Source organism: Scardinius erythrophthalmus (assembly GCF_964197995.2).
Source record: "Scardinius erythrophthalmus genome assembly, chromosome: 12".
NCBI lineage: Eukaryota > Metazoa > Chordata > Actinopteri > Cypriniformes > Leuciscidae > Scardinius > Scardinius erythrophthalmus.
Window position 1 is genome coordinate 9,545,572 of NC_138232.1, and position 107,813 is coordinate 9,653,384.

At 37.7% G+C, this 107,813-nt stretch overlaps 4 protein-coding genes across 5 annotated transcripts; 2 read left to right on the plus strand and 2 right to left on the minus strand.

Annotated features, from left to right (window-relative positions):
• Positions 1-43,251: 43,251 nt before the first annotated feature.
• mdfic2 (MyoD family inhibitor domain containing 2) lies at positions 43,252-64,991 on the plus strand (the record flags this gene model as incomplete). 2 transcript variants are annotated; one of them, XM_081380209.1, is made up of 6 exons in its annotated part: positions 43,252-43,533; positions 43,637-43,713; positions 46,001-46,177; positions 54,749-54,972; positions 57,208-57,360; positions 64,900-64,991. In XM_081380209.1, the coding sequence occupies exons 2-5, from the start codon at positions 43,641-43,643 to the stop codon at positions 57,214-57,216; spliced, it is 483 nt and encodes a 160-aa protein (XP_081236335.1). In that variant the 5' UTR covers positions 43,252-43,533; positions 43,637-43,640. The 2 variants fall into 2 exon arrangements, with proteins under 2 accessions (XP_081236335.1, XP_081236334.1); XM_081380208.1 differs by lacking the exons at positions 54,749-54,972; positions 57,208-57,360; positions 64,900-64,991 and adding an exon at positions 48,350-48,603.
• Positions 64,992-68,981: 3,990 nt separating this feature from the next.
• LOC308699440 (uncharacterized protein) lies at positions 68,982-82,121 on the minus strand. Its single transcript, XM_081380239.1, has 11 exons — positions 81,738-82,121; positions 78,750-78,939; positions 78,514-78,605; positions 77,763-77,995; positions 77,418-77,654; positions 77,233-77,310; positions 76,911-77,127; positions 76,117-76,325; positions 75,251-75,323; positions 71,717-71,834; positions 68,982-69,409 (listed from the first exon to the last, which is right to left on the minus strand). Exons 1-11 carry the CDS (start codon positions 81,751-81,753, stop codon positions 69,214-69,216), a joined length of 1,659 nt encoding a protein of 552 aa, XP_081236365.1. The 5' UTR covers positions 81,754-82,121; the 3' UTR covers positions 68,982-69,213.
• A 3,105-nt stretch (positions 82,122-85,226) lies between these two features.
• Positions 85,227-91,056, plus strand: eevs (2-epi-5-epi-valiolone synthase). Its single transcript, XM_081380582.1, has 5 exons — positions 85,227-85,482; positions 86,792-87,425; positions 88,002-88,238; positions 89,514-89,766; positions 90,567-91,056. Exons 1-5 carry the CDS (start codon positions 85,241-85,243, stop codon positions 90,650-90,652), a joined length of 1,452 nt encoding a protein of 483 aa, XP_081236708.1. The 5' UTR covers positions 85,227-85,240; the 3' UTR covers positions 90,653-91,056.
• Positions 91,057-91,429: 373 nt separating this feature from the next.
• mitfa (melanocyte inducing transcription factor a) lies at positions 91,430-96,559 on the minus strand. Its single transcript, XM_081380925.1, has 9 exons — positions 96,448-96,559; positions 95,894-96,115; positions 94,728-94,823; positions 94,513-94,627; positions 94,273-94,365; positions 93,728-93,784; positions 93,509-93,584; positions 93,180-93,327; positions 91,430-92,810 (listed from the first exon to the last, which is right to left on the minus strand). Exons 1-9 carry the CDS (start codon positions 96,478-96,480, stop codon positions 92,415-92,417), a joined length of 1,236 nt encoding a protein of 411 aa, XP_081237051.1. The 5' UTR covers positions 96,481-96,559; the 3' UTR covers positions 91,430-92,414.
• Positions 96,560-107,813: the final 11,254 nt, after the last annotated feature.

Below are 107,813 nucleotides of genomic sequence, written 5' to 3' on the forward strand. Positions count from 1 at the left end.
AAAAAGATACACAATAATGTAATTTAATCTCTCAGCAGACAATTATTTCCACATATTGATAATGCAAAGCGAAAAGTGCCATGAATCCTAATATGATGTTTGCTTTTATTGGTGTATAATACAAGCAGAACAAATAATGTAATTGTATCAGGAAGAGAATGTAATTATTTGCACATGCTAACATTATAATAGCAATCTGCCTCAGACAATGGTATCATATTATTTTGCTGTGCTTAACTAGTTACAATTTGCATTTACTTATTATGTCTCAGTGGCAATAAAGCCGCCCCCTCTTGTGCTTGAAGTAGACCGCTGTTATTATCTGAACCCCCGTCTCCAACTTTTGATTGTTTGAGATCATGAAAGTTTAAGTTTACACCCAGGAGGAGTGTCGTCTTTATTGAAGAGTTTGATAATATCATCTTGCATTGGACTAATTCTTTCCAGGTATTTGTATGCGATATATATCAGAGTTTATTCAAGTTAAAGCATCAAAAACTCACTTGGATCATTTCGTAAGACTAGAGCTACGGTTTCACCTCTCGTAGCTTATACTACTAATGGGGTCCAAAAGTCTACTAGTAGACCACTAGTAGAAATGCTTCCTAGAATCTCAGAACCTTTGGACTCAGACATCTTTCCAACAGGATCATTGCTTCCCAAGGACCCCAGAAAGGAAGACAAAAACGGCCATCCGATAATAATTCATCGTGACCTATGCTATGAGAAACAAGAATCCTCCTGAACAGCAGCCTTTAAACAGATTTTCTCTATTATTTGTAATGATTAACCATTAAACATACATTAAAAAAGCATCTTGATGCACGGACTGTCAGGGCACATCAGGCATGCGTCCTTCTCGCCTGTATCTTTAATAAAATGGTGTTCATGCCATATTGAACTAATGACCAGGAGAGTCAATGTAAAATTAGATCAAGCATCCACACTTGTGTCTCCCTGACATTATGAAAATGTTTTATTGATGACTCATTACAGGCCGTCCGGCATGAGGTGAGGGCTTTTTTTTTCTCTCTCCTCGATCCATCCTAATAGAAGATGCAAAGCCTAATAATGATAATGCCTCCTGAATAATTAATCCCCCCAAAACCCAATCCATCTCGACATGGGACGTGTACATATTTTAGCACCTCATTTGCATATTTAGAACAAACAGCAGCACAAACCCATTAGAGGGGCCAGTGCTCACCTCTTGTGTTTGATGCATAGTAATGAAGGGCTTTTGAGTGATTGGCTTTTCAGAATTAAGACGAGGACGGCCGGATGCCGAAAAACTCCCCGTGCTTCTTATTTCGGCGGCTGCTCCCATACTGTGTTCTGCATGCATCCTCCACCGGAGGCTAGAGCACTGTTCTGAAGTCATTAGTGATTTGTAAATGATGTTTGCTCCCTTGTGACATATCATTTGAAATGCTATTTCTAATAATAACTGATATTAAAAACAACCGTCGCATATTCCGCAAACACGAACATCTTGAGGGGGGCGAGCACTTCTTAATGTCAATAGGAATTGGGATCTGAAAGCACATCTAACAAATATGAAAGATTCCCTGGGGTTTCTTCTAAACATTTAACCGTCTTTCGCCACAAAGGCGAGAATTATACAGGGGAGATTACGCTTCCAAATTGGCCGAGGATAAACTTGACTTGGATTGGAAATGGAAGAGCGAATTCATTCTGATATTTTGTGCTGCGCTTTCATCCATCAAGCTAAAATAATGGCATTGTGGCTGATTCCGGTTGCTGTAGCACAACGAATCAGAGGTGTGGTGATAAAGCAGCCAGCGCTCCCTTTGGCATTGTCGCCGCCTCAAAACCACTCATTTGAACTGTCACCTCCTTTCTTAATGAGTCCTTACAAATCCACAGCTTCCTGCGGTGCGTTTCCTGCAGACTTCATTGTGGGGGGAGAGCGGGGTGAAAGGAGAAGGGAACAGAAAATGAGAGAGAGATACAGTAGTTGGCACAACAACACCCTACGCCAGCTCAACCGGAAGCCACACCAGCGCTGTGGTCCCGTTATACCATGATCGTTCACCCCAACGCCAGGCAATGCTGCCAATCGGCACCAGACGAAGCCCGCAGACCTTCTCTGGATACGCCACTGGTCTTTGAAATTAAAGTCGGCTTTGGTAATCCACAGAAATGGCCCCCTCAGACTGCTCTTGCTTGCAGTTTAGTTTCACCCCGGCTGGCGATAAAGCATGACAGAAATACAGAGCGCTATCTGCTAGCGGACGAGCTGATAGGTTCTGCCAGCTTATCATACAACAGGCAGCTAACCTTCCTTCCCCTGTGTCTGGCCCCAGAACACAATTGAGGAGTCAATTTACAAAAGCAGTCATGTTTGGTTGTAAATAAGACGGCGTGTTCACCCTTCAAAAACGAAAATGGAAGTGCACGAAGCATAGAAAAAGTTCCGATTTAACCTCATTTCTACCCTAAAGGAAGTCACAACCTGGTGTAATACAGCAGACTGGGAGCAGGCGTTAGCAGGGAAAGCATGTAAATCCAGGCCGAGGAAGGGGCTGCAGATTGACATGGATCTAGCCGAGCGGGTTTCGTCTGTACCGGGGTGGGATTAACAAGCTTAAAGAGGGCTTAAACACCATCCTCCAAGTTTACCTGTTATACTGCGCAACTTCATCAAAGGACGGGTGCAACGCCGCCTCAAAAAAGCTTTTTATGTTTGTTCACAGTTGTCAGTCTCGGGAATGAACTCATTTGCAGGGTTAACGCTGGTAATCGCTTCAAAAACAAACCTCAAACTTCAGAGGCGTAAGTATTATTGATGTGAAATGGACTAAAATGTGGGATTGCACAAGTCCTATTTTGCCTAAGAAGATCACGAATTCAGGCAACTCCGCACATCAGGTAAACATCAAAGTTCAGATTTCTGACAGTTGAATGTCACAAAGTCTCAACCTCACAAAGTTTTTGAAATTTAATGCATATTTTTTCAACTAAAACTGTCTGGTTTATAGTGATACAAGGATATTCTGGGCAATACCAGTATGCTGATAATTATTTTCTCTTTATGGTATATAACCAGTAAATGGCTGATAATATAAATCTATAATACTACACTGCCCCGCCAAAAGAAAGTCACTGTTTGGATTTAAATAGGCAAATGCTTAAGAGTCTATGATTGGATCATTATTTCAGTGATTATTATGTTTCTAGCATATTATATGTTTGGCAACAGTTCTAACCCTAATTACTGGAGTGTGTAGATTTTTATTTCTAATAAACCATGTAGGAAGACACATCATGGCCATATTCCAGGCTGACATTGTCAAGATCCATCAGGCTCAAATTGGGAAAGAATGGTTGGAGGGAGCATGAAGAATCATTTTCACACATGAATGTCCAGACCTTAAATTCATTGAAAGTGTTTGGGATGTGCTGGAGGAGACTTTACAGAGTGCTGGACTCTTGCATTCTCAATACAAGATCTTGATCAAATATGGATCATGCAACTCTTGATGGAAATAAATGTTGTGATGTAATTTCCATCAAGAGGTGCATCAAAGTTTTTGTCAATAAATAATATATAAAAAAAGTGAATTTAGGCATCACAACAGTGTACAGTATGAGCACTTATAAATATTAGTTCAAAACTCTTAGTTTAAATATAGTAAAATTATTAAATATATTATTTATACACTAACTAGATCTACATTTCAAAGTGGGAAAAATATCCAATATTAATCAAATATTGTAAAATAAAATATACATAGCGCTTGACGTTTTTATAGGTTATCTAAATATTCAATTTTAATAAAATAAAAATGAAATCATTTTATAAAAATATTTTATTCTAAGAAGTGGAGTGCATCATTCATTTTTGCTGCCTTTGTGCACGCAAATAGTTCTCGCCAAATACTTTGTTTCTGCATGTTAGAAAAGTGCAAGAGTGTTCCTTTTGGACAGGATGTGGCTCTGGGCACAGGGGCTTTGAGCGCTACCTCCAAGGCTCTGCAACGAGCACTACATTTCAGACCCTACAGGCACCAAAAAAGAAAGACAACCACAGTTAGCTGAGGTGAAGTTAGAGAGAGAGAGAGAGACAGAAAAAAGCAAAGCCAAGCATTTTTTAAGTCTCTGTTTTGACTGTAAACAAAAATCCAGCAAAATGGTGCCAACTCAAACAAAATGATTTGGAGTTTGTTTTCTGCTTAGAGGTTTAAGAGTTTTCTGGGCGCTATTTCAACGCGGGCTCGCCTAGCATTTTTAGTATCTCTCAGGAACCGAGTGCCATTTTAAAAAGCACTGTATTTTGTTTTGTTTGGGTTTTGTATTTTCCTCCTAAACAATGATAACATTTTTCTGAACCGGAGTCGCTGCCAATGAAATTAATGGGAGGGTTGTCAAGTGCATACAGGAAGTGAGCTTTTTAAATAAACACATTGTTTCAAAACTAATCCACACCCTTATTGTTTACTGTTGGAGAGCAGAGTCTGGGTGTTTTGTACAGACAGCTTGACACTGGCCTCCCCCAATTAATCCTCCCTGACAAGGCCATTCTGATTTAGAGGGAGGAAAAAAAGGAAAAGAGAAAGCGGGAACAGGGTGGGGGAGTTTTCTCCTCAGATAGAGGGCAGACAGTGTCTAGATCAATGGAACACCTTAATGACTCTGTCATCAGTAGGACACTCTCGGGGAGTTTCAGAAGGTCTTATTTACATGAGTGCTAGAGAAATTTACACTGGAAAGTTAAATAAACAACAGAGGCAATTATAAAGGGTATACCGTTAATATAGATATTTCATATATTAAATATGTTGAAGCACTGCTACTTGGGCAGAGTGATCTGCTCGCAGCACCTGAGAAGCCCCGTGGTGAGGAGCAGAGAGTTCGCTCAGAGTTGGAGTAAATCTCTCCGCAGAAGTAGCAGTGCTTCGCCTTCTGAGAATATAGTTCCTGTTCTCATCCCAAGGCGTCATATACTGACGCTTTTTACATTTCGTCTACATCGAACGCACATGGCACCCTTTAGCGTCAATATGAGACGCAGATAGATATGGGCCAGAAGGCGCCTCCTAGCGGTCTAACCCTAACCCTACCCCAGACCTAAACCTACCCATAACCGAACAAAGCTCTGTGCGTGTCATATTGACGCTAAAGGGTGCCATGTGCGTTCGATGTAGACGAAATGTCAAAAGCGTCAGTATATGACGCCCTAGGATGAGAATACGTTGTGTATACGGTTAGAAGATGGCTGTGTCTCATGTGACCTTGTTATTTGTACACGCTGTGACTACATAAATCACAACATGTAAATAGGAAAATGTTGGCGTTATTTTGTCACTTATTGGGAGCAGTATGCTAGCTGGAGCCATTTAACTCCAGTCTTTGTGCTAAGCTAGGCTAGCGGTGGGTGCGTCAGACAGAGTTACGGCGATGAAACGGGTATGTATGGACTTATCTAACTCTGGAGGATACGGTGAATAAGCTAAAGTCCCAAAAAGTTGACGTGTTCCTTTAAGTTTAGGTATTGGGTAGGATTAAGGGATGTAGAAGACAATATATTGACGTTAAGCATAATCTCAGCCAAATGCAAATATGTAAAATCATGTTAGATTAAAAACAAATATAATGTCTAAGCCTAATCAATAACATCTCTTTTTTTATACAGAATCAATCTGTATGAAAACATAAATGTTCAACCATCAATAAACCAACGTAAGGGTATGAATTACATCATCACAATATGCAGTGTGTACTATTCATAAATACTAAGAAATGTTTTATACTTTGTTAATACAGCCCGTTAATTCATACACATAGTTATAAACAACACTGTGACACAGATTTAGTAGGCCGCAGATTAGTTTTGATCATTCTTACATCTACCAATGAGCTCTGTTTAACTCATTTTATCATGTTTTATTTCATCCCCCAAAATCAGCAAAAAAAAAAACAAAAACAAAAAAACGCTAAAAGGCTCTGTCTGAGTACGCGAGTGCTATCATTGCTCTGAAGTCTGCATAGGAAACTACAGTTACTTTGGACAGCTTTGTTTCCATGCGCTCCAGAGTTGGCGGCTCTAAAACAAGCTCGAAAGCCATGAAACCTGACCTCCAACACATGAATCACAATGACCTCATCCTCCACTTCTCCTGCTTATTGCCTTTTAATGACTCCTGATTCATATTACCTTGGTATCATGGCCGACATCTTTTCCCTTCACCCTGATTCGTTTATTTGTTATTCTGATGTGGGCCAGCTACACTTAGCTTGAAGTCTTGTCTGGTCCTACCATATGTGCACAAATAGATGGCAACAAGAAATGAATGAAAATAAATAAAAGGAAAATATACTCATCACACGTCACCACAAACTGCTCTCTGAGGCCTTCTGTTTTCCAGCCCCGGCTCCACACGTGGCCTGCCTGAATATTCAAGAGACATTTATAGGAAATAAATTAAGAGACGAATTCAAACCATATGGCGGCAGGGGGTGGGGGTGTTTGCGAAAGGTCCTGCATCAAAGCTCGCTCCGCAGATCACACCATATTAGCTCTGTTTTTCCAGTCCGGTAGAATCAGGGAAGGGAACCACAGCCGCGCTGGCGATAGGAAACATATGAGCGCGGACAGCAGACGGGGAACCCAGAACGCAGGGTTGAGGGCAAGGCATAGAAACGCGTCGGTAGAAACGATTACAGCGTGTGTAAGACATATGTGACCCTTGATCACAAAACCAGTCACAAGTAGCACGGGGTGTATTTGTGGCGAAAGCCAACAAAACATTGCATGGGTCAAAATGATCGATTTTTCTTTTATGCCAGAAATCATTAGGATCATTTTCCATGAAGATATTTTGTACATTTTCTAGCGTAAATATATAAAACATTTATTTTTGTGAGTGGATGCAGCACAATAGCGAACATAAATGGACAACTTTAAAGGCGTTTGTTTTGATTTTTTTGCATCCTCAGATTCCAGATTTTCAAATAGTTGTATCTCAGCCAAATATTGCCCTATCCTAACAAACCATACATCAATGGAAAGCTTGTTTATTCAACGTTCATATGATGTATAAATCTCAATTTCAGAAAATTACCCATGTGACTGGTTTTGTGGTCCAGGGTCACATGGTGGCACGGCTGTGTCATTCATGCGGTGTGAGTTTGTATGTGTTTACAACATGTGAGCTATTTGTTATATTTGCAGGGTAATGTAATTTGACTATGGTTTGCTTACCTCCTGACAGGTTTCTGAACTTTATAGAGGAAGAAAAAGAATATATATATAAAATATTTTTTTTGTTAATTTTTTAAGGAATTTGTTTAAAGGACACATTAATTTGCTCAAGAGAGACAGTAAAGACATTTATAATGTTACAAATAATGTTTATATTTCAAATAAATGTTGTTTTTTGGGACTTTCTGTTCATCAAAGAATCCTGCGGGGAAATAAATGTATCACGGTTTCCACAACTGTTTTCAACATTGATAATACTGTTTCTTGAGCACCAAATCTGCATATTAGAATAATTTCTTAAGGATCGTGTGACAAAATTTCACAGTATTACTTTTTTTTATGTATTTTTGATCAAATAAAAGCAGCCTTGGTTAACATAACAGGCTTCTTTCAAAATATCAAACTTTTGAACAGTATATTTAAAAATATATACCATATTTAATATTTAAGTACAGTATTTAATAATTTAAAAGCACATTCTATTTATGAACTTAAAGAAATAAATAGTACATAGTTTAAAATAAATAAACATTCTTTAAGGTTGTTAAAGTTAAAATGGCATCCTAAAAATAAATTAATAAATTAATACATACATGTATGCATACATACATACATGCATACATCCATTTATGTATCATTCAGGAAGAATATATTGTCAGCAATACTACCAGTTATTAGTGTTTATGTCTCTCTGATCATTGATAACATCACACCAATTACGTAATATCTATTTGACACATTTTATAGAAGAAACCCCTGAGGTTAACAATTAATTTTGATGGTCCACTTTAGACATTCTGCTAACTATAAGTAACTTTGCAACTACATGTCAACCAACTCTTACCTGTAGTAGACTGTTAGGTTAGGGTTAGTAGAATAAGTTTACGTAGTTGCAAAGATACGTTTAAAATGTCTGTAGGGGACCATCAAAATAAAGTGTTAGCAGATATTAAGCAGAGACAGTCTACTAATAAAGAGAGTCAGTTGACATGTAGTTGCAAAGTTATAGATAGAATGTCTAAAGTGGACCATCTAAATAAAGAGTTACCCAACTGAGATATTAAAGTGTTGTTATTTGTGATCTCTTGTGAATTCTCCAGGGAGTTACACGCTGTTACGAGAGCATCCTCAAACTTCAAAGTCACCATTCATCAGACACAGTGGTTGCTTCTTTCACATGTGTGTTAGTTCTTCATTGTCCCATCATTGTTCTTTCTGTCAGTAGTCGAGGTCAGTGCATGAGGGCGGCTGCTGTGCTAGTCTTTTTAGTCCGTTTCTGTTTGAATAAACTTGAATCTCTTTGTTTGTGTGTCCAAGATCTGTTTGCCTATTGTTTTCACGAAGGATTTCACTCCTACTTCATGTTTACACCTTGACACTGGATATCTTCCAGATTCCAGTCCAATCAGAATTGCAACAGAGGTGTCGACAGACATGACTGACATGGCAGTCCTGCAACCAATCAGGGCAGGTTGCCACTGTCAGCATATCTCGCTGCAATGGGCCACATACCCCCATTGTTTACACTCAGCAGCCATGTCAGTCACAAGAAACGGCAGTGACATGTTAATGAAAGGTGCATACGGGCTTATTGCATCCATATTCAACACAGAGACAGGGCAGAGAGCCAAGGGGAATTAACAGTGGCTATGCATCAGTCAAGAACCCAATAACTCACAGCCCTTAAGCATGACTCCTCAGAACACACAAATGCAAAACTTTTGAAGTTCAAAGAATTCTAAGAAAAAGGTGTAAACCCTCAAAAAAAGGGGAGAACGGTTTCTAACCTGTTGATTTTGGAAGCCGTCTAGGAATAAAACAAGTAATACAAACAGACTCACTTGTCTTCGTCCATGATAAATCAACAACAAAGCACAGCTCAATCCTGTGAGGGCTATTTTAAACAGGGCAAAAAATGATGAACCCGTAGACTTATCTCACAAGTTTTGCCGCCCGTGAATTTGTCGAGTCCATATTTCTGAGTAAGTCCTTCATTAATGCTGTGCATGTTAATTCATATGCACAATGCAGCGAATCACAGCAGCGGTAGCATCAGGAAGCCTGCTGAGAGCCAGTGGGCTAGTTTACCTCAGGACCTAAAGAAAATCACTTCCAGGAATAGATGGAGGGAAAGAGGTTTTCATCAAAGCCGTAGGCCTAAGGCGATAATTAACTGCTGTTTAGTTTGAAATGTGGAAGAATTTGCCGAGATGGTGACATTTATTTATTAGGGCTGCTTGCTAAGGCAAGCATCGCTATTACTATTGCTCATACTTGATGAACAATGAACAAACCTCTGACCTTAAGAATTCAAAATTGCATGCTATGGCAATGAATGATATCTCAAACTATTGCGGTTTGTTGAGGAAAGAAGCGCTATTAGTTTTTAGACTTGCAAAAAATAGGTTCTAAAAATCTCACATACTTTCAGTGAGGAAGGGACAGATTCATAACCTGGGGCCTCATTTATAAAATGTTTCGTAGAAACCGTCCCACATTTGGATCTTACGATCATTTCTCCAATGTGTGTACGTGTGATTCAGAGAACAAACATTAGACCACTCTCTTAAAGAGATACTCCACTTTTTTTGGAAATAGGCTCATTTTACAACTCCCCCAGAGTTAAACAGTTGAGTTTTACCGTTTTCGAATCCATTAAGCCGAAGTCCGGGTCTGGCTGTACCACTTTTAGCATAGCTTAGCATAGATCATTGAATCGGACAGGACCATTAGCATCTCTCTCAAAAAAAATGACCTATTTAAAACTTGACTCTTCTGTAGTTACATCGTGTACTAAGGCCGACGGAAAATTAAAAGTTGCGATTTTCTAGGCCGATATGGCTAGGAACTATACTCTCATTCCTGCGTAATAATCAAGAAACTTTGCTGCCATATATGGGTGCAGCAGGCGTAATGATATGACGCAGCGCCTGAAAATAGGTCTAATAGGTTAGACAAACTTAGTCCCGGTCACGATGGAAGTTACTGAGCTGGGGACTATTTTCAGGCGCTGCATCATATCATTGCGCCTGCTGGAGTATAGTTCCTAGCCATATCAGCCTAGAAAATCGCAACTTTTCATTTTCCGTCGGTCTTAGTACAAGATGTAACTACAGAAGAGTCAAGTTTTAAATAGGAAAAATATCGAAACTCTTTGGTCATTTTTTTGAGAGAGATGCTAATGGTCCTGTCCGATTCAATGATCTATGCTAGCTATGTTAAAAGTGGTACAGCCAGACCCGGAGTTCGGCTGAATGGATTCGAAAACGGTAAAACTCAACAGTTTAACTCTGGGGGAGTTGTAAAATTAGCCTATTTCCAAAAAAAGTGGAGTATCCCTTTAAAGATGTGAAATCTATAAATCGCAATTGATCTTGAAATTGTACGCAGCTGAATGGTTTCAGATCTTCGTCTTGTAAACACCGCCTGAATCATGTCATTAACGTCCAAATCCTTTACTTGAAAATGGCGAGCGGCAAGAATTGCTTAGATTTCCAAACACCTGCAGTGCTCCAACTCTCGGCCACAAGGAAAAGTACGTAAGCGTAGCGCTAAGCACTTTTCCACACCAAAGACCGTTTTTATAAATATGAACGTTGGCGTAAATTTTAACTTCAGAACATTTGGACTAAACCGATTCACTCAATTCATATGGATTAGTTTTACGATCTCTTTATGAACTCTTTATCTCGCCAAAGTTGCGTAGCTGTCAACGAAGGGACAGAAAGCTCTCAGATTTCATCAAAAACATCTTCATTTGTCTTCTGAAGATGAACAAGTCTTACGGGTTTGGAACGACGTGAGGGTGAGAAATTAATGACAGAATTGACATTTTTACATAAAGGAATTTCAATAAAAGTTGTCAACAAAAGTTGTTTTCACGAAGAAAACAAAGTAAATCTTTTACAAAAAGGCGACAAAATAAGGCAATTTTTGGAGCATACAAAATCCTTTATTTCGTATACACCTTTCCAATATTTCTACAATGTTTCCCGATAAAACAAAGGCAAAATTCTGGTGCCAACCTTCACGATTTAAGGCTGTTCCTAAAGCTCCAGCTAAAAAAGTTCCCTTGGCTTTTTGCATGCAGCATACAGCCCATGCCAGGCAGGTATAGAGACACGCTCTCGTTTCTTTCTCCTCTAGTGAACTGCAAACTCTGTTCTCCTTCTTTCCCCTTCTCGTTCCCCGTGTGCCACCCGCACATCTGGAGCGGGCGTCCTGCTTCACCGGTTTCCAGGAGTCACCTGATTTATTGATATTTAAAATGTTCTGATGGTTTTATGTGCTTTGAATGGATTCTGAATGAAAAGGCTTAGTCAGAAACCTGCCTGAAAAACTTCTACGGTAGTAAAAAAGCCTTCAACACTATCTAGAATGTGTTTAAAGAGAACGGTTTGATATATAATGATAATTTAATAGAAAATGATTTGAGCTGAAATATGCACACACGTTACGACGGATAGCATCAGCTTTCATCTTTTTGGCCATACTGACCTATTCAAACAAATCAGGCTTTAATACAGTCAAAGCATTGTTTGCACAAGCAGATAGAGATCGAGAACTTTTACTCGTACGCTCTCCATTAAGCTTGTCACTCTCATTGGTAATTTGTATATGTTGGCCATCAGTCTTGTCTCTAATATGTGTTTGAATCTAATTCCTGAGATAGTGCTCCACGAAACGAATAATATCCCCTTTGTTGCCACTTCCAGATTTATCAAATCCCGCCCTGACATTTTTCTTGACTTATTATGTTTGAATAACCCTCGTTTGCAACATTTTCGTAAGCTCCTTACAGATGAGGTAATTGTGTTTTTGCTTCAGAGAATGTGGGCTATGCAAAAAAAAAAGCCAGAGATGGCTTTCAGCACATGTGAAGTTCTGAAAGATATCCATAACTCTTAAAGACTCTTAATTTGAACCAGGTATTTGTGCTGGGTGGGGAGGAAAGCACTGTTTATAAATTGTCTAGCACGGTAAGTCCGTGTGACGGAGTCCAAGAAGAGAATAAATTTGTTTCTGGTTTACAACTGCGATGGCTGATGGCAGTAGCAGACTGGCTTGTGCGGAGGTTCGCTGAAGAAAAAAAAAGTCCCAGGTTTTGCTTCAACACGCACAAGTGTTTTTTTTTGTTGATAAACACTACTTTTTGGAGACCAAAATGGTGATGTAAAAAAGTATAAATTGATGAATGTGGACATCTTACGATAACATGCCAAGCATTTAAACAGTCTAAAAATGCCAGTGACCCACAGTAAGAATTTGATGCTTTGTGCCAATAAAAATAGCCCTGCGCCGTGCGCGTCTGTACATGTCAGTCACAAGCCTGAATGAAAATAAGGCCCTATATTAAATATTTGACAGAAATCAAAGAAAACAAAGCAACATCTGGTGTTAAAATTGTAATGAGTCCAATCACATGACATGTTTGCTTAATCTACGATTGCAAAGGTCTCATTATGGATACAGCGGCCTGTATTTGCAATCCAAAAGCTCAGCCTTGTTAGGCTCGCCACTGACTCATTACTGCAGACGACCAGCAACTCTGACAGGCGAGCGTTTACGGAGTACTGCTATCTAGTATGCACAACATTTAATGAAATACATTTTATAAACAAATCAAACGGGGAAAAAGCATCAACCAAATGACAAGTAACTCCGGGCTGACCTTTAAAAAGATTGTTTGAAACGGAGCCAGTGCTGTAGGCTCTTGAATGGGTTGTTGACAGCCCAGAAAGGCCTTGCAAATGAAAGGACTTGTTATCTTTAGTGGTAGTAAACCTAATATGAAAAATCTGCAAGCATGGAGCACGGAAAATAAAAAAGCAGCAATTGTGGTCAATCATTTGTTTAACAAAACATGTAGGAAAATGTATGCTATTAAAACATGGGGAGAATTTTTATTTGCATTACGAATGCAAATAAGAAAGTGTTCAAATTTCTGCCAGACAAATAATAATGCAGGAAACCGATATGCGATGCTTTCAAGCCAACCCCTGTGAATGCAAAACAACAGATCATTGATTTTAACTTGCTAGATTATGAAATGGATCATTAAAGGTGAGAAAAGCTTACCCTTTATTCATCCAAAATGTAAATGTCACTAACGTCCTCTGATGTTACTAAAAAGAAATGTATGCATTAAACATATTTTGTGCAATATACCATGTGCATTCATATTTTATATTCCTTTAATCAATCATTTTGAGTGAAAAAATGCAAGATCTTGACATTGATGTTCTCAGGTTAAAAAGGAACTTCATTCCTACAATTTTAAGTGATGTCAATAATTATACTTTTACGACCTCAACATCCTGTTAATTATTCAATGTCAGAGGTTTGATAGAAGAGTGCACATGTACAGTACACTATATGTAGAATCAATGTGAGTAAAAAATAAATAAAAAATAAAATGTTATATAAAGGAATATTCTTATTTCCAAGATGAAAACCTGTTGCACAGTAAATGGCAATAAATAATATGACTAAAACAAAATCAAATACAATACAACAAGAAAAAAAATAAAACAATTATACATTATACATTATATATTTATCTGCAGTCGAAAGGCTCCTTTATTTATCTAGAAATAATAGTTGATTCATCGACCCTTATTTTTTTAAATAAAATTAAATAGAATAGAATATAGAACTGAATTGAAATAAATAATATAATAATAATAATAATAATAATAATAAAGCAAAAAATAAAAATAAAATAAAATAAATAGTCATATACAGGCATGTAAAAACAAAACAAAACACACACACACACACACACACACACACACACCAAATTGGAATAAAAATGCAAAATAATCTTTCTTATTTCCAATATGAAAACCTGTTGCTCAGTAATGACTAAATTACTAAAAGATAATCTAATATAAAACAATATGAAAAAATAAAATGATATTATATGACAAATTATCTGCAGTCGAAAGGCTCCTTTATAAACATCTATAAATAATGACTCACCGACCCCTCAAAAAATAAATAAAAATAAATTAATAATAAAAATAATAAAATTCTTTTATTATCTCTTTTTATCTCTTTAATTAAAAAATTGACATTCATGTGTCTTTGGGTAAGTTTATAGCTGTTGCACGCTGTGCCACAAACTATGAAATAATTCTGTGTGCTGTTGTTGCATTCTTCACATCAAAAGCACTTTTAATAAGGCCATTATAAATACATCAGAAAAAATCTACTCTGATATTCAGCAAACAAGTCAATCCAGGATGCCCACTATTCACTGCTCTTTTACAGGGGTATTGCGTCTGTTCAGACTGAGAGGGATATAATGAAGGCCAGTGTACTAGATTTCAGGTTCCCACTGTGTTCAAAGATGCCCGCCATATCAAAAGCACTTTTATAATGGAAATAAAGGTAATCTTTCCATTCCTTTGAAACAGAACTCAACCATTCTTCTCCTGTTGGCTGGAAGCAAAGAAAACAGGAGCTTTAACGCTTAAAGGAGTGAATCAAACGGAAGAACGAAGCTCGAGGAGAGGTATGGTCTTCTTACAGGTCAGAACAATTGGCTGAAGAGGTGTTTGACATTGAAATGATTGCACAGTGTGTGCTTTTTGTGCGTGAGTGTGTTTTGATCAATGCCTGTGCTTCAGCCAAGCATGGTGTTTTGAGGAAATACTGTTAACAGAAGAGTCGTCTTCTGCACGTTTGCTCTCAATGTCAGAAGCTCAAGCGTTGACTGCTGACAAACCCATAAGAGGGCCTTTTGATCCCAGACCTGGAGTGATGCACTTATCTCCTTTACCCAGCCAGAGCCGCTCTGAAGGCGTGCAACACGCCTCATATTCTCATGATTTATTAAGGACCTGTGCTGGGCTGTACATAGACCTTGCCTACGGAGATCAAGTCTGCTCTGTGTATCCTTTCCTTGCTTTTTATCCACTTTCCTAATCTCCCTTTGTGTAGCGTAGCACGTGTTTGTACATTAGGCCATGGGGACCCTGTACCTCCATGCAGTTTCATTCCACTGCAATATTTATAAGAGGATGGTGGACACTGTGGATCTGTGCTCTCTAAAAGCATCTTCATGCAGCAAAGCCTCATGGGAAAGAGAAGTGTGACTTGAGAGAAACAATTCTGATAAAATAAGGGATGAAAAAATGGCGAGCAAGAAAAAACATCATCATAGGTGTACTTCTGTATATACAACGGTCAAAAGTTTGGAATCATTGGGATTTTTGTAATGTTTTTGAAAAACTTCTCATGGTCATGTTTTGATTATTTGATAAAAAAATACAGTAAAACAGTTCTATTGTGAAATATATCAAATATATAACAGATCTTTTAAATTTTAATAATTTTTAAAAATGGAATTTATTCCTGTGATGCAAAGCTGATTTTTTAGCATCATTGCTCCATGATCCTTCAGAAATCGTTCTAAAATGCTGATTTGCTGTTCAAGAAACATTTATTATCATTATCATCAATGTTGAAAAGATATTTTGATACTATTTCTGAGGAAACTGTGACTTTTTTTTAGGAGTCTTTGATGAATAGAAATTTCAAAAGAACAGCATTCATTTGAAGTAGAAATCTTTTGTAATATTATAAATGTTTTTACCCATCAATTTTGATCAAACTAGACTTAAGACACCACGGTTTCCACACAAAAAAAATATTAAGCAGCAAAAAGTGTTTTCACCATTGATAATAATAAGAAATGTTTTGTCTGTACACAAAAATTTGTATATTAGAATACATTCTGAAGAAAATGTATAATTATAATTATGTGTTATTGTTATTATTATAATTATATGTATTATTATCAATCAAGTCATTTAAATTTATATATATATATATATATATATATATATATATATATATATATATATATATATATATATATATATATATATATATATGGTATAACAACCTTATAATAATAATAATTCTGTATTACAGTATATAATTACTAAATAATTACTAAGTTTTACTATATAAAACTGTTTCAAGAAAAAGATCGATTGGCTGTCAAATCAACTAATTTTAAAACAAATAAATTACATAATGTTACAAATAAATTATCACAAAGGGATTATATTTGCTGAAAAAAGACCTAATATAAACACAATTCGAAGTTATTATATTGTGGCAGAAAGAAATGTTCAATCATTAGTTTATCCTTTCTAGAAAATAGGGGTTTAAACCCTGTTGTTTGGCCTACAGTGTCTCCAGGACAAACACTTAGTATGCTTTGACCTCCGAGACATCATTGAAGAGTGTGTTTCAACAGCAATTCAATTTTAACGAAGCAGTACATTTAAGAAAGCAAACTAATAAAGTCTTAGAGAGGCACGATGTCGCTGGACACTTGGTGTTACACAATATCTTAAAGGCAAATTGTAATGTGTAATAATGTGTTTGTGGGGGGTTATTGTGATTCCAGGACCCTGCGGGGGTGATATGGGTTTATTGACTTCCTGTGATGTTTTCTTCTTGTCCCTCGGTTAATTGAGCAGGTTTGCTGTGCAGGAGAGCAGGTGTCCTCGCGAGGGTTAGAATAGTCTACACAACATCTGCAACACACTGATGATGCTCATGCATTCTCTTATTAAAACCTCACTGCTCACAGTAGAGGAAGAAAAAAATGGCTAAACTCAGAGAAGCGCTGGCTGTAGATCTGTGAAGAGGAAATCATTCTTTTATCCACATAAAAACACTAAAAAAACAGGATCTTCCAAAAGTAGAATAGTGCCAACGAACATCGAAAGTCTCAAATGTCTTATATTTTACAAGGAAGAAGAAAGAGTCCAGGACAGGTTACATTATAGGTTGTTTATTAAAATAAAACAGGTCCAGAGTGGCAAGAGTATTGATTTTACTGCCAAAACATAATCTTGTTTTGCCATTGTGATTCTGATGTTGACATCAGAACACGTCGCTTTTCACCCAAACGCTGCCAAGTAATGGTGTTTACCCCATGATCGGCTGATAGTCGCCATGACAACACACACCACAATTAGACGAGTATAATCCCACTTTCAAACATGTGCGTAGTTAATCACCGCAGCAAAAAGAGGAAGTGCAAGAAAAAGGCAAAAAGGGTTGAGTTCTCAGCCACAGTTCAAAACTAAAACTTTTTTTTAAGGAAAAAACAATTATACAATGCAGCTGTGAGAACCCCAGCGACCCTGAAATTGCAGATTTGATACAGAGCAAAATATTTGGAAACCTGATATGAAGTAACTCTTAACGGAGAGATAAATATGATTCCGTCTTTCTGTGTTCGTCAATGTGTGTATTTGTCATTGAATCTCGACTGTCTTTATGAAGGTCGTTCAATTATTTATTCAACCAATTCGTTCAAAACACTGATTCATTCAGGATCAAGACAAGTAAGTGATTTGCTCAGCTGATTCGCTCAAAAATGCTGATTCATTCAGGAACGAAACGCCACTGATTTGTGTTGCTCTGAGGCACTCAATGTTTAATTCTACACTGCCTTTCACACCAAGGACGATAACTATAACTGTAACGTTTTAATGATGATAAAAACATTGCCAGTGAATCAGAATCCACTTCATATAAAGAGGCAATAACTGCAGCACTAAAAAGACAGAACATTAATGTCACCTGGTTTTCGACTTGCTACTGCCAATACATACACAGCAAGCTGACATGAGCATGTAAGGCATGCTGCTGCTGTACAATATAGCGGACATGAATTAGTGGCAGATCTATACAGGTGGAGCTGGGGAAGGTGGAGGGTTTCATTTGCTAAGGCAAATGCTAACCAAGTATTTGAGGTTGAGCAGCGAGCTCATTGGCTACTGATACAGCAGGAACCAATCAGCTGTGCCCTATTCATACTTTGCACGTGACGTCACAAGTACTGGCTGGCGGGCAAGAACGTCGTTCTCCAGCAACGAAACCCAGTAAACTAATCAAGGATCTTGCCAGGACGTCGCCAGTTTTACTATACAAAAGTTGGTGTTTTGAGGTGTAAACGACATGCCAGATAGCTGTTGTGCGATTGGATGCAATAACCGCAGATGAGATAAGCAACCTTCACAGTATATACGTCTGTGCAGTGATCATTCCATCACTCCATCAAAGGTAATTTCAACATTTGTTTGAATACAATGGGTGTATGATCATGTAATTACTCGTGTCTTTAAGTTACCCTGTAGTTTCGTCAATCAACGCCACCAGCTGGTTCGGCGAGTCAGCTGTTTGTGTCATGAGTCTAAGCTAGGCTAACTGTACGTTCACAACGCCGCCGGCGAGAGCGGCAAAATTCATTGAAAATGAATGACTTCCGGGTGGTGGCAGTGTGAACACACAGTAACAGCTGTCGTCTTTTGCTAACAACAACAAAAGTGTGCGATAGGTTGTTTTGAGGTTTGTGATATCTATGGTTTTCAATGAGAACCAGAGATGACCCAACAGTAGAGCTAGATTATTTACGGAGGAATTATTGCTGCTCGATTATCGTAAAAAACCTTGTCTGCTTTACACAATTTAGCTACCTTGGAGTTAATCCTAGTCCATAGTTATGCAGCTAGCTCGCTAACAGACTTGATAGCTACTAGAAAGACCTGGAACTACAGGACTCTACGTTGAAAAAACCCGTTTGTTGCCCACCAGGTATCCATGGTAGTCGCGTGACTGCAAAGTATGAATAGAGAAAGATGTGATTGAAAGCAGGTTGAGCTCAGAACCAATTAGCCTGCGCCATCTAGAGTTTCATGACAGAACTTTGTATTTATCATTATCATTATAGTTATCATTATTATTGTTCTTGGTGTGAACAAGTCTTAATTAGTAATATATTGCCTAAAATGTATGTATTCTATGTGTTTATAAAAGCAATATCACACTCACAACTGAGCGTTTTTGTAAAAAAATAAAAAATGATAGGCTTACATCTAATAAATCAAGCATTGGGTAGAAAAATGAAGCAGACTTGGCTGCAAATTGCTTCTAAGCAGCAGAGTTCGTGAAACCACCTTCAGACTAACCAAACAAATCAAACTCTGCTAACAAATGGACTTGGGTGAGCAACACCAAAACCTCTAGTGTAAAAGAACCATTAGACATCTTTCGGATGAGAGGTCTTTCAGAGTAAATAAATAATTGGTGGCTCTGCCAACGAAGCATTTCGTAAACTGCTGTCAGTTTCACTCAAACACATTTCTGGCCTTAGCACCGGCTTTCCTCACGACAAAACAACAGAAAAGGAAAAAGAAAAGGCGAGCCCCCATTCCCCAAAAGCCCACCACAGACACCCATTTACTCTCCCCCTCTGCCGTGTTAACAGAAAAACTTCATTTGGCATGTATTGTTAAAATTTTTATTAATGGCAATTTGTGTCACTCTGACAGGCCTCTTCTGGAGAAAACATCCAGGCCTTGTACAAATCTATCACTCAAGTTGTCAAAAAAATTTGTTCTCATGCAATATGGATAGGTTGTATGCTGGCAGAGATGGGGAGAGAGAGGAGGCAGGAGAGAGATGGGATCTGTGTTCGGAGACTTCTCCATAAAAGAGGTCATGCTGCTCATATCGGGAAACCTCAATCACAAACAAATGTTTTATTTAGAGTACTTAAGCGTTGTTTACTTGCCGCTTGCTCTCTCTCTTTATCTCCCTTGCTTTCTTTCAATCTCTCCGCATCCATCTCTCACCCCCTGTTGCCTTTCAGTATGTTTTTAACCACCGGTGTCATATGAAATGATGATAAACTTATGTTGACAAAGCCCTCATCTATATTCTAGAAGATGAGGGATGAAAGCCATCTACTGTACAGTCAAATATAGAAAATATCCTCATATTATTCTATTAAGTTCCCCACTGTATCCATTACCTTAAATTCTATATTACTTTACTTTAAGGTTTGTATATTTAAAGACTAGCTTCAGATTTGCATTCCTGAATTTGTAAGAAAACCATCAACTACTTTGCTATAGAGCAAAGATTTCTGGGTAAATATAAAGGTTTGAATGCGTTTTCTGTTTGTTTGGTTTTTTTTTTTCATTTTTGATACATCAAGCTTTTATGGCTCATATTGTATAATATAGGAGAATAAAGAGATCATACTTGAGGAGGAAAAAACACCCCCGTTTTATTCGGACGGGCAAACTTCGGCATAATCATCAAAAGCAAAAGCCTGATGCATAACATGATATTCGTATATAAAATAAAAATGTATGTAAGGATAATAAAGTAAATCTAAGTTGTTTAAGTGTTCACAGAAAAAGGCCTGACCCAAAGGCCTTAGAAATGTGTGATACAATGATACAATTTACTTTGTATGGCTAATTCAATTCAATAAAACAATGCAGCGATTACGAACCATATTACGAAAAATATAAATAAACAGGTATTAACTTTCATAAAGTCTTTTAATGTTTAAAGTATTAATTTAGCTTTTTACTCTCCTTCCTTTCATATAATTTTTCACTCCAAGTGGTTGACCAGCACTGACAAGAGTGACAACATGAATACCTGCTAAACAAAGGAGACACTTGTACAAGAAAATACAATGACAAACAATGGATTGTAATTATATGACATCAAGCACAAGCTTATGGGGCGAGAAGCAGAAATAGAAGCAGAGGTATTCACAGACACTCTCCTCTTCAGAAGAGGTCATTAATCATGGAAATGTGGCCGTGGTTATGCTCTCCTCTCGTGGAGTGACATATCACTGCTCTTCCTGCTTTCTTTAATTGTGTCCGCTCTCCCTGCTGGGCCATTGGCTGCGGGGCTGATGGACAGAGGAGGCGGGGCTCTGGCGGGGTGCCGCTCAGAGAGTCCAAGCTTTTTCTTTCTTTCTGTGACCATAAACAGCATCCCCCATTAACAACACACATGCATAGCGGTGCAATAACACTCTCAGACAAAGGTGAAGGTCTAAGTAAGACACTCTCTCAACTCGATTCACTTTTGTTTTCACCTAATCCTCAACATTTTTTTGTGACCATGACCATCGGTGGAACACAAAAGCTATTTTACACATGACACTTTGTAAAACTCCAAACTCCAAATAAGCACCATAAATGTATTTTGACTCCTGTACTATATTACACATCTTCTGATCAGTTATACGACTGCATGATGTGGTGAACTAACCAAATTTTAAGTTGATATTCACTATAAATTGCTCTACAATTAAAGACACTGTAGGACTGACTGCCATGACATCAGACATTACTGGTTATTTCATGTTTTGTGACATCAACAATAAATCGAAATGTCTAACAGCTTCCTATTGGATTTCAAGTTGTAGCTGAGGGGAAGATTTTCAGTAAATAATGCCTTAAAATTACAGCTTCAGAAGACTTTGTGTGTATACACATATATATGTATGGAAAACTTTTGGTGCTTTATGATGCATTTGTGTTTTTTGGAGTCCATTTCTGCCACATAAGAAAAAAAAACATGCTTTGGTAAATCAGAATTATATGACATAAAAAGTTGTAAGTATGGTCACAATTATAAGGTCAAAATTATGAGATAAGTAGTTATTCTGAGATAAAGTGAGACACAAAAATTACAAAATGTCATAATTGTGGCGTATAAAATCAATTATGAGATTAAAATGTATAATTATGACAAAAATCTACTATTTAAGACTTAGTATGTCATAATTTCGACTCTTTTTCTCATAATTATGACTTAGTATCTCATATATGTACAACATTTTATGAAGACCTCTTAATAAATTAAGACCTTATTAAGATTTGCCAAAGATATTTATTAATTTTTATTTTGTCTTATAAAGATTTATGTGGCAGAAATGAGCTTCATACTTGACAGAAATGGTTATTATATATTATTTTTAACACATTTTAGGTTATATAATCTCGCTATACTTTTTGATTACTTTTGACTTTTGACGTTAATCAAATTGAATTGAACATAATAATATTCTATCAATAAATTATGAATTATTTACTGCCATTGTGTGAATAATATGTAATCATGTGATCAAGAAAATAGTAACTGTAGTCTGATTACGAGTATTTTACTCGTAAGTACTTAATTTTTGGAATCTGATTACTTAATCTAGATTACATGTAATCAGTTACTAACCAGAATTCATAGTCATGTTATCAGTTCTGGTTAGTAACTGATTACATGTAATCTAGATTACATGTAATCAGTTACTAACCAGAACTGATAACATGACTATGAATTTTTGTTTCGCGGATCTATTCCTTAATCATTGCCAAGACACATTAAAAAATATATAAATAAAATTGAGACATACTTTGGCAGGCCTTATCGAAGATTTGAACTGATATATTTATGTGCACTAGCAACATGGACAGTCTATATGCACTGTAACGCATGTGAGAACCCAAAATCAATGACTGTGTCAATACAGTGTGTCTAAGTGCAGAATTAAAGGAGAGAGATACGGCAGGAGAGAAAGAGAGACACACATCATTCGATCAGGACGTTCTGAGAGTTATTTACAAGCACATCCCACTGCTGCGATCAACGATCATTTTAACAGTGACTGAAGTCCGTCTCCCAAAGCAGGGGTGGGGGGGGGGCATCTTTACCCTTAGGGCAAAAAACATCATTAACATTATTATTGTTTGAATTCTCTTTTTTCCTTACTATTCTACCTCCTTCTCTCCAGTAATTCAAAGGAGTCATATTTATATGCCCATCCTATTGAGTGTATAATTTCTATAGAGCTTGCATATGCAAATATGAAAGGGTTTCAAACAGCAGAAAACACATAGCCTATGTGCAATTATGTAAATTGTATTTTGTTATTCATGCAGTTATTCACTTGCATATTCGGTCATGCATTCATTTGTGGTATTAATGCCTAGTAGATGCTGTAACAGAGGGCTGTAGGGCTCTCTCCACAGGATCAGATGCTGAGACAATAGACTGATGCGCTCACGCCGCACAGAGAGCTGCTAACTTGACTGAGAGTCAGAAGGAAAATGTTGTCTTAAAAGTGACACAGGCTCACAACAGAGGAGGAAACAACAGAAAGACACACGGTTTCCTTTCTCTTATTATTACATTCAGATGTCCACATCTGGCATTACACAGTGTTATTCTCAAAAATGTAAACAGTTTTTGGAGGAGGCACCTGCTGGTCCTCATAAAATGGGGAAAGAAATGTCTGAGCTGGATTGGATTTTTATTATTATTATTATTTGACCAAAAAAATAAAAAAAAAACATTTAAACTTTCCTTAAAAAATAAAAAAATCTAAAAATGCTACAGTACAAAAACCAAGAAAGAATGCATTTCTTTTCAGCACAAAGCACTTAAACTTCACTGGTTTTGTATCAATTGAAGGAAAACTTGACATGTTTTAATCCTTTCTGCAATACAATTGGGTTTTAGTTCTTTCTTCACTTCACTGTGTCACTGTATTCCCTGTTCGCTCTCCCATCTGAGCAAGCCACAGCATGCTCTATGTTTGGCTAAACTGCGTAACAAATTCAAGAGAATAGCTACAGTCAAAGACACACCACAGACTCCCAGCAGAAAAATAATCTTTCATAATTTATGATTCCACATGGGCCCTGACATTGCAGCCTGCTAAAACCCAAGAACATCTCTAATATTGAAGATGTAATGGCCTCAAAATTGATGTTAAAATAATATGATTTTTTTAATAAAGATAATATTTATCATTGTATAATAAAGCAGTGTTGTTTTAGTATCACTAAGATATTTTGAATCCGTTTTTATTTTAGTTAAAGTTTTGTTGTTGTGTATTTTTGTCATTTATGACTGTTTTATTAAGTCTATATAGTTTTTATTCATTTTTATTCAAGTTTTAGTTATTTTACTACATCGTTTTGACTTTTACTACTGACATTTTTCTCAAAATTGCGAGATATAAACTTACAATTGTGAGTTATAAAGTCAGAATTGCACAATATAAACTCTCAATTATGAAAAATAGCCGCAATTGTGAGAAAAACAGTCAAAATTGCTAGATATAAACTCGCAATTGCAAGAAAAAAAGTCAGAATTGTGAGATATAAAGTCCAAGGAAATAAAATCAGCTCACAATTCAGAATTTTTTATTCAGTGGCAGAAACAAGATTCCATAGCTATAATAACACCAACTTCAGAAATACATTTTGAAATTATTTTCTGTGGTAATCAACAGCATGCCACAAATATGCTTGTTTTGAACCCAGAACATTTCTTTTACATGCTTTAACCTCTCTGACCGTTTAATGTAGAAAATATTAATTACTATAGATTTAGTCTTGAAGACACATACTATTTGCTAATACTGTTTGTAGCTATATTCATTATGTTAATCTACACCTACATGTAAAATAAACATAAATTAAAGAAATCCATATGCATAGCTACAGTAAGTAAATGTCATTGGCAATTAAACTAAGAACAACACATTATCACAATGGCATACCATAGCCCTATTTATATTGATCAGTGCTATATGGGTCAGCAGACACTGTAATATATTTGCTCCATTTCTAAAAATGCTTCAGAGATTTTAACATAATGAAGCCGAGCACTGACCCATCAACTGCTGTGAGATTTCCAGTATAATATGAAGTAACGCTGATGGAAAGAAAAGAATAGCATGATATTATAAAGTATCAGATGATATTACTGACTGTCTAATATTGCTTATGCTCACATGGATATCTAAATTGTAATGACTCCATTCTGCAAGCTTAATGATGGCTGAGACCGCCTGTACTTCACTTATGGAATAGATTGAATTACTCCCTCTCTCTCCTTCTCTCACTCTCCAACACTCATCCACACATAAACACCCTTCTCACCTCGCTTAAGCACCACACAGTCATATAGATCATTTAATCTGAGAGATAATGACCAAGAGGGAGAAGTCGCAATGAGCTTGCGTTTCATTAGAACAATTTCTTTAATTGCGTCTCTCTCTATCTCTCCTTCTGTCCTACTTTGTGGAATCAGCAACAATGAGCAAAGGGTTCACACACGCACACTGGGTTTATTATTTAGAGTCTCAAGGATAGGGACACTTGAACTAAATTGCAATTTCCCTCGGTACGATGAAAGAAAGCTGAGGGTAAAGGATAAAGGGCATACTGAGTGCTCTACCTCAGAGATTTTGGGCAAGATGAACAGCTGAGAGTTTGGTTGTTTTCCACTGACAGGGTCCCAAATCGTACCGTCCAAATCCCTTGGACTTCAGAGAGTAACCATTGTAAATTGTAAAATTGTGAAAAGTACAATAGGTTACCTTGCTGCTGCTGCTGCTGCAGAAAAAAAAAATGGTTTAAGCTGGATGTAGTTGGTTAAGCTGGTCTCCCAGTCTGGCCAAGCTGGTGTTCAGCTAGTTTTAACTGGTTGGTCAGCTGGTCTACCAGCCTGAGCATCTAAAGAAGTGGCCAAAACCCCTCTAAATCCGTGACCAACCTGCTAAACCCTCTATGACCAGGCTGGAAGACCAGCTGAGTCCAGACAACCAGTTTTGTCTGATTTTAGCTGTTTTTGTTTTTAGCACCTGTTAGCATTATGCTAAGCTATTCATTAAACTGAAAACACAAAGAAAGAGAGGTCCATCTAAAATAAAACGATAGGCCATTATTTACAACTATCTTGCTATGAACTCATCAAAAGCATGTGGCTTGCAATATCAAGAAGCTGTATTAAAGGGGTCATGAATTGAGATTTTGAAGAGGTTATCATTCAATAGGAATATCCTCTGTAGAACGACTCGTTGTGGAATGTGCCTCTTTATGACGTAATAGTGTGACAAAAGACCGCATCTGCAGAAGAAAATCAACGCCTACTTCATCATTGCAACTTTGGCCCCGCCCACTGGCGTGTTAGTGAGATGACAAGGATAGAAGAGCACAGGATAACTCACTGGACTAAAAATAACATTACCTTCCAAAGGATCCTAATGCTATGAATGTGGTTATTCAATTTCAACAATGTGAATTTCTCAGTTGAGCATTATTTGTTTGTTCAGGACATTTCACTGTGAATTATTTGGTAAATCAGTCACAATTTCGGCGCAGGCTTTGCAAACAGACTTTTACGATATGGTCTCGACAGTAATGCGACAACATGTAAGTAACCATGGTAATTCTAATGCCTGATCTGTGACCAGTAATTAATGATTCATGTACAGTCAGATTTCCTTTGTTTATGTGTCAGTAAATCAAACCAGTCACCAAACGGTCAACTTCACATTGTTTCTCTTAGTAGGATGAAAATAATCTGTTATTTAAACTGTGATTAATATGCTCATCAATGCAGCCTTTCATGCCACGATCGAAATATAATGCTATAGATCGAAATATAATGCTATAATCAACAATTTTTACGATTAGTTAATCTAAAATTAGGTTAGGAAAAATGGCTTTTATTTCTATATTTTGACAATTTTTGATGTAAAAATCATACTAACATTATAAATCCACCCCAGAAAACATAAAATAATAAAACAATGCAGTTCATGACCCGTTTAAATTACTTGAGATGCTAAAATATCCTTATAAGAGTCATTGTTAAGCTCTCAGGTCAGTGCAAAAATAGACTGGGAAGTCCAACGATCCTCGAGCTGAGCACCATTTCTATCTGTGAAAGAGACAGAGAGAGTGAAATAGAAGCTTGAAGCAATGCACACTTTTTACCAGAGTTACCTAATGTCCCAATAAAACTAGAAAAGTTATAAAGCCTTGTATAAACTTGCTGTTCCAGAGAGCATTCTGTACACACAGCGAAACTAAGCCACACACAAAACTAACCACATACAAATACACACGAGGAGATCATGATTAAATATGACCCGTTCTAAATTAACGGGTTGGTAAGGTTTAGGAAAAACAAATTGAAAGTTAAAACAATCCAGGAAAGTTTAAATCAGGACAAATGACGGAATACTCTTACCTCACCATGTTCAAAAGTCTTGAGCATCTTTTCTCCCTGTAGACACTTGACAGTTCACCCAAAAATAAAAATTCTGTAATTATTTAACCAGTAAGCTATTTTTGAAGAATTTTACAAGCTCTTTTTAATGCAACTACAATTGATAGTGACAATGTCTGTAAATAAAATTAAAAAGGGACTATTTAGTATTCTGAAGCCATATGATAGCTCTGAATGAGGAAAAGTAAGGAATTTGTTATTTATCTTTTGTGTTCCAATTGAAAAAAAACATCAAGTTTGGAACAGACATGAGACTGAATTTTCAGCTTGAGTACAATGTACAAAAACAGTAAAGTCTTCTTGTCTTTTGGCATATTTGAACAAAAAGACAAGGCATTTTGCAGTGTCTACAGTAATCTTTTACTAATATCTTGAGTGAATCAGTTAATAAAAGTGAACTACATCATTATCCACAAAATTCAGTGGTTAACTGGCATGTATTCTCAGATAAATAAATTAGCATCTTTTCTCCCCCATGCAGCTCCACAAGGTGAGTTCTTATCTTCCGCCTTCAAACTGTGACTGAACACTATTGATCTAGAGCATGTTGTCATTCAAATGATAATTAGGACTGGGTTACAGGTCAGGCCAAGATCCGTTTGAACATCTGGATGAGAGTTCCTCAAGGACAATGCAAGCAGCAGGACTTCTGAACCTCTCCAGGCCGTGGTCCATTATACAAATTATCTAATTAATTCCATCACTCCGATACGCGGCAGCTCACTGGCCACCAAACCAGGGAGAAAATACTGCTGAGGGAAAAATGACACAGAAATGGAAATTTTCCTATAACGTTTTCATTATTTTCATCTGTTGGTGAAATGTATGGAGCAGCAGCAAGTCAATATAGACACCTACAATAATCAATTTAGTAGTCAATCTACAGTTAGGTTTGTCTGGAAACGATTCCAAGTTAGCTCTATTAAAAAAAAAAAAAAAAGCTGCAATGACTCATAACAATTATACGTTTATTTGTATGAGATAATTGTGGCAGAACTCAAATTCGCTAAAAAAACAAATTAATAAAATGACTGATTGCAACTTTGCATAGTATAGTAAATTTCGCTTTCCCATGATGAAAATAACATTGTTCAAATATGTAATATACATAAGCAAACCCACTTCTCTTCAAGATTATCCCAACATATCCTACAAAATGCAAAATGCAAAAAAAAAAAAAATTATATATATATATATATATATATAAAATGGACATATTTCATTAGCATTGAATAAATACATTTTAAATGTACATGCTTAACTTCCATCTAAATTAGACCTTTAAAAGATTATCGATTAAAGCTATGCTAATTCCATTTAAAAATAAACATTCAGATATTGAAATGTGAACTAAAGTTGAATGTAGTCAAAGAAAGGGGAAAAAACATTGCAACCTATTTTGCAAATTTACCAGGTCCTGATAAGCATTAAAACAGGTCTGTGGAAGGGAAAAATAAACTAGTATTTGCAGGTGACAGTTGCCAAACAGAGATAGTTGCCTTTAAATGCATGTCTGTGTGTCAAGTGTGGGCTGTAGACACTGGCGGAAAGGTCTTATCAGACTTTACTGTGAACATATTGTTTGCATGTTATGATGTAAATGAACAAACTAAACTGTTTTTGATCCCAGCATGCAAATACGCACGTCTGATGTAAATGAGAGCACCTGGGGAGCAGACGGACAAACAATGCAAATATTGCCCTCTTGTGGCTCCCCTGCTGCCAAATGCAATGTGCACGATCCCTCTGTAATACCCGGTATCATCTTTTTTTTCCTGAGAACAGCATGATATGTAACTGTTTAAAAGTTTTCTGCCAATTTTACTAACCATTATGATGTGGTCACCATCATATTGATACACTTAAAATTGTACTTTTGGAGTTACTACTGTATGCTAAAACAAAAAGTCAAATCTAATGGGAAATCAGTATTTTTTTTATTTTTATTTTTTTAAAGCACAATTCTTTTTGCTTTAAAATACCTCAAATAGCAATTTATTAATGATTTTAGCCTAGCACATAATTATGTGTATAATCAGTGTAGGCCTATTGTACAGTAAATCAGCAACTCTCACCTGATGGATTGTGATTAAAAAAGGGGTCACGGTTCTGTTCTGATAGGGTAGGTTACAGCAGAGAAAAAACTATGCAAAATTTAAAAACATAACATTTGTGCATAATTAGGATAGCACAATAAATAATCTTGTCAATTTATGAGAGCGAATAGCAACCAAATTATGAGAGTGAGTGAGTTGACATGTACTACTATATAAATGGAAACATATACACACACACACACACACACACACACACACACATGAAATAAACAGTGCTTTCAGGTTTTTCACGTAGGTCTAACAGTACAAAAATGTAATAAAGTACGCAAATGTAAAATAACACTACATAGTCTTCACTGTATAACTTAAACATCCTTATCAATTAATCCTTATTAAAGTTACAAAAGTTATTCAGTCAAGAGCAGTGAGTGATTTTGTCTTTGTCATTTGTTGTTTGATTAGCATTAAACACAGGCAACAGCAGGAATATTAGAATGCTGTCACTTTAAGAGGAATGCGCGGATCTAATATACTGATACTGTACATATGCGTTTACTTTCTCAACTGTTTACGTTCACTTAAGACATAACCGACTTTGTTTACTAGGATAGTCGCTATTTTTTGACATAATTTTGAATGTCCGCTCAAATGCAAGAAGACGTGAAAGAGAGCTCAGTTTAGCATTCGAAAAAAACGAGCTCCCTTTCACGTATCCTGGAGCTTGAATATTTAAATTGTCAAGGCATAAACTTTCGTAACAATGGAGCACTGGCCCGTCAACTGTCCCGAGTGACAGTGTGTTCATGTTCATGCATTGTTAGAACTTAAAAGTTACCGGCCAACTGATGAGTGACACCGTTTCATATACTCGCCAACGCAGATTTTATATATATGTATATATACAATTAATTAATATTGCAAAGCCAGTTGAGAACCACTGTGTTAAGTGACAAGTAACTAAAGAAACTGAAATAACATTAAACTTATGAATTTAGTCCAACCTTCCCCTCTTGCAGTGTCACTGGTAATTTATTTGTAGCTTAATACTGATGGACAAAGGTCTCCATTTCAGCTCGGAGACACTGAAACAGGTTTATCTATGCGGGTTATTAACCTTGACCCACTGCAAATACGCTGCACTTCCAGGGGCCTCCGGTCCCATGCCATACATTTTTATGCCCTTAAGAAGTTCGCCCCTGCAACAGCTACAGTACAGGCTGTCCCATCGCTCAAAGCGCTTTAAACTCATCTTAATTGTCACATGGGAGCCGGCGACGGGCACCTTAATTGATCTGACCTTTAGCTGCGCTTTTTAATTTCCAATCCGCCTTTCATTGTTCCATCTGCCACTTTTAAAACGACATCTGGTTAACTGTACTTTACCGGGTGATATCTGTTCGGTTATTTTTAAAACGTAATGTATGCTTCAACAGATGTTAGTTTTTATAGACTAGGAGTAAAACCGTGCTCAGATATATTCGCAGTGTCTGCAATAGTTCCCCCAGCAATTCAAATATTGACACCAGGAATTACAAGCCTCTTGGCCGCCAGTGAACTCCACTATTATGTGGAGGCTTCTTATTTTGCAGCCTATTAGCAAACATCAATTCAAGCTGTATTTTCTCTCATCATATGGCATAAATAAAACATAAGCCTGCAGTTTATAAAACGATAAACATATTATTTTGCAGCGGAGGACTCATTTTTACAAATATGACTGCTGTCAGCAATAAAAGAAGACAATTTGCTTGAATAAAAAAACACATACAGATGCCGTTGGAAAAAAGATTAAAATATGCTTACTGTAAAACAATTGTGTTGTCTATTGGAAGGTCATACGGCAGAATATCATAATGGGGGCCAGTCATGTACAGTTAAGTCCTAGAGGCGTTCCAAGGATTATTGTTGTGAATGTATAAATAAGCCTTACTGCCTTAAAGCTTTTTCATCTTTTGGCGCACTACTGTAAATAAGATGTAACTACAATCACATCTCTAAATAACATCTCTTCAAACGATTATCTTCAGTGGTCACACGGTTACATTATATGATTTTCCTTTATACAGAATTTTTATTTATTTATTATTATCTGTTGTAATATTTTGGTTTGTGGTCTAAAAAATGTGTCCATTTTTAATGGTCTGGCCAATGGAAATATTGGCAGTGCAAGAAAAAAAATATATTAGCAGTAAATAGATTTGATGCAACACAATTAGTTGCCTTTGATTAGTAGTAATGTATAATGTATCATTTTTACAAGTAAAATTCCACAACACAAATAACCTTTAAGCATGTCAGATATTAAAACGAATCTCACTATCTCTATAATGAAACCATACAAGTGAAGAGATGAAAAGCCAGTGCCTGGGTTCCACAAACTCTCTTTCACATCCTCACATGACAATTTGTCGATTTTTACATCCCTGCTTGAGAACTTAATTGTCTGCCTTTACATTTTCCAATAGATAAATTTCCTAAAGCATTATATTATCACGGAGATGACTGTACCTTCAGGGGTGTTAAATTAATGGCATATAATTGACTAATTAAATGCTTATTGATTAGCAAGTTCCTAGGTGATGAGGATGCAGGAAATGGCTACTTTTACGCATGAAAAAGTGCCCATTTTATTCCAGTCTCCATCCCAGGAGTACCGGAGGCCATGGACAACAGATTTTGTGTGAAGAACGGAGACCTTCTGACATCAGTTTGGTTTTCTCATATTTAGATTAAAAAATATTTCACCCAAAAATAAAAATTGTCAGCATTTACTTACCATCATGTTGTCCCAAACACTTTTCACTTTGGAAAAATAAATTACAATGAATGAGCACAAAACTAATGTGTTACAATATTGTTTTACTTTCTAAAAAAGTAACAAATTATGTTACTTAGTTACTTTTTATGGAAAGTAATGCATTACGCTACTTTTTAGTAACTACCTTTTGTGTTACTTTTTTTTCTCATCTGGGCTGGGTTTGTTTTTTGGCAAATGTAAAGGTCCTGTCACATCAAAAGTGAAGTGAATAAGCATCAAGCTGAAGGAAATGCATATTCATGCCTCAGATATTTTGTTGTAAATGTAAAAGTAATTTGTTACTTTATTCGCTACTTGAAAAAGTAATGTAATAACATAACTCAAGTTAACTCACACAGTAATATGCATTACATGAGTGACGTCATGACTTAACAAAATTTGAGTCATCATTTACTAATAATCATTAAGTCATGACAAGTTGAGTCCCATCAACAGGGCAAATATTTTAATAGGCCAGAGTATGTTGCTTTCAGTTAAAACCGCTCAAACATGCATTTTAGTCTGGGACTAGGCTTAAGCCTTGTCTCTGAAACCAGGGGTTAATGTTCTACTTTTCACAAGATTCTCACACAAAAGACATGATGATCAGAAAATGACAAGTTTCATTTTTGTGTGAACTATTCTTTTAATCTGAAAAACATCTTTCTGTACTATATTAGACTTGAGATGTTACTATCTACAAATTGCAACGCGGTATTGGTCATGGCCTCTTTTCCCTGAGATAAATGTAAATACAGAACAGGTTAATTCCCTACGAGGTCCGTGTGTTTGTGTGTGTTTGTATTTTAGAGCAGAGAGACTTTGACATGTTTCCTTGCTCAAGGTCAGAACAGCAGCACTCTCCAGCCACTGATGGACACACGTGGTCCCTCCAGAGCGCGTTTGCTTGTGTGCGTGTTCACCCCAGAACATCTGTTCACCACCAGCCCTGACCGCTCTGATCTGACACCACCCTCGGCTTGATCGTACCACCCAATTCCCTCTCCGGGGCCAGATGGCGGCCTGCTCCCTCCTTCATACCCCTTCTAGCTCTCTCCTTCCCTTTCTCTCTCTTACCGGAGCTGCTTCTGCAATACCCGTTCAGCCACCCGCCCCACAGGTATCGCCCCAGGCTCGGGCCCTGCCACTCACTGTTGACCAGCCTCTGGTGGCTTCATTGGTCCCTCCTGTCAAAAGACAAATTGTTCGACAGCCTGAGCTTTTATGAATTCAGCCCTGAGGTCTAGGGCTCGGAAAAATAGGTTAAGGAAAATCCTTGGCCCGAGCTATCCAACTTTGAGTGGGAAGTCGAGGTTTTCAGAAAAGTTGAGCAGGTAGAAGTCAACAATGAACGCTGAAGTTAATCACTTCAATTTGGCTACTAAATGTGCCACAAGAACAGCAAGTCACCATGTCAAATGCTGGGGAAACTATTGCAGACACTGCGAATATATTTGAGCACAGTTTTGCTCCTAGTCTACTAACATCTGTTGAAGCATACATTACCTTTAAAAAATAAAGTCAAATCAATCAAATCGATTTATTCAGGTGTTTTCAGGAGCTTTCAGCAGTGAGTTAAATAAAACATAATGGCGGTAATTCAAAAACAATGGTTTTAGTTGAATGCTCCGTTGGCATTGAAATATCCAATCTGATAAAAGAATTTTGCAAATAAGATAACAGCTCAATCATGGCCAAAGATTTTGTACAATGTAATGGCAACTTGATTGTATATATACACAAGTTATAAAGCTATAATCTTCTCCATCACTGGATGTGATCAACAGAGAAAGGCACAAAAACATATTTTTAATACATTTCTCTTTACCGCCTGCTTTCCACAGGCTTAAAAAGTACAAATTTACAAAAATAACTATTTAAATGAATGGCAAAGCCAAGGAATGGCAAATTTATATATGGTGCAGTGCTATTTCTGGGTATATTAAATGGGACTGCAGGTAGGCCTACTGTATTTAGTGAAAAGTAAATGGACAGGAGGAAAAAAATTACTTAGCGGTTGTGCCACTTTTGGTATTCAAGCGCAAACTTAGGGTGTTCACACTTGTAGTTTGGTCCTTTTGGTCCACACCAAAAAAGAAAATAAATCATTTAAACACCAAAGACACAAACCAAAAAAAAGCTTCATGATGTATATATTTTGCGCGTGTTGGGCTAAATGTGCTCGCTGTATGTGTGTACATGGTGTTTTTTTAACCAGCTGAAAAAGCACGAAGAGCTTATAAGGGACGGCGGTTCCGATGCCTGTACTGGACTGTAATGGACAACATAGCTCCTATGACGAGAAGAACCATGTATGCTTGAGCATTCTGTCCATTTTAGGGTCGCATTTTGACATCACATCCTATTTTTGGGTTGTTTATATATCTTGGTCCATGTTGCATTCATATTTCAGTCGAACCACACCAGAGTGCGTTCGGAAGCGGACAACGGTGGGTCTTGGTCTGCTTGTTTGGTGCGCACCAAAGTTTACACTTATTCAAATAAACAGAGCAATCGCTCGAACCAAACCTGCCAAGTGTAAACACAACCTCAAACACCAAAAGTGGTACAACAGTGAATTTGTCCCATTACTGGAGAAGAACCAGTCTACTATTGAAGAGATGCACCTTAAAAATATATCTGCAATATTCACAAAATTAGTCATAAACAAGCAAATAAAAGATTTGCAAAATCATCAACTTAATTTAACACTTGCAATAGAATTTTAATCATCATTCAGTGTTAGAGTTCTCAGTTTGTGGTTGCCGTCTACAACAAGAAATGACTCTTGAATCACCTATAGCCAGCGAACGTTCAGAAGCACCCACAGGGAGAAAGTCTGATTTCTGTTGAAATTCCAGATTGCACTAATTAAACCCTTTCTTCACTGAAAGAGGAAGTGCACACTTCTTGAGCACTCAATAGCTCAAAGGATGTCTTCCTCAGGTATGGGGACAGACCGCCAAACCCAAGACTTTAATTCTGGATCTCAACAGCGGAGTAACCCAAAAACACACACAGCTCCTATGCAAGCAGCCTGTGCGCTAGGTGCTTTCCGGAAGTACACATGTAGCCAAAGGCATTCGAAAAGCTGAGGGAATTTTGGTCCAATGCCCTCTTTTAAATGCTCTGCTAACCACAGATGAGGCACAGAAAAAGAGAGAGGATCATTAAGTGGCAACAACATGAATCTTTTTTAATTACTCATCCCTGCCTTAGTCGTTAACGAGAGGGGGAGACTCCACTGATAATCCGTGTAATTGGACAATGGGCCTCTCTCATTCAATTATTGACCACTGGCTCTGTTAGTGCACTGATATCTTCCTTTGCTTGTTAAGACCATGGGACGGTTTAATCTACTGTAAGGACTATATATCTTTATTTCACCTATATAGACACAGCACACTGGTTCACTGTACACATATGCAGTAAATAGAGTATGCGTATGAGTCGATAAATTCCATGTATGGTGAAATAACCAATAACATCCACAAATAGCATGATAAAACTAATTCACAAAGGGGCAATTTGAATTAAATCTTGCACTGATGCAACTCAAATGCATTGATGGTTTCATTGGCAATGCAGAGCCAATGTTAATTAACCCTGTACTTACAAAATCCACACCTTCAGCTACAGCCATTCTCATAACTATTCCCAAATATGACCCTTTTAATTGCTACAATTAATGCACTCGAATGAATATTTCGCTGGACATTTTCAAATCAACAGCTTTTTCAAATCATTCCACATAAATACAGATAAATACACTAATGTTCCTTTGGAAGTCAATGTGGCATGAAAATGATTCCAGTGTGCCTCAGCAGAGAAAGAGGAATGTGGTTTTGGTTAATGAAAGCCTTCCCTTAAAACACTTTATGAAAAAGGCTTACATTCAGTTCGATGATACATTTGTATGCTATACACAAATACCTTTTCAGCTAGAAAAGAGTCATTGTGAGACCTTAAATTATACCATTTTCTTTTAGCACACACCATTTGTGAATTTTAAAACACCAAGACGATGTATCTGGAACAATAGGCGATAATTTATGTGGATCATCAATGCACTGCTTTAGGGCCACATCAACAAGCTCTGTTCTTTGCAAAGACAAAAGAGTATTTCTTCTAGAAACCGTAGAATGTAAGAATACAAAACCTGTCTTTAAAACTAAAATAAGATATAAGATGTAAAAAAGACTCATCATTACTGCTGGCAATTTATTGATTTTAACAATGCAATAGGCTCAAATAATGTATCTAGTAAAAGCTATTCTCGGAGCACAGCGTAATCAACAGATTGTTAGACATGCATTTTCTGGGCCTATGACAACGCCTGATATATGGGGTCGATGAGAGTGTTCCTAATCCATCCATTGCTACAATTTATTAACTTATTATAATTGTATACACAAACATTGTAGTGATTTAGGTGACACAGTGGAAAGATGAAATCCGTTTATATTAAAAGGGGTGCTCACCCCTGAAACACAGAGCTGGCAACACCTTTCAACGGCTGCTTTTAACAACATGGTTATTGTTTTATTGATCAGGATTTTATTACATATTTGACACCCGTGTTATGTGTTAATCGAACGGCGTATAATTTTCTGACACATATTTTACGAGATTACGACCGCAATTAATTTAATAACCATTATTTTTTTGCACTTTTCTGTCTGAGCATGGTTTGTGCTGGAGTGGACCGTTTGTCTTGTGGGTATTGTCAGTCATGTGCGCGCTCTCTCGGCGGGATAGTGCATGACCTGAACGGAAGGGACGGAAATGGCCGACGGTGCACGGATCACAAACTCACCTCTACTCCTCTGTTCTCGCTCAGCCTCCGATCCTTTTGTTCCGGGGAGTGATATCACTATTAGTGGGGCCATTCATTGACGTATAAGTCCACCGCTCTACACTTAAATGTTCCCATTTTATGGGAAAATTATACGACTGCAAAAGCTTTGCACTTGTATACTTTGGTAATGTCACATTTTTCAGCGAAGGACGAGTTAACCTATAGGATGAAAGAAGAAAATTTGTCACAAGAGCAAAAAGTAGCATCGATAAAATTAATTACAGCACTTTTCTTGCACCTGTGCTACAGTTATTGAAAACTAACACACAATATCAGGTCTGAAAAGCATAGTGCTGTGTGCTAAAGTAGAAATAAAGCAAAAAACTGAATTCACACAAAACAAGAGACGAATCAGCATGTGCTCTCATGTATATCTCAAGAGTACATTTGCTGAAGGTGGCAAAAACTGTATCAGAACTATTAATTAATTTGTTCATCTCATTCTCCATAATTGAAAGATCTTATTAGCCCAGATAATAAAGGCTCTGATAACTCTCCCACCTGAACATACAGACGGAACTCTGTGGACCTCATACTCTTAAGTGGCCTTGTCAGCAAATGTATTATTTGGCACAGAGCAATAGCTAAGAACAGTTTGTCAAACTCATTTTCTGTCTTTTTGAAATATTCACAGCGACTATGCTGTGCAATAACCAGCTTCAAGACCTTGAGTGCCCAAAGGTCTCTTCGAACAACTGTAGAATAATTGTTCTCCACAGGTATTTGAAGTCCAAATTGCTTAATAATCATAAATTTAAAGTCAAAATATGGTAGTATAAATAAAGGCAGAGTCCATAGATGCCATTGGGCATATTATTCACTCAACAAAGGCATTTGTAGTCATAAATCTGTCACATCTCCAAAATTAAAATCTGAATGTTATTGCAAATCTAAGATGAAATACACATAACATACCATTTCCTCTATCTTGCCACAATGCTAAATGTAATTAGTAAATAAAGAACAAAAACAACGTAAAAAGGCACATTTTCACTTTGGAATCATTTTGGAAGTTTCAGCAGATTTGTTTGTATACAGTAACAAATTTTGTAACTTTTAATTACTAGCTACTATGAGTGAGGTATTCTCAGTGTGATTTTAAGGTTGGCATAAAACGGAAGTTGCAATAGTTTTTTCTTCCCAATATATTGTAACGTATAGATAGGCCTATCCAAGTGAAAAGGCTTCTCGAACAAAAAAATGTAAACCGAAACTTGATTTTGTCCATCGGGAATTGATTGGATCATTGTGATTTGCTATTGCTATGATCACATGTGAGTGACAGATTTGTCCAGCCCTCGCGCCAGTAATCATGTCATCCGAGGAAAGATGTCGCAGCAAGAGCAAGGGAACGTTTTTTTGATTAAAGATTATGAGGGCACATGAATAAAAAAATAAAAAAATGATGATGTGCATGGATAAATACTGCAATATGCCATAAAAAAAACGAAAATTGTCCATTTTGATTTCATGGTAAACACAATGTGTTTAAATGTATTCCACAGATTTCAAATGTGTAAAAAGTTTGCAGACTCTGCCTGGTCCTGAATATTTGTACAGAATAGGCTGAATGGCATCATGACCTCCTCTTAATTCCCATATCAGTTTGAACATTTGACAACAAGCAAGCAGTTGGTTACACTGCACTGTTAAAATCATTTAATGAACAATTTGGCACATAGGCGCCACCATTAAAAGCACATTTGAGCACAACAGTCCAAGGTAAGACATCAAACAGACCCAGGAACACAATAAAACACTCACTATTGGAAAACGCCAATCAATGAATACCAGCTGTTGTGAACGTTTACATTGCACTAGAGGGTCTTTTACTCTGTTTTGTAGTTGTGGTATTCAGTCTACCTTGAGCGATGAGTATTTGAGACATATCACATTAAAAGATACAGGGGGATATGCTTCAGATTTGTCCCAATTAACCTTGTAATAAGATGTATCAAAGGCCTTATTAATGATGGTAATGAGAGAGATGAATTGACAGTGTTTAAAAACAGTGCTGTGTGAAGATAAGCCTGCAGCACTAGTAGACAGAGGGAGACCAGACTCATGAAAATGTAGGACAAAAGAGATCCTTACAAGCAAGGACACACACACATAGATGGAGAGAGAAAATACAAGGCTAGCATTGTGTTACCCTTGACTCTTAAAGTATATATGAATCAAGGAGCTTATTATCTGGTTGACACCATAAAAGAGTTGTTCCCTCCTCAGCACTACTTAGGGCTCACCTCATAATGTGCCTGCGCTTAAACCCAATCATAATCCGTCTTACGCAATAACAACAAGACAATACTTTACTGAGAATGTCTGATGTCATATCATAATTGCACTAATGGTAAAAGCTCTCGTTGCAAAAAAAAAATCAAATGTGCATTTTAATTCGCACGGTCAAATGTTTTCTGCTGATGACTGGCATAGTATTTCTTTCATCAAAAAGAACAGAAATGCCATAATGAAGACAAGGAAAAAAAAAAGAATATATGGAATTTGGATTATGGAAGTCCAATAATATAAAAATAAGTTAAAAAGGAAAATGTGACTGCAAAGTGTCTAAGCAGGTTAATATAATCTGCTCCTCAGACTGGAATATCCTATTCTACTAGAATATCCATTTAGTGCCAAGACAATATTGCCAGGAATATCAATAATTCAAAAATATTCATCAAAGATGATCATTTTGACTTTGACATCTAATTAAATAAAAAACAGAGAGTCAAATAGTCTGCCTTCAACCAATGTGGGGCTATCAGTTAATAGAAAAAAAAATCTATTTAGTCATTTACTGGGTTGAATAACTTCAAGGGTTTTCCGATCCCCTCTCGGATCACCCTGGGAATTCCCAAGTGAAGCCATCGCCTTAGGAAACCTTCACTTTCTTTGTTTGAGAGAGAATCCCCAAAAGATTTAAGTCATATACTGTTTAACTTCACCAAATCCAATTTCCTCCTTTTCTCATATTCCTGCTATATTTTGCAGTATTGTGAGGCCATTTATCTGTAGTCTTAATTGGAAATTCTGATATCTATTTTGATTGTCCTTGGGAGGGATATTTCTTTGTCATTTTCACTGGAATATGCTGGTATGATGGCCTGGTCAAGTAGCTGTCCTCACGATAGAAGCTGACAAAACCGAATAATACAAGGGAGATTTATTGGCATTATTAGCAGCCTGATGTCATCATAACCTTGTTTTAAAATTGAAGAATTATCCGTGTTAGATACAACTGTCAAGAACAACTAGAAACTTAAAACTGAGGTGTGGAGTTTAAACTTGTTCAGATATTTCTCTTTTGCATTTTGTGATGCAAATGCTGCAGAAATTACACTCTTCAGCTTTAACAGTCCTTCAAGTCTCGTTCATTTTACTCAAATCAATCCATGAGAGTCTTAAGTATGAGTCTATCAGTCATTCTGTTTCAACTCATCCATCAAGATGTAAATCTTGGCGCTCAGTGTCTGTGTATGGGGGATGGGAAGCTATATTTATCATTCAATTTAAAGCAGCAAGATTTTTCTCCTTTTATACAAATGAATTAATCTATTTTTGTCATTACGCATAATGTATTTCATTACTGGAGGATAAAAGAGGGGTTAACTCATAAATAATTTAGAGGAAGGGAATCAGGTTGCAGTATAATTAATTATCAACTGGATTTAGAATATGACTCCATGGAAGATCATTTTATCTGTCTTTGTCTCAAGGTAAGAAGGAAATATTATGTATTATGCGCAATATTCCAACATATCTGACATTTTACAATGTAAAATGTATGCAAAAAAGCAAACAAATATATACACCTATGCATTGCATGTTGTCCTCATGATATATGGCAAAGGTACGCTGTAGTTGTGTGCGAAATCACACCCTATACCTTCATTCACTATTCCCAACATCATTCGGCACGACCCTCACAGTGCATTATGGGTATTCTTTAGTCGTTGAGTGTACATCAGTTGTACACTCGTTATTGCGGTGCATTATGGGATTGAAAGAGTGCACTCGATAACGTCCACTACGGTTTCGGACACCACTACGAATTGCTGTCCCCTCAAATAAGGGTATAGGTTGATTTCAGACACAGCCTATGGAACTTTTGGCCCTCTAATGGTTAAAAAACAAAACTGCATTAATTTTGGTTGTGCGTCGACACTGCGTGTATGACCCTTCACAATAGATAATGCCTTACAATAACTCTGTAAGAGAGCTACACACAGTATGGCAATTTATGTTCAATGCCTTACTCACCTGTTGAGTAATAAAACGCGTCGATCCGAAAAGCCAAGCCAATGTTGATTCTCGTTTTATTACGAGCTCTGTCACATTCTCTTTTTGCCAGCAGACTCTCCTCGGTTTAGCATTTCTTTAAAACGGGTGATTCCCCAGAGCTTTGAGATTTGGCGTGCTCCATCCCGTCTAAAAGAGAAACACTTACTGTATAATATAATTGCATGTTAGCCTTGGATGATATATAGCTTTAAAATCTTGAAAAGTTTGGTATCAAATCTTAAGTTATTAAGATTGCAATCCTTCAAATTGATGTTATGCAGTTTTTTGGAAATGAAACATGCATTATACTGAACCTACAGCATTTGATTCATTTATTTTAATGTGTGTTTTTTCCCTGGGTGGGTAAGGAATTGGCTTGTTAGCATCAACAGTTAGCTCCTGCTGGTAGATACTATAACTGCACCTTTATGATAGCAAAATATTTGATTTCCTTTTTTCAAAAGTAGCTGAGTAATCTTACAATATTTTCTCAATCAATTTAATTGTATTATAGTTGATGTTTTACCAGTGGCTGACTATTTCAGATGCCCCTTAAAAGTATGAAATTATCTAATTACTTATATTTTTGAACCCATGTCTACCACTTTAGATGAGGGATCAGCTACATAACAAACAGGCATTTCATTATAATCATTATGGCACAAAGCAACATATTGTAATGATGGAATCCTAGTGATCTTAGCATAACCATCTTCTGTATCCTGCCTGTTGTATCCAACCTGTAATATTCTTCACACTTAACCAGCACTCACTGTTGAAGAAGGCATCTGGCTTAGTCCAAACCCACAAACATACCCACATCTTAATTTTTCAATTAGCAGGCCCCTTGTTCTCTAAACATATGCAAACACAGCGGGGCATCCTTTAAAATGCAACTCTAATCTGCAGGCTAGTTAGAGTAAATTGGCAGGCTTGTAAACCTTGAGAAATCTGAATAGAGCTCATTATCAGTTTATCTCTGCTGACTGGTTTTCATATGAGGAGCATGTGTTGTAAGCTGAACTAGATTGTTCTGTGTGAACAGGGGTATGCGTAGACATGTTTGTGTGCAAAGAAAAAGCTACTGAACTTCAGTGCAGTAGTGCTACAGGCTACAGCATAAGGCTCTGAATAAAAAAATAAATAAAAAATATTCTTGTGAAACTGTGTGAATAATGCTGGAAGTAGCAAGTACATTCATAATTGGGTTTCTTCAACTTCTGACACTTTTATGTCCCAAGGGTTGATTTTTATTAACACTTGCTTTTTTTTTTTTTTTTTTTTTTTATATCCAGTTCACATTAAAACTGTCTTGGAAAGATTTGATCATGCCTTGATTATTCATTTTTCCAATGCAGTTTAGTACATATAGATTGTATATCATTTATCCCAGACTAAGACTTTCAATATGAAAATCAATCAAATATGTCTAAATTTTAAAGACTATGACAATTTAAACGAGTAAAAAAGCCTAATATTTAATATATATTGCAATATGTATTGTGTGAAATGTATGAGGATGTTTCAAAATTGCCTTTTTCAAATTGTCCAATTGTTGTCATTTCCCCCACAAACAATTTTGCACATTTACCAAGTGAATAATTTCACTGAAAAGCATTCGGTAAACAGTTTAGCATCAAGGTGTACAGCACTTGCAAACAAATGATTTTTAATGTGCATAATTTCCAATCAAGCTTTTGTTAAATAGTAAAAAAAAAAAAAAAAAAAAAAACTTGAAAATAGCTTATTGAAAATAACTGAAAATATTGTTTAATTGTATTTAACATAGATATACAGTATAAATATTACATTTTCTTTAGCAAGACAAAAGAGTTGGACATTTTATACAAAAAAAACAACGTTTTTGGAGGCTGTTAGATAGGCTAGTTTAGGGCCAAAATGCATATAAACACCCAATTGAGAAAAAAAGTGGTACACCTCAGCATCTAATATGCATCTTAAGGCGTGTTTGAATATTGATAGCGAGATCTAGCAATACATTAATCATATTTGAATGAAAAACGTGAGAAAGCGTGTCGTTACCTTGAGTTTTTGTTGTCACGACCATAGCACGACGTCATCGGTGGACTTGGGTTGGGTGTGTCACACATGTCAATCAAAGTTGATGCTCACTTAAACCAGCAGTGACGACTAGCGGGAGTGTGAGAGAAACGAAATCCTTTGCTTTTGACGACAGTATACTTCTGTAATTTTAAATCTCAGTAACTTTCTTATTATCTATTTAAGTGAAATACCTAGACGTGTGTAGCTTTAACTGCTTAAATGCGCATGCGATTATTTTTGTGTTGCTGAAGGCGTGTCGCGCGTTATGCTTAGAGCTCTCATGTGATGCATTTATATTGTCTTCACTAAGATTATATCAATGGTAAGTTTTCATACACTTTTAGCAGTGTCTTTGTGTGGGGGGGTTTATGAATCGGTTCATTATTAACTTGATATTTGCTTTGATATTTCAATCACACTGTAAGACAGATGGCTGGACAAAACTCTGAAATCGAGCTTGATTTGATCAAAACTGAAGAGAGAAGCTCTTTTGTAAAAGCTGGTAAGTTAGTAATAAGCAATGTTACATGTTCAAACATTAGTCTAACACTTCGATTTTTGGTATGGTGCATTATGTATGTCATGAGAACAATGTTTTCTCACTCATTTTGAGATAGTTATTGATTGAAGAATGAGTGCATTAGCTTTCACAGCAGTTAGAAATAGGCAAGGTGAATCCTGTTCCCTGTCATAATGGATCTGTTTTTATCCCTTTTTCCCTATAAATATCCCTTTCCCCATCCAGTAAATCCCCTAAAATAAGTTGAGACCGGGGTTAGTTGTCACACTGTCCCTTAGATCTCCATATTTATTTATCATAAACACTTGTGTTAGAGATTATATCATGCATAAAATGGTAATGCATGACAGATGTGCTGTGATTGTGAACAGCTGATAATGGCACACCTGAGAATCTGCCATTTAATTCCTGTGACTGTGTTGTCAAAGAGCATGCGCTCACCCGTAATAAAACAAAGATTAATCTTCCACATCCGTCATATCATAACATTTTCACTTCACAAAACGAGAACACAGTGAAGACAAACTACAGAACTTTCTGGAGAAACAATTCTTTATCCTCTTTTCTAAATTATTCAATCTGAAGGAGAGAGAGAATAAAAAAGGCCAATACAGCCCAAAGCCATTTTCATTTGTCTTTCCTTTCTCTTTTTTATTTTAGACTAACAATGCAGATTCCTCTACGGAAAATATGTCCCGCGTGTTAATTAATCATAAGACATTAAATGTTAAATAAAAGAGAGAAAAGCACATTGAATAATTCATTTGGGATAGGTGGAAGAAAAAATAAACAAGGTAGTGCAGCCAAAGCAATGATTCATTAATAGTTTGCATTCAGATCTGGCAGATTCATTATTGAATGATTTCTGGGCTCACTTTGAAAGCAGTGAGAGCATAGGAACACATCTCAACATGTTTTCTAGACAAGCCTTGAAAAACATTGCTTCAGGATGAAAGAACTTTTGAAACCGGAACTGACATGGTGGATTAAAGAACATTGATTATTTTGTATATATAGTGGTGGATTTGTTTCTGACAGGGATGTTTAGAGTATTTAAGTGATTTTAGCATTGCAAAAAAGTAAATGTGCAGATATAAGTAAGCTGTTAAAAAAAAAAACTGTGTATGAGAGACTTCTGGCTCAGCCAATGGCGTGAGTTTGGGGCGGGACTATAGAGTGCAACAGTGTCCACCCACTTTTTCATAGGGATTTATCAAAAGTCTTCATTAAAGAATTGACTTCTGGAACCCAACTGCGGCATTCTATATCTGTTTGTTTGCAACTTGTGGATCCATTAATTTTTCTACACTCTTCATTACGACGAAAGTGAATGGGGACCAGGGCAGTGAAGCTCCAAAAAGGACACAAATAGCATCATAATATTTCCCCATACATCCCTGGTGCTATATTTAGACTTTTCTGAAGTCATATGAAAGCATTGTGAGGAAAAGACTGAATTTATATTTACTGAAAATCCACAATAGGAAGCCGTACACATTTTCCTTTTTGGATGAACTGTTCTTTTAATGCTTTTAAAGGAATTTTTTAAAGATTGACAGTAAACAAAATGAATGTAACTTTTGCTAAGTGCTAAGTACGCATCGATTTACGGCGAAAGAATAACCTTTGATATGACGCATAACGCAGTGACGAACACGGAAGCACACAGGATAGAGCAAAACAAAACACCAGTCACGAATTAGAAGTCTAAAACGAGAATTTTTAAAGAGTTTGTTTGAACCGCGAGAGGCGTCGAAGCTTACGCTACTTCTACGTCATACATCGTCAAGTGATACTCTTTTGCCGTAATTTGGCTTGCGTAGGACGTCTGCCAGAAGTAAGTTATTTTAGTTGACAAAGTTTTAAATATGGATTTATTTATACTTAGTCTGGGATAATACACAAACGCAGCTTCGCACTTTTATCATGAATGGATGCACTTTTCAAAACATAAACGGCCATTCACTGCCATTATAAAGCTTGTAAGAGCCAGGAGATTTTTTAATATAACTCTGAGTCTATTCGTCTGAAAGAAGAATGTCATATATACTTACTGTAGGATGACTTGAGGGTGAGTAAATCATGGGGTAATTTTCATTTTTGGGTGAACTATCCCTTTAAAGGTACATATTAGTATGTTTTGAAAGGGTACAACCCCAATAACAGTTTTTGTACCTGAGAGTGTAGGTGAATATAATCAGCCATATCTTGCTCAATATAAATGTACTGTAAGCATGCAGATTATTCAAAAACACCTTTTCTTTTTCAGGAACGGAGGTGTCCAGCACAGCAACTGGGAGGCTCTCACCCATTCCTGAGCTGGATCCCTGGGAGAGAGAAGCAGACTCGGACTCTACAGAATTCACTTACTCCTTATGCTCAGTGGACAGGTACAGCACGGCCGGCTCCTCCAGCAGCTCCCTGTCTGACTCCCAGGAGAGAGGAGGTGAGTCACACATCATCACACCTGGGTTTGGGGATTGGCCAGCTTCCTCTTTCCCAGACCCCCATAGTGCCCTAAAGTGCTCTAATGAATAATAATTACAACATCAGCTGCCACCATGAATTGTCTTGTATTAAATTTAAAACTCCTAATTTTCTCTCAAATGAGCAGTGGTTTTATACATGGTCTTGTTTTTTTTTAATCCTTTGATTTTTTTATGAATTTATATGTTGCCAGAAGCAAATAATTATGCATTTTTAAATTGTAAATTATTAAAACGTATCTTTAATTTAAAATGAAAACTAAGGAAAAGCTTGTGATTTTAAAGCTGTCTACATCAGTTGAATAACTGAATTAAGCAGCACATTTGATTAAACTTACATATAGAGATGAATTATTAAAATCATGCGCTGAGAACTCTTTTGCATGAGTATTACGATTCAACAGCTTTTTCAATATGAAATTAATTAGAACAATATATGTCCCTTCATTCAGCCAGTAGGTTCAGATGAGTTAAGGTGCTGCAGTCATTATGTCGTAGTGTCGAGCTTTACACATGCGTTACAATGCCTTTCCTGGTGTAATATTCAGAGGTTAATCTAATTCCAACTCTTATGCTCAGAGGCAAGGGTATTTTGTCCTGCATTATGCTCAAATCTACTTAAAGTCTTGAAAGCCCCATTTGAAGCTTGTTTTTTTTTTTTTTTTACTCAAGACCCTAGGCTGTGTGAAAACATTTCTTAAAAACAGACCATCACATTAAGTCAACTTTGCTAAAATCCTGCTAATTATTTTGAGTCTGTGTCATTCTTCCATTTATTCAATCACCTGGAAGTCTTTCTCTCTCCAGCAGAGCACAGATGATCTTGTAAGGGAAAAACACCTATACAGACAGATGATAATTGATTACATCTCCACACTGCTCTATTCCTTCTCTCTTTGGAAGGAAAAGGTGATTCAGTAAATTATGCATGTGTACAGAAGTGCCCAGCGAGAGCTGGTGGGCTTTTAAACTGTTGTATACAAGAGGTGCAGACAGACTGCAGGTCAATAAGGGCCTTTGAGTGTCTATCCCCATCAGCCGAACTCCCAAGGTGAGAGTTTTCAAAGAGGCATTTAGGTTCTATAACATACAAAACACTGTGTGGGCTTTCTAAGCTCTCGGCATGATCGTGCCATGTGTCGTTCATTGAAGTGCTTCATTTCTGACATCATTTTTGTGCTTTTTGACTTTTTTTTTACTATTTGATGGTAACGGCATGCTGTGTTGGACAGATGTGATTATTTTAATTAAATTCTAAATGGATGCATATTGTAATGTACTGTAGTACATTTTTGAATATGTGTAAGTGTGATAGAGCCTAAGTCTGTTAACTAACTTATTAGCAATATCATAATATCTAGCTCTGCTAGAGACAACCACACAAAAAAGCAGTTTTTCCCCATGCAATGTTTCCGTACTGGTACGTTACAGCTGTTTAATTGTGTTTCTTCAACTATAGACACTTTTGCCCTGTGGGGTTTTAGAAAATAAACTTTTGTACAAAACAGATTTCTCTCACTAGTGTTTTGCCCCACTAACAGTGTCCAACCATTTATATACATGCATCACTGGAGAATTCTGTAATTTTTGTCATATTTTAGACATTTCCACCTCATCTCAGATTATGCAGTTTGATTGATGGAAGTGATGGAAATGACGGCATTGGAAATGACATTTTTAGCCGACATCTTTGTCTTGTTAATGATAATTTTATAGTTAGCATTTTGTGTATCTTAAATACCCTACCTGAAAACCTTGGCGCATAAAAGTAATATGTAAAAGTATATATAAAACTATTGAATTAAAGATGTTGACAACATTTATATTTTTTTGCTAAATATGCTAGTAGTTTGAGAGCATAGGGAGAATTTTATAGTTAGCAGTTGGTGTATCTTATAAAAAATTCCAATTATTGCCTTTTGATTTTATGATATGTAACTAGCATCTGTACATATTTTAGATACCTCACGTTTCTGCTAATTAAACAGATAAACTGCAAGTGTACTCTCCATTAGGGAGGTTTTACACACTTCTTTATTGCTTCTTAAATGCAGCCATGAATAAAGTATAGATGCTTTAGCACTCCCTGTTAACTGCCCACAATGTCATGATTTCTTATTTCTGTTGTTCAGAGCTCTGTGCTGGGATTGTACTGAATTGTCTCTTCTGCCGATTCTACGACTTGTTCCTCATGCTACCTGAAACATGCGAGCGAGCTGCTATCTCCATCTGCCCTACCTACATGCTTTTCTCTCCACCCGCGGAACCTGCGCACACCAACTGGAACTGCGGTTGTGATTTTGACTGTGGACTTAGGGACATCTGCCATGAAACAGGGGAATGCCTTGAGCTAGCGATGGAAATTTCGGAGGTTTGCTATCACTAAGGTGCCTTCAAAACTGAAGACGTCAGAGTTGCTTCGTTGGAAGAACACTTTACAATTTCGTGTCACTTTGCAAATTTTGTATCAAAGAACACTACGGTCTATGCCAAAGCAAGCTAATAGATGCCCATTTAGAGCTAGAATAATCAAATAAAAAAATATATAAACATTTAAAGCTACTATAAGTGATTTCGCATGAAATTGCTACTTTTCCGATCTTCCTTAGTCCGACCCCTAAAGTCACGTCATTGGTTGAAGTGGTAGAGAAGCGCCTCCAAGTTTTCTGATTGGTTAAAGAGGTGGTATAATGCCCTTTTCACAAAATGTAAAATAAATCTCTGATGTCCCCAGAGTGTGTGTGTGAAGTTTTAGCTCAAAATACCCCACAGATATTTTTATATAGCAAGTTAATGTTGTCACTTTTTGAGGGTAAGCAAAAACGCACCGTTTTGTGTCTGGCCCTTTAAATGCAAATATGCTGCTGTTCCCGACACAGAGGGCGGGGTTTCAAGAGCTCCTGTGTTAGCAGCTCATTTTGATTACCTCACGCAGACACACTAAAATGACAGAAACTGTTCTGTCTTTTATGTTTAAAGAGCAACTTGCAGGTAAAAAAAAAATCTAAATGAATATATAACCGTGTATGAAAATACCATATGAAAAGATAATGCAGGATTTAAAATGTTTTAAAACGACATAATGACACCAATTTAGTAGATAAAGTGAGCGTTTCTTTGACTGCTCGTACAAGCCGCTTTTTTTTCAACATCGCGTCATTTTACGTCACACGAGGGAGACGTGTGCTGTGCTCTGCCGCAGCTCAGTGCAGAGTAGGTTGGTATTCAGTAAGAGCGGTCGTGAGACAGTGTGTTTTCAGTAGTTTTTGTATTTCAATTTATCATCGTCATGGTAAATGTATGTGTTTGTGGAGCTTGCAAAAACTCCAGCCTGTCAGGACATCGAGTCCACCGGTTTCCTAACAGGAAAAAGGACGGTGCTATCTTTCGTGCCTGGGTGCGGGTTGTGCAGGTGAAGAGACGGGATTTCTCTTCCGCGTCGGCTTCGGAAAACGCGGTCGTGTGTAGCGTTCACTTCAGATCGGATGATTATCGTCCCGGCGATATGAAGGAGTTCAACATGGGATACCGAAGTAAGAACCGGGTGAGACTCAGAGCTAGTGCGGTTCCTTCAGTGTACGCATCTTCGGGTTCTCCCGCTGGATGTAGGCGCGAGCACATCAACTGGCAAACGCAATGTAAGCGGAACGAAACTGAGCTAACAGTTACTCGTTATTGTGTTTGTGTGGACCGTTTATCAGTTTGGACCAGTGCAGCGCGAGCCTGATCAAGCAACACTAGCCTAACTGCGAGGTAAATAAAGAGTTCGCCACTGAAGTAATAACATCGCTGCGAGATCTAGTGAGAAATATTCACATTTCTCCGTTATTAACGAATCAAACAGCGCTGACGTGAAAACCAGGAATAAACATTGTGCAATGAATGAACGAACTATCCAGTGTCCACAGATCAGCAACATTCACCATGGCTTTACTGTAGTAACACTAACTGCAACCATGGAAGTTTGGCATTTTCCACTAAGGCCCAGTATGCATCCACCTCCCTGTAACACTGACTTTCCTCAGCTGTAAACATTGCCTCGCATTTCCCACACAAGCACCTATGGAACAAAAAATGTATCATGAATAAATATCTCTCTGTCTCTCCATGAGAAACTGCTAAGTTATATCACGTAACGTTAGTCTGGGCGGATATTAATGAGCATGACAAACGCCTGATCAAAGCTTAGTTTCTGTTATTGTAAGTTCCAATATGTTCTGTCTAACATTAATCCTGGCCTGTCCCTGCTCTCTTGGCAGCCTAGCAGGCTCATAATTGTATGGCTGTGGTCCGTAAACAATTTCCTCAGCGTCCGAAATGTCATTGCAATCCATATTTCCCTGTTGTGTGAATCGACCGCTCTCCCTCGTGCTACGTCACGACTCTCGCCCGTCACGCCCATTTTCAGATGCGGAAGTAAAATTTTCTCACAAAAACGACTCCAGAAGCCACTGTAGCATATTTATAATTTTTTTTTAAAGAAAATCTAGTTCCTACATTATTTTTCTATACATTGACTTGTTGGGTCTTCTAACCTGCAAGTTGCTCTAGTTGACTTGCTCCTCAAGTTGACGGAGTCAGACAAAGATGGAGAGACTCAAGAAGTGACAACACGTAGAATGCAACAGGACATCTCTGAATGGTTTGTTTATGAATTTATGTTGCTGATGTAGAGTTAACTATCTTCAGTTAGCATATTCTGTCATGATAATCTATAAATCGCTTGTATAGGAACTGTTGTGAGATGCACACAGAGTGACTTTTATTGCATGTGAAAAGACGGATGCTACAGTTTGAGCTAACTCACAAATGTGCTCGACTACAACAACTCTTCCTCTTCTCAACATGGACTGCGTGTTCCCGGGGGCGGGGTTTATGTAAATTTTAGGGTTGGTGATGTCACTAACCCTGGAGGAATGTTGTGTAGTCCCTACCAGCCATTTCTTGTAGTCCTTAAAAAATGATTTCTTTAAAAGCAAATATCTCCCTTTGCTTTGAACTTTGGCCGTTGTAACTTTACAGATGTTGTTAATGCTCAAAAAGCAACATTACACACTAACTAAAGTTAGAAAAGTGAAATCACACTCAACCACCCCTTTAAGGTGAGTGGCTTTCTCTTAAATAACACAGACCTCCTGTTAAAAAAGGCTCCCTAAATGGATAGTTCACCCAAAAATGAAAATTCAAAAAAAACAAAAAAACAAACTCAAACGGAAGCTCAAGCATGTTCACTTGCTGTTCATGCTCAATGAGGTTCATTCTCATGTTACGCAGCAGGTTTGAGCTTCCGCAAGAGTTTTGTTCTCGCACGTCAAGCAGGATCGGTCGAGCTTCCGTTTATGTTCGCTGATCAATGTTTATATAATGTGAATAAAAGCCTAAATTCAATCTGTTCATCATATAAAGTGATCGAGTTTCTTCAGAAAATTTGGACCAAACCTCTCGATTCTTATGGATTATTTTTACGATCTCTTTTTACAAACTTTTTGAAGCGTCAAAGTGTCAGTTGCGTAGCTGTTAATGGAGGGACAGATTTCATCAAAAAAAATCTTCATTTGTGTTCCAAAGATGAACAAAAGTCTTAAGGGTTTGAAACGGCATGATGGTGAGTAATTCATTACATAATTTTCATTTTTGGGTGAACTATCCCTTTAACATGTTTTGACTCAGTTTGATTATTATTGAAGTGATCAAATATTGAAGCACTAAAGTTAACTAAACTTAATCACTTTCAGATTATGTGTCGGAAGGCTGATAAAATGATCCTGAGCTTCACTTGATAAACAGTTCTACACAATAACAGGCCCTTGTGCCAGCGTATGTTGATTTTTATCACAACGAAGAGCGAAGTGGAGAGAAAGGGCCTTCAGAGTCTCCCCATGTTGATGGCTTGTTTAAACTAGAGTGCAGTTGTTAAACAGCCAGTTTGAGACGATGTTTTGTAGGACACTTGTCCTTCTAGGGCCCATCAACCTTTGTTCTTCGTTCAGGAAGACTGCTCTCTCGAGTGCACGGCGACTGTGTAATAGATCGTTTTTGTCAGCGCCAGGCTCTTGTCACGTAATGGGGAAAGCAACACTTTTGTTCGTGTGTTTGTGTGCTTGTAATTCAGGCATCTATTTCAGGGAGAGGTCAAGGTAAGAGAACGATCACGCCAGGCAGTGGGCTGGAGTGTTATTGTGTTATCTTGGCTTGCTAAACATTTGTTTTCAGTTATCAGATAGAGATACCCACTGAGTAACATGGTTGTTCAAACAGCAGGAAAGCCTCAGCGCAGTTAGCCAAGAAGTGAGTAGTGCTGTCTTTTTTCCCACAATCCTAAATGGTTGACACACATTTACACAAACAATCGTAATACTTTTTTATCTGTTTCCCAACAAATCAAATAGGCGCTTTTAGTGGATTTGCCAAAATGTTTAGTAGCATCACATCCTAGGAAAAAAAAACGCATAGGGGACTTGTAGCATGTAAACTTGATATCCACAAGCAAAACTGTATATCCTGATTTGTTTTCTGAGTTACTGTATGTTTTTTTTATAACAATTTCCTCAAACTCAAAAATTATTATCATAGTTAAAGTTTCCACCAAAATGCTAATGTTATAGTTATTGATACTACAATATTTAGGGGGCGTTTATACAACACCATTTTCAACTAAAAACTGAAAACTTTTTATGCATTTTGGCCGTTCATTTACACGACAACGGCGTTTTGGAAACGCAAACTTTTGAAAACGGTTTCAGAGTGCAAGTTTATGAATACGATATCGCCATTCCCATGCATATTAAGTGTTCAGTCTGTTGGTGCGTAGTGTTTCTTTACAAAGTGACATCGCCAACTACTGGCCTGGCATGCATAATACAGCGTTTTTAATCGTTTTCGCGGATTCGTGTGAACCGGCATCGTTGTCTGAAAATGTGTGTACAAACACCCAAAACATAATTTCTCTAACAGTGGTGTAAAATTCCTATTCTACTGTATTTTTAAAAATACAAAATAATGAGAATGATGATATATATGGATTATTCAAGACTATATCACTTTATTTTCAGTTTACTTCATTTGTAATCAGATGGCTTTCACTGTCTTATGCACCACACTTTTCACTTAACAAAGTTAACTTAAATTGCTCTCTAAAAAGACTTTGGGGGCCTGTCACATTTTCTCTGACATAAAATGCCTGAGCAAACAGATGCCTGCTTAAATGGTAAACATCTGCATGTCTAAGCTTTTGGATCTTTGTCAAATTACCTGATAGCTATGGGAGCCACAGGGGCTGTTGAGCCTCACTAATGGTGCTGCATATGGTCTTCCCATCTATTTAAAGAACTTCACAAAGGTTTGCGTCTGTGACTGTCTTTTCATTGTTCATAAGGACTTTCTGATTATTCTATGGTTTTATCACTGTTCAGGGCACTCACAATGGAGTATATGATGGGGGGGGGTGGTGGTGGGTGGTGTGGAGTTGGGGGGGGTGGCTTGGGAATCACTTGAATGAGTTACCCAAATAGAAACTTGCCAAAACCACTCCAGACACCAAAGCATCCTATACACAACCATCCACAATACCCTGTTCTGCATGAGCAAACACCATTTATACATTCATGTAAAAATCTAGTTTGTTGTCAATGTTACTGTATGTTTCAGAAAAATAAACCTTGTGCAAATACATTTTATGCAGTTATTGATGTCTTAGGATGTGGAAATGTTCTTGAATTATGAATGCTGATCTGTGCGTGTGTCTGAAGTCCATTATCCCTTATTTCCCAGGATAGTCCCCAATAGGCTATCAAACAACTCATGGCTTTTGAATCTGGGCCATCCGAGAGGATGTATGTCAGCCATATATACAATCAAAAAGTGATCTCCCCCTCTTATGAACTAGGGTGGGTTATATGCCTTTGGGCTATGCAGACGATCAATCCCAGTGTGCGTTTCACAGGCCCATCAAGCCCATGGGCTCATATCAGAGATACCTTTCAATCAGTAAGAGATCCCCATCTGACATGACAGGTGATTTTCCTCTGTGTCCAATTAATAACCTCATTTTAACAATTAACAGTGGAGGATTGTGGAAAGCCCTGTGGAAAGTGAAGGCCTTAGGGATTGGTAGCAGTTTTAGGTTTTGCTGAAGCAAAGCAGATTCTCCTAGGTTCACTCCCATCATCCCCAGTCATAAGGCCACGCCCTTTTCCAGGTGTTGCCCTATGAGAGGCCTCCGAGGATGGGACGGGGTAAAAGGTGGGGCTGAAGATGGGCTGGGGAGGGAGAGCACATATGGCAGCGAATGATGGAGTACGGTGTGAAACCTCTCTGCCTTTACGCCCCACGGAGAAGAGGAAATTAAAGAGCAGGCGGAGGGAAGGAGAGCGTTAGGGGGTGTTTGTGGAAGGAAAGGGTGATTTAAGTGTCAGTGCAGGGGGGATGGGACTGTGGAGTTAATTACTGAGTAATGAGAGACAATTTATTGTGTTCTTGTTAGACACATCAAAATGCCTATTGTGAGACTCTCTGTTAATGTGTCCCCTTAGAGCTTGGTGCTAAAGGTCCCGAAAGCTTGTCTGGAGTTTTAGTAGCCAGCCAGAGTCTGATGCAGCCATCCTGGGACCCCATGGGCCCCCCGGAGCCACTGAAATACCACCAGGTGCTTTTAGTGTCGGTCCCCGAGTCAGGAGAATTTATTCCGAGAAATAATGAGAGTTGCATTAGCACAGTATCGATCCCCCCCAGTGTGGCCTTCCCTCATGAGCCTGCGGTAAGTCTTTAGAGGCACCTCAACCCCACTAAATCTTCACTTCCTCAGTTACAGCCCTCTCCTGTTGTTTTCTACCTCCTGTCCATCTGTTTTATTTTAGGTCAAAGTTTGTCGTTCATCTCTGGATGTAATATTAATTCTGGAAATATTAAAACTAGAAAAATAAAAGCGTGATTAGATGTTTAACTGCTGTACTGTTTTAACGAGGTGTACCATTAAAAAAAAAAATGCTCAAAATCGCACCTGTACAAAAATGTTATTAAAGCCAACATCTGATAAATAAAATATGTATTAAAAATGTGGGGTCAGTATGAATTTTTTTGAAATGAAATTGATCACAAGTGACAGTAAAGTCTTTCACATTGTTTCAATTTCAAATAAATGCTTTTTATATTCATCAAAGGATCCTGAAAAACATTATATCACATGTTTCTTGAGCAGCAAATCTTAGAATGATTTCTGAAGGATCATGTGAACAAACTGGAGTAATGATGCTGAAAATTCAGCTTTGCCATCATAGGAATAAATTACATTTTAAAATAAAATAAAATAGAAACCAGCTATTTTAAATTGTAACAATATTTCACGATATTATTTTTATCAAATCAATGCAGCCTTGGTGAGCATAAGATACTTCTTTTAAAAACATCAAATTCTTACCAGTCTTAAAATGTAATATTAAAAATAAATATATAAAAAATAATGTTTATATAATTCAATTATTTACAGTTCTTATTTAGTATGATTTTACAGTTTTAACAGTAACTATTTAGGTGGAAACCAGGTTACATTTTTGTAAGGAATTTTTGTAATATTTTCAGCATGTGATAGACACTTCTAATAGACAATCGTAAAGGAAAAGTCAGTAAAATCATCCTTCAGCATGTTCGTAGAGAGAGAAATGCCAGTCTTTGATGTGGTACATGTGAACTCAGACCATAGAACAAAGCTGTCGTCAACAGCCAGATGTCAAAAGTAATCCGCACCCATTATTATTGAGTACCTGTCATGCATGATTCACAAGCAGCAATATCAATAGAGATATGTAAGTCTGCATGACATATAAACCCCAAAAGAGAGCATATAAATAAAATAAGTTGTAAATAACTCTAGAAGCCCTTGTGTTCAAATTAAACATGCTTAAAATGCTATTCAAAAAAAAAAAAATCTGTTGAACGAACTTAATTAAATTAAGGAAAGGTTTTCCACGAAATTGAATTACATTTTTCCAACAAAATCGAATTAGTTTGAAATAATTTGTTGTAATCTTGTTGTATGAATTTAAATTAATTTAGTCATTCCTGCTAGATAAAGTTTTGTCAGGTTAACTACATTTAGTGTTTGTCGTTCAAATCAAATCACCAACATTATAATTTTAGTTAATTTGACTCTTTGGTCATTTCTAATGATAGACACTAATATATAATATAATTTGACTTGTGCAGGTCTGTGAGTGAGGTTTACACATAGTGTATACTGAGTGCCCTCAGCCTGAACACAAGGTTTAATGCACATATAGTGTAATAAACACAGTCGCCACTCTTCTGCAATGGTAACCACAAAAATCAAAAACATTACAGAAAGTCCTCTAAGTTTCTAACATAACTGAACATTAAACACTAACATTAACTAACAACATCTTTCCATTTACTGAAAAACACATAAAATCACAATTTTTCCCTAAATTGACCTTCTTAATGCAGTCCCTTGCAAAGCATGCTGGGAACTAGATCCACTGCCCAGTTAGATGTCAACAACAATGATTCATGTAGTTTTCACACAAATGAATTAGGTTGATTGAACACAATAATATTAAGTTGTGACAATATTAAACATTCGTGTTACTTTTGCTTATTTTAATTAATTATTTTAACAAGAGGCCAAAATAAATTTTTTGAGTGACATCCGGTTAAGACGAACGAAAAATATTCATGTTGACTCAATTAAAAAAAAAAATGGTAAACTAAATTTTTTAAAAATTACATTGATTACATTTAATGAAATTAAGCTGGAATCATTTGTGCCAAAGGAAGGGTTGTGCCAAACAAAGAGCTAAAATCATTTTTTTGAGTGTGTATGCAGAACTCATTTTTGGTTTTCTTCTTTTTCTTTGAGACATTTTCATGACTGACATCTTCTCCCCACAAGCAGATCTTAATCTAAACCCAGTAATAATGACATCTCTAATCTGTGATAATGCATATTCTAATCTGAATTGTGTTCCTTGTTTTGTAGCTCAAATGAATACGTTCCATCAGCAGCTGAATCTGCCTTTGAAATGATCTCTCTGGACGCATGAGTAGAATATGGAATGTCTATAGAATGCAAATGAGATTTCTCTGGACGTGCATAAATTAAGCAATGAGGTTCCAGCAAGAACACAAGGCTGTGAGTTGCATCTATTAATAGATTAATAGAATTTAAAATGAGACTTTATTTACAGGATTCCTGCCTTGGTGTTTCAAGAGCCAGTGGAACAAAGTCTCTGTCCAGTTTATCATAATGGAAGCTTTCTAAAGGAAAATGCATCGCTTTACAAACAAGAACTAGATGTGCTGAAAGTGCATTATAGTGCTTTCTTTATAGCACATTTGAAACCAACAGACACACTTACAGTGCTGCGCTAACATATACCGAATGCCATATGTTGAATATACATAATTGAACTCCTCCGGAGCGGTTTTATAAGACATATTTGTCGTGTTGTTCTTTTTTCTTCTCTAAACGTCCCTTAGGGCCACCAGCAGCAAGCCCAAACACCTCTTATGAAGAGAGATAACAATTTTCCACCATACGAGTCAACTTTTTCATTCATCAAAATGGCAGAACACATATGCATCCAGCTCCCCATAGAATTCTTCCCTAAGGAACATGCTTGTCACTGAGAAAACAAGTATACCAACAGTGTGTTAGGTAATAGGCCACCTCATTAATCACCAGAAGTTATAGCTTATGTAATGGCAAGACAACCTCAGCTCAACAAACTCATAACTTTGTGTTTAGACTCATGTCATGTACAAAGTACAAAATTGGTTGTACTATGAATTTTCCCGTTTTAAAGAGCAGACAAGCTTCAGTCGAAGACAAATATACTGTATATAATGGAAAAACAGGAGTCTGAGGATAATAAAATAAAATAAAAATGTTTAGAAAACTGATGAAGTACTGTATATTGCAATAATCTGTAAAAGACATGAGTGTTGGAAATTGGCACATAGCAAATTTGTATCAGTGCAATTAAGGTTATTAGTTTGTTATTTTGAATTTATTGAAGGTTATGACTCAAGGATCACAAGCAGAATGGCTGAAATTAATTTCTGAAGGTTCAAACAAACTAAATTTATCACCAAACTGCACTGTAAAAAAAGTTGCCGACTTAATTTTAAGTACAATCAACTTGGATGTTTAAGTCATTTCAACTTAAATTACATTAAACTGGCTTAATGAATCTTGTATAACTTACAGTTTTAAAAAATTGCTTATTTTTATGAGTTAAAGCAGTGTAAAAACATGTTGTCATAACTTATTGATCATATCATTTTTTTTACAGCGTGTATATTAACTTTTCTTTTTAGACTTTGAGTATACAGTTGAGCACCCTTAAGCATTTTGTATAGCTATAGCCACAAAAATATTAAAATACATAAAAAAAAGTACATACATGGACAGACATGCCTTACATTTAAAAAAGTCCATTACATTTTTCAAAAGTAATGCTTCTTTTACTTTAAGAACACACACACATTTGTTGGATTAGTTGTTTGTGAGATTTGAGTTTAGGAAGCACAATTTATGGTAGCCTACAATTCTTATCAGATTTTATTCTCTATGTCATTTAAATGTAACATTGATTAACATTTAGAGAATTTGGTCGAAAGTAGAAAGCAGCTATACTTGACTAAAAATAGCTGTCAATATAGCCATGAGTGGGCTGACATACCATAAAAAAGAGCTATGATGCATAAAACAAAGTATTTAAATGTTAATCAGCTGATTTTTTTTTTTATATGACTTCTGTGATAGCACATCTAGGAAAGCCAGCTTTGATAATTCATGACGTTCAGATACAAACCAGTTGTTTTTGAAACAGCCCATTGATTCTGTTGTGCCTCAGAAAAGCAAACGTTCAAATAAAAATTGTGAATCAGTAATTCATGAGGTTCAATGTTTAGGCAGCTATGGTCAAACAGGCCCGTAATCTGTGAGAATGATGTGTCGTCTACATGAATAATGCACATCTGTGTGGCCGGTTTCCCGCCTCTATTCGAGTAGAATCGAGCAGTACGGCACAGGTTGACAAAATGTTGCCCTTTTTATTATTTAGTGGAAATGTGCCTTTTCTATGCTCTATAGATGCATTTTGAAGTCTTGTATGTCAGCAGGTGAGCCTGATCCAAGCAAACAGCGCAAGCTTGCTATCATCAATAAGACATGAGATCACAAACAGGGCATAAACAGAGCTTACACATCAGAATTAAACTCCTGTACACTCACAAACAGCTTGAAATGCAACTAAAAGTCTTCAGAGAAACAAGTGTCTACGGTCAGCCATTTTCTCGCTGAAATTAAAATTTCATAACAGATAAAACAGCTACCACTGCCGTGATGACTCCCCTCAGCCCCCCTTGGGGTTGACCAATTTGGGTTTATCGATAATTGCTTATTGTAAAATGCAATTACAACTCGCTGTTATTCCCAAGTTTGAAGCAAGGACTCTCAAATGTCAACTGTTTAGCAGCGTAGAAAGGTTACAGTGCGGTGGCATCTGTGCAAGTATGAATGTGTGTGAGCCTGACATTTGTATACTCACTTTATAATACAAAACAGTCGGCACCGATAGCCTCATGGGTAGCGTGCCGACATATAGCGCCGTTGTGCTTCGGGTGACCCGAGTTCGTGAACCTTTCCCGATCCCATCCCCTGTCTCTCTCCCACCTCGCTTCCTGTCCACTCTATACTCTCCTATCACAATAAAGGCAAAAATCACAGAAAAAAAAAAAAACATAATACAAAACAATAAAGATCTCTCTAGACAGCTCAGCTAATATAGACTATAGCTGCTGCATAATGTATGTAAAATGTAAACCATTTACAAAATCTATATAAATATAGACCTAAAATTATATTAACACACACACACACTCACCGGCCACTTTATTAATTACACCTTGCGAATACCGGGTCGGTCCCCCTTTTGCCTTCAGAACTGCCGTAATTCTTCGTGGCATAGACTCAACAAGGTGCTGGAAACATTCCTCAGAGATTTTGGTCCATATTGACATGATAGCATCATGGAGTTGATGCAAATTTGTCGGCAGCACAAACATGATGTGAATCTCCTGTTCCACCACATCCCAAATGTACTCTTTATGATTGAGATCGGGTGACTGTGGAAGCCATTTGAGTATAGTGAACTCATTGACATGTTCAAGAAACCAGTTTGAGATGATTTGAGCTTTGTGTCGTGTGCTATCCTGCTGGAAGTAGCCATCAGAAGATGGAAACACTGTGGTCATAAAGGGATGGACATGACCAGCAACAATACTCAGGTAGGCTGTGGCATTTAAACGATACTCAATTGGTACTAAGGGGCCTAAAGTGTGCCAAGAAAATATCCCCACACCATTACACCACCACCACCAGCCTGAACCGTTGATACAAGGCAGGATGGATCCATGCTTTCATTTCGCTTACGCCAAATTCTGACCCTACCATCTGAATCTTACAGCAGAAATCGAGGTTTAACAGTCCAGCTAGGCAACATTTGTTCAATTTTCTATTGTCCAATTTTGGTGAAAGCCTCAGTAGGCTTAGCCTCAGTTTCCTGTTCCTATGTGACAGGCGTGATCTTCTGCTTCAAGGTGTTGTTTGTTCAGAGATGCTCTTCTGCAGACCTCGGTTGTAGAGAGTGGTTACTTGAGTAACTGTTGCCTTTCTATCAGCTCAAATCAGTCTGGCCATTCTCCTCTGACTTCTGGCATCCACAAGCCATTTTCACCCACAGAACTGCTGCTCACTGGATTTTTTTTTAGACCATTCTCTGTAAAGCCTACAGATGGTTGTGCATGAAAATCCCAGTAGATCAAGTTTCTGAAATACTCGGACAAGCCCGTCTGTCACCAACAACCATGACACCTTGTTCAAAGTCAATAAAATCACCTTTCTTCCCCATTCTGATGCTCAATTTGAACTTCAGAAGATTATCTTGACCATATCTACATTCCTAAATTGAGTTGCTGCCATGTAATGTGCTTAGATATTTGCATTAATGAGCTATATACCATGTACAGAAGTAACTATGGTATATAAAAAAAAAAAAAAACATTGTACCAAAGTAATGTCTGTCCTATGGTGTACAGCAATAATATATCGCTGACACTCATATCGCCAGCATCTCCATATTTTCATACAGAACTTGTCCAACACATTTATCAGAGTTAATCTGATGTTAGACTGCTAGAGAAAAAGACATAGACTGCTAGAGAAAAAGAACAAGCAAAGCAGAAGTTGCTTTTTCCACTGAAGACTTGTTTAGCACAACACAGTTAGCCGTGCCCACACTCCTGACAGTAATTGCAGCTCAAGGAGGTCATCAATAATGTATTCAAGATCACTTACACATCGTGGAGCAGTCATAGGTTTAAAGAGAAATGCTTCTGCTATAAAAAAACACCAATGGTGCAGGAGGTTCAGGGAAAATTTGGCCTTCAAAAGAGCACTTGTAAACAATTTAAAGCAGTAAACAAAATATATCATAATTTGTACAGCAGTGGTCAAAAAGTGGAAGTCAAAACCTTTCACACAGAGAGGTGTGCAATAGATTTGATTAAAATGTGTCTTGTGACCCTTTTTTAACTAGTACAAGTCATTTACGGTACAAAAAAATGCAGCTATAACATTTGAAAAGTACAATAAATAGTACGTAAGACAAACATTCAGATTAATATCTTAACTCATTTTTGGTTTAGTGCTGCACAGAGTTTGCATTTGCAAATATTGCCACCAGTCTCAAGCTTTCACTTAGAAATATGAAAAAGCAGTAGCAGTAAAAGTTCCCATATTAATCCATATTAATTTCTAGCGTGTAGAGAAACTGAAAGAAATAGTGAGGAAAAAAGTACACTAATATATATATATTAGTGTATATATATATAGTAGTGAAAATACAATTACAGATATCAAGAATTATAGTTTTTACTTGTTGAAATTCAATTGTTGATATCAAGAATTAGCATTTTAACTAGTGAAAATAGTATTACAGATATCTAGAAATGTAATTTTTACAGGTAAGAATAGCTATGGTAATGAGTTTATGAATACTAATGAGAACTGGATTTCCACCAATGTCTCCGGCACGTCTCCACCGTCTCCGGCACGGACACCGTCTCTGGCACATCTCCACCGTCTCCGGCATGGACACCAACGTCTCTGGCACGTCTCCACCATCTCCGGCACGGACACCAACGTCTCTGGCACATCTCCACCGTCTCCGGCACGGACACCAACGTCTCTGGCACGTCTCCACCGTCTCCGGCACGGACACCAACGTCTCTGGCACGTCTCCACCATCTCCGGCACGGACACCGTCTCTGGCACGTCTCCACCGTCTCCGGCACGGACACCAACGTCTCTGGCACGTCTCCACCATCTCCGGCACGGACACCATCTCTGGCACATCTCCACCGTCTCCGGCACGGACACCAACGTCTCTGGCACGTCTCCACCGTCTCCGGCACGGACACCAACGTCTCTGGCACGTCTCCACCGTCTCCAGCACGGACACCAATGTCTCTGGCACGTCTCCACCGTCTCCAGCACGGACAAGTGCACAGACAGCTATGGTAATGAGTTTATGAATACTAATGAGAACTGGATTTCCACCAATGTCTCCGCCACGGACACCAAAGTCTCTGGCACGTCTCCACCGTCTCCGGCACGGACACCACCGTCTCCAGCACGGACACCAACGTCTCTGGCACGTCTCCACCGTCTCCGGCATGGACACCAACGTCTCTAGCACGTCTCCACCGTCTCCGGCACGTCTCCACCGTCTCCAGCACGGACACCACCGTCTACGGCACGGACACCACAGTCTCCAGAACAGACACCAAAGTCTCTGGCACGGACACCCATGTCTCCGGCATGGACACCTGCACGGACGCCCCCGTCTCCGGCATGGACACCAACGTCTCTGGCACGCACACCAACGTCTCCGGAACAGACACCACCGTCTCCGGCAGGGACACCATTGTCTGGCACCACCATCTCCGGCACGGACACCACCGTCTCCGGAAAGGACTCCACCGTCTCCGGCACGGACACCAACGTCTCCGGAACAGACACCACCGTCTCCGGCACGGACACCAACGTCTCCGGAACAGACACCACCGTCTCCGGCAGGGACACCAATGTCTCTGGCACGGACACCACCGTCTTGAATTATGAAAATCGAATTATTGATATAAAAAAATCAACATTGTCACTAGTAGCAATTCAATTGTTGATATCAAGAATAGACATTTCAACTAGTGACAATTGAATTCTTGATATCGAAAATAAAGTATGTACTAGTAAGAATTGTATTTCTGATATGTGAAATTGGAATTTCAACTAGTAAGAAATCAGTTGTTGATATCAACAATTGAATTTGAATGGCAGCCTATGGTGACATTTCACTATATATATATATATATATATATATATATATATATATATATATATATATATATATATATATATATATATGAATACACATACAAATATATATATATATATATATATACATACACATACATACAAATATGTATATATATATATATATATATATATATATATATACATACAAATATGTATATATATATATATATATATATATATATATATATATATACAGTGCAATGCATAAGTTAATACACCCATGCTAAAGTTGACTAAAAAGAGGAATAAAAAATCATATTTTGGAAATTGAACTTAATGCCTTAATTTAAAAAATTAGGAAAAATCCAACCTTTTAGGACACCAATTTTCTTTGTGAATGAATAATGTATCGTAAATAAATAAATGTTCTTCCTTAAAATACATGGTGCATAAGTGTGTACACCCCTATGTTAAATTCCCATAGAGGCAGGCAGATTTTTATTTTTAAGTATTTTTTTTTTTATTAATTTTTAGGATACTATGCATCCTGATAAAGTTCCCTTGGCCTTTGGAATTAAAATAGCCCCACATGATCACATAGCCTTCACCATACCTAGAGATTGGCATGGTTTTATTTCAGTTAGCCTAAAAGCTAGTTTGATTTGCATTGAGAGATGATCTTATGGAAAGTACCCCATGCCGATCTCTTATGCACCATGTATTTTAAATACGAACATTTATTTATTTACGATACATTATTCATTCACAAAGAAAATTGGTGTCCTAAAAGGTTGGATTTTTCCTAATTTTTTAAATTAAGGCATTAAGTTCAATTTCCAAAATATGATTTTTTATTCCTCTTTTTAGTCAACTTTAGCATGGGTGTATTAACTTATGCATTGCACTGTATATATATATATATATATATATATATATATATATATATATATACACATACATACAATTTAAGTTTCTGTAATAATATTAAATATTCATTATTAACTTTTACATATATGCACATATATCTTTTATGCTTTATTGTTATAGTACACTATTTATTAATAATTTTTAATACTTAGAATAAATGGGGATTAAAAAAATAGCCTTGTACACAGTGATGTGTTTACTACTAAATCTAAAGGTCATTTGTGATGTGCAAAAACAAGTTTTTCTGTAGCATTGAAATATCAATAGACTGAATAATAAAGCAAATATTTAGCCTAGTATTCAAAATTGTATTTAAGTAGTTTGAGCAGCATTTTATATTAAACAATCCTCTTCTTTCTGCAGATTTCCCATGTAAAGAATGAAGACAATGGGCAATGACAGTTTGATAGTTCTTCAGTGATCTGGGCTGGTAATAAAAAAAGAAGCACATGCTGAACTGAAGCTTTTTGACTCCATGCTTCCACTTAGTGGACAGATAATGGATCACACTTTTTAATTTAATCACTGACATTCTTATTAGCACTCACTGGCCTGGTTTTACAGAAAGGTCTAAGATTAAACCAGGATTAGGCCAGATTAAGTTAGGCCTGTGGACAATTAGGACATTTAAGTAGCTCTTATAAACATGCCTTAGAAAAAAAACAAAAAAACATTACTAGTGTGCATCTTGAGACAAAACAATGGCACCGACATATTTTTAAATATGTCAGAGCAAGTTGCTTTCAGCTAAAACAGCTCAAACACGCATTTTAGTCTGGGACTAGGCTTAAACCTTGTCTGTGAAACCAGGAGACTAATTTTTAAACCTACTCAGATGATCTGTTTTATGTTCATCAGCTTTTGCATTAAATAACAATTGAGTCCTGTTAGTATTTCTGATTTTATTAAACATCAAAACATGCATATTTTGCATTCTTGGATCTAAATGTGTATATCTTGATAGTTGATGGGATGCTGGGATTCAGATCAGTCACAGAATCACCGATCTAACATAACAATGAACCTCTCCAACATCAATCTCCTCATTTACAGTACTAATTATGTAAATATCTGGCCTGAGTATCCGAGCTGATGGCATAATATTACAGGCATTTATGTGTATACCTGCAATCCTATTGCTTTACTAATGGAACTAATTGGCCACTCCTTTAGAATAATTGCAGTGACTGGGGTCAAGTTGTCCACTGGCCTTTTCATTCAAGTATTGTTTTTCGGGATATACACAGAACAGAGAGCAATTAAGATAACAGTGGGAAGAGGTCCTTGCAGGGCTGGTGATGGTGAAAGAGACTTGTAGTGTTATACACAAGGTTGAACATGGGAGGATAGACCTAAACGAGTGTGATAGCAGGTAGTTTTGGGATATGTAGCATTACAAATGCATTGTAAATGTTATTTATGATGCATCTGAATCAAGGAGCAAATTTAGCAGTAAATACATTTGGAGAGTAGTTGTAGCTTAGCATATTTTTGTTGTGCTGTCATATTTGACCAATATGAGTTCAATGTGAAACTTTTGAAACAATGTGAAACTGCACAATTTGAGCATAATTTGTGCCAGTATGGAATGAGTTACACGCCAAAGTTGAATATTAGGGGTAAGGTGTTTGTTCAAAACTTTAACTCTAAAAGTGCGCTCAAAATTTTGCAGGCAAAAAAGGTGAACTGTTCATTGTCAATAGCATAGAGAGGTATGAAGCACAGCTCACGCAGAAATCACTTTCACACCAAGGAGCTTTCCTTTGGTCAGCACGCAAATTCAAGTGAGCAACTTAGGCTACGTTCACACTGCAGGGCTTAATGCTCAATTCCGATTTTTTGAAAAAATTAGATTTTTTTGCAAGGCCGTTCACATTTCCAATTAAATGCGACCTTTTGTGATCTCCTGTGTGAACGTGAAATGACCCAGAAGTGACCCGCATGCGCAGAAGAGTACTCAACGGTCAACGACGTCACTTGTTGTTTGCGGAAGTAGCTAAACTTGAACTAACTGTGGGTGCTTCTCAATATCCCTCCTCGTCTCCTCTCTCCTCCGTCCTCCATCCTATGACCCGGAAACCGATCGAGCTCAGCCATATTGAAGGCAGTGGTGTGCCGTCAGAGCCAGCAGGGCCTTCTCTGCTGGCCCTGTCAAAATAGAATTTTTTTTTTTCTAAAATTAAATTAATTTGTGTCTGAACATGTCTAAATTCAATTACTGTCTATCAGTACGTTACAATTATATTTCCAGAAAGAATATGGTTATTTTTGTGAGTCTGAGCTGGATTTTACATGTCATCTAAACGCCGTGGACCAGCACTAGTAGTATAGCTAGCCTTCCGTTGAAGCTGCCGTTTTCCAATTGATCATAACTTTGACTGACGTGTTTTATCAGCCAATCAAATTGTGATGCGTATGACAGAACGCCCCAGAGGCCCAGCGATGTGTCGACGGCTAGCCCGCGCTGATGTCATCGACATGGGTGGGCAGATACAATACATGTTTGTGTACAATAACAATTTTCAGGAAAAATAACATTACGATGTCCAGAAATAAATTTCATTAGTACATTGGGTCATTTTGGGTACATTTGTCATTCTAGATCTACCAATTTTGTTAATACCGAGAATTTCCACGTGAATAAATCCATTGATAACTATACAACTTTAGTGTTCGACGATGGTCCAGTGGTAGAACTTTAGCCAAGCGTGTCAGAGGTTCTGGGTTCGAGTCCACACTCGTATAGTTTTTTATTTTTATTTTACCGAATATGTTCATCAGTGGTTGTATATCAAGCAAGGCGTTTGTGTGCATTTTGTTTTGTAAGATTTCAACGAATAGAAAGTCTCCGCAACGGCGATAGATTGAAGCGCGCATCTGAGTGAAAACTGTGCGCGAGCCACAAGAGAACACTGTATCCGCGCCACTGATAACAGCGGCAACGAGCACTCAGCTTGAACAACACATTTCAGCGCTAGAATGCATCTTATTCAACAAACGAAAATTAATGTCCTGCTAGTTAACCGGAGATGTTTTATTTATTTGTATTACTAACTTACATCCGTGCGCGAGATGTTTCAGCTCAGCTTTTATAATGTACAGTGGTGTGCGTGTGCGCTGAGGTTGAAGATCAGCTGTCTCGTCGTTGATGTTACGCAGTGCATACAGTGCATGATTGTATTTTTATTTTTTTTTGGGGGGGGGGGGGGGGGGGTAGATCGTTACTGAAGGCTCTGACTGAAACCCCACGGTACGCTACTGATTGAAGGACATCTCAATTCTCTAATTGCAGTGCGAGGAGTCGAGGATCGAGGAGTTAGGAGGCTTCCTGAGGAGTCATGAGTGAGGATGCACAGGTGTATCCTATGCGGAAGAGTTTTATCGACTTAAACGTGACGCATGTCTAAATTCTCCTCCCCCTTCACATCGGTCACAATCATTTTAATTTATACTTTACCTTTGCAGTTTATATAAACCACACACATCTCACATATTTCAACATGGTATCTTGCTTTATTATTATTTATTATGAATTTCTTAAATAAACAAACTTCATAAACATAAGGGCAGATCATTTGAGCGCTGCTGATGACGCGATGAATTGACGCTCGAGTGATCAAGTATTCCAATGTATAAAAAAAAGTTACATTCGATTGCTCCGTCCTCGCGTCTTTTCCTTGCATCCTTCCCTCGCATCCTACAGGGGGCGGAGCTGAGACGCGAGGAAAGGAAGCGAGGAAAGGAAACGAGGATGCACAAATAAGAAATGAGAAGCACCCTGTGATTCCCTCACACACACACACACACACACGAGCGCGCGCAGCAGCCGCTGACCTATCTAATATCAGATTCAGGACAAATAAGTTAACATAACGTGTATAATGGCCGTGGGCTTTTTTTATTTATTTTTTTAATTAACGGGCTCGTCGAGGTCGACCCGTTCGGCAGATTTACCTCAGCTCGACGAATATGCAGTCCGTTTTCAAACCGACGACTACAGAATTATGACGTTTTTCGCGTATCAATGACGTGCGGGTCGGATATGCGACCTGGCCGTTCAGACTGAAGTCGCATTTCAAAAGATCGGATATGTATCGGATTTGGGACCACATACCCAAGTGGCCTGGGTCGCATTTGAAAAGATCGGATCTGTGTCGTTCAGACTGTCATGAAAAGATCAGATACAGGTCGCATAGGGGGAAAAAAATCGGAATTGGGTCGTTTCAGCCTGCAGTGTGAACGTAGCCTAAACATGAGTAAAATCTGTGTTGCAGAATTTTTCACGCAAACCCGAAACTCCCGATTTCTATTGGAAAGACTGGACTTCGCTCGCAAAATTTCGCCAAGCAACGATAAATGTGACCCCCACCGCAAGTATGAGCAAATGCCACTAAATAAAATTTGTGTTACCTTTTAATCTGAAAAATTTGGAAAACAAAAACATGTTGTGGAAAGCAGTGTTTATTGTAAAAGTGTTCAAATATAAAAACCTTGCCCAAAACGCACTGGTTAAAAAATTTACAGTTGAGACACCATACAAGTTCTTACGCTGGACCCTTTGATTACTTAAAATGTACAGTGCATCCCTTCACCAATGTACTGCATCATTAAAATCAAGTTAGTCACTCAGTCTCCTTTAGGAACAGTGTATTACCAAATCTGAGAGGCAAACTTTCTCTACCACAGACTCTGACCACCCTCTATGACTAAGTTATGCCCTGTCATGTAGTCAGAGGCGTCAGATGCCAAGAATACCACTGCAGCTTGGAGGTCTGTCACTTGAGCCAGTCGTCCGGCTGGGATATCTGACAGCCAGCGCTGAACTAGAGGCTCCAGACTCTCTGAATGGATGAGAGGGGTGTCAACAATACCACTGTCGAGAAAAAAAAAGAGAGAGATCAGACATGAGAGGCAGGGAGACAGTGTTGTTTCAGGGCCACTTGCTTCAGTTATAGCAGTCACAGTGACATAAAATGAAGTTGGCTATCCTTCAAGGACCTCAGTAGTGAGCAGAACAGCTCTGATGGTGTTTACACTGGTTCATTTTGCTTTGATGGATGGATAGTGTGATTGACACACTCCTAACTGAACTTCAGAAGTCTTCAAGCTGACATGAAATCAAAACTGACCCTATTTACTATCTAGTAAGTCGTATATCATTACTTTCTATTAATCTTTCTAGAATCCAGTTTCCACAAAATAAGCAGCACAACCTTTTTTTTAACTGTGATAATAATAAAAAATGTTCTTCAGCACCAAATCCGCATACTAAAATGGTTTCAGAAGGATCAGGTAACATGGCTGCTTAAAATTCAGGACTAAATTACATCAAACATTATTATTATACACATTCAGATATTATAAAATGAAAAACAGTTATTGATCCTAAACTTTTTATCATATAATTTTGTGTTATAATATATGAATAAATTAATATTTGTTTCCATTAATCCATTTGGTACAGAATGGAACAATTTCCAAAGGATAAAGTAAATTATTGCCCTTTATTCTTATTTATTTGAGAATAATTCCTTATTCCATTTGAGCACATTCCTAATGAAATAGTCAGCACAAAAAGTTGAACTAAAGAGGTGCTGGATCCACAACTGTCCACATCAATTGGAAATTATGTTTGAACTTCAGTGGCGCTTTTGTCCCTAACTAAGGGAAATGCACACCAGTTTGGAACGAACGTACTTCACTGAGAGACAGCCGCATGGGAAATGCAGCCAGTCTGTTCACACACTCAATGACAGACCAAATCCCCAACAGCCTTCCATGCTATTTAAACCTGGCCGAATATATTCAATTCAACTTGATACCAAACCCGACACCGCGGCTAAATCAGAGGCGCTGAAGTAGCATGTGACACCTTTGGTTAGCATATTTAAATCTCAATTATATTTCTCATCAGCACAGCTTTATCTGGGAACCCGTCCTGGCAATCAAAGGCTTACTGTTTTCCCTCAGCCAATTTTGTAGATAATGCAGCTTATCACTGTCGCGGCTAAAGTTGCCAATGAAATCAGGTGGCAGTCAACCTCACACGCGCTAATTGTGGTCCCGCCGCCTGTATGCATATTTACCAACCGTCACTTCACAGAAATCAGGGTTCCATTGAGAGACCTCGTATTTAAGGGAGGAGTTGGAGTTCGGCAGAGAGAAAGGAATTGCTTCCTCGCAAATTAAAATTAGAAAACAAGCTGGTGCTTTACAGAAATGAATAAAGAGCACATGCATGCGTGTTGCGGATTTGCTGTGGGAACCACGGGGGCTTGGGGATGCTCGGCTTCAAGCGACACGTGCACGCTTCCTCTCGTTCTTTTCTTCCTTTCCTCAGAAGAACTGTGCAGACAAATAGATACAAACAAGGCTGCCATTGTTTTGCTGACACTTCAGCTGAAGAGGCTAATTTGAATCCCTAATTGAATATAACAATTAAAGAAACTGTTTGCTCTACTCATCCCTCTAGACGTCATCCAATTAAGCCGGGTTGCATTGTTTCACACTGTAATTTAGTAACTGAGTCTCAATTGTGTGGCCCATTGTGGAAAATAATGCTTTTGACCCTGTCAAAACAAATTAAGTTTCCACTTAAATATCAAAAAACTGCTCTCTCTGTTTAAGTGGTGCAATGTACATATGAAGGGAGAAAGGCCTTTTTTGTTTGCACAAAAATTTGGCATTGATTCATGTGTTACATTCGAAAACATAATACAGGGAAGAACCAGAGCATGTGACTCTGCTTGAGATTGCATGTAGAGGGAAATAATCAAGTTAGCAGCAATAAAAATGTATTCCAGTGAAATTATGACTTAAAGGGTTAGTTCACCCAAAAACGAAAATGCTGTCACCACTTACTCACCCTTATGTTATTCCAAACCTGTATGAGTTTCTTTGTTCTGTTGAACACAAAAGAAGATATTTTGAAGAATGCTGGTAATCAAACAGTTGATAGCCATTGACTTCCATAGTAGGAAAGAAAAATACTATGGAAGTCAATGACTACCGTCAACTGTCTGTTTCCCAACATTCTTCAAAATATCTTCTTTTGTGTTCAACAGAACAAAGAAACTCATACAGGTTTGGAACAACTTGAGGATGAGTAAGTGATGACAGAATTTTCATTTTTGGGTGAACTATCCCTTTAACCCAGAAAGCACAGTCTATGGTCACTTACGGGGAGATGCAATTGACTCGAACGCCTCGGTCGATCCACTCTGTGCCCAGGGTTTGAGTGAGCTTTACCACCCCAGCTTTGGATGTGTTATAGGACAGTTGCTTCTGTGGGTGCGGCACTATTGAGAAGGACACAGCACATTTAAAAATTATTAAGAACATTTTTGAGTGATTTGATGAAATTGTGACATTGAAGCGAGTGTATTAACTATACTGGACAATAGTGACTGTACTTTTTCAGTGGCCTTGGGTCCAGAAGTATTTTTCCCATTGATTTTCTCCATAGGGATTTTAAAAACGTCTTTATTAAAGAGTTCTGGTTTATAATATCATTAAAAATCTATTTGTCTGTGGAGAAAATTAATAGAATTTTTCATTTAAAAACACACAGGAGCATGAGATGGGACATAATCAAAGGGACTGTCCTTTTTTTTAATAGTCTATAGTCTTTAGTTTATGTCACAGGAGAAAACGCTATTTTGCTGGTACCATTTTATTGGACAAAACATTTGTGCACACCTCAAGATGAGCCATCAATAATTTTGGTCCATTTTCCCAGAAGAAAAAAAACTCAAATGAGCGCATCTGCTAACTTAATGGAACCAGCATTGAAGCAATTGCGAAAAGTGTTACATCAATAAATTGAAATTAATTAAATAAACCGACTTTTAAACACACATTAAAATCCATATCATACTCTGTAATGACCTAAACATGTGATTAATACCAGGCCCGATTACTTCATTCCCCTCATAACTCAGTGAGAGGGTCTTGAACTCCAATGTGACATGAAAACACTTTCATTAGCTTTTGGGACCCCGCAGATGAAGCGATGTAAAATTAATTACTGGGGATGTTCGGTGTGCATCATCTTCAGAAACAAAGGCAAAACGCCATTTGTTTGCCTTGACCATCACAGATGCTCGACGCTGCATGCGATGCAGGGAAAAAGGGGCTCGCTTGATTAATCATCACGAGGGAGGCTCCAAGTTACATGCAACTTTAGTAGTTAACCTCGTCACCCGGTGATCTCACTGCCAAATTGCCGTGGTTGGGAGCGGGATGATAAATACGGCACAGCTGTGCGAAGGCAGCGGCCAGTCCTGTGGAGATGGGTTTGCGCTCTCTGGCCCCTCGTTTGTTTTAAAGGAGAAATGCTAACCGGACAATTGTCAGGTTGCGCTAGGCCAGGTTTTCGAGGGATACCACGGGTTTTTAAAAAAATAAATAAAATGAGGCCGTTCTTTGCCTACAAATAAGCTTCAGGATACTAGGTCTGTCTTATCAGCACACAAAAAGGCCAACGTGTATTAATCCTAGCTGAAAATGCGGTGAAAGAACAGGCCTTTTTATGCCTCTGGGCGGCATTGATGTTTCAAAGAACACTGCGGTTTTAAAGAGCAGTCGGCTTGAGAGGATAAAGCGGAAAGTGAAACATATCTTCAATCACATTTAACATTCATACAGATTTTCATTTCACATTTTAAGAGCAAAGAAACAAGGCTCCTCTCTGATCTGTAAATTTCTGAGATGTTGCAGGTCAATGTGATGTCATCAGAGCCTGATTTGTCATCCAAGACCCGAGTATTAAAGGGATACTGTATCTCACTCACCAAAAAAGGCAATTTGGTCATCATTTTGTTACCATCATGTCGGTCCAAACCTATGTGATTTCTTTATACAGTGGAACACAAAAAAGATGTTTCATGGAATGCTATCAGTGGATTTTTGAGATTTTCAGTGAAGTTCCCCACACTAAGCTATCGTATGTCTTTAAAATAATTGAAGTATAGTGCATGAGCACGTGAACTACTTTTATGGTGCTCTTTTGTCCTTTTTAGAGCTGGACAGCTCCTGCTCACTATATGTTTATGCTGTGTAGAGAAAAAAAAGCTGCGTGAACAATAACATTCTTCTAAGCATTTCTATTTGTGCTCCACAAAGGAAAGAAACTCTTATAGGTTTGAAATTATAAAGATGTAGGATTGATAACAGAATTTAAATTTTTGGGTCAACTAACCCTTTAACAGCCAGTCTTCTTCATGTGTTAATGCATGACGCCACCTATCTTCCATGTTAGGTCAAATACATATTTCATCAATGGGCCGAACAGCAGAAAAATACAAATCCAAAAAGATATATTCCAATATGTACTTAAAGTGGTCAAAGGGAATGCAGAAGAGAAAAGGAGATGGGAAAACACTGTGCTTTTCACCAGATGGACAGAGGTAGTGTCATTGTGCATTTTAATGGGACTTTCAAGATGTATTCCCCAACTTAGCTACAACAGCCCCCATCTGATTACACATTATGACAATATTATAACAGATGTCCAGGCCAATAAAGAAAATTCCTGAAGGACTGTATGTAATGTGAGTAATTGATCACTTTTTCCCCTTGCCCTCTACTCCCCCTTCCTTCCTTCCCTCCTTCCTTCCTTCCTTCCTCTCTCTCTCTCTCTCTCTCTCTCCACTTCCTTTAGCAGCATGCTCCTTTTGTTACAGATTGCACCCACAGTTGGGACTAGCGTCCATATGGTACACAAGTTTATTGGCTACTTGCCTATACTGTTGATGGAGTGCTGCTGTTGCGCAGCGAGGGACCTGTTGGAGAAATTGTGTTACGCTGCGTCGCAAATAAAGTTCGTTTACATCATGCTGCATAAAACCCAAACACTGTTTTTATTCCGCAGCTCTAAACGGAGCACCCAGGACCGGCGGCATACCAGGAAGTCCCTTTACACGAGGCTGAACAAGTTGCAATTTACAGCCTTTCAACAGCGTTACAGTTGTCGTGTTTATAATGATGCAAAAACAGCCTTGTGAGGGGCAATACGGTTGAACAAACAATAAAAGGGCCAGTGATGCTTGAACACAGACAGTTTGAGCACAAACGCCATGTCCGATCTGCAAAGGTGTATTACAATTTAGCAGCTTTTCTTGACTGGTCTCAGTCATTTTGGTGTTTTAAAAGCTGCACGGTGCAGGCTGTTTGCAAACCTAAAGATGATTCCATGAATAGCATGTTTCTAATTTCTATATTAAAATTCATTTTGATGTAGTATAAGTAAAAAATGCCAGGGTGATACAAAAGTGAAAACATTATGAAGAAAAGGCCTCATTAAAAGAAAACCTTATCAAGTAGTATGGTATAATTTTCACTACACGCACATACATACATACATATATATATATATATATATATATATATATAACACAATTTACTTGATGGTTAACTACTTGATACCACATGACATTTTTTAAACAAACTTTTCTTTGTGTATAATGGTATTTTTCAAAAACTTGTGAAACTGACATGAATATAAAGAGAACATTTCTAATAGCTTGGTACGTGTTTTATAATAGATTTCCAAACCATTTTTCCTCATCTTAAATCATGGACAAGTGTACCTATACGGTATTACAAAAACATCTCTTTCCAAAACCCCACCCCTACGTTTGATGAGAGTATTAAATTCAGAGGGAAGAGACAATGTAATATCTCAGCTTATGGTGGCATAAAAATCATCACTCACCTATTAAACTGGCCATGGAAGCTGTGTTGATTATCTTGCCGTATCCTTGCTTCAGCATGACACGACCGGCCGCCTGAGGCGGTAATTTGAAGGAGAGAAGAGACAAATGTGCTTTCAGAGGAAACTATTGACACCTTCACTAATCAGACTTCCACGTCTACAGTCTACAGGGAGAGGAATAACAATCCCCGAATGAGGAGAGAGACAAAAAGTGTCAAAAACTCTGGGCGTTCATTTTAATGTACGTAAGGCATCTCCATCACAACCCGGTTTTGTGTAAAACAGCTTACTCTGATTTATCTGGTGCCTAGCAGGATTTAATGTCTTCTAATGCTGTAGGTATGAAATCACTTTCCTTCACACTTCTCTGTTCACCTATCAAAGCTTTTATTCCGTCTCCTGGGAAATGTCAGAAACTCATGGAAAAGTTGTTGCTAATATACAAAAGCAATTAGAATCTGCAAAAGTTTGGGAAAATACAAGTAGTGGCAACCCATGTGACAAAATGTTAAAACTGCTCTTAAACATGCAAAAAAAAAAAATGCATGGTGATCAATGGCTGTTAGGTTCAGTGGCAATTTTGCTTGGTTTAGTATGATAAAAACTATATGTAAGGTGAAGATTTGAACCTGGGGCCCTTTTCAGGCTAATCAAAAAACAAAAATAATCTAAGTTTAACCTTTGGTCATGTCTAATCTTATCTAGGTCCCTTCTGGTGACAGCATGATGCTGACTGTGGGTCAATGAAATCTTTAGCAATTGCATGCTGCATGTTTACCATGATTTTCTTTTTCAGCAAAGCTTAAACTAAATGGTTTATCTCAGCTGCAATTAATGACAAAATAAATGCATAAATGATGTGGTACCTGGCAACACATGAAAGTCCCTCTAAGGTTAACATTAAAGGTTTGGTCCCATTCTTCTAGACTGGTGTCCTCACTAGCAGAGTTTTTGTTGATGCCAGCGTTGTTGCAAGCGATGTGAATTGTGCCCCATTTTGAAACAATGTCGTCAATCATCAGCTCAACGTCCTCTGGTTTGCTAATGTCTGCAGCCACAGCCATGCTTAAAATGCCTGGAACGACAGACATAAATAAGAAACAAATGATAAGACAAACAAAACTTTAGTATATTACGAAATAAATGTGTTTTTCCCTGTTTTAAACACTATATTTTTTTTATAAATATATATATATATATATATATATATATATATATATATATATATATATATATATATATATATATATAGACAAAAGATGTCAAAATCCATCTGTACAGCAGGGAAAGTTTGGATTGGAACTATGATAGCAGGGCGCCATCTGCTGATCAAATCAAGTAATGTAAACATTATAAATAGAATAGTAAGCAGTATTTTTTTCTATTTAATTATTATTTCTATTTTTTCCATGCAAATAAAACTTTGTGAATTTTATATATTCATTTTAGTTTTGTTATATGCTTATTTAATTTTATTCGTTTTTTTTCATTATTTCTATATAGCTTTATACAATTTTTTTTTTTCAGTTTTAGTCATTTTAATCCTTTAACCTAAACAACTTATTTCAGTTAGTTGCAGAGGCAACATTTCCCATTTTTACATTCTTTAAGTTTTTTATCAAGTATTTATATTTCGTTTCAATAACCTAAAACCACTTACCTTTCAAAGTCAGTTCATGGGCCACATTTTCAGCCTTTCCCTTGTCCATGTCTATGATGGCGACTTTGGCTCCAGCCTCTCCGAGAGCATGTGCGAAGGCCCTGCCGATGCCCTGACCGGCCCCGGTCACATAGGCCACTTTCCCATCCAAACGTAACCTGTCCAGCACTTGCTTGCCTTGGACTCCTCGAAACACCTCGTCATAGGTTACAGTGCTCTATGAAGCATAGATCATCATCATTGCTTTGATCAACAGCTGTACTGTCAATTTGCATAAAAAAGCTATTATTTGAGCCTAAAAACAATTAAGGCATACAAATACCTCCACCTCTGTGTTTGCCTGAGGTGTGTAGGGCACTCTTCGTATTATAGTCAGGCCATCTCTCAGAGGAATGATAACCTATAAACAATGGTTAACTGACAAATTCAGACACAAAAATATCTGATTGTTTATTGTAAAATATCAACATGAATAAAAGTTAACATTAGAGAGAAGAGCATGCATACCTGCTCTACTCGAAGATCATTTGTGACAAACTGATTAAAATCTTTCAAGGCTTTTCCAATATCATCTGCTGAATCCTTGAGGTAGACTCTTCCTTTAAACAGTGTGTTGTCTACACATATAACACCATCTATCCGCAGAAGGTTGTGGTCCAGGAGGAACTTGTAATAGTTAATGTAGTTCTGTTTGTCTGCATCGATGAAAACCATGTCAAACTGCTCTCCGGTGGCAGCTAATTCCTGAAAAACAGTGAAGCATTTTTTAAACAAAATCATAAAAATTCCTTGCAGGGCAGGACATGTCTAAAGCTGGCATGTAGAGCTGGGGGGGGGGGGGGGGTGTCCAACCTTTAGGGTATCCATAGCAGGCCCAGTCTTTACAGTTATCTTTTTACCATGGGGAGACTTGTCAAATATAGGTTGTGCGAAGTCTTTCAGGTAAGGCTCGAGCTCACAGGCAATAAGTTGGCCATTTTCTGGTAAGGCTTCTGCCATTGACAAGGCCCCATATCCTGTGAACATTCCTATCTCTAAGACCCTCTTTGCTTTGGTCATGTGGACCAGCATCTTCAATACCTGACCTATAGAATGACAATAAACAGTATTGTTAATGACAATAACAACATAAAATAACTGTTTTCTACTACATTAATATATTTTAAGCATAATTCATTCCTGTGATGGCAAAGCTGAATTTTCAGTTTTCAGTGCCACGCTGTCCTCCTTCAGAAGACATTCTAAAATGCTGACTTGAGTAAAAATTTCTTATTATTATCAAAGTTGAAAATGGTTTTGCTGCTTGATATTTTTGTGGAAACAGTGATGAATTTTTCAGGTTTCTTTAATAAATAAAAAGGTTAACAGAACAGCATTTATTCGAAATATCATTTTTTTGTAACATTATAAATGTCTTTACTGTCACTTTTGACCAATTTAATGCATCCTTAATTTCTTTCAAAATAAATAAATAAACGTGCGGACCCAAACTTTTTGAATGGTAGTATGAACTGATCAAACAAAGTATGCAAAATGGAGATTCAAATATTGACTAAATCTTGCAGTTAAAAAAAAAAAAGATTTGTATTTTCAAGATTTATACCTTCTACCTGTCCAGTTATGCATGTAACAGGAAGCTTGAATAAGGTTTTTCCATCCTCATGTACCTTGTTCCAGTCATGAGAAACTGATTTCCTACAGAAAATAAATATTGTGAATCTATGTCAGTATTGTGTTTATTGCATAAACATATAGTTCATAAAACATTACAATAACATAACAGTATAGCCATAAAGACACACTATTCACAGAACTGGTAATCTGAAGAGTTTTGGTTACCTATACAACTCAGCCAACGGTTCACTCTCCTGGCTGCTCATTTGTTCTAGGTAGCCATCCAATCCGCTAGCGATGTCCAGGGCCTTCTGAAGATTATCAAGCAGCCCAGCTGGAATATTTGCATTATTCTCCACAATCTCTTTAGCCTTCAGCAGGTACTCAACGACAAACTCCACAGGAGTGTCTGAAACTAATATTCAAAGGATGGATTAGTGAGGAAGTATGTGATTTTGTGGCTAGATGTGTTATGATGTTTATAATCCTGGAAATGTTATATTTGAGCTTTCACAGAGGTGTGTGATCCAGCTACAACACTTAATTACTGATGCCTACTACCTGATAGTTGGCCTAAAATAAGATTTAAAAGTGAGAACTGGTTACAAAGCACACCAAGACTGTGTAATTACTCATACAGGTCACATATCACATAACCTTTGTAGCCTTTGTTACTTGTCCTACTTGCAATCATTCAAAGTTACCAAAAATTCTGGGTGCAGTTTGTTGCTAACACTGTGTCTACACTGACAAAAGACAATATAGAACCTCTTATAAACTCAACACATTTCAGATAAAGGGTTAGTTCACACAAAAATGAAAATTCTCATTCAAGTCATTAATTAGCCTACTCACCCTCATGTCGATCCAAACCCGTAAGACTTTCGTTCATCTTTGGAACACAAATAAAGATCTTTTGGTTGAAATCTGAGAGCTTTCTGTACCTCCATTGACAGCTACGCAACTGACTTTGACGCTTCAAAAAGTTCATAAAGAGATCGTAAAACTTATCCACGTGAATTGAGCGGTTTAGTTCAAATTTTCTGAAAAGACTTCTGAAGATCGTTTTATATAAACAGATTGAATTTAGGCTTTTATTCACATTTAAATGATGTTTAGAGCACATAAACTGAAGCTCAAAGCTCAAATGTGCTGCGTAACACACAAGAATGAACCTCATTGGTTCTTGCAGAAGCTCAAACGTGCTGCGTAACACACAAGAATGAACCTCATTGGTTCTCGCACATCAAGCAAACATGCTTGAGCTTCCGTTTACCACAAGTGATGTTCGATTTTATAAATTTTTATATGTGAATAAAAGCCTAAATTCAATCTGCTCATCATATAAAGCAATTGTGTCTCTTCAGAAAATTCGGACAAAACCTCTCGATTCACACATATTAGTTTTACGATCGCTTTATGAACTTTTTGAAGCCTCAAAGATTTAGTTGCGTAGCTGTCGATGGAGGGACAGAAAGCTCTCAGATTTCATCAAAAAAGATGAAGATGAACGAAAGTCTTACGGCTTCGAACGACACAAGGGTGAGTAATTAATGACTGAATTTTCATTTTTGGGTGAAATATCCCTTTAAATCGAAGGTCTGCGATTGGTACGTCTTGCTGGAGAAGCAACAGCGAGTGTTTTTTTGTTGTCAGTCTGTTTTGCTGTAGCCTACGTTCACTAGTCTCCTACTTTTACACTCTTTTAATGTCCCCGTGAACCGGAATTTGCAAACGACTTTTCTCCAGTGTTGTGACTTATTTCCAAGTGAAACAGAATATTGAATAGAGCTGGTAAGTCCCGCCCCTTTCGCAAAACCCCGCTATACCTCAAAGTTGAAAAACCGTCAATGCAAGTGAATGGGAGAAAATAATTATTTTCCGGTCCCGTTTGAATTGTGCCATGAATGTGAACATATGTTGTCTGTGAATTTTTTATATAACTTTTCGTGTAAAGAATGATACAATTTAGCGGGTAGAAGTTTGATACGGTTAGATTTTGTGTGAGAGCACTTTGTGGACTACAACTTTCGACGCGTTTGAAACATCAACACCACTAGCACACGGACTAGCTCACGGATCCCGCTAAACATGGCTGTGTCTTTGGTGCACTTCACCGCCTTCTTTCAGGGAGAGGACAAAATCGTTGAGGTTGGTGAAAACCACGGGTAAATCAACTTTATGTGGTGACGTCACATAGGCGATATGTAGTCTTTCTCATTATGTCTTTTCCACAACTGCTAGCCGAAGAATCATACCATATACTGTCAAACTCGTAACATGAAAAGTTATATAAAAAATTCACAGACAACATATGTTCAATTCATGGCACAATTCAAACGGGATCAGAAAATAATTATTTTCTCCCATTCACTTGCATTGACGGTTTTTCAACTTTGAGGTCCAGCGGGGTTTTACGGAAGGGGCGGGACTTACCAGCTCTATAGAGGGCAGGGTTTTAGCGCTTTAGCGCTCCTCCTCTCCATCTCTCGCTCATAGCAGACTAACGATTTAAGGGGAGTGGTTAAAGCGTTTTCAACCCAAGCCGTCCAAGTGACGTCATCAGAGACGGAACACCATTCCAGACCGGAAGTAACTTTTCAGATTTTGATTAAAGACCATTTTTTTCTATGTATTAACTTGCACGGATTAATTGTTCACCACAATACTAGTAATATGCCCTGACAAAGTAAAAAGGGTCAATTTTGATTTCATGACGACTTTAAAAAATGTGTTTATTTGGCATTGATGGTTCCATGAAGAAACTTATCCCGGAACATTACAAAAGTAGAGGAAAAAAAGGTTCTTTCGATATTTTTTTTTAAATGTTCCTCTAAGAAAGTAGGCTACTGTTCACTGAAAGCTCCTTTCGTGAAACAAAAAAGGTTTCTCTATTGCACCGCTACAAAAAAAAATATGTAGCCTAACCTTATTTTAAGAGTGTGTGACAGACAGTAGGCTACGCTGTCTACTCGACACCTCTGGCCGAGCTCAGTGACACACTAACCCTGACTGGAATCCCACTCGTAGCTTTTAAAGTTATTTTCAGCTGTGTAAATTTTCAGTTAGAGTTGTAAGACTACATTAAACACGCATTAGTTCTGCTGCAACAAACAAAACTGACGTTATTTCAGAAAATGTGCAGTTTGACTTGTCATGTAGCAATCTGTAAATAGTTCGGGAATACAACCCGACGCACGTAAACATTCCTACCTTTTGCTGCCTGCATACTAGCGAATCCTCGTAGTTTGATTTGGAAGAGTTGTGTTGGCCGTGTTCTCCGTTGCACAAGACCACCTTACACGCATACGTTATGCAAACTATCACGTCACAAACTTACACAAGTAAACGAATTCTCAGTCAATGCATGGCTCAGTTTCCGTCCGTGAGCAGCTCTCTCTCTCTCTCTCTCTCTCTCTCTCTCTCTCTCTCTCTCTCTCTCTCTCTCTCTCTCTCTCTCTCTCTCTCTCTCTCTCTCTCGTGTGTGCGTAGGCTACACACTACGTAAATGCGCTTCTTCTGAGCACGGTTGAGTTTGAGGCTGCTGTTGGCTGACCCCTGTGAATCGCACTTCACGCCCCACAGACCCACCCGTTTGAGCAGCACTTAAAAAAAAATCTTCAGGATATTCACAGGTCCCTTGTTAAAACCTCTAAGCTTAGGTAAATTAAAAAATATATTTTTAGATTGGTGATCAATACTTCTAAAAAACGACGTATGGTGAGAGAATGTACAGTAAGAGCTTCACTGTCTTGCAGAGTTTACCTCCATCCTTATATAAAGTATATAGCCTAATGCAATTTTTAACACAACATATAATTTTCAATTAATCCAGAAGCTTTTGCATGTTTGATCAGGGTTGGTGAAAAATTCTGCAGGATAGCTATAGGGCAGGGTGAAATGTAAAATGAGCTGTGTGAAACTCTGCAAGAAAAGATCTAGTTAAAAATGCAAAGATGTAGCCAACTAAATATAGCCTAATAATATCAGTTTTACATGTGAATGATATTAACTCAAAATGATTGAGAAGGGGGACTTTACAGGGGGCACAAACAAATGGGGCCCATAAAGATCTCATGAGGCCCCCAGCCCCAAAACGCAATATCTTAATCTGCTTGATTTCTACTAAAAGAACATGATTTCTATTGAGGGGAAATAACCCTCCCCACCCCCAAAACAAAGTAGGAACACTGAATCAAAGTAAGATAAATACTGTATATATATATATATATATATATATATATATATATATATATATATATATATATATATATATATATATATATACTGTATATATAACTTGAAATATAACAAAGTCAGAATGACCTGTATACCAGGCAGATATATTGGTTTTAGGTCAGACTGACAAACCAAATCATGATGTGACCCACATACTCAAAACAGACTCAACTATGATAATGATATTAATAGGCTATCAGGTGAAAATGTATTTCTCATGTCTTTGCCTCCTAGAAACTAAAGATTATTGTGCGGTGCATGTTTTCTGTTTCAGGGCTAAAATGTGATGAATGTGGTTATATATATTGACCTGTTTTTAAAAAAAATGTTTTAAAAAAAACACAGTAAGCATGAAAGTAATTCCAAAGTTCCAATGTATGTTGGATAACTTGACATGAGATGAGCAAAGTTCAAGTCAACTTATATTTTTTTTAATTTCTAAAGAAGTTGCTGCCTTACATTTTTAAGTACAATCAACTGGACTGTGTAAGTCATTTCAACTTCATTTATATTAGATTGAAAAAATGCGTTGTGTTAGGGGTTAACAGTTTAGGACCCATGGACCAGATGTTTGAAAGAAGACCCTGGGTCAGAATTATAAAAAATTGAACAAAAGTTTTACAGAAGATAGTTTGCAGTTTCATCAGCAGAAGTCAGCTTCAAGACTCACACAGGAGTTCGTAGGCCGCCCCGATTACAGTTACAAAGATCATAGCAGTTATACCATTTCCAAGGTCTAAGCTACATCATTGAATGATTCTGATTGGCTAAGAAATTGATAAACATAGTAATTTTCCACACATATACAGATAGACAGAAGCATATCTCCATAGATTATGCAGCTGACACTCCGACCCTGAAGTTAGGCACGTCGTGACCTTCCAGGACGCAGATTTGGGTTGCTGGGTGCCAGCATGTCCCGAACAACAACTCAGTCAATCTCCAATAATGCCAGTGGTTCCTTAACCTGTAAGCAAGAAGAGTAACACACACTCCGACACACAGCTTTTCCAAGGTTGGATTTGGCCAGGCTCTAACTATAAACAGGAGTCTCATCTCAAAACATCAAGATAATGCGTTATTTCTCAAGGAAGGCTACATTTTAGTCTAAGTAAGGCTTTATCAAAGAAATGGTCCCTTAAACTATATTGGCTTCAATGACCCCTATGTGTTTTAACATGTTGAAGACCTTCCTCAAACACAAAACCAGTCCCTATTTAATTTCTGGAAGCTGGGATAAATAGGCAAGCAATGTTACTGCATTCAAATATCAAATACTGACATTAAAGAATACATGAAAAGAACATTTCAGGTATCACACTGGTAACTTCTATAACAAAGTAAAATCTCCAGAGAAGTCATTCAACTCATTTGATATTTAGAAGGAAAAATATTGATTAATACCTTGATTATAATCACTCATTACATATACATTGAAGCAGCAGTGGATTCCAATCCACCCCCTTCAGTTGAATCTTGTATAACTTTTACAAAAAGTAGAAAACTGCTTAACTTATTTTGAGGAAGTTAAAGTCATGTACAAATATTTGTCATGACTTATTGATCATATCATGTTTTACAGTCTATATAAAACTATAGGATATTAATGAAATTTGCTATAGCATTACAAAAGTTAGTATATCTATACCCCTTCAAGAGCAAACACGAAAATTGGCTACAGTAATTCCAAAGTGCATGATGGGTTACTTGATATTTTGGAATGCAAAGGTCAAGACTGAGGTCTGCACTACCTTGCTTAAGTGTGCACGTGGTTGCTTATCAAACAGAGTCAAACCTGTTAAACCTGCTTAAATTTATGGCATGAGTTCAACAGGGTCTTTTCCTGATCTATGTTATTCATTGTTTTAATTGAATTTAAGATCATTCATAATTTGTCCCCGTAATTTGTTTGTGTGCGCCAGAAAACTGTCAAATAACTGCGCTAAAAAAGAGGATGCGTAAACCTTATGATCGTTCTCCATGCATATTACGCAATGACAGAAACCAGGCATCATCTTCGAGTGTATCATCAAATGAAAGTCATCGCCTTTTCTAAACACTGATATTGACAATCCTCGGAATCCATGAATACACCTACACATTATGCCCAATGACTTTATTTATCATTACAAATAAAAGAGTCATAATTCCGATTTATTTGTTTTGTATTTTTTTGTAAGACATAGCTTATAAGTTATTATTATTTATTTTTTTATCAACTATAATCTAATGTAGCATGAAAATGACTTTTATCATACACAACTTTCCATTTAGCTCTCATAACGTTTCGACATATTTCATAATCCAGCCGCTTCGGGGCATTTGGTGCACGTGCGGCCATCGTCATATGTAACTGTTCGTATAGCGAACGTGAGTTGTGTAAGTTCAAAGTCTGTGAGACATCACGGTTTTGGAGAGAGAGAATATTTCATAAGTTGTCCTCGCAAGCTCCTCCCTGGTTCCTGCTGTTACACCCCATGCCATTATATATCGACTCTTCAGATATGGAGACACCTGATGAACCTTTAACAGTTAATGCACCTGAAATTCGGCAGTCAGCGGTTCCTTGGCACCCATCCTTGGAGACTTCGACGATGGAAAACCTCAACAAACAGAAGGAAACCGTATTCAGCCTGGTGCAGGTGAAGGGGACGTGGAAACGCAAAGCAGGGCAAAATGTGAAGCAAGGAATGAAAGGACGAGTTTCAGCTGCTAAAATGTGGGTATAAGTATAAGTATTCTGAACATTTACAGAAACACGTATACTGTTTTATTTATAAAAATGTTGCCAGGTGTGCTTTATGTGTAACTTCTCAATGAACTAGTTTTATTCAAGTCAAAGGTTGAATCAACTTACATTAGGGTCAGAATTTCATCACGTCCTAATAACTCCTACTGTCCTGAGAAACTACACCCTACCGGTTTTTTTTTTTTTTTTTTTTTTGACTCACTTAGAAAACATCAAAAGATACATTAGCCTAATTATTTTTTAGGGTACAGCAGGTAATGTTTGTATAAGAATAGAGCAGTTTTTTTCAATCTGATTTTAAATTGTATTATGATTATATTATGTATTAAAAATATTTATATATTTACAACAAAGTAAAGAGTTGAGTAAAAAAAATATGTTAAAGACCTATTTTCCTGGTTAATTGTTATTACTTTTGGCATTTCATAACATTTAATGTAGGCTACAGTATTTTATAACGACACCTGTATCATTATGCTATTAGAAAATGGACATACGATAAAGCTACAATTTTAGTTCATACATATTTCTCTTTACTTCACACTGAGTCTCCATTAAACAGGAGGATTCAAATACAGCCTCTGTTTGCATATCCACTACTTATGCAAAGCAGGTTGTGTCAGTACAGAAAAGTGCTGTAGTGGTTCATGTTACACAGTGTTTAAGAGAAAACTACATCCAAGGTGTCTTTCACCTAAATATTTAAAAGATATTACAAAATATATAACGTTTTTCAGACAAATATATAGATTTAGAGAAATCTGCAAACAACATGCTGAAAGGGCAAGGGTGAAAGGCCATAACTGGTTACGCGAATATGGGTAACATTTGACAAATTAAAAAAATAGTTATTACTTTTAGATTAGCGCTGTCAAATTGATTAATCGCATCAAACATAAGTTTGTTTATATAATATATGTGTGTGTATATATGAATATATTATATAAATTGCATACATGTATAAATGTGTGTGCGCATCTGTGTGTGTGTATATATATACATGCATATATATACACACACACAAACACACACACACACAGACACATCACATACATATATAAGCACAAACTTGTATGTCAGATGTGATTAATCGCGATTAATCGATTTGACAGCACTGGTTCAGTATATTCTTGACCTGAAAACAATAGAAGGGTTAAATGAACTTTTTACAAGTATTTTTACAGTATAGCACCACTTTTTTGCAATATATTCAATTTGACATCTTTTTTTTTAATCAAAAACAAGCTACAAAATGAGTTATGAGCTTTATATGTTGCAGTTACGAAAGCACCTCCTCTAGTGGCACCACCTGGACAGTGGTCACCCCCATCACCTTCACATATACAGTTACTCAGACCAAAAACCTTCTTGACCCCAGCAATGACACTCTGCTTTTGGGCCACATCAGAGACACTGAGCAGCTTGAGGCCGTACGGTCCAGCACCAAGCCCTTAAAACGCTTCATAGTCATGGATGAGGTAGTGTACAATCTCTATGGTTCTCAGGTCACCGACTACCTCAAGGCCAGACACGTCCTGTACCGGATCCTACCCCTGCCCACGACGGAGGAGAACAAGTCCATGGAAATGGCTCTGAAGATCCTGGAGGAAGTTCACCAGTTTGGTATCGACCGGCGCACGGAGCCCATCATTGCCATCGGCGGTGGGGTCTGCCTGGATATCGTGGGTCTCGCAGCGTCCCTCTACAGAAGGCGCACTCCATACATTCGTGTTCCCACCACTCTTCTGTCCTACATAGATGCTAGTGTCGGAGCAAAGACGGGCGTGAATTTTGCAAACTGCAAGAATAAGCTAGGCACCTACATCGCACCTGTTGCTGCATTCTTGGACCGGTCGTTTATACAGACAATTCCTCGCAGGCACATATCTAATGGTCTTGCAGAAATGCTGAAGGTACAATAAAAGTCTGTTGTTTTTCACTATATTTGTTATTTCAGCTTTTACAAAAGTTTCTCAATACTAAGGTCACCTTTTTAAACGCTCATTGCTTTCTCACAAAATGCACTCAATTACTATTTCTATCAAATTACATGAATTGTTTTCTCACAACATAATACAAAACTGAACAAGACAGCAATTTTGATAGCACTTTATTTTACAGTCCTGTTCCCCATGTACATACTATGTACCTAAACCTAACCTAAACCTAAACCTAACCCATGTAGTTACCCTATATTACCCAGAACCTTTTCTTAGGCAAGTACACTGTAAGTACTCGTAAGTGCACATACTGTAATTATTATTATTGGTATACTTCTACCTGTTGTTAGTGTTTTAGGTCATTGTTTTTGTGAGTGAGAAAGTGTGTTTGTTGGGTGACAACCTTGGTGTTTTGGAAAAACGACTTGATTTGAGAGATGTGTTTTGGTACTTTTAATGCATTTTGAATGTGAAATGAACTGCTCTGCTCTGCTCTGCCTTTTACTTTGTCAAACAGATTTGAATTCATTTATATTTATATTGTTGTAGATGGCTCTCATGAAGCACAGAGGGCTGTTTGAACTTCTGGAAACGCAGGGACAGTTCCTGTTAGACTCAAAGTTCCAGTCTGTTAAGGTTTTAGAAGACGACTGCATTGACCCTGCTTCTGTTTCCACGCGTGTCGCTATAGAAACCATGTTGGAAGAATTAGCTCCAAACCTGTGGGAGGATGATCTTGACAGACTGGTCGACTTCGGTCACTTGATCAGCCCAGAACTAGAGATGGTATCTTTTCTTCTTCGACTGCACATTCTACTATTTTCAAAGGGTTGGGTGGGGTTATAAATTAAAGGTTACACTGTTTCGCCTTAAGGCTTTCAATATTATTTTCTTTTGTGAGATAAAAAAAATGTAGGAATGTAGAGAGTCTGAAAACCGTTCTAAGATTGGATGCAGTTTTTCCACATTAAAGTACCTGAGACTGTTCCTTACAAAAAATAAGCATCTTTCATGTTTTTTGAAGTATATTTTTAAGCATACTTTATGTATACTAATATCAATGTACTAGAAGTATAACTTGTAAGTGTAGTGTGTCAATACTACTTAGGACTGAGTTGACCCACTTTTTAAGTCTATAAAAGTTTGCTTTTAAGTGAACTTTGAGTACACAAAAAGTTGAACACTAAGTTTTTCATTTGTACAGCAACTATATTACAAGTGAACTTGTAGATATACTGATAGTTTACTAGTAAAATCCTAGCACATTTTTTAGTTTATGAAAATACACTTTCCTACACAGTTTAATATTTATTAATATACTATTTTTGCACTTTAAGTATACTACTATATTCCTATTTAGGTATTTATACGTATGCTATTTATATATAACATTACCTTTAACTGTACTTTTAACCCTTTCCATTTAAAAACTTTTTTATTCTAGCTTCATGCATCCTTTTTAATCAACACTTGAATATGGGAAAATTCCGTAAAAAAAAAAAAAAAAAAAAAAAGAACAAGCAACATTTTAAATAAAAAGCTGCGAAAATCGTCCGGATCGGTTCAGAACGATGATAAAACCATAGATGGAGTAGGTCAGGTCCATCAAAACATATGTGTTTTATAGTTTATTTTTTATAAATCAATATTTTCAAAGAATGTAAGTTTATTAGACAGGATGTAAAAGTATGTGGTATTTAAGTAAAAAGTATTTAATAGGATATACTCAATCAAAAGACTAAACACAACTACAAGCCATGTATACTTAGAATACTTAATTATACTTTTAAGTATATCTCGATCAAAAGATTGAGTACAAGTATAGGCCAAATATACTGGTTAGCATGAGTCAAGTATTCTTATTTTAAGTATATTTCTGAGAAGTACATAAAAGGTGGACTGAAAGTATACGTTCTTATTTTTAGTTTAAAACAGTATACTAAAGCACACTTGAATAAACTTCTTTTTCCTAAGGGGTGTTTCAGGCTTTGGTTTTACACATGCAAAATGCAGCAATAAATGCATGTGAAATACTTAATCATCCCCTTTTCCATGATTTAGAAAGTCCTACCCGCTCTACTCCATGGTGAAGCAGTGAATATTGACATGGCGTACATGGTGTATGTGGCACGTGAGATGGGGTTGCTCACAGAGGACGAGAAGTTCAGGATCGTCTGCTGCATGATGGGAATGGAGCTGCCGGTTTGGCATCAAGACTGCACTTTTGATTTGGTGCAGAAATCTCTAAGTGACAGACTACAGCATTCTGGAGGACTCGTGAGAATGCCCTTACCAACAGGCCTCGGAAGAGCAGGTAATACATACAAATAGTGCTAGTCGAAAATAGACTATTGTAGAGTCTGAAGCAATTTCATGTATTTTAACATTGTTTTAACAAACAAATTTTGAGTTTGAATAATTCACTAAATGAAGTTTTTACATGTATCCCTACCCTACCTGAAACTTGTATGACTTGAAAGAAATGAAAGACATTTCTATGAAAGAAAAGATAAAGCACCTAAGGGCAATTTTTAAGATATTGTGTAAAGTGGACCTGGACCTGAAAATAAAATGTCTAACTTAAACTGTCATAAATCTTGAATGACAACAAGACAACACTTGGCAGATTATTGCTGAAGTGAAAAAAGTTATAAAATGTTACATTTATTGCTATTTTCAATTTTTATATTAAATGTATATTTTACAAAACACGTTTTACTCTGAAACTGTGAGAAAATAAAAGCCATAAATCTAAACAAGTTTTGGGGTTGATGGTTGATGTCTCAAAAAAAAAAGAGCTTTCAGTGAGAACTTGTTTGTGCACAGTCCCAAACGTTGCCAACAGATGAAATACGTCTCCCATTCATTTCCAATGCAGTCATTATGACCGCGAACAATTCAAGTGTGACTATTTTTTTCAGGACCATTTAAACTTTTGTGTATTCACACGGCAAGTGCCAAAACCTTTTCCAAGTTTCGTATAATTCTGATGAAGTAAAAAAAAAAAAAAAAAAAAAAGTAATAAATTGTAGTCAAAAATGACTGAACAGCACCAGAAGGTTAAAGTAACATGATTTGAAAAAAGTAAATATTCTTTCCTCATTCCTCTCTTAGAAATCTTCAACGACACTAATGAAGACACTCTGTTCCGAGCGTATGAGAAGTGGTGCGATGAGCTCAGCACTGGTTCACTTCGATGAAGTCCCCTCACAGATGATCTGACACCAATGTTTACATATGGGGATCCTCTTAGCTTTAACAGTTTCTACTAGTGTACTTTTCTATGACAGCTTCTATTTCTTTTTATTTTGTATACAGAAAACATCATGTACATCATGGGCATTTAAGTGTTTTACATTTAAAACAATTGCTTTTCATTACTGTTAATGCCATTTTTGTAAATGGCCGTGAATAGAAGAAGGCTGACTTGATATGTGAAGATCTTTCTATCGTTGTGTTAAAGGGGGTTCTTTCCCATCATTTCATATTAGATAAAGGGACATTTCGGTTAATCATGAAATCATGTATTAAAACTGTAATAAAGTCTGCCTAATGTGTTTGATGTAATGCATGCAGGTTTATAATAAACAATGCACTTATTAGCAACAAGACTGTTATGAAGAGAAAGATTTATGTTTGAGAGCATAGATACCATATATATGTATGGAAAACATGACACCATTGGTTTGGTATTCAGTGAATGTATGGTATACTCTTGCTTTTGTCTTCATGAACCTTAAAAACAAAAACAGCACTTCATGCAGGATTCATTTACCCTATAGTGTTATCAAGTCAATTAAAAATATTTTTTTATATTGAAATGCATACATTAAGGATATTACAGTACTGTATATTTAAAAATGACCTAACAATGCATAAATAGAGACTGAGAAAACTACTACATTTGAATCTGATAATCTGATATAAATGTTCACTCCTATCTTCATCAATGATTTGTTGCATAAATAAAACTACGCCACTTTTGAGACTTTATTTGACCTTTAAAAAACTGTAGTAGACTTCCATTAATTGCAATAGGACTGCCAATGAGCTGATATAAATATAAAAAGGCAACAATTGTAATTTAGCTGTTCAATAGCAAGTCATTCATGTACATTATCATAAGTCAGGATTTTGACATTCATTTTACTGATAATGTTAGTATACTGTCTAAGCCGTCCAACACAAAGTGATTGCACATAATAATCACAGATAACTGATTAAAAACAGTGCCTGACTGTTAAAATCTACAATGCTGTGCACAAGTACATATTGTACTGAAACCAGACAGTGACAGATGTTCAAAATGATGATCTAAAATGTTCAAAATTTCCAACAACTCTCTCATGGTTAAACAAGGAATCTGACAGGCAAACAGACTTCATATATGACCATTAGATGGTAACCACGGGCCAACATGTTTAATTTCATCATCAACAAACATTTGTTGAAATTAATTCAATGAATTAATGCTACCGATTGAAAGTACTATATTAGATTGCTTCTAACTACTATCAGACCTCTGTGTTTCTCTTGTAGACATGTTTTGAATTGAACTGTGCATGCCTAGACGTGTTACTGGTTACTCCACCTTTGCAAAATGTACACCCCAAAAAAGTTAAGTTGCATTTGTAGACAATATCAAGCCAACTCTGAAAATTACTCTTTAGCTGTTTTAATTCTAGCTATCCTGGATAAATCCTGTAGAAATCCTTGATAAATCAAGAAATTGACCAAATAAGTCATTCTTAACTAGTAAACTCCAAAATGATATATGAAAAAAAAATATATACACACTAAATATTCAGAAATACAAGATACAGTCTGTACTTAAAAGTGCTCTTAATGTTACACATGATCTGGATTGTAAGGAAACCACCTGAATGTATCATTGGTACTGCAATTATATAAAAAAAAACATCTAATCGTCTAACTTTGGTTCATCGAAGTTTGTCTGCAATGCTAACAGCCGTTTTCATGTTCATCCATACTGCTGCTGTCGCTGCTGTTGGATGGGACGGGGGAGCCAGAGGACAGCAGGGGGTCACTGCTGCCCACTGGAGACAGGGTGTTGTCCATAAGCATGTCGTCCAGCTTGGCGGAGGTCTTGTTGGGGCTGTCGTAGACCCCCGGTTCCTCTTCCTCCGTGGGGCTGTCGTTGTAGCTGATGGTGCCGCTGTTGAGGTCCAGAGTGGTGGGGCGGGATATATCAGGACTGGGGAGGTGTGAGTACAAATCGGATGTGCAGTTCCCCATTCCGGGCTCTTGTTTGATAGCTCGAGCCACCAGGTCAGAGGAATAAAGGCTGGGAGAGGGTAAAATGGCGAGTCCATGAGCACGGGCTTGCATCTCAAGCTCCTGGAAACAACCAGAAACGACAAATACACACACTTTAGGAAAACACAGCGTTACTCTAAGAAAATGAATGGGTGCATGAAAAGTTGTGCATGTAAACAGTAGGCACATTGTGAATCAAATGCCATGTGTCAAAATGAAGGAAATTCCCCATAATGAATTACTCAAGTGTAACTTTTGAATTTCATGCAGCTGAAGCACTAAGCATAATTTCTAAGCTTTCAAAGCAAAGTTACGCTTGGTGTTTTGCCATCTAACTTAAAAAAAGAAGAAGCAGAGACATACTTGTCCTCAAAAATCTGATCATGTAACTAGCTGCCATGAGCTTTTAACCAATCGCAGTGAGTAGCTTTTGTTTATCAGTTGGTTTACCTGAATACGAAGCAGGAGATGTCTGTTTGCATGTTCTAGTCTCTTTTGTCTGTTTTCCAGCTCTTTTGCTTTCTGCTGCTCTTTCTGCAGTTTCCTAATATAATCCACTGAAGCTTTCAGGATGGTCCCCTTATTCCACCTCATGTCCCTGCAAAAACCAGAGCCAGGCGGTTACGCTGGCATTTTCATTTATGTGTAACCACAACATTTTCTGGTATAGATCATGCTGGTATAGATCATAGATGATTAGGCTGAATATATGAATACAGAAAATATGGAATTGCAAACCAAAGTTTATTTAAATTTTAATATCATTTTTTAAGACTTACGGATCATTTGACTTGGGAATTAATGTCCCCAGCTCCTTAATTCTGTCATTTATATTAAAACGCCTTCTTCGTTCAACTGTATGGATATAAAAGCCAATAAAGATATGGTCATACTTTATTATCATTATTATTATTATACTAAAAATAAATAAATTATATAACAGACATTTTAGCACATATTTCAGATGTTTATGCATATAAAGTGATGATCAGACTCACTGAGGTTGTGGTTGTCCTTCTTTTGTCTCTCTTTTGCCAAGGCTCTGACCTCTGATTCTGAAATGCGTAGTTATATTAACTGAAACAACTTCATAATTATCAGTCAACTTCACAGTTTTAACATCAAGAACTTTCCATTACAGAGTTCAGAGATTCTTCCCTAGTGTGCCAATGTATTCTAATGTGTTGCTGTTCACTAGAAATTCTAAAAAGTAGAAAAATAAATGTAAAAAATACTGTATTTTTAAATTAAACTCTTCAAGTTCCAATGTGTGTGTGTAGCATGTTTTACAAGTGTCCATATTGTGTGCAATTACTGTCTTAAGTACACAGGTGATTTTTAACACACCAACTGTGCATTTTGAAAATATTTTTCTTGACTTAATGTGTGTAACGGTAATTTCAAATGTAAACCTTGTTGACACGCATGTTAGTTCATCAAATAACATAATTTTATAGATATTAATGTACAGTGTCTGGACAAAAAACAACAACTCTTTATTCATGCTTAGGGCCTTTCAGAGGCCAAGGAACGGAAAACATACCTACTGGAAAGCCTTCAGGCCTTTGATAAGTGTCAAACTTGCCACATGGTCCAGACTTGTCCATAATGTGCATCATGCCAGGTGCTGGGGTAACTATTTAATACAATATATCTTTCATTGATATTGTGCATTTGAAAGTGCACACAATATGGATACTTCCATTCCTAAGCACAGTGGGCAGTGAAATGGTAACCAAAATGATTATTTACTCTAATGATAGATAAGACAGTGTGAATATACCGGATAATTCCCTTTTGACGGATAGCAGGTTAGAGCAGGAGTTGTTAATGGTAACCTCAGCTGGAGAAAGAGCATGATTGTTGTACATGTCCAACAGGTTTGCAGAAACTGGAATCTGAAAAATTAGAACCAAAAAGATTTCAGTGCATGTTCTGACTGTTCAGGTGATTATTTGAATCTTAAAAACATGACACTACAATCCTTAGGGCTGTTACCGCGTTAGTCATTTGAAGTCCTGCATCCATGAACCCAAGAATATCATCGTTGTAGCTCGATTCCAAACTTATGATGTCTTCAATTACGTCATCCATCTGTACCAATTCAAATTTTAAGAGCAGAATGTGTTCACATCCCCTTGTAATAAGTGCTTCAATCCCAAAGTATTAATTAGATCCATGTTAGTAAGAAAGCCACAATGGCTAATAGAAATGCTAAATTAATATGATAATGGACTCTGTGGACAATGAAAGATGATCATACACCACATACATGAATAATGTCTTAGAACCTTTGTTCTGTTTACCCAGCTGTCACCTTTTACTTTCCTCAAAGCCCTTCCAGCACTTAATCAATCACTCATAGACATAGAAATGGTGAGAAACTATTTATTCGTGCTACTTACACAACTTGCCTTTTTTTTTAGGTCAAACAGGCCCCACCATGCAGTTACTTAACAACCTTGATAGAGTGATGTACACTACCGTTCATAAGTTTTGGGGTCAATAACATTTTGTTTTTGAGAGAAATTAATACTTTAATTCAGCATGGACACATTAAATTGATCAAAGTGAATGTCAAGACATATATAATTTTACAAAAGTATTCCATTTAAAATGAATGCTGTTCTTTTGCACTTTCTATTCATCAAATAATCCTGAAAAAGAAATGATGATGGTATTCACAAACATGTTAAGCAGCACAACTGTTTTCAACACTGATAATAATAAGAAATGTTTCTTGAGCACAAAATCAGCATATATAAGACTGGAGCAATGGCTGCTGAAAATTCAGATTTGCCATCACAGGAATTAATTGCATTTAAAAAAATATTTAAATAAAATTTTACAGTTATTTTAAATAGTAAATATTTAAATATAATAAAAAATATTACTCTTTTTACTATTTTGATCAAATAAGTGCTAAGTAATTGCAAATCTTATTGACCCCAAAGTTTTGAAAGGTGAACAATATGATGAATAGGTAAATAATATGAACAAAATCTAATGCTTCGTGGGATTCTTGTTTACCTTTGCCCTTTTGCTTATTTGTCTATAGACATTATTCACACATATTCTCAGGAAAACTCACCACATTTTGACACCATACTTTGGCAAAATATAATCTAATTGACAAAACTGGCAATGCCAGGTTTTGCATCTACCTCTTTCTCACAGTTGAGGGTGAGAAGGGCCATAGGGCTATTAGGAGCGCTGGCTCCTGGTCCAGGGGGCATGCCGTGTTCTGTGGGCTGGCTGGGGCCGGGCCCTGTGTTGGCCTGTGGGCTTAGCTTGGCTCCCAGTGCACTGGACAGGTAATGCTTCACCTGCTGCCTCTGGGTCTGCTGGATGTGGTATTTCGATGGGCTTTCCAGGTGGGTCTGCACCTGAGTCACAAATGGCCCGATACATGGTCAGACAGATACATGCTAATACTGTATGCTATATGTGTATTCATGCAAAGATAGTCCTGTTTTATTTTGAACATATCACAGACTGAATCCGTTGAATACATTAGATCATGTTATAATTGCTCTGTGTATTGCAAGCATGCTTTAAAAAAAAGAAGACAAAAGTACAGGCTTGGCTGTGAGGCTGAGAAAGTAGATTCAAGGAACACACTAGTCTAAACAGAATTAAAACAGACCAATCAATACTGCAATATGTTATAACAATATAAACTATATTCTCTAAGTCAAAAAACAAAGTCTCATCTCACCTGGTAATGACTGTACTCTAGCATCTCCAACATATTAAACAAGACTAATTGTTAGCTTAAATATATTCCCTTTGTGGATTCTGTTTGTGACGTGCAAGAACTGACCCGTTGCCTTAGCCAGTTGAAGATATCAATGCAAAAGAAAAGAGGGAAAATGTATTTAAGGGGCTGGGAGGGGATTGCTGTTCTCATATTGTTTTTTAACCCAAACGATGAATTTATGCATTTATAGAGTTCATTTGACGTCATCAGTCTAATTACACAAAAGGCTCTTTGAGATGACGGGTTACTAGTGTCTAAACTGAAACTGGCTTAAGGCTAACTAACGTTTCATCTTTAGTTCCACTCGTTCTGCATAAAACATTGTTTGTTCTCAGCATCCGGCATACAATCAAAACCACTGTTAGTCTAAAAACAAGACAGTTTAAGATGGAGTTATCTCTAAAATGTTGAAGGGGGAAAGAAAGGAAAGAGAACTTTGTTGCCTGATGGGCCTTTGGTAATTGCCTTTTTTTTGTGTTGAAATATTGTGCACATGTATGTACGAGCGCACAAAGAAAGTCACAGACGTACAAATTCCTGTCCGATTGAACCACTGGATTAGGACCTACAAAGTCATTAAAAGTTGAGTGTTCTGGTATCTGCATACAAAGAGCTGTTCCCTAGTAAAAAAAAACTACCTATACCAAGTTTCATACTAAGTATACTACAAGTCCATTAACATATTTACTGACGTATCACTTGAGACTGATATAAATATTATAATTAAACTTTATTTGGAGTGCTTTATTGCACTATGCACATATTAAGCCTAAAATGTGTTTTAATATGACTATTAGTAAGGATAGTATGATCTCTGTATAATATCAGTCTTTAAATACAACCTAAAGTATTCTTGCAATAGTTCCATTTTTGTCATGGTTCATGAATTCGCTGTCTCTTCCTCGTCTCGTGTGATTCTGTGTAGTGTGTATGATTAGTGTGGGTGTGTCCTCCGATTACCGCTGATCATCAGCGGCAGCTGATTCCACTCTACTCACCTATATATTCTCAGTGACTGATGTCTTGTGTTGTCAGATCGTTGTGGTGTTTACCGGTGTTGGTTCCTTTCCTGTTTGGCGTTCTCTCGTGGTCTTCGATCCAAATCTTCGTTGGATTTGTCTCTTCGTGTCTTCGTTTCCTGTCGTCATCATCGCACTTCTGGATTTACGGATTCCTCATTCATCTGCCATCCACCATCAGCCTGGTTGCCCATCGAGGTCCCTGTGTCACTCTCCTGCCCTGTGTGTCGTGTTTGTGTGGACCTGACAATCACTGTTTAATTATAATAAACATCTTTTACCTGCATCTTGCTTCCTCTCGCATTCATAACAGAACGATCTGACCACATCATGGAGGCAGCAGGTGGTCCCACGATCAGCCTTGACAAATTCATTGCCCGCAGTATCGCTCGGATGGACACGCAGGAGGAGAGCATCACGAACACAGGGCGGGCAGTACAAGCTTTAGTGACGCAGGTGTCCGAGCTCACCCAACAACTCCAACATCTGAGGAGTCCCGCTGCGCCGCCCACACAGCCAGTTCAGCCCACACCACCGGAGTCGCTCTTCCAGTCAGAACCTCGTCTACCGGAAAACCCAGTTACTGCAAAGCGTTCTTGACCAGGTGCTCCATGCACTTCTCATTGCAACCCCGAACCTTCAACAACGAAAGATCAAGGGTAGTTTTCGTTTTGACGCTGCTGGCTGGGAGAGCGGCGTTAAGGGGAAAGGCGGTGTGGGAGAACCAGGATCCATGCTGCGCCTCATTCCAGGCACTCGGCGAGGAGGTGAGACGTGTGTTTGACCGTACGATGGCAGGAAGAGAGGCGGCTAGGGTTCTCACCGACCTGCAACAAGGAGATCGCTCCGCATCTGACTACTCCATCGATCTCCGCATGCTGGCGGCTGAGGACCAATGGAACGAGGAGGCGCAGTGGGACATGTTCTTGCTTGGGCTGGCTGACCGTGTCCAAAGAGAAATCTATGCGCTGGACCTTCCCACAAGTTTAAATGGGCTTATCGAACTGGCTCTAAGAGTGGACGCACGGCTCTCCAGGATGGAACGTTGCGTTCTTCCAAATCGACTACCTGGAGGCACTGAAAGCCCACGTACCAGCGGCGGGGACTCGGTCAGCCACGTCTTCGATCACGAGCCTATGCAGGTGGGTAGAGCTCGGCTTTCCCGGGAGGAGAAGGAAAGGCGGAGGTCCCAGGGACTCTGCCTTTACTGTGGGGGAGCGGGCCACTTCCTACACGCCTGTCCAGTAAAAGGCCAAGCCCGGTAGTAAATCTGAGGCTATTATCGGGTGGGATCTCCGCCGAGAAGACCTCATCATCATCATCTACGCTCCTCCTGGTAAGACTGAGATGGGCAGCCGGCACACATGACTGTCAAGCCTTACTGGACTCAGTAAGGAGGGCAACTTTATGGACCGTAAGCTCGCTCATAGACTTCACATTCCTGTCACCTCACTTAATCATAGCATATCAGTCAACGCCCTCAACGGTCAAGAACTCTCCAATATTTCACTCACCACCGGACCCATAACACTCACCACATCAGGCAACCATACGCAAACTGTGTCATTTCTCCTCATGGACTCACCTCTGGCACCCGTAGTTCTTGGTCACCCCTGGCTCACACAACACAACCCCAGGGTGGACTGGCGCCAGCACTCCATCTCTGCATAGAGTACTCAGTGTTATGAGTCTTATCTTTTGTCTGCTTGTCCGTGTGTTCCTGTTTCTGTGTTTCAGGAGGAGGCAGTGGATTTATCAAACGTGCCCGTTGTGTACCTCGACCTGTTCAGTAAGTCCCGTGCTGCTTCTCTTCCTTCGCACCGTCCCTACGACTGTGCCATAGATTTACTGCCAGGTAAGTCTCCGCCTAAGGGCAAGTTATATTCACTCTCTGTTCCAGAGAGGGAGGCCATGGAGAATTATATTTCTGATTCTCTAGCAACGGGGCTCATCCGGCCTTCCTCTTCTCCTGCAGGGGCGGGGTTCTTCTTTGTGGGCAAGAAGGATGGTTCTCTGCGACCTTGTATTGATTACCAGGTGTTGAACAACATCATGGTAAAGAATATCTTTATCCTTTGCCGTTGATGTCTTCAGCTTTCGAGAGGTTGCAGGGAGCATCAGTCTTCACAAAATTGGATTTACGGAATGCCTATCATTTGGTTCGCATTAGGAAGGGGGATGAATGAAAGACCGCGTTTAACACCCCCAGGGGGCACTCTGAATATTTGGTCATGTCTTTTGGTCTGTCAAACTCCCCAGCGGTCTTCCAGGCACTCATCAACGACGAGTACTTCAAAGGTTGCTAGAGAATGGGCTTTTTGTCAAGGTGGAGAAATGCGATTTTCATGCACAGTCTGTTTCTTTTCTAGGATACATCATCTCGTCTGAGGGAGTACGTATGGATCCTGATAAGGTTAAGGCTGTGGTAGATTGGCCAAGTCAGGATTCCCGTAAGGCCCTGCAGAGGTTTCTGGGATTCGCCAATTTCTACCGGCGTTTCATTCGCAATTTCAGCCAACTAGCCGCTCCTCTGACTGCCTTGACCTCCCCCAGAACTACGTTCAGGTGGTCCGATACAGCTGAGGCTGTATTTGCCAAACTGAAAGGTCGCTTCGTTTCGGCTCCCATCTTAATAGCCCCTGATCCATCACGTCAGTTTGTGGTGGAGGTCGACGCGTCAGAGGTGGGGATAGGCGCAGTTCTTTCCCAACGTTCTTCCACAGACGACAGGATACATCCGTGTGCATTTTTTTCCCATCGTTTATCTCCTACCGAACGTAACTATGACATTGGTAACAGAGAGTTGTTGGCAGTCAAGTTAGCGTTGGAAGAATGGTGTCATTGGTTAGAAGGGTCGGGGGTACCTTTTATCGTCTGGACCAATCACAAGAACTTAGAATGTATCAGAACTGCCAAAAGACTCAACTCCAGGCATGCTCAGTGGGCTCTTTTTTTTCGGCCGTTTTGATTTTTCTCTTTCGTATCACCCGGGTTCCAAAAACATCAAACCCGATTCTTTATCGCGCATTTTTGACCATTCCGAATGGCCATCCACTCCCGAGTGCATTTTACCAGAGACCCTATTTGTCTCCACACTCACAGTTTGGGAGTTTGAGTCGAAGGTCAAGATGGCCTTAGAAGGGGTAATGCCCCCGCCCGGTGGCCCACCGAATCGATTATTTGTGCCGGAGGGATTAGGGTCTGACGTTATTCAATGGGGGCATTGTTCTAATGTGGCTTGTCATCCAGGAGTTAATCGCACCAGTTTTTTGGTCAGGCAACGATTCTGGTAGCCATTAATGGCTTGTGATATTAAAAGTTTTGTCTTGGCTTGCTCGTTTTGTGCCACTGGTAAGACTTCCAATCGACCCCCAGATGGGTTACTCAAACCGCTTTCTGCCCCTTTGAGACCCTGGTCCCACATAGCGCTAGATTTTATCACCGCCCTTCCACCCTCCCAGGGCATGACGGTTATTTTGACCGTAGTGGACCGGTTCTCGAGGCCGGCTCATTTTATTCCCTTGCCTAAATTACCCTCCGCCAAGGAGACAGCGGTGACTGTTGTAGATCACGTTCTTTGCTTACATGGCCTCCCGATGGACGATGGGCCCCCGTTTGTGTCCAAATTTTGGCAAGAGTTTTGTAAAGTACTGGGAGCGAGTGTCTGTCTGTCTTCTGGGTTTCATCCCCAAAGCAATGGCCAAACCGAGAGAACCAACCAAGATTTGGAAAGAGTGTTGCAATGTTTGGTATCAAAGAATCCTTCATCCTGGAGTCAGCAGCTCTCTATGGTTGAGTACGCTCACAACTAGTTACCAGTGTCATCCACGGGCCTATCTCCGTTTGAGTGTAGCTTAGGTTACCAGCCACCAGTTTTTCCTAGCCTGGAATCCGAAGTCGCGGTCCCCTCCGCCCACGCCTTCATCCAGAGGTGTCACCGCACATGGACCAGAGCCTGTGAGACTCTGCTCCAAGTGGGGGTGCGCACCAAGGCTAAGGCCGATCGCCACCGGTCGAAGCCTCCCATATACGTCGTTGGTCAAAAAGTGTGGCTTTCAACCAAGAACATTCCACCCCGCTCCGTCTCTAATAAACTAGCTCCCAAATTTATTGGCCCATTTACTGTCACCAAGATCCTTAGATCCGACTCAAACTTCCTCCTGCGTACAAGAGACTTCATTCCGTCTTTCATGTATCCAAATTAAAACCCGTGTTTTATTCTCGGATTTACCCACTGGCCTGTAGAAGTAGAATGTACTTAATTTAGCAGACGTTAATATACCTATTTAGTATACCAAAAGTACAATTGCAGGGTACTTATATAAAGTATATAAATATGTATTTGTAGTATACCTGTAGTATAAAAATAATTTTATTTCAAATACATTTTGGTATATTTATTTTTCACTAGCGTTGGATATACTGCATGTTATGAAAACATTCAAAACAATAATCCTCAACCAAGCACTTCTCATGTTTTAGTACCTTTTGTTTCCATGCATTTTCACAAAAAGCTAAGAAAATAAATGTAAATATAAACAAATTTTAACATGCATAATCAAAATGGTAAGTGCATGAATCATTGAAATATTGATCAAAACATTGTTTAATAATCATTTACACAATATTTTTGTGTGTAACATAACATTTAGCGAGTCTGCACGAAGAACGTGCATGCAATACTACAATGCGTATCCAAGTTATCCAAGCACAAATTACAATTGTTTATACATGCCTATGAGCTGCTCATAATGAGCATGCCTCAACACAAGTGCCTCGGGTACTTTTTCATTTCATAATTTGAATCTGTTAAACCACATAACTGTTGTCAATCGTTTAAAAATCAATAACAACTGAAACAGGCCTAGGATCCATGCACAATAATTAGGTGTATACACTACCGTGTCATGTTATTATTCTTTCTTTTTATCTTATATCTTGATATAAAAAAAACATGATCAAGCAAAAATGAACAGCATCTTTCTGATGGACCCTTCATTAATTTACATGACTTGTTTATGCGGGAAAAAAAAAATTAAAAAGAAAATATAATGCCCACTTAATTATAGCTACATGACCTGACCTCTACAAAAATAGCATGATTACATTTACAAATATAACACAAACACAAAGAATACTTATAATGATTGAGCATTATTAGCATGCAAACACAATAGGATTATGGTGGACAATTATTTAAAAATAATTAAGTAAATGGTGAGTAAATATACACTGTGTGTGTGTGTGTGTGTGTGTGTGTGTGTGCGTGCGTGCGTGCGTGCGTGCGTGCGTGTGTGTGTGTGTGTTGAAACAGGCAAAGGTCAAAACACAGACAAACAGTCCAAACAATAACAGAGTCCAGGGCAGAGGCATAACAGAGAAATCCAAAAAAAACAAGAGACATGAAACCAGGGAGAATCCTCAGAAATGCAGTACAGACACATACAAGACTTAGCAATGAATGACAGAATTGACCAGGCTTATGTAGGGTGAACAAACAAAGTCAATGAGACACAGCTGAAAGCAATGAGTGCTGATGAGATCCTTAACTAAAAGTTTCAGAGTCAGGGTTTACAATAATCCTGGATTAGGCCTTAGTTAAATTAGGACATTTAGCTTTTCATATATATATATATATATATATATATATATATATATATATATATATATATATATATATATATATATATATATATATATATATATTAAAGGAATTCTTCAGATCCCCATTGACATTCTGAGATCCACACAGAATCCAACACTGCTCTCAGAGACTATAGTCTTAATGCACTAAACCAGTCAGATTACACCAATTCTGATAATGAACAAGGCTGTCATCAGGGGGAGACAACCAGGAATGTTGTCCAAGGCCTTGTGATGATCCTCTATGGCCCTGTCCCAAATGGCACCCTAAACACTCGCGGTAGACCTATGAGTGCGCACTTTCGTGATTTAATGCCGCTTTGACTGTTGGGTAGAAGTCTGCTGTGGAGCTCGCACCAGTGCGCATCGAGGGCACATACTGACCGCAAAGGGGGTGCTCACCTGTCTGAAAACTAAAATGACTAAATGGGACATCCTACAGTCAGCCATTGTAATTCCACAAACCCGAAAGTGTGCCATTTGGGAAATTAAGTGTGCCATTTGGGACAGGGCCTATGGTTCAAGCTGGACCTAGTTTAGAGGAGGCCCACCCATTAAAAACTGTCCCGGCCCAGTACATTTCATTTCCTGATTAGGAATCAGTTCCGCATTTTACACTATTTAACTTAAGGCATGCTTTCAAATCAGACAAGCATAGCAAATTAACAAGATGCATGATTTATTAAAGATTGTAAAGTATTGGTATTTTATACATAATGACACCACGAGACACAAACATGCTGATCATTGAAAACTCCCTTCTGGCAAACTATATGGACAGTATTTGTCACAACAATGTGACGATTGTTTTTCAGAATCCCTGCAGCAAAGGAAATAATTCCTGAATTTTTGTGGATGTATAGATTAAAACAGCTTGTAGGCACACGCAGATCATGTACAAGTGGAAATAGTCAATACTTTCATTATACATGGCATTTTGTTATATTTTGTTATCAGGGAAGTACCAAAATAATAAATTAATTTATATATGCATTCACATTTAAAGGTACACACATCATAAAAATGTGTCACGCGTAGATTCCGTGGACAAAAGCGTGCTGGACCATACAAACTTTAGTCGGACCATATAAGAACACTCTTCTTTTTCTTATAAGGGAAAGTCTTTGTCCTTTTCTTTACTCTCACTGGTACTTTCCTCCTTCGTGCCAAACCCCCTGGGTTCAATAAAATGTTCCTGCTGAAGAGAAGCAGTATTCTCTAAATGCCAACAGCTACTGTGTCTATAGAGAGATTCATAAATTCTTAGTAGTTTTATCATATTCCCATAGGAGAGTGGTTAAGGTGTTAGTAAATACCGGTAGTCAACCGTGTCCTTTAGGGGTTGGTGACATTTTGTTGGTGACTCAAGGCTGCTAAAGCGTTATTATATTGGGTGCTGAACAGATGTTTATCAGAAAACGACAGACATATGGTAACTACACTACATACATAAAAGCAATAATTAAATGCATTAAAATTAAGATAATAAGTAAATTTAATTATGATTTTTTTTAAGGCAGAATGGTGTAGTTGACTAAACTAAATAAAAATATGATTAAAAACTTAAAATCCCAATACTTCAGCAGAGCTTCAAAATAAATTCAATGCAATGCAATTTACCGCAAAAGGATGTAAAAGGATTAGATTTTCATCTAATTGCAGCATTAGTGATGTAGTAAAAAAAACAATTATTTACCCCTAAATATAGAATAGGACTTTGATAAATTAATTAACTTCAATTGTTTTGTCTATGAGTATATCAGTAAAGATTATTATTATTATTTTGCAAAAGAGCTGCACAGCCTAAAACTAAACTAAAAAAAAAACACCATCCATTACACACCACATTAACTGATCTGTAGCCATAAGTTCACAGTTAGAACTTCATAAATTAGAACTTTTATGTCAACTTAAAGACCATAAAAGATCAGTTACGGGTTCAAAGTTCAGACAACTGATGTGGAATTACTGACAATGGTGAAAGTGATGAGAGTAGAATTATCTGAACCACACACAAAATATGCATGACCAACATCCAGCTTGTTTAAGACAACAGACACTTTGTAAGTATGAGAGAGCATTTGTAGAAAAGAACATGTGTGCATTTATAAAAGTATACAAGCTTGTACGATGCATGTGCAAATATACGTAAAAGAAAACGTAAGTGTGTCAAATAACAAACACAACACCAAATGGCATTTATTTAGAAAAAAAAGTTAGCATAAGGACACTTTGCAAGCAAATTCACCAAACTTTGATACATTTTACATTATAAAACAACAGATAACTATTAGAATCATACAAAAGGTATTTAGACACTTTCTGCTTGTAGAATATGTTCATAGTTAATGATAGATTACACGTGGAAACTTTAGAAGAACTGACTTCATACATTCACAAAAAAAAATCACCATGGGACCATTTGATTTAAAAAGGGCATAAATAGCAAGATAGTGAAGTTAATTCTAATGAACATTTGAAATGATCACAGATGCCTTCGCTTGATATTTTGTTATCTATGACATTTATACTTTTTTAAGCATAGCTTATGCGTCCAAATTCTTTTGGGGCCACTGAAAGCGTGAAACAATAAATTTGCCAGTGTACTGCATCTTGTGTGTGCATGCTAACAACCATTAAGTGACTAGGTTTAAACGCATGCCTGAGGGATGTGAATAAGCATTTGCCCTTAGTGAAGAGACATTCACATTACGCATAAAGGGCCATGATGAAGACACGCAGCTCAAGAGGAGGGGTCTGAGACAAAAGAACAGCTTTTTATCCAGACATATTCGTGCAATGTGCTTTGAGCCTGTGGCAAGAGGCATCAACAAAAATGTCCCAGCTTCGGACCACAATGGGCAACACTGGACGATTTACAAGGGATTACAAAAATGCCCTTGCTTACATGACAGACAATACTGCTTATGTGTGCAGCTGGACTACTGTCCCAAATCAAGTCTGATATAAATTCATTACAAATCTGAGACAGCCCAGTTATGACAGTTGGGGGGTCAGGGCAAAACTGAATACACAGTGTGGGTGTTGAGAGCACTAATATTTGTTACGGTGTCAGAGGTTTTTCAGTGACTTGTGGAGACAGGCCAAAAACAGAAAGAATGATGACTTAATAGTCAAACACATATGGAAATAAAAGGCAATTAGTCACTCTAATGAAAGTACATAACACACTGCTTACAAATCTAAGATTATCCTGCAGACTTGCACAGACAGTTTGTCACTTAGGAGACTCTTTATAGACAAAAATGAGCAAAAACTTTGTTTACTGTATGTTGTAATGATGGCATAAATTTAAAAATGAATTAAAATAAATAAATTGGAGAAACATGTTGCAATGTGGCAACTCTGTAGCAAAGCAAAAAATGGTCAAAAAAATATATAATTAAATTAAATCTCTGATTAAATTCTTTTGTAGCTCTTTTGCTTCCCTTTCCATAGCTGTTTGCATTTGTTTGGAACACATGACAATTGTGTAAAAAACACATAAATACAATTACATTATAAACACTTCCAAAAAACAAATACCTGAAATAATCTAAAAAAGCTAATTACGAAATACATTACTGCAATGCACTGTGGTACAGAATTATAATTTCTCAATTTTGTGTTAATATATATGTGTCACGCTGTTCAGTTCAAACACTCGCTGTGAGCAGGAATCCAAATCCACGGAAGTGTTATTTAAATTAAAAAACAGAAGACTAGGGAAACGCAGGAGAAAACAACGCAACTCAACAGCTTAAATAACAACAAATACCAGAACAAAGGGTGAACCAAGGCTGAATCTGAAATCACCCCCTACACCCTCAAATAGGGCATTTTTGAGGGGACAGACATTGGTAATGGTGTCCGAAACCATTGTAGATGTTATTGAGTGCAATCATTCTATCCCACATTGCACTGCAATAATGAGTGTACAGCCGACGTACGCAACGGCTGTCCGAATTCGCTCGCTCTTTTTCATTCACTCCTTCAAGTGAACAGTATAAGTGGACTCAATATAGTGATTGAGGGTTTAGGGGGCGATTTCAGATTATAATATATAATATAGTGAGTAGAATATAGTGTGCAAGAGTACAATAGAGTATAATATAGTGTGCAAACAGGGCTAACCGAACGAGGAGCACCTGAACTGAATGAATGAATGTGTAACCATGGTGACAAAACAGGCAGGGAACAGAAGATGAACAAAACTAATTAACCACTAGGTAGGACAGGAAGCCTCCAAGGCGGTACTGGCAAAACAGGGAGCCAGGGAGGTGCTGGTAACTCAGGAAGCCTGGGAAATGCCGGTATAATGAAGGGAGCCAGGGAGGTGCTGGTAGCTCATGGAGCTAGGGAGGTGCTGGTAGTTCATGGAGCTAGGGAGGTGCTGATAGCTCAGGGATCCTGGGGGATGCCGGTAGTGCGGGGAGCAAGAGAGGTGCCGGTAACTCAGGGAGCCAGGGCGGCACTGGCAATACAGGGGAGCCAGGGAGGCGCTGGTAGTGCAGGGATCCTGGGAGATGCCAGCAGTGCAGGGAGCCAGAGAGGTGCTGGAAGCTCGGCGAGTCTGGGGGATGCCGGTAGCTCAAGGAGCTATGGAGGTGCCGGTAGTTCAGGGAGTCAGGGAGATGCCGGTAGTCCGGGGAGCCAAGGAGG

What these genes read in the sequence shown, in the direction of transcription:
- LOC308699440 (XM_081380239.1), bottom strand. An exon ending in CCGTTGGCTGAGTTGTATAG is followed by an intron (nt 78,606 to 78,749) that starts GTAACCAAAACT and finishes TATTTTCTGTAG; the next exon opens with GAAATCAGTTTCTCATGACT. An exon ending in CGAGTCAATTGCATCTCCCC is followed by an intron (nt 69,410 to 71,716) that starts GTAAGTGACCAT and finishes TTTTCTCGACAG; the next exon opens with TGGTATTGTTGACACCCCTC.
- eevs (XM_081380582.1), top strand. Translation starts at nt 85,241, where the DNA reads ATGCCATTATATATCGACTCTTCAGATATGGAGACACCTGATGAACCT. An exon ending in CGAGTTTCAGCTGCTAAAAT is followed by an intron (nt 85,483 to 86,791) that starts GTGGGTATAAGT and finishes TATATGTTGCAG; the next exon opens with TTACGAAAGCACCTCCTCTA. An exon ending in AACAGGCCTCGGAAGAGCAG is followed by an intron (nt 89,767 to 90,566) that starts GTAATACATACA and finishes TTCCTCTCTTAG; the next exon opens with AAATCTTCAACGACACTAAT.
- mitfa (XM_081380925.1), bottom strand. Translation starts at nt 96,480, where the DNA reads ATGTTGGAGATGCTAGAGTACAGTCATTACCAG. An exon ending in CCCTCAACTGTGAGAAAGAG is followed by an intron (nt 94,824 to 95,893) that starts GTAGATGCAAAA and finishes GAATTGGTACAG; the next exon opens with ATGGATGACGTAATTGAAGA. An exon ending in CGTCAAAAGGGAATTATCCG is followed by an intron (nt 94,366 to 94,512) that starts GTATATTCACAC and finishes TGTATTAAATAG; the next exon opens with TTACCCCAGCACCTGGCATG.